This window comes from Peromyscus californicus, unplaced genomic scaffold (assembly GCF_007827085.1).
Source record: "Peromyscus californicus insignis strain IS unplaced genomic scaffold, ASM782708v3 Scaffold_7__1_contigs__length_154581171, whole genome shotgun sequence".
Lineage (NCBI taxonomy): Eukaryota > Metazoa > Chordata > Mammalia > Rodentia > Cricetidae > Peromyscus > Peromyscus californicus.
In genome coordinates this window covers 14,653,014-14,789,310 of record NW_026294595.1, presented here as the reverse complement: position 1 = coordinate 14,789,310, position 136,297 = coordinate 14,653,014, and the positions used below count along the sequence as shown (strand labels likewise).

Genomic DNA, 136,297 nt, shown 5'->3' with positions numbered 1-136,297 from the left:
ACCCCAAGCCTGCCTCAGCAGAAGCATCTGAGGAGCAGAAACTCAAATTAGTAGGCAACGTCCCTCAGCCCTACAGTAGTGGTTCTCAATCTGTGGGGTGCGACCCCTTTGGGGTAGTAGATCAGATATCCTGCACGTCAGATATTCCCATCACTATTCATAGCATTAGCCAAATGACAGTTATGAAGTGGCAGTGAAAACAATTTTACACTTGGGGTCACCACAACATGAGAAATTGTATTAAAGGGTCACAGCATTGGAAAGATTGAGAATCACTGCCCTACAGGTAATACCACAGCCAGAACATGGTTAAGGCCGTGTAAGACAAAAACTGGACCTGGTAACAAGCTTCTCAATGAGTTCAAGTTCAGCTTGGGTTACACAATAAATCTGAGGTCGCCTTGGCCATGGCTATAGTATGAAACCCTGCCTCAAAAAATAACAAAAGGCACACAATATACTATTAAGTGCAAACAAAACATGTAAATAGTTGTGAAGACTAATTTTAGTGTCAAGTTGACTGGGTCAAGGAATACCTAGAGGGCTGGGGAAGCACTATCTCTGAGCATCTGTGAGGGCTGTTTCTAAGAGACTGGTAGATGAGTGGTGGACCACATGGGAAAGATGCTCTTGGTATAGGTGGACCCAATCAACTGAGACTCTGAACAAAAACAACAGAGGAAAACCAGACTGGTCTCCCCGCCCTGGGGGTAGGACCTGTCTATGGAGTTAGACATCAAGCTTTTCAGTATCTGGACCTCAGGGTTTATACCAGCAACTAGAGTTTCCACATAAAGTTGGCCTACTGTGGAACTTAGCCTCAGTAATCATATATACCAATCCTTAACCACCTTTAGGAATCTATAATTGCACATGCTGTAGTATGGGTCTGCAATGTCCCACACCATTGCCATTTGTTAAACATCTGATACTGTCTTGAGAGGGTGGCACCTTCCTAAGGTGGGGTCTAAAAGGAGGTGTTTCAGTCACTGAGGGTATGCCCTTGAAGAGGACAGTGGGATCTCCACTCATCCCTCTTTCTTCTGATTCCCAGTGGGAAATGAAAAGCTCTGTACCACAGTCTGCTTGCCATGATGTGCTGCTGTGAGTCAAAAGAAGTGTGTCCTCTTAAGGGAGAGCTGAACAACAGCATTCAGTTGGTGTTCCCCCAAAAGGCTGCCTGCTATAGCGACCCTCCCAGCAACAGGACTACCCATGCCCGGCAGATCTAAGCTAAGTCTCTGCAGCAGGGCTCCAAGTGCAGCGCTAAAAACTACCTTCCCTGTTCCTTGTAGCCTTTGCCTGCTGCATGAACCTGGACGACCAGCCACACCCGAAGCAGACCTTTCACACAGACAGGTTTCCCTGCCTACAGCCCCAGGAGACTGCTGCAAAGGGTACGGGCCCTCATGCTGGACCCTGACCACACTAACTGTAGAACGCCTGTAGCCTGAGCCTGCACACTCCACCGCTTACCACCTACTAAATAAATCACCTGCAAGGGGAGGCACTGCCCACAGACTACCCAAGTCTACAAATAGTACCAGGCACCCCAGGCTGCCCACGTGTCCCTTGACGTCTCACTAAAACACTTGTTTTCCTAGTCTCAATCCGAGAAGAAGGGCTCTAGGTTTGTCTACTTCTAGCCTTAGCTGATGCCCCTGTGAGGATATGCTACAGAGCTGAGGGGAGTGCTCAGTCTTCTATAGCAAGGCAGGGACCACCAGTGCCAAGGCAAATCCAGGAAGGAGAGGGTCTCCCAGGGTCTCAGCCTTGACCCGAGAACCTCTACTGTAGTGGCAGTTCTGTGAAGTGAGCCCAAAAATAAAGTGTGTGCAGGTCAAGTTCGGACAGCTGATGAGTACATTATCAAGTAAGCTGCTGAGCAGGAAGACAACACTAACAAGGGTACAGACAAAGGCCTGGGCCATCACATGGTCTGGGGGCACCTAGAGGGACACAACAGGGGACTGAAGTGTACAGAAAGTAGGAACAGTGGCACGGTGAGAAGTGCAGAGCAGGCAGGCAGTACAAGGGAAGCAAACTGGACCTGGCAGGAACACAAAGCCTCCCCTATAGCTCCCAGCGGTACCCTTCAGAGGAGCTCAAGAGCGCCCCTCTACAGACCTTGTAGATGGAGAGGAGGAGAAAGCAGACTGAGGAACATCCTCACAGGCTCCCTGCTTGCAGCAAATACCAAAGCTCAACCCAGTTGGAAGTTGGACAAGCTTGAAGCCATGGCCCTGCTTGGAAAGGTCTGCCTTTCATTACTCACCCCAAAGCCACCATGCTCATGTGCAGGCGACAAGGGACAGACAGGCATACTTATCCACATCTAACTCCTCATGCCTATAGACTCCCAACTGAGTAGGGCACATTGCCCAATTTGCTTCTCTCTTTTTTTTTATTTTGTTTTGTTTTTCAAGACAGGGTTTCTCTGTGTAGCTTTGGAGTCTGTCCTGGAACTCACTCTGTAGCCCAGGCTGGCCTCGAACTCACAGAGATCCACCTGGCTCTGCCTCCCGAGTGCTGGGATTAAAGGCGTGCACCACCACCGCCCGGCCAATTTGCTTCTCAAGGAGATGCAGACACTCCTGGTGCCGGCTGAATATGTGCCCTGCCCCAGTCAGAGAACCATTCCAGAAGGCCTCTGAAGCAGACGGGAAGACCCCAAATGGCACCTGGGGAGAAGATAGCAGGTGTACGGCCCGCTACAGCTTCCTGACGCTTCCTGGCAAAGTCTGAGATCTTCCAGATGAAGACTCCATCATAGGTGGATGCTTCCAACTCTGAGACCTTCTGCTCCAGGTCGGCCATGGCAAGGTCCTTGAGGCCAATGCTCCTCTCCAGTTGCTGCACCTGCAGAGCAGAGACCACTTCACTTTGATAGGACGGCGGCAGGGACCTGACTGCCGTATTCTGTGCACCCTGAGCTCCCGTTTCCCACACTGCTAGCCTTTAGAAGTCTCTCAAGTCTTGTCTGTGCCCAGGAGCTACCGCCTAAATGTGCGGTCCACTTGGAAGGCTCTGGGCCTACATGTCCCCAGCATATTGCATGACTGATGCCTACCCTCCTAGGCCAAGAAAAGTTTCAGTTGCTAGCCCATCAAACCCCACGGCTGAGCCTCCCAGAGCATGAGAATCAGAAAGCAAGAGGCCAAAGCCCAAGTCATGGAGTTCTATTCTATGCTGTCCAGGCCCCAAAGATCCAGGACTCACTATGCCCGCTAGGCACAAACCTTGTTACTCAGGGCCTCAATCTTGTCCTGGTCTAGCCGATGCTGCCGGCTACAAGCCTCTGCAGTCACTGCCACCCGCTCTACTTCCCGGTTCAGGACGCAGACAATGTTCTCGAAGGTGGCTGTCTTCTGCTCCAAAGTGTGGCAGCGCTGCAGCAGCTCCGGCCCCGCCTGGTTCTGGCTTGCCTGTGAGGCTGGGGACTCCAGGAACGAGCTCAGCAACAGGGCCAGGTGTTCCCGTAGCCTCTGCACCTCATGCTCCTGAAGCTCCTCAGTCTCCACCTGTGGTACAGGACGGGGTTTGTAAAGAATCGGCCCGGGTAGTGCAGCACCATGGGCCACACTGTACTGAGAGATGTGTGGTTGTTATCTCAAGATGGAAGCTCTCAGCTACCGCTCCAGCACCACGCCTGCCTGCCTACCTGCCGCCATGATGCCCACCATGATGATCATGGACCCCTCTGAAACTGCTGAGTCACAAATAAATTCTTTCTTCTATAAGTTGCCCTGGTCATGGTGTCTTTACACAGCAATTATAGAAAAGTAATTAAGACACAACTAAATATTTTCGAACTTGTATAAAAAAAATTTTTTTTTTTTTTTGTTTTTTTGAGACAGGGTTTCTCTGTGTAGCTTTACGCCTTTCCTGGAACTCACTCTGTAGATCAAGCTAGCCTCAAACTCACAGAGATCCACCTGCCTCTGCCTTCTGAGTGCTGGGATTAAAGGCGTGTGCGGGCCACCACCCGGCTTGTGTAAAAAATTTTAAGAAGTTAAATATACTTCAAAATTATAATTTCATTACACTGCATGCTAATTAAGAAAAATAAAAAGGCACAGTGGCAAATGCTTGTGGTGCTATATTGTGTACCCTAATAAAATTCGCCTGAAGATCAGAAAACAGAACAAGCTACTAGATTAAACACAGAGGTCAGGCAGTGGTGGCACACACCTTTAATCCTAGCACTCAGGAGGCAGAGATCTGTCTGGATCTTAGTGAGTTCAAAGCCACCCTGGACTACATGAGATTGTTCAGTCTAGGAGAGAAACAGAGCCAGGCAGTGGTGGCACACACCTTTAATTCCAATACTTGGGAATCACATGCCTTTAATCCCAGTATTTGGGAAGCACAAACGCCATTAATCCCAGCACTAGGAAGGAAGTGATGGCTGGGTGGAGAAAGGTATATAAGGCGTGAGGAGACAGGAAGTAGAGCCTTTTTGGCTGGAGAGCTTTCGACTGAGGACACAGAGGCGTTCAGTCAGAGGATCTGTGGAGTTGTCGAGGTGAGGCATGGCAGTGGCTTGTTCCTTTGTCTCTCTGATCTTTCAGCATTTACTCCAATATCTGGCTCTGGGTTTGTTTGTTTGTTTTGTTTGGGACAGAGTTTCCCTGCGTAGCTTTGGAGCCTTCCTGGAACTCACTCTAGCTAGGCTGACCTCAAACTCACAGAGATCCACATGCCTCTGTCTCCGAGTGCTGGGATTAAAGGCGTGCACCACCACTGCCCAGCTTTTTTTTTTTTTTTTTTTTTGGTTGGCTCTGGGTTTTTTGTTGTTGTTTTTTTAATTAAAAAACCATTTAGCAATTTATGTTACAAATGCTTTTAATGCCAGTATTCAAAAAGCAGAGACAGATGGATTTCTATGAGTGCAAGGCAAGCCTGGTCTACATACTGAATTTAAAACTACCCTGGATTACACAGTAAGAATCTGTTTCAAAAACAAAAACACAACACCAAAAATCAAAAACCAAACCCAACCTAAAACAGAATGAGGCCTGGCAAGATGGCTTAGCATGTAAATGTGCTGTCACCAAACCTGATAACCTGAATTGAATACCTGGGGCCCCTATGTCAGAAGGACAGAACCAACTCTGAAAGCTGTCCACTGGTTTCACATAGATGTCATGACTCACACACACAAAATAAGTGTAATAAAAAAATAAACTAATTTTATAAAGATACACTCAAAACATAAAAAGAAACCAAGACATCTGTGTCCCCAGTTGGAGGCACAGGCACCTGGATGACGGAGGCACAGCAGAAGTATCTGCACCTCACAGGGCAGGCGGCAGGTGGAACTAAGATGAACACAAAAAGGACATGCTATCTGCTCAGTGGCTTCCCCAGCAGGGGCCAGCAAGGTCACCACAATGCTAGAGCTTAGCTGGAGCACGCTATGACCTGAAAAGGCCTAGGCCAAGGTGACAGTGGCTCAGCTTCCTGGTAGCTCTCAACTTCCTTCTGCAGGGACTCAGCGGCTTTGAAAGGGAGGCAGCAACCCTCCGACCCCCACCAGAAGAGGAGAGAGCTGCTCTGTTACCAGACACCACATCCTCAGCTTGCCTCTTCTTACCCTAATGCACATAGCCTATAGGCCCAATGTGGAGCAGCCTGTGGTCAGTAGTCACGAAGGGAAATGATGTCAAGGAGATCCCACTGTAGGGGGGTGGGGGGGTTGGGGGGGGTGGACGACCACGACAATAAACAGAGAAACAGCTTGTACAGGATGAAAATGAGGGGTCTGCACAAATTGAGAAGGGGGACATGTGAACAGGGACCTGTGGAGGTCTGAGGGAATCCCCGGAAATATAGCAAGGCAAAGGGTTGGGGTGGGGAAAAGTCAACTGCCCAGGCCAGTGACCAGGGCAGAGGGCAGGTCTTGGGAGAGGGACCATAACAACTGTGAATCAGAACTTGGGGAGGCCACAGGAGGGCCAGGTCAAGCCATATCTTGTTTTCTCCTTTAACAGATCAGAGGAGCAGAGTGGGCAGGAGGTACCCAGCCAACACAGGAAGGCTGGGTACAGGCAGGAGATGACGAAGTGACAAGCCAGCAGTGGAGGGACAAGATCCATCTGCCAACAGTCAAGGATTCGTTAGCATACATGTGCAGTATGAGCCAAGAAGAGGATCCAGCAGACCACTGGGCACTGAGGCTTTAAGCGAGACAACGTAACAATCAATGTGCTTTTCTTTCCTGGGAGATATGGGAAGAGGGTGGAGAACAAGGAGAGAAGGCCAAGGTGTGGGTCTAAGGTGTCCACTAGGTATCCCTGGGAGGCCTGAGGTGTCAGAAGCATATTATATGTAGGTAGTAATCCAAGTCACCTAGAGATTTCAAGAGGGGAAGCCTGGGCACCTGAGGGCAGGAAGAAGGGATGCTGAGAGAGACAGCCAGGGAAGACACCAGAGAGGCTGAAGAACCTAGGAGGACCATAGCTGGAGACCCTTGTGGAAAAGGGACAGACTCACTCAGGCCCCTAGTCCCTAACAGCAGACCCTTGGCTTACCATCTCAGGACAGCCGATGGTGTGGAATCTGCAGGGAACCCGACACTTGGTGCATGATCTAACATGGTCCTGAAACTGGACGGTCAAGAGGATAAAGTTAGCAGGGTCATTGTCATTACTGAGGGTCTCCTATCCCAACCCGCTCCATTTTCTTAACGTACCGATCATGTCAGATTTAACAAAAGAAAACCCCTAGATGCATCCTATTGGCCTTCTCACTGTCGTGCAAAATTAAGATTAGACAAGCCACTGTCAATCACTATGGAAAGGAGACATTTCAGAATTGCTGTGGAAAAGTCTAATTCATGGTTTTGGGGAGGTCCATGCCACACAGAAAGCAACCCAGCTGTTATTTCTGTCAGTCTTGAGAGTATACAACATTGAAACCCCTGGGCCTCAGGCAGAATATTCAGATTCACGAGCACAGCGCGTAAGAACAGGGCAGCCCCTTGTGTTAATGCAGGGACCGGATAGAATAAAAGAACTATTGATGAACACACGAAACCTAAGCACACACTCAATTGAACACAAATGTGTCTGGTAAGGGCAGGAGAAAGACCACCTCTTTGAGACCCAGTGTGAGGGTAAGGAGCCATTTTTCTTCTACTACCATTCCAGGCAGCAAGTGTGGTCAGACTTGCCCTGTGAAAAACGCAACTTAAAAAAAGAGACCAGGGGAGGTTGGGGAGATGGCTCAGCGGTTGAGAGCACTGGTTTATTTTCCACAGGAGCTGGGTTCGATTCCCAGCACCCACATGGTGACTCACAATTCCAGTTTCGGGGGACCTGAAGCCCTCACACAGACATACATGCAGGTAAAACACTAACACACATGAAATCATTTAAAAATAACAACAAGCCAGGCATGGTGGCACAGTCTTTAATCCCAGCACTTGGGAGGCAAAGGCAGGAAGATCTCTGTGAGTTCTAGGCCAGGCTGGTCTACAGAGTGAGTTCCAAAACAGTCAGGGCTACATGCCAAAAACCTTATTATATTATTTGGGGTAACTAAATCTATTTCCATGGTCATTTGTATTTAGCTCAAAAACAAACCACTTCTTATTTCCTGGTGGTGAGAGGTGTATTTTTTGTCAACAAGAAGGAAGCCCAGCTCAGTGGCAGAAAGCCTGCTTGGTAAGCATGAAGCCCTGAATTCCAGCCCCAACGCTACACGCCCCCACTCCCCAAAAGGAACTTGCTCAACTCTAACAACATAACCCATGATTGTGTGTGCACACCTACAATCCTAGCACTTGGGAGTTGGAGGCAGGAGGATCAGGAGTTCAAGGTTATCCTCAACTATACATTAAGTTCCAGGCCAGCCTGGGCTACATGAATCCCTGGTAGGAGTGGGGGGTAGGGATAGGGGAATGCCAGACAAAGTGAAAGGTGCCTTCAAGGCAAACCCATGACTTTAAGGCCAGCCTTGTCTATATAGCAAATTCTAGGCACCCAGAACTATATAATGAGATCCTGCCTCAAAACAAATGAACAACAACAAAAAAATCCAAATGAATATTGGAGGATAAGCCACCATGCCCAAGAACATGCCCGTCCTGGTAACAGCAAGTAAACCTCACTTTGCTGCTATTCTCCCTCTGAGCAGTAGGTCATAAACTATCTCAAATGACAGCCCTTCCCCATTGCCCATCAGGTCTAGCACCATGGTCTTCAGAAGGTGGGAGGAATCGCTCTACCTTTTCCCGAGAGATCTTCTTCTTGCCACAGCCTTCACAGGTTAAGGGGAACTTGGGGCAGACCTCGTAGTGTACCTTAGAGAAAACAGGAACATTAGATGGGGATGCCAACACCAGGACAGGGCAGGGAAGGAGGAGGGGACACATGAAGTGCTCAAGACAGCAGCAGCAGCACTTAGGAGGACACTGATGTACTCCTGGCTCCTCAGACCCTCTCTGAAAGCTGTGTTTAACACTGACTGAGATCCAGTAGGCGCCCTTACAAAGTCAGACTTTAGGACTTTCTTCTTCCTCTACAGTCTCCAGAGAACAGAGAAAGATGAGGAAAGGGAGCATCACCACTTTGCAACTCCTGATTAGAACAAAGGGTCTTTGTAGAGATTGAAATGGCAGTGCAGGACTTTCTCAGAACTAGACTATACTGTCCTCACGTGGGCCCAGAGCACAGCCAGAGTCCCTTAAGGGAGACCCTGATATGCTACTACAGCATGCCCAACATCCAGATGTGATCATCCAACAGAGGAACACAGTGCCAACACCCAGGATGTGGGGAGCAAATAGAGTAGGCAGCTGAGAAAGGGCCTGGAAAAAGATGCTGATGACCCTGACTCCAGCAAATGTGAGTGAAGGATACCTTCTCACTCCACAGCGGGAATGTGGGCAAGTCAGAGAGGGACAGAGTAAATAGCATTAAATATGCTCCAGCTTGAAAGTGTCCCCCAAGATCTACACACTGAAGGCTTAGTCCCTAGCACAGGTGTCCATGTGATGTAATCCAAATGCAAATTCTCTAGGCCACTGGGAACATGCCCTCAAAGGGGACACTAAGTCTTCAGTCCCTTCCTCTTTCATTCCCCTATCACATACTCCAAAGCCAAGACAAACCTTCTCTTTGGAAAGTGATTATCTCAGGCCCTTTTAAAGCTATGGCAAGCTGTTGCTGATAATACATCGTGAACCACTGCAGACAAAATAACATGCAGTCAGACTAGCTCGTGAACAGTCTGGAGGACAGGCACACAGCTGGTGACTCCCAATGCTGCTTTCTCTACCTGCTGTTTCAACTTTTCCAAAATAAGACGTTTTTCTTGTTGTTGGGGGGAGGTGGGGTCCTGAGTGCTGGGATTATGAGTCACCACACTTGGGTATAAACACTTGAAAAAAAAAAAAGCCAGGCAGTGGTGGCTGCACGCCTTTAATCCCAGCACTTGGAAGGCAGAGGCAGGCAGATCTCTGAGTTCGAGGACAGCCTGGTCTACAGAGTGAGTTCCAGGACAGCCAGAGATACACAGAGAAACCCTGTCTTGAAAAACAAACAAATAAACAAACACTTGAAATTTTTTTTTTTTTTTTTTTTTTTTTTGGTTTTTCGAGACAGGGTTTCTCTGTGTAGCTTTGCGCCTTTTCCTGGAACTCACTTGGTAGCCCAGGCTGGCCTCGAACTCACAAAGATCCACCTGGCTCTGCCTCCCCAGTGCTGGGATTAAAGGCGTGCGCCACCACCGCCCGGCGAAATTTTTTTCAGTCCTGCATGGTGGCACAAACCATTAATCCCAACACCTGAAAGGCAGAACCAGGATGATCTCTGTAAGTTTGAGACCAGCCTGGTCTACATAGCAAGTTCCAGTCCAGCCAAGGCTACAGACGAGAACCTGTCTCAAAATATACATGTAAATACTTCTAGATTTATTTATTTATATGTATGAGTGTTTTGCCTGGTAAACCATGTGCTTTCCTGGTGCCCACATAAGTCAGAAAAGGCATTGGATCCCCTGGAACTGATGTTATGGTGTACCATCAAGTGGGTGCTGTGAACTGAACCCAGATCCTCTAAAAGAGCAACAAGTACTCTTAACTGTAATTACATACCAAAGCTCAGTCCCACCAAGAACCTTCTAACTTCCACAGCACCATGGAGACAAGTATGAAGCAGAAGCTAAGCAAACTCCAACCATGGCAGCAAACTCTAGCTGACTACCAGTGTGTAGACAATGCCACCCAGGCTGTACCCGCCCAGCGCACCTCCAGGTCTGCATGGCTACAGGGTGCCCTGCAGTGCTGGCAGCTCAGGCTCCTTTTGGGGCATTCCTGCTCAGTGTGGTGCTCCTTCTCGCTGAGGCGGACCAGGACTTTACATGCAGGACACTCGGTGAGCAGGAATGGGCACAGTCCTTCGTGGCAGCTCTGGCAACAAAAGGAGGTATATGAAGATAGTATGCAGACCCTGCAGGTAACCCAGCACATGCAAGTGGCTTGGTGTTCCATGTTATCCTGCCTACTCATCATGGAGATCGCCCTCCTCGAGACCACTCACCGTGAAGACACAGGTCAGTGCATCCTCTTTCCACTTTTGGAAAGCAGGGATGCTGACTCCCAGCTGCACTAGACTGAGCTGGTCCGTTGCAGCTGGTCTCTGGGTGAGTGGTACCCGAGGACACTCACCTCTTCAACTGTACACCCATGCCACCCCTCCTCCCAACTAAGTAGTGGACTGCTCTCCAGTATGAAGACAAACACACCGTGGGGCCATGCTGCAGACCTTACCAGTCCTGACCTCATCGCTGTTACAGTGGAGGCGGGAGGCAAAAGATGTACAAGGGAGACGTGGAGATCATGTGAAAGTAGCTGCGTGGCTCCCAAGACCTGCAGCTCTGGCCATGGCGACCTAGCAAAGGCCTAACGTACCACACAGACAGCCGGGCTAAGGTGCTGGGAGGTCAGCCTAGAGCCAGCTGTTCTCAATGTACAGGATGTATACCTGAGGGCTATGCTGTGAAGGGCCAGAGTGATACACAAGACTACCCCAGACCCCACCCCAGCAGACTGAACAACAGGAGCAAACCACACCATAGATGCACTGTGCCTCTCAGCTGACCAATAAGCACCAATACAGGGACATCCTACCCAGTAAACCAGGAGAGACAGGGCAATGAGCAAGCCCCCAGTTAAATGCTTTCCTTTGTAAGAGTTGCCATGGTCATGATGTCTCTTAGGTTACCAGAGAAACATAGCATTAGAGGTTTGTTGGCTAAGCTATCTTCTTGTTTTCCCTCCTTACACTTTTGTGGGGGGTGATGGGAGGTGAGGATTGAGACAGGGTTTCTCTATGTAGCCCTGGCTGTTCTAGAACTTGCTCTACAGATGATCCACCTGCCTCTGTCTCCCAAGTGTTAGGATTAAAGGTTTGCACCAACCATGCCTTGAGACCCTAATGTGGTGATATATTGTTTGTAATCTAAGAAATAAAACTTGCCTGAAGATCAGAGGACAGAGCCAGCCACAGCTGGCCACAGAGTGGTGGCACACACCTTTAATCCTAGCACTCAGAAGGCAGAGGCAGAGCTCCATCTGGATTTCTGTGAGTTCAAGGCCACACTGGGCTACATGAAATCAATCCAGTCTAAAAGAGAAATAGAGCCAGGCAGTGGTGGCCCACACCTTTAATTCCAGCACTAGGAAAGTTGAGACAGGAAATGATATGGCTGGGCAGAGAGAGGAATATAAGGCAGGAGGAGACAGGAACTCGTACTCTTTCAGGCTGAGGAGTTGGTGAGGTGAGAGGTGGTGGCTGTGGCTTGCTTTGCTTCTCTGATCTTTCAGTTTTCACTCTGATATCTGACTCCAAGTTTTTATTAAGACCAATTAGGATGCGTGCAACACCCTACACGTTAAGCACACAGGTCAGTAGAGGAAGCACACTTGGTACTGTGCAGCCTCCACTCTCCATCTATAGAACTCTCACCTTCTTAAACGCAAACTGAGTCTCTGTTAATAGACTCCTCTGCCCCTGGAAACCTTTACCTTACTGCCCCTGCTATGGACACATGTGTGCATACAACAGCATAGAACTGGTCCCCCGTGCCTGGTCATCTCACTGAACTCATAGAGAAGCTCTGAAGCAGAAGACACAAGAGGAGAACCACCAGGAGAAGGTTAATAGGCAAGAAGTAAGTTCCTGAGGCTGAGTGAAAATCCAGAGCAGGGCAGGAAGGACCATCAGCAGGGCCATGAAAATAGAGGCTACAGCTCACAGTTGTCCAAACAATTCTGGAGGAAGGTTGTTCGGAGGGGACAAGGGGGTGAGGGATCCTCATTCAGATCCCAGGAAGCAAGTGGGATTCTAGATAAGGCATGAACATTCAATCTGAATGCTGGGCAACCCCCAAGACAGGACACACAGGAACACAGATAACCACACTACAGTCAAGTCTAAGGAGCTCTCTGGCCCAGCACAGATGTGCTGTATGCCATACTCCCGTAACTCTCTGAGTAGATGACAATTAGTTATTAAAACACACACAAAGAGGGGCCTCGAGGAGTTACTATGCTGTAACAGTTTCTAGAGCGTAAACCTAAAGCACAAATAGTTAAGTTACTATAATTTAGCTAAAAGGCTATTTTTATTTGGGGCTGGGGAAATGGCTCAATTGATAAAGTACTTGTCACACAAAAACAATGACCTTAATTTTTCCATGTAAAAAGCAAAACAAACAGACAAAAGCCACATAGAGCAGTGTACTCCTATAAACCCAATGTTGGGAAAAGTAAGATTGGAGGATCTCGGAGGTAAGATGGTCAGCCAGCCTAGACTAACTGGTGAGCTCCAGACCAATAAGAAACCCTTTCTCAACAAAGTGAATGGCTCCTGAAGAACAACACCCAAGGCTGACCTCTGGCCTCCACATGCATACAAGCATGCATATGCATACACATACACACACACACACACACACACACACACACACACACACACACACACACACACACGCGCGCGCGCTCAAAGCTGTACATACGGTAGTAGAAAGCCTAGAATGCACAACCCTGGATTCATTCCTCTCTACTGAAAAAGAAAATGAGTGACAAGGCAGCTTAGATTTGCTTTGACGTAATCCATAAAGGAAACACGGGCAGAGGCAGCTGACAGCAGTCTGGGAGGCACCCAGGAGCCCTAACAGCGACTTGGCTCTCAGCTCACTGCTCAAAGTTGCCGAATGTTTCTCTTACTTTTTTTTGAGATAGGATCTTATGCAACCCATTCTGACCACGAACTTTCTATGTAGCTGAGGATGGCTTTGAACCCCTGATCCTGACAAATTTCAATAATAAAATTTTTCTCCTGGGCTGGGTATGGCTCAGTGGTAGAGTATGTGCTTTTCATGTTCGTGGCCCTAGGTTCAATGCCCTGCATTGGTGCTTCAAATTCCCAGCTGAGCTCAGGCCCTGAGAATTGGAGCTCACTGATTAGTCGAGGCTGGCCAGTCACCAAACCCCAGGGACCCTCCTGCTTCTGCTTCTCCAACACTGAGATTACAGGAGTATGCTGCCATCCCTGGCTTTTTTAGATCGGTTCTGGGGAAACCAGAGTCACAGGCAGAAGATACACTTGTCCCAACACACTCAGGCAACAAGGACAAAGCTTTGTCTCCCCAACAGCCCCAGCAGACACAATCCAAATACTTCAGCATTAACTCAACCAGAATTCAAACTGAACATCTTTAGCAAATACAGTTGCCATAAATGATTTTTAAAAAAGATTTGTTTGTTTTGTTGTTTTTTGAGACAGGGTTTCTCTGTGTAGACCTGACTGCCCTGGAACTCGATCAGTACACCAGGCTAGCCTCGAACTCAGAGATCACCCTGCTTCTGCATCCTGAGTGCTGGCATTAAAAGCATGGGCCACTTGGCCGGGGGCAGGCAGTTGAGACAGGGTATTGTATGTAACCTTGGCTGGTCTGGAACTCACTATGTTGACCAGACTGACCTCAAACTCCTCATAGAGATGAACCTGCTTCTGTCTCCCAAGTGCTGGGATTACACCATACCTAGCTTAGATTTTTTTTTTAATTATATATATATAGGTGTTTTGCCCACATCTGACTATGTACCATGTGCACATAGTGCCCAAGGAGGCCAGAAAAGGGCACTGGATCCTTTGGAACTTGAGCTGAGACAGCTATGAGCTGTCATGGGGCTGCTGGGACTTGAATGCTGCAGGCCGCAGGAATATATCATAAGAACTCAGCTGGTTATGGCAAAGTCACTACCTGGAGGGATCAGGGAATTCCTCCAGAGGAAGCCAAATCCCAAGCAGTTTTTGGTGTTACTTGGCTTGTTATATATCAGCTGTCTTCTGTTATGAAAATCATGTGTGCCTTCATAGTTTTCCCAATTGACTTTTCCCTAAGAAGGGCTAACAGTGTGGACTGATCACTCTCTGGACATACACATTCCAGGTATTTGGAGAACAGCCTCAGGAAAGGCTTCCTCTGGAATCAGATATCTCCCTTGGCCACTTTCAAGGACTAGCAGTAATAACAGTCCACATGCAAGTCTCCTGATTTAAGACAAATTCCACAAGGAGACACCGCCTAGGCCAGGTGGATGTTCAGTAATAGCTTTACACAATTTAGCTCGGACCCTCCTTTCTTACAGCCTTACTAACTTTATAGACCTTTAACTCCTTATCTAACCACTTCTAGGAATAGTTAGATAACCTTCTGTGCTGACAGCTATGCTCAGCCAGAACCCCAGTTCAAGCCTCCCTGTAATTATCATCATTGGCAGCATCCGGCCAGGTCCATCCCCAGATACAGGAAAGTACTTTATCAGAAATACCTCTGTACTCTCTAAGAACAGACTTAAGCATCCAGGCTACCTGTCTGAGAAGGCCTGGCGGATGTGCCAATTAAGCTTAACTTCCTCCTTTCCCAAATCGTTCCAGATCTCCCTTTAACTATCACCAGAGGCATCTAGCTGTACAGGCTGCCTAGCGACCGAGCACACTTTCCCCCACCCTGCAAAAAAATAGCAGATAGCTGGGACAGATATGAGTCATAGGAAAAAAGAAGACAGTTTTATTTTCTCCCATTGACCTAGCAACTTATAGATTCTTAACATTTTCTACCAATCACGTTTAAGATTATAGTTGAGCACATAAGATCCCTCTTCTTAGATATTACCTGAATTTAGCCTTTAGTTAATTCATTTCCCCATTGGTCACTTCCCTTTGGGGTTGCAAATGATAATTAACGGTTATTGCCTCCCTATATGTGATTCTTTTATTTTAAATTTATTTATTTATTATGTATACAGTGTTCTGCCTGCATGCATGTCTGGAGGCCAGAAGAGGGCACCAGATCTCATTAGACATGGTTGTGAGCCACCATGTGGTTGCTGGGAATTGAACTTAGAACCTCTGGAAGAGCAGTCAGTGCTCTTAACCTCTGAGCCATCTCTCCAGCCCCCTATATGTGATTCTTATCACCCCTCCATTTGACCCTGGAAACCTGGCTTTGCACTGCTAAGGGAATACTGCTTGTAAGTGTATATATACCGGGACTTCCAGAGCACGTGGAGGACAGGGAAGAGAAAAGAATATGGAAGAACTAGACGGGTAAGAACTTGAGAGGAACAGGAGAGAGGAGGAGATGGGAGAGGAGCTGATATGGGAAAGAACAAGATGGATGAGAACCTAGAAGGGGCAGAACTAGATGAAGGAATTAAGATGGAACCTAGAGGGGACCTCAGACAAGTGTAGAGAGAAATCAGGCTAGAAATGAGCTAAATATGAGAGCAGAATATAAGCTTGTAACTGACACAGAATGATAAAGTATATGAACTAAGGAGTTTTCGTGCACATAGATTCATTTCTTCTCATCAAAGATTAATTATCAGCGTTGTAGATTCTTCACGGACCCTGAGAGGGGACTATCGAGGGGCTGGATAGTCCCCATAGTCCCCGATACTTGAACTCAGATCCTCTGCAAGAGCAACCAGTGCTCTTAACCACAGAGCCAACACTCTAGCACCATAACTGAATTTCTTAAGAACACATAATTGTGGGGCTGGAGAGATGACTCCAAGTTAGGAGCACTTGCTGCTCTTGCAAAGGACTCAGGTTCTACCCCCAGGACCCCCAGGACGGCTCACAACCAACCTTAACTCCAGTTCTAGGGATCCCGGTGCCTTCTTCTAGTTCCTCTTTGGGCATAAGGCACACATGTGATGCACATACACACATGAAGATAAAACACACAAAATAAAAAGATTTAAAAGAAGAAGAACATACAATTAGGCCATGCACACTGGCACACCTGCCTCCCAATGTGCTCCTTAGGATTTGTAGCCCGGGCTGGTCTGGAACTTACTATGTAGAGACCAGGCTTGCCTTGACCTCACAGAGATCTGCTAGTCTTTGTTTTCCCTAGTGCGGGAATACTGGTATGCAGCACCATGCCTTGCCCTTTGAGAGAGCAGATTTGAACAGGGCTTTCAATCCATCTTCAGAACAACAGGCATCATCATAAAGGAAAAGCAAAGCCAAAGGCTAAGCAGGATTTTTCTCCAACTTTCCAAACATTTTAAATAATTCAAACCATTAAAAAAAGTTTTAGTCCCAGTCTTAGTTTTCAGTGAAAACCAAGAAATAAACAAGCCAGGTGGTGGTGGCACACGCCTTTAATCCCAGCACTCGGGAGGCAGAGCCAGGCGGATCTCTGTGAGTTTGAGGCCAGCCTGGTCTACACAGTGAGATCCAGGACAGGCACCAAAACAAGAGAAACCCTGTCTCGGAAAAAAAAAGAAAGAAAGAAACAAACAAACAGATGTGTGACAGGCAGGAGAGACAGGATCATCTGCAAAGGTGGTAACGACTACACACAGAGTATGTAATTTCTGGTCTGGTCTGTGACATTTGCTACCAGTGAGAAGTTTTTATCAATAAAATCAGCTAAGGCAGAGCTGTGCCTGCCCTCCCACGTGACCAAACCCAACTCATCTCAGGGACTTTCCAGAGCTCTCAAAGGGTGCAGCCAGGGACTTTCCAGCCTGCATGCCTGCAAAGCCACATGGCACCAAGCCCATAGCCTGGCTGCAGTCCCTGGCCGTCAGTCAGAGGCCCACACAGCCACTGACCTCTAGTACCACAGGCCTGGAGGCAACAGAAATCCCAGAGGAATCTTGAGTCTAACAGCGCTGGGAACTAATTTTCCACCTGCCCCAGGAATCTCTCAAGCACCTTCAAGGGCAATAGGTTATATGGGGCCCCCATGCTCTACACCCACATTTTCCTGCATCCACCCTATTTCCCTAGGGGCCATCTCTTTCTGAGACAACACTAGGCATTTCACTTTAAGAATATACTGTGGACTATGGCTCCTGATCAGGCCCTGACACCATGCTAGAAAAGAAGACCATAGTTTCTTGTTCACCCAGTGAAGCCCAAACTGCTCATCTTGCAAAATGAAACCCAAAGCCCGAGATCACAAAGTGTAATCAATCAACAGGAGGACATGGGACATGTAGCCAGACACATGGCAGACCATAGGAGAGATGAGGTCTCATTAAGCAGCCCAGGCTACCCTTGAACTCATGATCCTCCTGTCTCAGCCTCCCAAGAACTAGGATTAGATGTACATCACCATGTCTAGCTGAGACAAAACCTTTTTGAAGGTTGGTGACTGAGCCATCAAAGAGGAATGAGTAACTTGGTAGACTGAAGTGGCCTACCTAACCACCTGACCTCTGTGGTGCAGGTTTAACTGACGATGTCTAAAGGTGACATGAGGCTCACATTAATGCTCCCACTACATTTGTACACCACCATCAGTACACCACCATTCGTACACTAACTCTGCTACTGGCCTTTTAGATGTCTTTCCATGACCACATAACAAATACATCCCTTTTTTTTGGGGGGGGGGGGCGTTGAGACAGGGTTTCTCTATGTAGCTTTGCGCCTTTCCTGGAACTTACTCTGTAGCCCAGGCTGGCCTCAAACTCACTGAGATCGCCTGCTCTGCCTCCTGAGTTTTGGGAGTAAAGGCGTGCGCCACCACTGCCCGGCTACAAATATACTCTTTACTTGAACAATTTCCAGTGTCAACACAAATCACAAGAGAACCCTCTGAGGTAGTCATGGTAGTGCTTGCCTTTAATCCCAGGACTCAGGAGCAGGCAGATCTCTGTGAATCTCTGGACAACCAGGGCTATAGAGAGCAACCCTGTCTCAAAAAAAAAAAACAAAAAAAAAAGAAAAGAAAAAAAAAAACAAGCAAACCAGAAAACAAATAACAAAAAGGAAAACCCTTGTGGGTATGACATACTACATAGAATCTCATTGGCTTTAGAAGCTGCAGTTTCCAACAAAATTGGAGATCTGCAATCTAAGCCAATGTGATGCTACCCTGACACTAGCTCCTTACTTAAGGTACCTCCAGTTCCACATACCTCTGGGGTGAGAAGGAAACTGAGACATGGAAAGAAGCGACAAGCTCTGTGGTACAGGTCTATGCTGAACTATTTGGGGTTCAGAAAGAGTACTCTTTAAAAAAATAAAATAAAGAGACAAAACAAAGGATTCTCTAGGTATGGCCTAGATTACAGGCATGTGGCACCATACCCTCATAAAGGAACACTTTCTAAGGAGCAGTTCTTTTTTCACATACATTAGTCAGGCCAGTCCCAGCAGGAGCAGAGAACAGCTTCTCTGAGAACTGTTTTGTAGGGCCTGGAGAGATGGCTCAAAGGTTAACATCATTGATTGCTCTTCCAGAGGACCCAGGTTCAATTCCCAGCACCCACATGGCAGCTCACAGCTGTCTGTAACTCCAGTTCCAAGGGCCTAACACACTCACACAGACATACATGCATGAAAAACACAAATGCATATAAAATAAAAATAAACAAATCGGGTTGGGGATTTAGCTCAGTGGTAGAGCACTTGCCTAGCAAGCGCAAGGCCCTAGGTTCGATCCCCAGCTCAAAAAAAAAAAAAACAAAAAAAACAAAAAAACCAATCATTTAAAAAAAAAAAAAAAGCTTCGGGAAGTAGAACTCCCCAAAGCCCACTGCTGAAGATTCAGCCAGCAGGCCAGAACAGAAATGTCTCTCTACCTCATATTCCTTCAAGGTTCCTTTCCAGGTGCATCCATCGTTGGAACAGACAGCTGGTAGGCTCTCCACCTCCCTGCGGGCAGCATTATCTGGAAAGGCCTGGAACAGGAACGTCCTTGGGTTACACCTTCTCCCAGCACCCTACTGCCTATGAAGCAACATCTAGATCAGAGACCCTACCCAAAACAACCTGTGCCACCCTCCTGAGCCAGCACATGAAGCTGAAGATAACTAAGGACCAGCTAAGCCGTTTCCCAACCTTCCCCTCCTCCCGCCCAAATAGTCATGAGGCCACTTCTAGCTCCCAACTTCTCATTCTGTTACCAATGTTACTAAACAAAATTTCTAAATATTTTCTGTTCATTTTGGCTTGTTTAGCTCAATACAGTGTACTTACCGAGCTACTCTCTAAAATAGAAATGCCTTCTTCATACAGGCCTTCATGGACACAGGCAGCACAATTCTGAGGCCCAGAGCTGGTGGGAAGAGAGGAAACAGAAAACCCCACTGCAAAACTTGTGGCATGGATTAACTGAGCACTGCCTGCTCAGCCCACAACCCAACTCCACGCCACTCATTCTTAATTTTTCTCATCTTGATCAACAAGTATATCAACTGAACAATATTTTAAAAATTCACAAATGAGAGAATTCAAATGTGGAAAAGGGTATCAGGACTTGAACTTGCAAGGCCAACTCATGTCTTCCTTTTTTTTTTTGAATTTGTGACGTCAGGGATTGAGGTATGGCTTCATGAATGCCACGTAAGTGCTTTATCACGGAGCCTCAACTCCAGCCCCACTCCTTCCACTTGTGAACAAGGCACTGGCTCTCTGAAAAACCTGACACTGAATCATGTGGGTGTGTTTATCTTCTCCACATGCACTGCTGCTGCCCTTTCATATCACTGCACAGTGACACACGTCAGCCACCCACCCACATGACATTCAGCCTATCTACTCAGAACAGCCTAAGGGAGCTATAACCCTCACACTAAATTTTCCAATGCCTGTGAAACCAACAATGATGTACTATACTTAATCTCCCACGTCCAAAAATAATATTCTAATATATAGCCTATGTTCCCATCTGTGTGCACACAAGTATGTGTTCCTGTGTGAACACAGGTGCATACATGTGTATGTGGAAGCCAGGGGTCAAACATCAGGTATTCCTCCTCAGGTACCACCACCTTTTTTCAGACAGAACTCCCACAGTCCCCAGAACACACAGGTTTATTAGGCTAGGCTAAACAATGAGTCCCAAGACTCCTCCCCTCTGTCTCCAGGCATATGATGTGATTACAAATGCACAGTACCATGCCCTACTTTCACACAGGTGGACGAGATCACACTCACTGTACAGCAAGTATTTACCATCTGTCTATCCAGCTCCACTGCTACGTTTTTTTCAATTGCATTTTTAAAATTGATTGTGTGTGTAAACATGTACCAAGGTGTGCAGGTAGAGGTCAGAGGACAACTTGTGGGAGTTTAGCTCCCTCCTTCCACTCTGTGTGGGGACCTTGGGGCTCAAACTCAGGTCATTAGGCTTGGCAGCAAGTGCCTGAACCCACTGAGCATCTCTCGGACTTTCGCTGTTTTTTTTTTTTCAGAGCTGAGGACCGAACCCAGGGCTCTACCACTGAGCTAAATCCCCAACCCCTCGTTGTTATTTTTTGAGACATAGATCTGAGGTTGGTTTTGAACTTACTATGTAGCCAATGATGACTTTGAACTTCTGATCTTCCAGTCTCTACCTCCCAAGAGTTGGGAATAAGAATATACTACTATACCTTGCTATGATCAATTCTGAATTCTCTTTTTTTTTTTTTTGAGACAAAGTCTATGTAGCCCTTGAACTCACAAAGATCCTTCTGCTTGTGCCTTCCGAGTGCTAGGGCTACAGGACTGTTTCACCACACCCAGCTCTAATCAATGTTCTTAAATGGTGGATTTTACATTCTTGGTTTGGGCTAAGCCTCCAGAATCCAAGGAGGATTTGTACTGGTAACCACTATTCTAGACAGTGCAATCTAACATCAGAGCCACCCACTTGCCCCTGCCCACCGGGCAGCATGCCATGCACACCTGAGGATGCTGGTCAGGCAGAAGGAACAGTAGCGGTGACCACACTGGGCCTGGAAGGGCCTCCGCAAGATGTTTCTGCAGGCTGAGCACAGGTACTTGGCTTCTAACTTGGTCCCCAGGAGGGTCTTGGAGAAGCCAGGCTGCAGCAGGTCTAGGGAGCCAGGGGGAGTCACACTGGCTGCAGCCATGTGAGTTATAACCCCCACACGCCACAAAGCCCTAAAGAAAAACACAGACCATATCACACCTCAATTCAGAATAATCCTCTGAAGCAGTGGTTCTCAACCTTCTTAATGTTTCAGTCCTTTAATACAGGTCCTCATGTGTGGTGATCCCAACCATAAAATTATCTTCGTTGCTACTTCATAATTGTACTTTTGTTACTGTTATGAATCGCAATATAAATATCTGTTTTCTGATGGTCTTAGGCGACCCTTGTGAGTAGTTCCACGTCCAAATGGGTCACAACCCACAGGTTAAGAACGACTGCTCTAGAGGGAAAAAGAAGGTGATGGTGAGGTGCCTGGGTCACTACACTCACTGACCCTGAAAGAGGATCTAAGAAACAAGATTTAGGAGTTCTGGGAAGGCTCTAAGATAAGCCAAACAAATCTGCCACAAATGTGGGAAGAGATGTCAGTAGGGGGGACAGGGACCTGGTGGCACCCACAGTTACTATCCAATCCATGAACTTCCTACCTTCTGGCATCAAATCAATCCTGGCTGGAGCACTTCCTGCTGAAACTAATAGTGTCTTCCATCTATACGCACGGTCCCTACAGGTTTAAGCTGGTGGACAGCTTCCTTAGGTCCTAAACAGCACCCGGAGGTGGACATACCTGGGCTGAGGTGTTGATCACTGTGCTCCCTAACTGCCCTCAGGTCTCCACACACTGCAGTGAGCCCACAGCCTGCAGAGGCCCTCTTCTAGATCTGACACCTGCCATCCTCGCCAACATGTTTCCCTCAAAATCAACTAGAGCCCATTTCCCTGCCCTCCTCCCACATCACCCACCACACCAGAAGAGCCCCTCTGCCCACTGCATCCTGTTTTCCTGTTCTATCAACTCTGGCTCTTCTTCCACCCCAGGCTCTTCCTTCATCCTCCGGCACAGCAGTCTCTACTGGTTCCCTCTCAACTCCCAGAGGAATTACACGGCAATCAGGCCTGCCTCTCCCCCATTTTCTCAGGTAGCACTCTGGGAGCCCTCACACTCGGGAGCCCAGGAAGACAGGTCTATTCAGGCTGAGGCAGGTGTGGAGAGGCCTGGACTACCTGAAGTAGCAGCATGGTACCTCTATGTCTTCCAATGGCCTCTCATACCTGTAATACACCATTTCCCAGTGACAACCTCCTTACCATCTTTCCTAAAGGCTGAGGGCAGCCGCTAACCATACCTTCTGCTAACCATTCCTCAGAGCCTGTGAGAAGGTGTGGGAAGACCACTGGCTCTCACTCAAAAGAGCAGGCTAGTCCCAAGGAGGGCAAAGAGGTCTGGGGTGAGGGGTGGGAGGACATGGGCATGGACTCCCAGGGTCTTTGCTGCCAAGAAGGGGTTCAGTTTCAGAAGGGGAGCTTAAGGAAGAAGTGGGTTATGTGCCCTGGGATACAGATTAAGAAGTGTGTGGTAACTGAGATGTACTGGAGGCAGGAAGGCCATAAGCAGCAGGAGCAGCAACATTCCCAGAGTCCTCTCTTCCCAGCAAATCCGTCATGTTTCATTTAATTAACAAATCACCTCTTAGAACCATTCCCACATTTAAATCCCAGAGGCAGTTCTCCGGCTCCAGGAACAAGGGCAGCATTGTCTGCCTCCCTCAAACGCTGCTGGCCCCACTGACTTGCCTGCCCTGCTGTCTTGTCCCCCAAAGCCTTGGGGCACTCACATCCCGCACGAACAAGGCCCCATTAAGCAGTCAAGCACTGGTGGAAGGCTATAGTGAGAAAACAAGAGTGTGGGTCTAGTGCCACATTGTAAGTCACTTGGTTCTAGGTCTACTGGCCTGCAAAAATGAGGGAGTGGCCAGTCTGCCAAGGCCTTCCCTCCTCTTTCCTGCCAAATGCCCTCAGGACTACTTGCTGTTCTCCAGGGACTCATCAAGCCCATGGGTTCTGAGCCCACTCCTTGCCCAACTCTTGGTCAATCCTGCTAATTCTGCCTCCTCTGATGGACACCCTGCCCTGTTCTCCTTCACACCTATACCAAACACCATCACCCACAGTGTCGAGCCACACTCAGAAGAGACACCTGCACAACTCCTATACTGACTATGCCCTGATTCCACTGCTTCTTCCTATTGCTCCCAAACACTCCTGCCCTAGACCCTTCTTCAAACTCAATGTCACTTGCCTCTGCCAATAATCAGGTGCTCAGAGTCCCAAGAGACCACAGAGACCCAGGCACCAACAGAACATGCCTGGATATACACCAGCATGGCCTTTCAAAGCAACATTCATTATCAAGATGACTGTTACTTACAAGCAGCTTACAAAACTTTCAAGCACACTTTGATTCTGATTACACATATTAAAACAACACCACGCCATTCACAATGCATCAGGGACAGCTGTCACCTGCCACCTTCTTCTCATTCAACCAATGGTTTTCAGATGACAGGCACCAGTATGACTGGTTTCTGTGAACCAACCCTCGGCTGAGGGTGTTGAGTTCAGAAGCAAGAGTCCTATTAGGGCAACGCCTAGTAGCCTACAGAGCTTCATTGAACTCCTCTGTGCTGTCTGCATGTCTCAAAGAAATTTCCCCTGTACACCTAGATGGGGTAACTTAAGAGAGCCCAAGCAGAAGGCACTTTAACTCAGCACACTTGAAATCTAGAACAAGTACACACAGCTACTGCACTACAAACAGCATGTCATCTCCCCCTGTTCACCTCTGGGAAACACTAAGCACCACAATGACCCCACACACTCATGGGTATGCTTTACCAAAGAGGCACACGGATGTCTAAGGCAGCAACTCCTGAAGGGGACCTGGCAGGACAGAGATGAGAGCTTCTGTATGGAGCACCAGGACAAGGCTGTTGGGGTGTCCCTAACCTGCTCACAGCTCACCCAGGCCCACATTCACTCAGTTCTTCTGCATATACAAACTAATGACTCCTCCATCCAAGTTCACAGAGCATATATATAACCTCCATCTACCCTAAGCACCCAAAATGGCAGATAGCCCTGGGCAGGAGGGCAAACCTGACTCTGTCCCTTTCTCTGAGGTGGATGCTTCTCCTTGTATCACATGTGCATCTGCTCTGTGGGGGGTTTGAAACTCAGTGAGATACCACGTCAAAAATAAACGAACCAAAACAAAAACCCCAGCTGGAACAAAACAACCAGAGACATGAATGTAGGACAGGTTTTATAGGGAGTACTTCTGAGCTGTGTGTGGAGCACCAGTAATCAGAAGGCTTTTAAAATATACACAAATTGTCAAAGAACCAATTAATTCAATTAACAAAGTGCAGGGCTGAAGAGATGGCTCAGCAGTTAGGAGTACTTGCTGCTCTTCCAGAAGACCAGAGTTTGGTTCCTAGCACCCACAAGGGTAATCAACAACCCACCTGTAACTCCAGTTCCAGGCGACCCAATGCCCTCATCTGGCCTCTGCAGACACTGTACACATGTGCTGCACAGACATCATGCAGATAAACACTAATGCACATAAAATAAAGATTAAAATTTTAATAACTTTAATTAAAAATTTGGGAGTGGTTGTGGTTTTGAGACAGAGTTTCTCCGTGTAGCCTTGGTTGTCCCAGAACTCCCTATGTAGATGCGCCTGCTTCTGCCTCCCAAGTGCTGGGATTAAAGGGGTACACTACCACTGCATGACTAAGTAAAAAATGCTTTAATTAAAAAAAGGCCACAACACACAGCAGGGCTCTAACCTCCACATCTATCCTTCTCTCAGACATGCCCTCAGAATCTCTTCTCCTGTTTCAGTGTCGCATACCTGGTAACACAGATTTAGATTTAATGTCACACCCACACCCACACCCACACCCACACACACACCCCTCTCTAACCTGTGAATGGAGCACCTGGGCTCTGTTAGGACCTCAACACTCAAACATAATGGATAGCTCCAGCCCTGACTGCATAGCTTCCCTCCTGCCACTGTGGCCTCCTGGCAGCCAGAGGGACCTTTACCACAGCATGAAGTCTGGGCCTCTATCACCTCAGAACGTCAATGCTTTCCCAGCTCTGGTCATGAAACCTAAAGCTGCCCCAACTCCACCTGTCTTCCCTCCCCCTGGCTCCCAACAGTTCTTACAGGTCTGCACCATGCCCATCCTGCCAATGCCTGACTCCCAGGACTGGCTGTCGGAAGGCAAGGAGTACAGAGCCAGAAAGAGGGAGGAGGGGTGCCAGCTTCTATAGCTCTCCCTCCTGGGCTGCTAGGGCAGCAGCCCTTCACTAATGGCTGCAGCCCCATCAATAACTAGACAGCAGCCCTTCACTAATGGCTGCAGCCCCATCAATAACTAGACAGCAACCCTTCACTAATGGCTGCAGCCCTTCACTAATGGCTGCAGCCCCATCAATAACTAGACAGCAGCCCTTCACTAATGGCTGCAGCCCCATCAATAACTAGACAGCCAGCTCAGCCAGCTCTGGCACACAGCACACAATCCCATTTCTGTGACAACTGGTCCAGCCTGTCAGACTCACCTCCTCCCCCAACCCATGCCCTCTGCTCTAAACAGAGCACCCCAACTCTGGGTCATGTGCCAAATTCCAAATCCTTGATTTTCTTGTGTTCAAGTTTCCAGTTCCCATCCACCTCAATTACAACCTGCCCCAAGTACCAACTACACTGCCTACCTGGGTCCCAGATCTTAGGTACAGACAGCACCCATTGGGTCTCCTCCCCTATGGACGGGAGCAGGGCGAGCACAGTACAGTGATGTGATGGATGCCCAGTGTGGCATCCAGGTGGAGCCTCCACCAACTGTAAAGGGGGCAGGGCCAGTAAACAGGGAGGAAGACGTCCAACATAAGCCTTGAAGCTGCACATCTGATCTGTGGGATAATCTGTAGAACCTATGGGCAATTTTTTTCTTCTTCTCCAGGTTATCTTGTCCATGCCTGTACAAGCTCACAACTTCCCATGGAATCCACCTGCCAAGCCATTCTCACAATTTATGTAACGACCACACGGGAAGTGGAAGCCTGGCATCCCACTGTCAAGAAGGAAACCCCAAGTCAACTCCCAAAACAGGCGTGAGGTGACAGGGAGGAAGCACTTCCTTCTTGGAAGGCCTTCTCTAAGTGGACTGCCGCCGTTCTGGGGGCGCAGTCCAGTCTGCTGCTCCTTTATGGGTGCAGGAGGAATCACAGCCCAGCGATTCCTAGAGGGCTCTGACAGAAAGTGCCCAATGTGCTGCAGCCCAGGAGCCAGAGAGACTGGATGAGCATGTGCACAGCCTTCACTCTAGCCCTTTCCAAGCTCCCATCAGCCATCAGGTGTGTGGAGGTACTGAGGCCCAAGCCCTGCCCCTCGATGACCAGCAAACAGGAAAGAGTAACAGGGTTCCTGGCAGCCTGCACTGTCAAGAGAATAGTCTGTCCAGTTCTGGGGTGGGGGTGGGGGTGGTGCTAGGGGGTCCCAGGAAAAGAAACAGCAAATACATAAGCACCTCACAGACCTGCCCTGCAGTTCAGACCAGGGAGACACTATGCTGGAAGCACTCAGCCTTCCAGCTATACACACAAGGCTTGATAAAGAACTACCCTTGAGCCAGGTGGTGGTGGTGGCACAAACCTTTAATCTCAGCACTTGGGAGGCAGAGGCAGGAAGATCTCTTCTGAGTTCGAGGCCAGCCTGGTCTACAGCGGTAGTTCTAGGACAGCCAGGGCCACACAGAGAAACCATGTCTCGAAAAAAACAAAAGCAAGCAAGCAAATAAAACAACCCTTGAGCTTGCGCTTTTGTTAAAACTCAAAAGTGCTTATAAATGCTGTGATATGCAAAGTATGCAGCAATAAAGCTAAATTTTTAAAAGACTTAAACACCAATTTAGGGTTGGTTGGGGCCTCCACCCGGTAACAGTAACTTTGGGTCACTAAATATCACCTTTCTCAGCCAGTCACACAGGCATGGAGCACTCTGGCAAGGCCAAGTGTGACCTCTCTGGGCGACTGGTAGCCAGGAACAGAGGACTTCCAGCTAGTGAGCTGCACGCAAGACGACCTTGCACTGTGTCCAAGGGGCCGAAAGTTTCCCGAGTCCCCCAACTCGGTGCTTCTTCGACTTTAGGGCCAGCAGAGAGTACGCCTTTGGGTTCTAATCAATCTCATGTCCTCACTACCTACTTGGGGCTTCGTGTCCATCATGAAGAGTACCCACCAGGTCCAACCCCCACTAAGCCACCAACAGGGAAGGGGCCTAAGGGGAGGGGGGAGTCCGTGGGTTGTGGAGTCGAGAGTCAAAGAGTCCGAAAAGGCGACGCCTGAGTACTGGGAGTGTCAGACCTAATTTGACCCCACAAGTCCAAAAGCCGAAGCCTTTGGTGGGGAGGTGGGCGGTAAAAGTGGCCTGGGAGCCCAGGTGTTCGCACAAGAGCAGTCACCCTCGAGCCAGCAAGGCACAAGCGGGGCTCGTGGGTCCCACAGCCGGGACCCCGGACCGAGATCCGGAGAATGGACCATAGTGCCGAGACCCAGAGCCATCCCGCCTAGGGCCGCGTAGCCACGCACCGCTGCCGACGTCGCGAACTTTTCCGGCCCCCCTCCCGCCGACTTTCAGTTTCCGGCTCCGCAAAGCCCCCCCACTCCCGACGGCAGCCCCGCATCTGACCCCCGACCGCCACTCCCACCCCGCGCCTGACCCCGGCCCGACCCGCCGTGAGACTCGACCCCCCGCTCAGATCCGCGCCGCCTCACCCAACGGTCTCCGCGCGCCCGGAACTCAGCGCCCGCCGGGAACCACCCCCGCTGCCGCGGCCCGCCCCGCCTGACGGACAGACGCACGAGCCTACCAGGAGCTCGCAGGGAGCGGCGGCGGGCGTCGATTTGTCAAATAGGGGGCCTTGGGCCTACCCTCTGACAGACGGAAGCAGGAACCTATCAGGAGCGAGCAGGGAGCCGCAGCGAGCTACGATTGGTCAGCGTCGCGCGGCGTGGTTCCCGGCTTCTTAGCAAAGTCGAGAAGGGGCTGACGTGAGCTGCCTTGGATTGGTATAGGCTCTCCTGGAACATTCGCGCTCCTAAGACATACCTGGTGCTCTGGAGATCAGAAGGTAAAGTCACTTGCCACCAAGCTTGATGACCCGAGTTCAGTCTCTGGGGTCCACATCATGGAAGGAGAGCAAGGAATCGTATTTAATCACACACGCGCGCACACACACGCACACTCAGAATATTTCATTTTTTTCTAAAGATTTATTTATTTATTATATTATGTATACAGTGTTCTGCCTGCATGTATGTCTGCAGGCCAGAAGAGGGCACCAGATCTCATTACAGATGGTTGTGAGCCACCATGTGGTTGCTGGGAATTGAACTCAGGACCTCTGGAAGATCAGTCAGTGCACTTAACCTCTGAGCCATCTCTCCAGCCCTCAATTTTTTTTTTTTAATGTGTATGAATGTTTGCCTGCATGTATGCATGCATGTGGGTGAATGGTGTCCTAAAGCCCAGAAGACAACAACGGATCCCTTGGAACTGGGGTTATAGACAGTTACGAACTGCCATGTGGCTGCTGGGAACTGAACCCAGGACTCTGCAAGAGCAGCAGGTGGTCTTCACCATTGAGCCGTCTCTCTAGCCCCTCCTATTTAATAGATCTCACCTGGAGGCTGGGGAAACGGGTGGCAAGAGTGCTTGCTGCCCAAGCGTGATGGACTGAGCTCAGATCCACACCCATGTCTGTTTAAGAAGCTGGGTGTGTGTTATTCTTGCAGAAGAGACAGGGGATGGGATTAGGTGGCTTGCTGGATGTCAACCCAGCTGCAGGTTCGGGGAGAAACCTCACAGGAATATGAAAGCTGCGGTGGCGCACACCTTTAATCCCAGCACTTGGGAGGCAGAGGCCGGTGGGTCTCTGAATTAGAGGCCTGCTTGGTCTACAGAGTGAGTTCCAGGACAGCCGAAGCTACACAGAGAAACCCTGTCTCGAACCCCTCCCCTCGCCCCCAAGGAGGGTGATAGAGCACCCTATCTAATGCTGTCTGGCCTTTGAATATGTGGTACACACACACACACACACACACACACACACACACACACACAAACACACATACCATGTATACATAACACCACACACATATGTATACACACAAAATGACTAGATCTCACCAGTCTTCTACACCAGGTATGTACAACCTGCCGCGTGTATCCCAGGATGGCCAGGAATGCATCCCAGTGCCTGTAGATGTTATATCACAATGTAAAAAGGATGGACACTTCTGCATTGTACTCTCTGAGTCTCATCTGTGTTCATTCTGTAACTGACTTTGAGAGATACTTGTGCCCTTCTCTTTGGCTATTAGACTCTTAATATACCCCAAGAAACTGAAATACTTTCCAGGAATCTCATTCAGGAGAAAGGAAAAGGCTGAAGCCTAGGCCAACCAAAGCAGAAACTTGTCTCCTGGAAAGAGATTTGGAGCTTCAGGCCATCTTGCAGGGTGGACTGGAGCTGAGACGATGAGATGGGTCAGTGATGGGCAGGACCACACTTTGACCCAGCCTACTTAATGATTCATAACTCTGGACTCTACTTGAAGTTAAACTTCATGCAGGACCCTGAAGGTGGATGTGGGGGAGGCTGTGTCACTGGATTGCTTTTATTAAGACAGGGTTTCTCTGTGTAACAGCCATGGTTGTCCTGAAACTTGATCTGTAGACCAGACTGGCCTCAAACTCACGGAAATCCACCTGCCTCTGCCTCCCGAGTGCTGAGATTAAGGGTGTGCGACACCACCGCCCGGCTTTTGTCTTTCTTTCTAATGAGGCCACACTGAATAAATCTCTTTTGCTTTTCACTGGTGATTTTTCTCTTTGATTGGCTTATTGAGGACAAGTAACTGAGCATGGCTTGCTAGGGATGCCGGGACAGGCTCTGACCCTAATAACTACAGCAGCAATATCATGAAGACTGCAAGGACTAGGGAGCTGAGGGGAGTCCAGGTGACATCCTGGTAACAAGGAGATCCCCTGCAGCCGTGAAAACTGTTTCAAGTAGGGGCTACTGATCCGGCCACACTGACTGCATTCTTTACTTGGTTAGGAGTTGGAATTCCCCTAACTGAATCAGGAATTCCACCAATAGGACAGCAAGGTTGTCCCCTTCTGATCAAACTCAGGCAGCCATTGGTCAGTTAGCTTCCTAGAGCCTGTTTGCCCCAAGCAAACAGCCATGGGACTCACTCACACTAGTGAGTCCCCACTGCAGGGACTTCTTCAAGACCCCTATACCAGTGTAAGGAGGTATTTCCTCCAGGCTGCACCTGAGAGGCCTGAGGGTGTCCTGAGAAGCTAGCAGCCTAGCCTGAGAGAAAGTAGGTTTATTCACAGCAGAGCATCTTTTCCCTGAGGGCAAAATGCGTGTCTGTTCCATCCTCCAGGTCTCCTCTCACCCATATCCACCAACAATGTCACCAGCAAGACACTGCCCACTGCCCTTAATGGCAGCCGAGCCAGAGATGGACATTACCATAACAACCTTAACCGTAGTCTACTGCCCAATGCTGCCACCACAAGTGTGTCCCTTTAGACTTCTCTACTTTTGAGATTTTGTGTGCACTTTTTGTTTTTTGGACTGGTGTGTGGAGTGTACAGAGTTAGACCAGGTCAAGAGATGGGAGGTGTCCTGAATGGGAAGTGGCCTCACTACTGCCCCACCCACAAGCACCAAACTGGGTGACATCTTGGGGACTCACCTCACTCACTGGCTGGGAAATGGGTGAGTCATTGTAATTGCTGGACAGCTCAGGGGATTCCCATGTGGGTTCCTCCCTGCTAAAAAGAAAGCAAAAGTTACCCGCAAGACAACCACTGAGGGCTAGGCAGAGGTTGGGGGTGATCCTTGGGCAGTCTTAGGAGGACCCACACAGCACCTGCTCACTCCCTGAGTGCTGGGAGCAGCCAAGAACCCCCTCTTCAGTAGAGCCTTTGGCTCTGCATGGAGCGCGGTGGCATTTGTGCTGAAGATGGCTGAGGTGACACATTGAAGCAGGTTGGGACCTCATGTGCTGACAGAGCTTGTTAGGGTGGACTGTGGTGATTGGACAGGAGAGTGTGTACCACAACATGTGTGTGGAAGTCAGAGCACAACCTTGGGTGTCTTCCCTCACCTTCCACCTTGTGACAGGGTCTCTCGTTTGCCACTGCTAACTTAGACTGGGCTAGCTGGCTTGTGAGCTTCCAGCAATGTTCTTCTCTCTGCCTCCTGTCTTGCCATAGGCATGCTGGGACTACAGAGATGAGCTACTGCATCTGGCTTTACATGTGTCCTGGTGATCCGGCTCTACTGAAGAGGCCCAGCCTGGCCACAACCCTTTGCACTAGGCTGTACCACACTCCCTGTGCTTGGCTTGGGCCTTTTTCAGGCCTTAGAGACTCAGGTTAAAGCTGATGACTTTCTTGGTGACCCTGGGTTCTCACGACCACAGACCTATCATCTGTACAAGATGTAATGGTAGCATTTCTGAACTGTGACCCATGTGGTCCAGGACCCAGTTCCATCATTCACAATGGCTGGCTGTCAGATGATGGGCAGAGCACAGGTCTTCCTAGCTTCTCAGGGAACAGCAAGTATGCCACCTGCCGGCCAGAGAGGATACTGGAGTGGGAGCATTGTTGAAAGGACCGTAGACAGGAGGACCTTCTTGGCATCTGACAGGTGACTGGGACCCCCCAGGGCAGGCTTACTGTTGTTGCCACACACCTGTATCAGTTCTGCTCCCACTTAGACTTAGCAACTAGAGTCACCTGCCCAAGGCCATGCAGCCACAGGTCTGTGGCGATGTACAGGTGTAATCTCAACCCTTGAGAGCCCAGGGGTTCCCTTCACAGCAACTGGGTGTCCCTGTCCCTCCATATCACATTCTCCATAGGTGCTCCTATTGTTGTAGGATGCTGTCCTCCAAGCATAGAAACCTTATCATGGGCTGGAGAGATGGCTCAGCGGTTAAGAGCACTGGCTGCTCTTCTAGAGGTCCTGAGTTCAATTCCCAGCAACCACATGGTGGATCACAACCCTCCGTAATGAGGTCTGGTGCCCTCTTCTGGCCTACAGGTATATATGCAGGAAGAACACTGTACACATGTAGATAAATAAATTTTTTTAAAAAAGAAAGAAACCTTATCACCTGCATCAGAAGCAGCTGTGACTATTCACAGGTGATCTTCAAGATCAAGACTATTGATATCCCTTCATAGAAGAATTGGGTGGGGATGGTCACAGACCTGAGATCTCAGCCCCTCCTTCCTTCACCCTCTGCCAGATATATGCAATTCTGCCCCAGATATACGTAGTCTTTTGTTCTCAGGAGGTGCTAGGATATATAATGTGAAAGGTTAACTGAAAGGGAGACTCCGTCTATGCAGCCATAAGGAAGTCATTATCCGTGCTGGGTGAGACTTCTATAGCTGTTTTGGGATTTGCTCCTCTAAGTAACCACTCAGCTATGCTTTGTAATTACCCAATAAACTCAATGGTTTGCCAAGCTGGACTTCAGTGGAATTGTACCTTCATCTCTTGTTGGTGCCTTATTTGGTATGAGTAGGCGCCTGTATGTGTCTCCCAGGAAAAGTTCGCACACCACCAACGTTCTCTCAGCCCTTATGCCCTGGTCCAAAGAACAGGCCAAATGGAGACTCTCTCCCTGGCCCCGGAATTTGGACACAGTCTGCTGCTTCCTTAGATGTTAGGCTATCTGACCTCCTCTTCCACCGTAGCACAACCCCTCACTGCGGCCATCCATTCACGCAGACCCATCCCTGTCTTTCCAGCCCACGTTCTGCAGCTGGCAGGGGCTCCCCGTTGCTGGTGGAGAAGATTGGCCTGGCAGCACTTGGCCAGCTCCATCACCATCCTTGAGCTTCCTCTGCACCATCATGCTAGTGAAAAGAGCACAAAGTAAACTTGAGGGTGGATTAAACACTCATTCAGCCAGGCACAGCAGTGCATGCCTGTAACCCCAGAACTCAGGAGGCAGGAAAGCTTGAGAGCAGTTTGAGGTACACGGGAGGAGGTCTCAAAAGCAGCACTTAAACCAATAATAGTGTAGTCCAGTTTCTCTTTTGAGTTTTAGTGTTTGTGAATTTGACTTTAACTTTATCAAAACTGATCTTTTGAACCAAGCACGGCAATGCACACCTGTAATCCCAGCATTCCAGAGGCTGAGACAGAAGAACTCTAGGCCAGCCGGGAGTACACAGACCCTGTGTAATAAAGAGAGAAAACTTGGTTGTTTTGTGGTTATCAGATGCCATAGACAGTTCAGCCACATTTGCCAATCTATATTTCCTTCTAATGGATCAGAACACCTTTTGCCAAAGTAAATTTTAAAAGTTTTCTTCTGAACCCACGAATATATGGGAAGAACTTCAGTGACGTACCTCAGATACGGTATTCAGTAAGGATTGATGAACCTTCCACATCACAGCACATGCTACAAACCACAACTGTCTGTGACTGCTGCTCCAGGGGATTAATTGCCCGATTCTGGACTCAGTGGGCACCTGTTCCTACATGTGCACCCCCCCACATATACACATAATTGAAAAATAATTTGAAGGGGCTGGAAAGATGGCTCAGTGGTTAAGAGCACTGGCTGTTCTTCCAGAGGTCCTGAGTTCAATTCCCAGCAACCATATGATGGCTCACAACCATCCGTAATGAGATCCGGTGCCCTCTTCTGGTCTGCAGGCATAAATGCAGGCAGAACACTGTATACACAACAAATAAATAAGTAAATCTTAAAATAATAATAATAATAATAATTTTTGTAGCCAGGTGGTGGTGGTGCACGCCTTTAATCCCAGCACTCGGGAGGCAGAGGCAGAGACAGGCAGATCTCTGTGAGTTCGAGGCCAGCCTGGTCTACAGAGTGAGATCCAGGACAGGTGCCAAAACTACACAGAGAAACCCTGTCTCAAAAAAACTGAAAAAAAAATTTTGTATTGTTTTTTCAATACAGTGTTTCTCTGTGTAGCCTTGGCTGTCTTGGAATCACTCTCTTGATCAGGCTGGCCTCGAACTCAGAGATTCTCCTGCTTCTGCCTTCCAAGTGCTAGTATTAAGGGCATGTGCCACCACTGCACAGCTTTTAAAAAAATGTTTTTTTTTTTTTTTAGATTTATTTATTTATTATGTATACAGCATATGTGACTGCAGGCCAGAAGAGGGCACCAGATCTCATTACAGGTGGTTGTGAGCCACCATGTGGTTGCTGGGAATTGAACTCAGGACCTCTGGAAGAGCAGTCAGTGCTCTTAACCTCTGAGCCATCTCTCCAGCCCCCTAAAAAAATGTTTTTTAAGAACTGTTTTCCTAGCCGGGCGGTGGTGGTGCACGCCTTTAATCCCAGCACTCGGGAGGCAGAGCCAGGCGGATCTCTGTGAGTTCGAGGCCAGCCTGGGCTACCAAGTGAGTCCCAGGAAAGGCGCAAAGCTACACAGAGAAACCCTGTCTCGAAAAAAAAAAAAAAAAAAAAAAAAGAACTGTTTTCCTAAAGCTAGAGACCAAGGGACAGTTGAATAAGAAAATTCTAGAAATGCTACTTTTATTCATGACAAGGTGGTAGGTGACTTTTTCTGGGGATACTATTTTCATTCACCCAAGAGGTCGAGAGCAATGGCAGATCACAGAAAAAAGTCTGTCCAAGTCCATTTTGATGCACAGTGAGTTTATTAGGGTCACTTACAGGAGTGTAGGCAACTCAAAGGCATCTCTATTACCAGAAAGACCCTGTGCAACTCACAGGCAGTTATACCACCATAATCTCCTCCCCAGCAACCATTTGCTGCTTACTCATCAAGAAGGGGCCTGTGAGCATCGTCTCTACATGAGGGTATGGCAATAGTTCTGATCTCCTGAGGGTCTCCTATGGGTGATCATGGGGAATCCAGAGGAAACAGTTACACAACACAGTGTTGGGTCCCTGCCTGACCACCATGAAAAACCATAGAGAACTGACAGGATATAGAAGCCACTGTAAGCTTTGGGCAACAGCCAGTACAGAACTGAGAATCTTGAGAGAGGAGAGAACAGATGATGTTGCCTATGTTCCCTCTGGCTTTCTGTTTAGAACGCTTCTCCAATACCCTCACAGGGAGGAGGAGACCAAACACAGTGTAGTGATTTTGCAGTGCTGAGGAGGTCAAAGCAGAGCCCAGAGCAACAGGAGCGGCTGCATTGGTAGACTGTGATGCTGCCTGTAACTCCAGGTCCAGGGACTCTGACACCCTCTACTGGCCTCTATAGGCACTGCATGCAAATGTACAACCCCCGCCCCCCCATATACCCAAAATTAAAAATAAAATATCTTGGGGAGGGGGCAGAGTGATGTTATGGAATATTTAACTATGTAAAGATATGTTACATTTGTTTATGCTGTGGAATATTACTTTAACTGTGTAAAGGTTTGTTGCATTTGTTTATGCTGCATTTGTTTAATGATGTAAGGATGTGTGTTTAATTATGAAAAGATAATGTTGCATTTGTTTCACCTTGCCTTCCTAAGGCACCTGATTGATCTAATAAAAAGCTGAATGACCGGGTGCTGGAAAGATGGCTCAGTGGTTAAGAGCACTGGCTGTTCTTCCAGAGGTTCTGAGTTCAATTCCCAGCAACCACATGGTGGCTCACCACTATCTGTAATGAGATCTGGTGCCCTCTTCTGGCCTGCAGGGATACATGCAGACAGGACACTGTATACACAATAAATAAATAAATCTTAAAAAAAAAAAAGCTGAATGACCAATAGCTAGGCAGGAGAAGGATAGGCGGGGCTGATGGGCAGAGAGAATGAATAGGGTATGGCTTAATGGTAGGGAGGGGGAAGAAAGGAAGGAAAGAGGAAAGGTGGACTGGAGAGATGGTCATTCAGTAAAGTGGTTGCCATGAAAGTCTGAGGACCTGAGTTCAGATCCCTAGCAGCCCTGTAGGCACTGAACATTTATAATTCCAGTCCTGGGGAGGTGGAGACAGGAAGATCACTGGGGCTTTCTGGAAAGCCAGTTTAGTGGAGCTCTAGGTTCAGTGACAGATTGTCTTAAAAATAAAAGCAACTGAGGAAGACATCCAATGTTTATTTCTCTGACTTAAAAAAAAAAAAAAGGAATGAAGAGAGGATGGGTATCCAGACTGAAGACTGGAGAGCACTCAGATCCTGAAAGGAATAAATAAATCACCCTTTTTAATTTGTGTTCCAGCAGGCTACAGAAATGTGTGATGATTAAGTGACTGACGTTGGCAGCCTGCTTATATTAAATACTGTGAACAGAGAACTCACTGTCTCTGGAGGTAGATATAGTTTCAAATGCTAGCTGCTGAGACTTTGCTCCAAAGCAGCAACCTCTGAGCCTGGAACATACTGGAAGACCCTGAGCTGGGACTGAAAGTGCCTAGTGACCCCACAGAGAGAAAAGGAGGGCAGCCTCATGGCATCTATCTGAGCCTAGAGGGTAGTGGGGGTGTCAAGCCTGGGCAGGAAACATCAGGGCTGGATTCTTGATGAGAGCCATGTGGGACAATGGGTCTCTTGAACAATGGCAGGGGATGGAGGGGGTCCTCTCCAAGCCCAAGCTAGCCAAAGCAGATACACCATGGAGCTGGCTCAGCTGTTCTTGCAGAGCTCACCCACAGCCTGGGAGATGCCTCCTAATGTGTTCATGCATATCAAGCACCAAATAGGGTATCTGACCACAATTCCTTAGATTGCAGCCTGTACCAGGTATCTAGGTGGACTCCTCCCTCATTTTACTCTCTTGGAGTCAAACAGTTTGCAGTGACTATGTGCACTTGTGGCTCACAACTAAGAGGAGTGGGTTAAGATGTCTTATAGTCAGGCATGTCTCCTAAGGATGCCTCCTCACTTAATCAGCCAGAGGTGAAGGAGAAAGAGGTTTTGCACACGCCAGGCCAGTGCTGAGTCTTTTCCAATCAATCCATCCAAGTTACAAAATGTAAACAGAATTGATGCTGCTCTCACCTGAATAGAATTAAAACTCTTAGGCTGGTGAGATGTTGCAGAAGATTAAAATACCTTCTGCCAAGCCTGAGGACCTGAGTTCCATCTCCAGGATCCACATGGATCTGACTCTTAAAAGCTGCCCTTGGAAGTGCATCGCATTACTCATGTACAGCCCTCCACCCACACATGAGTGCACACACAAAATAAATTTTAAAAATGTAAAAGAAAAAGAAACACTCTCATCAGCCAGGCACTTGTGTTCCCATCACTCAGGAGGCTGAGAGAGGAGGCTAGACTGAGCTACATAGTGAGACCCTGTCCGCAAAACACAAAGCAAACAAAAATCTGTCTCATTGAAAGATGCGAGTTCAATTTACTACACTATGGATGTGTTTTCATTCATGGATGGAATTGTATTTATCAGAATTCTAGTTTCAGGGACTATAGTGACTAGTTTTGTGTGTCAACCTGACACAAGGTAGAGTCATCAGAGGAAGGAGCCTCATTTGAGGAAATGCCTCCAGCTGTAAGGCATTTTCTCAATTAGTGATCAACAGGGGAGGGCCCAGACCATAACAGGTGGTACCATCCCTGGGCTGGTGGTCCTGGGTTCTATAAGAAAGTAGGCTGAGCTGGGCGGTGGTAGCACATGCCTTTAATCCTGGCATTTGGGAGGCAGAGGCAGGCAGATCTCAGTGAGCTCAAGGCCAGCCTGATCTATAAAGAGGTCCAGGACAGCCAAGACTGTTACACAGAGAAAACTTGGTCTCAAAAAACCAAAAAAAAAGCAGGATGAGCAAGCCATGGGGAGCAAGTCAGTAAGCAGCACCCCTCCATGGCCTCTGCATCAGCTCCTGAGTTCCTGTTCTGACCTTTTCCAGTGATGGGCTATGATCTGGAAGTGTAAGCCAAATAAACCCTTTCCTCTCCTGCTACAGGCCGCAGGAATATATCATAAGAACTCAGCTGGTTATGGCAAAGCCACTACCTGAAGGCATCAAGGAATTCCTTCAGAAGCAGCCAAATTCCAAGGAGCATTTGGTGTTACTTGGCTTGTTATAGATCAGCTGTCTTCTGTTATGAAAGTCATGTGTGCCTTCATAGTTTTCCCAATTGATTTTCCCCTAAGAAGTGCTAACAGTGTGGACTGATCACTCCTTGGACATATACATTCAGGGTATTTGGAGAACAGCCTCAGGAAAGGCTTCCTTCCCCGCCCCCAGCCCATCCGTTTCTCCCCTTTCAGTACTGGAATCAGATATCTCCCTTAGCCACTTTCAAGGACTAACAGAAATAACAGTCCAGACCACCATCCACAAGGAGACACCATCCAGGGCAGGTGGACCTTAAGTAATAGCTTTACACGGTTTAGCTCGGACCCTCCTTTCTTACAGCCTTACTAACTTTATAGACCTCTAACTCCGTACCTAACCACTTCTAGGACTATTTAGATAACCTTCTGCGCTGACAGCTATGCATAACCAGAACCCCAGTTCAAGCTTCCCTGTAATTATCATCATTGGCAGCATCTGGCCAGGTCCATCCCCAGATGGAGGAAAGTACTTTTTCAGAGATACCTCTGTACTCTCTAAGAACAGACTTAAGCATCCAGGCTACCTGTTTGAGAAGGCCTGGTGGATGTGCCAATTAAGCTTAACTTCCTCCTTTCCCAAATCTTACCTCTAGTTCCAGATCTCCCTTTAACTATCACCAGAGGCATCTACCTGTACACAGGTTGCCTAGCAACCGAGCACACTTTCCCCCACCCTGCAGAAAAAAACGGCAGATAGCTTAGATAGATAGGAGTCACAGGAAAAAAGAAGACAGTTTTATTTTCTCTCATTGACCTAGCAACTTATAGATTCTTAACATTTTCCACCAATCACATTTAAGATTATAGTTGAGCACATAAGATCCCTCTTCTTAGATATTACCTGAATTTAGCCTTTAGTTAATTCATTTCTCCATTAGTCACTTCCCTTTTGGGTTGCAAATGACAATTAACAATTATTGCCCCTCTGTGTGATTCTTATCACCCCTCTATTTGACCCTGGAAGCCTGGCTTTGCACTGCCAAGGGATTACTGCTTGTATGTAAGTGTATATATACCGGGACTCCCAGGGCACGGGACAGAGAAGAAGATTTGGAAGAATAAATGACTGGGGGCGGTGGTGGCGCACGCCTTTAATCCCAGCACTCTGGAGGCAGAGGCAGGTGGATCTTTGTGAGTTCGAGGCCAGCCTGGCCTGCAGAGCAAGATCCAGGAAAGGTGAAGTTATATAGAGAAACCCTGTCTTGGAAAACCAAAAAACAAACAAACAAACAAACAAACAAACAAACAAAAAAAGAATAAATGACTGGACTAAGAGTTTGGTGTGCTGAGATTCCTCGCCGTTCGTAGTTCTCCCCTGAGCCCCTGGGATGTATAATATTAAGGCTGGTCCCTCTAAAATTATACAAGACTCTCCAACTTGCTTTTGGTCATGGTGTTTCAGTGCAGCAACAGAAACCCCAAGTCAGGGCCCCAAGCCTGTAGTGTCTGCTACAGTGATTACATCAGTGAGAAGTTTTGAGTTTTCTCAAGCTAATGCTGATATTGATGGAGAAAACTGTCAAAAACTAGGAAGATGACTGAGTCATCTTTCTATTCTTTTCAGAAAATAATTCTGCAAAAATCCTAACAAGGCAATCAGAGAGAACACAGCTGAAAACAGCAAGCAAAAGCATAAGGAGATGTGTACAATTTATATTACTATTATTATCATAATTTTTTATTTTCTGAGTCAGGCCCTCAACTGTGTATCCCTGGGTGGCCTGGAACGCCCAGAGATCTATCTGCCTCCCAAGTGCTGAGATTAAAGGTGTGAGGAAGCCGGGCGGTGGTGGCGCACGCCTTTAAACCCAGCACTTGGGAGGCAGAGGCAGGCGGATCTCTGTGAGTTCGAGGCCAGCCTGGTCTACGAAGTGAGTTCCAGGAAAGGCGCAAAACTACAGAGAAATCCTGTCTCGAAAAAACAAAAAAATAAAAAATAAAGGTGTGAGGAACCACACTCAGCCTCTTAAACCCTCTCGAACTCCACTTCCAGGGCATCTGATGCCCTCTTCTGACCTGCACAGACATGTAAGTGGTGCATATACATGCAGCCCAAACACTCAAACACATAAAAATAAAATCTAAACGTTGTCCTCTGACTTCCACATACACACCATCTCTCCCCAAATTGAAAATAAATGCACATCAGGCAAAAAAATATTTTTCTGTAACTTATTGTTAAGATTTAAAATTTTTTAGTCAGTAGTGGTGGTGCAAGCCTATAATCCTAGTAATTGGGAGGCAGAGACATGTGCTTCTCTGTGACTTTTGAGGCTAGCCTGGTCTACATATCAAGTTCCAAGCTAGCCAAAGTTACATAGTGAGACCCTGTCTCAAAACAACACATTTTTTGAGCCTTTATATATTTATGGACATTTTGTCTGCATGAATGTCTATGCACCACATGTGTGCAGTGTCTGTGGTGGCCAGGAGGCATCAGATCCCATGGGATGACTGTGAGTCACCTTGTGGGTGCTGAGAATTGAGCCCAAGTCCTCTGGAAGAGCAGTCAGTGCTCTTAACTGCCAAGCCACCCCCCATTTTTAAAATTTTAAAAAGTATTATTTTTTGGTACCCAGACTGATGGCACATGCCTTTAATCCCAGCAGTTGGAAGTCAGAAACAGGCAGCTCTGTGTGTGTGTGTGTGTGTGTGTGTGTGTGTGTGTGTGTGTGTGTGTGTGTGTGTGTTTCATTTTTGTTTTATGCGTATGGGCATTTTGCCTTTCTATTTGTCTGTATACCACATGTGTGCTTGGTGCCCTCAGAGGCCAGAAAGGGGTATCAATCCCTCTGGAGTTGGAGCTACAACCTGATGTGGGTGTTCTTGGGTCCTCTGCAAAAGCAGCAAATGCTCTTAATCACCTAAGCCCCTCTATAACCACTTTTTTCTCTCTCAAGCAGAGTTTCATGTAGCCCTGGGTGGCCTCAAACTTGCTATGTAGTTAAAGAGAAACTTAACTTCTGATCCTCTCGTCTCCACATTCCAAGTATTGGTGTTACAAAGGTGAGATATTTAATCTTTATTTCAAGATAGGGTTTCTCTGTGCAGCCTTGGCTGTCCTGGAACTTGCTCTGTAGACCAGACTGGCCTTGAACTCATAAAGGTCCACCTGCCTCTGCTTACCGAGTGCTGGGATTAAAGGTGTGCATCAACCATCGCCCTGAGTTTTTATTTTTAAACCAATTTTGTTTTCTTGTATTCCAAAGAAAGCCATCTAAGGTTCACATGTTTCAGAGCCCACAAAATTTGCCAACTGTTGTTTCTCCACCCCCCGCCCGCCCCCAGCACACCTCCAAAGGACCAGAACTTCAAAATGCTGGTATAGTGCAAAGCTGCAGCTCAGCAGAACCTGAATTCTATCTCAGGACCCCCAAAGGCGTGGCCTGGAAGACACGTGTACCAGTGTACCGACTAGTGTGGGGGACGCTGGCACAGGTTGCTCAGAAGGAATGTAGTGGAGACCCGCTGGGATCAGTAGGATCTGTACTCCCTTCTCTCCACTAGGACAGCACCGGTGCTAGCATGAGGGGCGGGTGTCGCCTGCGCCCCTCTCCGCCCAGTTCCCCACTCTCCTCTCAGATTCCCATGCTCCTTCCCTCTGATCCCCAGCTCCCCCACAGGTCCCCACTCTTCCCTCAGGTTCTCTTCCTCCTCTCTCCTCTCCTGTCTGGGTCCCCCACTCTCCTCTCCTGTCTGGGTCCCCCACTCTCCTGTCTGGGTCCTCCACTTCCTTAGGTCCTCCCATCTTCTCTCCAGGTCCCCTCTGCTCTTCTCTCTTCTAAGATCCCTCTCCGCTCCCTTTGGACCCCACCTTCTTCCCGGCCCAGGCGCTCTGCCCCTCCTATCCCCATAAACCGAAGACTAGATCAGTGGCGAAGATCAGACGTCGCCCTCCATGCGCCGCCCGTGGGCAGCCCCGGCGGGTCCCTAGACTAGCCGGGCTCGGATTGGCCGCGAAGCTCGGGAAGTGCCGGCTCCTGGGACCACCGACCAATGGGAGCCAGGGGCGGGACCGCGGCGCAGGCGCCGGAAGCGGGGAGGCGACGAAGGGACGTCGCGTTGCCGCGCCGGGTCTCGAGCAGCTGCCAGAGCCGCCGGACGGACCGCCGCCCCCGCCGCGCCATGGCCGAGAGCGACTGGGACACCGTGACGGTGCTGCGCAAGAAGGGCCCCACGGCCGCACAGGCCAAGTCTAAGCAGGTGCCCAGCCGGCGGGGGGCGGCGGGAAGCGGCGGGGCCGCGCGGTGCGCTGTGGGTCGCTGGGCCAAGTCTGGGGAATCCGCCAGTGGGTGGGGACCCGAAGGGAACAGACGAGGGTGGGGACCTTGTGGGACAACAGGTGGGGACGAAGTAGGGGGAAAGACTGGAGCAGAGGGCAGCTGACCTGGGCGAGGCTGGGGCAAGGGTCAGGGGTTGGGGGATGGGATGTGACCTGAGCTCTGGACTGGGACAGGCCTGGGTGGGGACCTGGATGGAGATGGAAACGGTTGAGGACAGGTGCAAGAGTAGGTCAGAGAACCTGGCTGGTCACTAAATGTGGGGTGGGGAGCAGGGTCGTTAGGCACAGGAGACTTGGGAGCCAGGGCAGGGGCAGACTTCTTGCTGAAGGTTTTGTCCTTACCTGGTATCAGCTTGTCCTGGCATCACTGGTGGCTTGGTGTCCATGAAGCGCACTCATGCGATCTGAGCCTATAAAGAGTGCTGTCTGAGGCAGTGGTGGTCTCCTGTGGCCGAGTGTCCTCTCCATAGGTGCACTCTGCTTTCTTGAGCCCTGAGTGCTATGGTACCTTGAATAGTACTGACCAGCTTTGGCTTTATTTGCTGCATAGTCGAAGCCAAATTCCCAGTCCTTTTCAAGGGAACTTGGAGTCATCACAAGTGTGTAGAAAGTCGGAACATACTACACAGATAATGGCTCACAGGCCACTTTTCTGAAACATTATATTAATACTCAGTGACTGTGACCCAGGCATCACTATTAGTGGTCCTGTTTCCAGGGAGACTACAGGGTTCTGTGGGGTGTGTCATCTCTCATTAGGAGTCATACTGGCTGAGGAAGCCAGGCCAGCATTCCACTCCTTCCTGCTTTATAGCAGGGTTTGGAAGAGAAATAGGTCTATTTTCAATAAAGAACCTGCTAGCATATATATATATATATGCATATATATATATATATGTGTGTGTGTGTGTGTGTGTGTATACACACACATATATGTGTGTATATACACACATATACACACATATATATGTGTGTATATACACACATATATATGTGTGTATATATATACACACACACACACGTGTATGTATATACACATATGTATGTAAATGTATAATTTATTTATTGTAGTGCTGATATTGAATCCAGGACCTTGTGTATTTAATACTAAGCAAGTCTTGCCCCGTAACTGACACTGGCCTGGATTCCCTTCCGAGCCTTCTGAGTATTAGAGTCACAGCTGTGGGCCACCACACCCAGCTCAAGCCTGTTTTAGTGTAGAAGTGAGTTGGTTCTTTTAGCAGTAGTTTAATGCACATTATCTGGGTATTTGGGTATTGAGGGTTTGTGTACAGTGTACCTTTGTTTCTTTGGGGACACATTCTGAGGCTGCTCAGTGGATGCCTGAAACTGTGAGTTGTGCTGGATCCTGTATGTACTGTGTTTTTTCCTACTCACATATAACCATGACCAAGTTTATAAATGAGGCACAGTAAGAAATAGTAATAAGGTTGGAGAGAGGGCTAAGAGTGGGTAAGAGTGCTTGCAGCTCTTGCAGAGGACTCAGGTTTGTGTACCAACATCAACACGGCAATTTACACCTGTCAGAAATCCAGTTCTCGGGGATCCAACACCTCTTCGGGCCTCTGTGGGCACTGTATGAATGTGGTACACAGACATATATGCAGGCAAATACTCATACGTGTAAAATAAAAATAAATACATCCAAAAAAGGGCCAGTCGTAACTAAAGTTTGGGAAAAAAACCTGTTATAACAGTGCACTGTAATAAGAGTTGTCTCTTAGGCTCCTACATTCCTCTTCTTTTAGGGATGGTATGAAACTATACCTTATCTAATTTGATGCCCTAAAGTGATGTGAACCACACAGCCATTTTAAGGTAGCATCAGGCTCCTACATCATGATTTCTTGAACGTAAAGTCTGTTTTGGTGCCTTGGCAGTTATCTGGTAACCAAAGAGGTTGCCAGGTAAATGAGTCAGAAGCAGGTAGCATGCATATAGCATGGACATAGCATGGACACAGCTGGACAGAGGCATGGTTTTATGTCTCAATGGGGATGGTACGAGACCACATCACACTTTTCAGAACATACAAAATTTCAAAATTATGAATTGTTTATTATCTGGAATTTAACATTTCTGAACTAAAGCTGACCATGGATTAACAAAAAACATGGGAAGTGAAACCAGAGTGGGGTGGAGGAGCCTCTTGTGATGACTTTGGATTGTTTCACCTAGCATTGTGTGTCAGTCTTTTAGAACACCTAGCATGTGGTTGGCAAACAGCTGCCCAAATTGTGCCCCACACGCCCCAAAAGCACCTTTTGATTGAAAACCACTTTCTGGTTTTCTAGGCCATCTTAGCAGCTCAGAGACGAGGAGAAGATGTGGAGACATCCAAGAAATGTAGGTACTCAAGTTTCCACTTGCAAAGCAAGGATGTGCTGTGGGATTGCTTGCCTGATGGTATGGTTGGGTAGTGCCCTGGGGACCTGTCAGGAACAGAGACCTGGGCAGCCAGGAAATATTCTTGACCTGTCCGTGCAGCTCTGGGTGGTGTGAGGTCAGCAGGGACTGTTAACTTTCCACCTTCTTCTCACCACTGTGGGAAGATTCAGATTCAGGGCTCTGAGGTCTGAAGTCCAGGTCAGCTGGGCCTGGGATCCTGTCAGTCTGGTTTCCATTTGAAATTCTTTCCCCCATGTTGACTGCAAACCATCTCTGCTCTGTTCTGCTCACATTGCCTCCAGGGGCTGCTGGCCAGAACAAGCAGCATTCCATCACTAAGAACACAGCCAAGCTAGACCGGGAGACAGAGGAGCTGCATCACGACAGGGTGACCCTGGAGGTGGGCAAAGTGATTCAGCGGGGCCGGCAGAGCAAGGGCCTGACGCAGAAGGACCTGGCCACGGTGAGGCTTTTTGCGGCTATGGAGTGGGGACAGGGGACAGGTGCTTAGACAGCATAGGGAAGGTGGGCTTACTGCATGGCAGCTTTGGGACCTTACCCTAGCACACCCCAAATCCTCTGGGAAAGCTAGGTCAGAGAAGCTGTAGCTCTCTCTTGCTCAAGACTTGTCTGTATGGGGGTACCAGGGACCCCAAACAAAAATGGCTGCCTGTGGGCACCTCTCCTGGCTTCTACAACACATCTTATTGAGCTATAGTATGGCTAAGGTGCATCTTTTCTTCAGAAAATCAATGAAAAGCCGCAAGTCATCGCAGACTATGAAAGTGGACGGGCCATTCCGAATAACCAGGTTTTGGGCAAAATTGAGAGAGCCATCGGTGAGTGTCTTCCCTGGCAGTCTTTGGACGAGGCATTGCCCTTCTGTGAGGGGTGGCGAGGGCTGAGGTGGCAGGCCCCTGTCCTCTTGAGGTCATACTACTAGACTCCTGCCTAAAGGCTAGAGGATTGGTGGATTGGTGAGACTCCAGAACCCTAAGGAAATGGTGTCTGGGTCCTTCTATAGCTAGCATCCAGCCAGAACACACTGCCCTCAGGGTGCCTACATGGCACACACTTACTTCTCCAGTGCACCTCCATGGAGGCCCAGTGCAGTGTTCCAGTTCTGCTGGGACAAGAGATCAAGATGTCTGTCTGCTCATCTTTTTAGATTTTATTTATTATTATTATTTTGGTTTTTTTTCTGTCTGTTCTGGAACTCACTATGTAGACAAGGCTGGCCTTGAACTCAGAGATCTGCCTACCTCTGCCTCCTATGTGCATTAAAGGCGTGCACCACCACGTCTGGCTTAGATTTTATTTTTTATATAGTCTCTCTGTAGCTCAGGCTGGCCTCAAACTCCCATCAGTCCTCCTACCTCAGTCTCCTGAGCTCTGGGATTGCTGGTGTGAGTCACCAGCCTGGTCCTCAACCCTTTATGAGATGCTTGGCCCACACTCTAATGTCAGATGTGAAAGCAGCCCTCCATGTGAAGGCCTTGTGATGCCAGTAGGCAATGATGGAAAGCTCAAGGAGAGCAGGGAGGTTGGGTAGGTGCAGGAAGCTGCAGAGTGGTCAGCATCTTGCTGGCTCGTTTCAGGCCTCAAGCTCCGGGGGAAGGACATCGGGAAGCCTATCGAGAAGGGGCCGAAGGCGAAATGAACACAAAGCCTCGAAGCCAGTGGTTCCGGCTGAGCTCTTCTGGCTGGTCCCCCAGGACCACCAGCACTGCCGTGGGTCTCCTCACATGGTCAAACGGAACACGGGGGTCAGGCCTGTGTGCCCCCTCAACCCATACCTGCTGTCAAACAAAGCAAAACCTTGCAAAGTGATAGCCTCTTGGCTTTTTCCTCCCTGCTTTCTGACCTCAGCAGGGGTGCGGACCTGCACCTTCTGTCCCACGGACAGCTGGCTGCAGTGGGGAGTTCAGATCTGGAGGTAGAAGAACTCCCCGGGAAGTAGTGCCTGGGAGGAGGTGATGTCTTCTAAGAGCCTGTGTTCTGCTGGAGAGAAGCAGGGCCTAGCACTCTGCAGCCTCCAGCTCTCCACCATAGGTCACAGTTTGAGGGATGAAACACTTCCTTCGTTATCGTCTTATTATCTTCGAAACCTCATAGGGACCTGAGGAATTTGACAGTTCTTTCTGTCTGCTCAGAGAAGTGGCCATCAGCCAGCCTTGTAGTACCTGAAGATGCAGGGTGGTACCTGGCCGTGTCCCACCACCTCTTTCCCATGGAGCTGAGTTTTGGACAGGCAGGAGCCTGGCTTGGAACATATGGTATCTATGGTGAGGACAGGTTTCCCTGGATAGGAAGGGAGCACCTGATTGCTGAGGAGTGGATGGCCACTCCCTTGCCCTGAGGACAGCCCTCAGGGCCCTCAGTGAAGCCACAGCTGAGGCATTATGTGGAAGATGGGGACTTCAGAAACCTCTCCCGATGTGTCCCCATCACAACGTCCTGATGCAGGGTGGCAGCCTGAGCTCTGTTTTCACATCTCTAGTCCTGTAGTCCAAAGGCTAAAGAGCAGCTTCCCTCGGGTGTCCTGCTGTGAAGCGTGATGGGCATACCCAGTGACCTCAGCCTCACCATTTGCAGCCCCAGGGTTGTTCAGGCCTTTATCTGAGGTGGTGGCATTTCTCTTCACCAAACCAGTTTTCATGGCACCATATTCAGGTGTCTGTACACCCCCAGTTTTCCTGTATCTGTGGGGGTGATTCCATCCTCATTGGGTATAAAACCACCTGGTAAGTTAGAAGCTGAGCCTGTTCTTGCTGGGTAGGGTGGTAGGTCCTTAGGTGGATCCTGTAATTTCTGAGGGGCACTAAAGTCAATGAGGAGGTTCCACACCCACTCTCTGAATTCTGTCTCAGGTTAGGTCTTGAACCCCAGAGGGACACACACCTTCCAGCTATGGTATGTCCTGCCAAGTACAGCATATATGAAGTGCAGCCTGAAAGCCTGGGTTGCCCTCACTGGTGTAGAATGTTTATTCACAGTGCAAGGACCCCTCTATCCTTGATCACACCAGAGGGCAAAGCCACCAGATGGAGGAAGAGCTGTAGAAGCTTGGGTATCTGTGAGGGTCGAATGCTGTGAGAGTTGGCATGGGGCCAGGCCTTGTCTGGTCTATGAGCTGCTGGTGATGGATTCCGGGAGGGTAACTTGATCCTAGGAAGAAGGGAGGAATATTGGACAATGGCTGTTGAAAGGCAGTCTGGACTTGAATGGATGGGGCAAGGTGTCTCTTCCTGAGTCCTGGCCCACCACTTCTTGCTTTCCCATCATTAAGCATGGAGGCAGAATCTCCCACTTGCCCACATCTGGGGGTTCCTACCGCATTGAAGAGGATATTGTCAAAACCAGAGGTTGCTGTATCTGTACTCCTCTGGAAGGGGCAGCGCTGTTTCTGTAGCCAATGCCGACCCCCAAGGCCCAGGAGCACCAGGAACATGAAGAAGAGGAGGGCCCCCCCAACAGCTACAGGCACAGACACAGGTGCTGCCTTTTCACCTGAGGGCAGAGACGGCGCCTGAGTTCTCCACACAGCTCCCAGTCCTTGTGTCAGGGTTCTGTTTCTAGGACTGCTGGCGAGAGGTGAGCCTGGGCTGCCCAACCCCTCCAGCCCCTGTTGACTCCAGGGTGCGCCCTTGTTGATCTGTCAGCACAGTGCTGAGAGCTGTTCCACCCCTTCCTCCCAGCACGATGGCAGCCAGTGACTGCCCAACACAGCTCCCATTGTGGTCTCCGGCTTAACCCGGCAGCTCCTTCAAGACAGTTCTTGCCCAGAAGGAGACCGTGAAAGCTGATGCAGCCCTTACGTACAGCCCACCCCACGCGGGTATGGTTCTGTGGGGAAAAGCACAGCGGGGAGAACACAGCCCAGCCTCGACTCAGCTGCTTTCCTGAGTGGCCGCAGAGTACTTGTAGCCATTGAGCCACCAACCGAAGCTTGGCAGGTTCAGGACAAGTCTGCCATCCCGGAGCCCAGTGCTTACCCTGGCTAGGTGGAGGCTGCTGGCAGTGCCGCCCTGCCAAGTACTCCACGTCATCGAGGGCAATGGGCCCCAGAGCTGGCTGGCCACCCAGAGTGGCTTCAAAAACAATCTGACAGGGAAGGGAAAGGTGTGAGTATCTGGAGGGACAGAAGAGAGGGAAGGGAGGACAGCTCCCCCGGGACCTCACCTGGAACTCCTCAGAGTTGGACACTTCGATCTGGACTTGTATCCACTGGTGCCGCAAGTGCCCGCCCCGGGCCCACACAGCTAGTTGGCCTTGGGTACTGCTCAGGAGCACTCTCAACTCACCCTTATCTGAGAGCAGGAACCAGGGCAGGTCAGTTTAGGTTCCCGGGGAACACTTTTGTGCCTAACCTGAGCCCCGTTCCCCTACACCCAGGGCCCAGCCACTCACAGAAATGCTCAGGAAAGCCCATGAAGTACCAGAAGTGAAGGCATGAGGCTGTAGTTGCTGGCAGTGGCTCACTGCGAAGCCAGGCTTTTTGGCCCCCAGGACCTAGCACGCTGGTTTCAAAGAAAGCAAAGTGGCCTGGAAATGAAAGGGTGGGATGTGTTGGCTCCCTTGACGTGATGGTCTCTAGAGGGAAGCTGGGTGAGCACAGACAGCCCAGTTTTGTGAGGTGGTATCAGCCCGGGTCCCACGTAAGCCAATGCGCACCTGCCTCTGTGCCCAGGGTGTGGTCCACTGTGGGTTTGGGGTAGCGGGATGGGGTGACTCCGCTGCTCCAGTCCCAGCTGTATGCACCTAGGCTGGGCCAAGCAAGGTGGCTCCACCCACACAGCCCGGATTCAAAGTCACAGGACCCTGCAAGGAACTAGCAGGTGAGCAGAGCTGCCCCACTAAGCATCACCACGCCTGGGCAGGGCCAGGTGGGGCAAAAATCAGAGAGTTGTTCTTGGCATACATATGGTACTCGGGCCACAGCAAGCTGCTTACCTGGCTGAGCACAGGGCCCGTCTTGAAGGAGAAGGTCGTCCAGAGACATGTAGGAATGCTCCACACCTGCAGCCACAGCCTCAAACACTACCTACAGGGTATAGAGCCACAGATCATGCAGGCTGGTCCTGGCAACCCTTGAGGATGAGAAGGCTTTCCTCTTCCCACCCACCCAGGCACTCACCCTCCAAGTCTGCCCAGCCTGCACATTCACACTGCCCAGACGCCAGGCAAGTCCACCATGGGCACTGATGCTGAGCTCCTGGCGCCTTGTGCTCTCTTCCAGGTGTACCCTCAGGGTGCCTACCCACCAAGAACCAGCCAGGTTAGCTGCCTTGGGGGCTCCCCAGTCATGGACAGGGGCCTTTCCCTTTCCTATAGCCCTTCACCTGGGTTATGGAGGCTCAGATGGTACCAGAAAGTCAGGCAGGCAGGCTGGGTCAGGGGCTGGTGCTCCTCTGAAGTCAGAGAGGCCACATGACCCTTGGGCAGTAAATTTGGGCTGGTGTCCACCACCATGTAGTGCCCTGGAGGAAGGGAGACTGGCATCAGTTTTCCTTCCCCTGGCCAGCCCTCTGTTCCCCCACCCCAGCCATACCAGTACCTTGGGCTGTTTCTGTGGTGTGGTCTGTCCAAGGACCCCAAGGAGCATGGCCTGAGGCATTACTCTGGCGCTTCCACAGCCCCAAGCCCCCTGGAGAGAAGCCGCAGTCAGAGTCTTCAAAGGAACAACTCTTGGGGGCCCAGCAGGGGCCTGGCCGTACAGCCATGTCATCCAGGGCCATTGTGCCATGGTACCCATCCCGGAGGCCTTCAAACAGCAGCTGAGGGTGGAGAGTGGTAATTGGCGGGGGCCAACCCTACACCATCTACCAAGTGCCAAGCTCACCCTCACCTGGTACTTGGTGCTAGCCTCTAGCTGATGGTGAAGAGTGACCCAAGCCTGGTGCCAGCGGTTGCCATGGGTGCCTGACCTGGACCACAGTAGTGTGTCTTCCTCCCCATCCTTCTTCATGGCCAGGCGTAGTGTCCCTGAAGAGGAGTAGAGTTTGGAGGGGAACAGCCCCCCCAAACTCCTGGTGCCTCAGGCTGCAATGGGCACCAGATACATCCAGAGGCCCTAACAGCTGAGACTCTCACCAATCTGGGGCCCATACAGGTGGTACCAGAAGCTGAGACATTCCTTGGGGACAAGCGGCACCTGGGGTCTTGTGAGTAAGAGGGCACCTTGTCCACGAGCAGGTGGGTCCGTGGGATCCAGGAACATGAGAAAGCCTAAGGGGACGAAAAGCTGAGCTGCAGAAACGCTCTCCCAGTTTGTACTCCCTTCCCAGGCCTCAGAGAGCATGGGTCTGGGAACTCCCCTACCTTGGCCAGTGGTGTGGTCGTACTTGGAACCATGGCTTTCTACACGGTGCCAGTGGGCATCTGTGAGGTGGCCTGGGTGCCAGCTGCATGAGTCCCGTTCAAAGTTACAGGAGACCTCTAGGGGTGGGGTAGAGGTGGGTGGGGGTCAGCACTACCCCCTCCCCCTTCCCATCTGTGATAAAGATTAGAGGTAGACTGGGTAGCGGCCCCTGGGTGGGGATGGGAGGTGGGCAGGAGAAACCTTGGTCACTCTCAGTGGTCACTGTGGGGTTGCAGTCTCTCATGGTCACATTATCCACCTCAGCCCACTGCTGGCCAGGGCCATCCAAGTCCACCAGACCCACCAACTCTAGCTTTAAGCAGATGGAGGGAAAAGACTCAGCTAAGGGCAGGCTCGTTACAGAGTCCCCATCCTGGACCGCCATCCTCACCTGGAATGGCCGGTGCCGTGCCCCAAGAAGAACCTTCTCCACGGTCCAGCCCTTGCTGCTGCTGCTTGGGGCCTGCCACACCAGCTCCCGGAAGCCGCTCTGCACCACAACCAGTGCCAAGAAGCCTGACCAAGGGAGTTCATAGGGGTGGGTCATCCTCAGACCCTGTCCACCACACAGGGGGCTCCTGGGGGTTGGGCCGGGGACCAGGAGGCATGTAGTACCTTGGGGATGACTGTGAAAACTGTAAGCCATGTGGAGTTCACAGCGAGGGCCTGAGGGGCCCAGGGCAGGTGTGAGAGCCCGGGCCTCAGATCTGAGCTGCCCCCAGGCCTTCTGGAGAGATAGGAAGTGCCCTATGGGAAGAGCAAGGTACCCCCTCACTGCTCTGGTAGCCCTAATTTACAGACTCTCTGAGGAGGAGCTCCTGTAGGGAAGTGGCCTCACCAGGAACATCCCGGTCAGCATCCCTGGCAAGTTTCCTGTTCTGGGCTGCGACCCGTTGCCACTGCAGCCTTCCTATACTCGTGTCCTCCCAGCCCCCAGCAGAGGCGGACTCAAAGTCTGTGGTGCCTGCAACAACAGCCTGCTCCAGAAGGCAGCAAAGCCCCGTTCCCTGGCCTGCCTGGGCCCCCTGCACATGTGGAACCCAGGCTCTGACTGGCCTCACCACACTTCTGTTCATCCTCGCCCTCTGCACATTGCTGCTGGAAATCACACAGCTGCTCCAGGGGCACACACAGTTCTCCACAGGAGAGATGTCCGGGCTCACAGGCTTCCTGAGGCACCTCCATGGATGTCTGGGGACAGAGGGCTAATGCCTCAGATCCAGAGCATGATTGCATTGTGGACACATCTGGAGCAGAATTGAAGCCAGGTCAGAGTGGGTGAGGACCTTGCTTTTCCTGGGCAGGCCAGGGGAGGGCCTTAGGCAGATCACCTGGAACAAGTTTGCAGTAATTGGACATGATGAGGTCGTCCAGGCCCACGATGCCTCCTGGACCAGTCTCCCCAGCTAGAAGGATCTGAGGACAGAGGGCCAAGCATTATTCTGTCCTGTCTTCTTTCTGATACCCCGGTTTATTCACTGTTGTACTTCATACATTGCCAGATACTCTCCACCTCTCCCACTGAGCAGCCCTCAAGAGTGACTGCAAAATGCCCCATGTTCTCCTGAGCATGCTCTAGGCAGGGTTCCCTGGATCCCAGTCACAGCCTGGCTAGCCTCACCCTGAAAGGATGGGCACTTTGAATGTCAACACGGTCTCTGACCCAGGCTGTCCCCAGCTCTCCATGGTGGCTCCGCAGCAGGACAGGATCCTGGGGGGTGTTAAGCCCCTGTGCCTGCAGGAACAGCTGGAAGCGGCTGGCCTCAGACCCATGCAGGTAGTAATAGAAGGTGAGCTGAAACAGAAGAAATCACAGGTTGTCAGGGGCCTCTGGCATCAGACAAGCAGGATGGGCAACCCTGTGTGTGTCTTATTTTCTCACACATCCATCTCACCGAACAGTTGTAGGGGACTGAGGCTTGGAACTCAGGGCTGAAGAGGGCAGCAGTGGTGCCAGGCTTGGCCATAGAGACCAGGAAAAAGCCTGTGAGAGAGGGCAAATATGGGCCAGGATTATTGGGAGACAGGTGGGTGGAAAAGGCCATGGCCATGGTCCCTTGGAGACCTCACCATATGCACTATTCCGGCTGTGATCTCGGTGGGGCCAGGCAGGGCTCACCATGCTGCCAGCACTGTGATTCCGGGTCCAGCCCTCCAACTGGTTCCACGGTCCCAGGCCTGTCTCAAAGTCAGTGGCCATGTGGTGGCCTAAGGAGTGGGGTGAGGGGTTATTGGGGACACTGAGCAGGGCTTTCTGTAGTCAGATGGCCCTGGTTCCAGGGAAACATTGGCTGTCCCACCCAGAATGGCTGTGCCAATGTCCACTTTCCTGGACTAGCCTGTGTTCTTTGGAGGACCTGGGGTCAAGGTCTAGCCTCCCAGTCTTATGCTGCAGTCCCTCACCCTGCCCGGCCCTAGATGGCCCCAGCCTCACTGCAGATGAGCGGGTCTTCATCAGATCTGTCTCCACAGTTGTCTTCGCCGTCACACAGCTGGTGGGGCTCCACACAAGCCTTGTTCTGGCAGTGGTGGTGCCCCGGGGGGCAGCTGGCCTGAGGACCTGGGTGGAAAAGAGTTAACATCCACTTTGGCCCCAGGATTTGGGATGGAGGTATCCCGGGGAGGCTGAGGACTCATGGAGGTGGGCAGTGAGGGTCGTCCAGCTATGGACAGGGTGATGTGTACGCAGCCTTACTGGGTAGCCCACAGTCCCGGAACTCCACATCATCCAAGGCCACAGCACCCCTGTGTGTGGCATTTCGGGTGGCAGAAAATGTCACCTGGAGAGAGGACGGATCCTTAGGATCTAGGTCGGTGCCCAGACCCTCCCCATTGTCCCCAGCCTGGAAGACCCCACAGCTTACTTTGAAGTCACCCTGGACACGGCCGGTGTTCACTGCCAGCTCCTGCCAGCCAGGACCCCAGGGTCCTGAGCTCTGCCACAGGGTCAGTGTCTCTACACCATGGGTCAGCTCCAGCCGCAGCTCAGCAACATCTGTAGTGTTTTGAGTGGTCTTGGGGGGGCATCTCCAGCCCCTTGATGCTTCCCTCTAGCCTACCAGCTGTACCCTAGCCCACAGTTTGGGAGTATCCGCCTGTGTCTATAGCCATACCCTTCCTCGCCCAGCCTTTTCCCAGAGCCACTTGGCCTTGAACCTCAGGGATCCACAGCGCATACCTCTAGAGGCTGTGTGGTACCAGAGCCTCAGTTCACAGGTAGGAGCTGCCTCACGCATGACGGGGGAACGCAGAGTCGCAGTGGATGCCTCCTTCCCATTGTGGGTTCCCACAGCCATGTACCAGCCTGGCCAAGGGTGAGAGGTTAGGAGGCCAGACAGGAAACCAAGGCAGAAGGGTGGTGGAATAGTAATGGTGCATGTACACGGATTCCCTGGGCCTTACCCAAGTCAGTGCCATGTGTATGGTCAGAACGAGGCCCAGGATTATCCAGCACTGCCCCTGCCCGGTCTCGAAGCCAGCTGTAGCCTGAGGTGCTGATGTCCTGCCAGCCACAGGGGTCCTGCTCAAAGTTGCAGGTGAAAGGGATGCTCATGCTCGGGGTGGTTGAAGCACCATGGAAACCTGCGAGAGTGAGTGGTCAGGGGTCTGCCTTTACACCGCCACTCCCTGCCACTCCCACCTGACAGCTCACCACACTGGGCTTCATCTGAACAGTCTCCACAGTCACAGACGAAGTTGCACACAGCTTCGATGGGACTTCTGCAGTGGCTGGGCACCCAGGTCTTGCCTAGGGATTGTGCAGCTGGCAGAGTAACAGCCAAGTGAGCGACGGGCCAGGTGTGACTGGCTGTTTTTATTTTTAAAACATACAGATGTATGTATTTGTGTCCATATATGTGCTGTGCAAGAGGTGTGGAGGTCAGAGGACAACTGAGGTGGAAGTCGTTTACTTCCTTCCACTGTGTGGGACCCAGGACCGAACAAATGCCCTCAGGCTTGACAGCCAATGCCTGTACCTTCTGAGCCATCCTGCCAGCTCTGACTGGCTGTTTTGAGCAGTATAAATTCTATGTCCAGAGAAACCCCAGACTAGCCGATTTGACTTCAGGGCTCAGCCCTATGAGATCATATAGAGAGGAACATGACATCTACCAAGAACTGCCACTGTGGCTCTACATCAAGAGTAAACAAAATGCCTTCCCACCTTCCTAGCCCCACAGAGCCCCCGCACGTCAGGGAGGGGAAAGGGCTCTTGATAAGAAACACCCCACAGGGAAGGCACAGGAGCCCACATGACTAGGATGGGAAGTTTCCAGTAGGGTCCCATGTTCCGTCATGTCGTCTGTCCCCCCACACCCACCCCACCCCACCCCACCCTGCATAAAAAGACATGTTGAGGACGGCCAAGGAACTTCCACATGTTCCAACAGGGAAGGTGGCAGGCAAAGGCTCAAGGAGCTGGGTAGATGGTCACCTCTGATGTCCCGTGGCCTGTCCTCTAGGACAGGGAGATAAGATGTAGGTGGGCAATCCCTGGCCCTGTTGGCTTGTCCTGGATGTCCCCATTGTGGACAACCTGCTCTGACAAGTTCCTGTATCTGCCGTGATACCAACTGGCATCCAGGCAAGAGTTTACTCACCCATAAATAGGACCAAGGTTGAAAGGAGGTGGCTATGCAGGTACATGGCCAGGCTGGGATGTCCCAGGGCTAGGAAGGCTGTGTAACCTAGAGGAGACTATGCAGTTATCAGTCCACAGTGGCCTCACGGGCTGACTTAGCTCTCACTGGAAAGGGCTCAGCTCCTTTATACCTGCAGCCCCTTGGCTGGGTCCCACGCAATGATGACAGGCCAAGCATCCAGCTGTAAAAGTATCTCTGGAAGGGGGCCCCTGCTTGGTTCTTTCTGACCAAAGGTCAGGTCTTGGCCATCCTGTGTATCCATCCAGCCCTGCCCTGCCCTACCCACCCCACTGGAAGTTTCTATTGGAATGTGGAAAGGCTGGGGACCCTACCTGCAAGGCTCTAAGATTCTCTAAGGGGGCCTAGAGCGCCACCGTGGTGCAGGCCAAGGATGTCAGGACAGTCTACTCAGTGGCTGCACATGGCCATCCAGTACATACATGTCCACAAGCTTCCTCCTCTCTGCTTAGGGGATCAGATCAGGACAAGTCCAGGGTCAACAGCTTGCCTCTGTGGACCAGGACAAGTCCCATGTCAGCATGTGGTGTCCTCTCTTCCACAGCACCTGTAACTCAAGCTGTGCCATCTGCTAACTATTCTGGGGTGTGTGTGTGTGTGGGGAGGGGTGTCTCACGTGGCCCAGGCTGGCCGGAACTTGCTATGTAGCTGAGGATAACTTCTGATCCTCCTGCCTCCGCCTCTCAAGTGCTGGGATTATAGGCGTCCCTGCCACATAGTTTATGCGGTACTCCAAACTGAACACGGGAATGTCATGTATACTAGGCAAGAGCTCCAGTCTGCTGAGCTCTGTCTTTAGCCTCTTATTCATCTTTGAAACTGTCCTGAGAAGCCATGTGCTGGGTGGTCCGTGATAGGAAAGTCCTGGCGAACCCGTAAGTTCACTTTCCCACAGGTGAGGCAGGAGGAATGTCAGAGTTGTGAAGAGTTTGTCATATGGGGCTAGGCTCTGTCTATGACTTATCTTAGTGTGACCTTGGGGCTTGTCTCACCTGGGCCTGTCTGCTGGCCTATTATACAAGGGTAGCTCGGTAGAGTATTTGCAGTCTACAGGAACGCCATGAGCTGACAAAGGCTGGCCCAAGGATGGTAAGGGATGCCCCAGTCCTGGCTTTCCCTGGTACCTACTATAATCACACACTGTGCATGGGACTTCTTAGAGCAGGGGTTAAGCTTGTCCTTAACCCCTGTCCTGTACAGTGAGGTGGAGCTGGTCCAGGGACTAAGACACATACAAAGTCAGGAATCCTCAGTGAATGCGACACAGGCAGTTAGCCTGCAGCTGCAGGGTCCGAGGGGTTGTGGGTAACATCCTGAACCTTCCCTGCTGGCTGGACGGAGAAGAGATGAACAATGCAGCCTGTCAGCCAGCCAGGACAGTGACTGCCAGGACCCTTTCCTGCTGGGATTCCTAGATGAACTACAGGAAGGGGGCACTTGTGGGCACCCCAGGCCTTGGTTGGCAGGAACTGACTTCTTGTGCAAGGCCTCGTGGGGCCTCCTCCCAGATGTCCTTGGAGATAGCAGTTCCACGGAGGAGCAATCAGGCCATAAATGGCAGCAACTCAGGGGCCCCTTATCTGAACCCCAAGGGCTGAGTATGCACCAATAGCCCCCAGGGCCTCCTGGAGCTGAGTAGGTCTATCCTGTGGCAACCCAAAGGGAGAGAAGCCAAGACACAAGTCAGGGACTAGCAGGCATATCAATGCTTTTAATTCCTATGGACAGATTGGTCTGGCTTCTAAGGCCTGGCAGGTGGCATGTTGCCCAAGGTACGAAAGGAAAGCACAGGGACAGCCCCTCGGAGACAACACAGGAAGAACAGAGTCCTGACTTAGTTGCTGGGGGCAGGGCCTCAGTAGCCATCATCAGCCCAGGTGACCTCATAATCAGGATACTTGGCTTTGATCTTCTCAGTTGAAACAGAGTGCTGGGCACGACCATAACCCTAGAGAGAAGATGACTACTAGTCTGTCTGGCCTTTTGCTTTGTGAGTCCACCCAGCAGCCACAGCAATAGCAGGCATGGGAAAAGTCCTAACCATGCCGGGAACAGAAAGGGGACTGAAGGGGTGGATAGGTGATGCCTGAAGCTCCAGAGTGGTCTTCATAAAAGAGATGGAGATGGTCAGGGCTGTGATTTGACCCCAGCAATGACCGCCCCAAGGGCCCTCCAAAGAGCCAGGACACAGACCCATAAGGATCTAGGATAAGGAGGGAGCGCAGCCCAAGGCAGGTGGCTTCTACCCACCCTGGTGTCATACGGGAAATGGAAAGCCACAGTCCTTAAGGGTTCTGTACTTCAACTTTGAGAGCCTCAGAGGTGGCCTGAGTGGCAGGACAGGGGGTCAGGCTCACAAGGATGAGTTCTGCAGTCTGGGCTGGGGACTGGAGCTCACCATAGAGTAGCCATACACGTGTATCTTCCTGTCTTGGCTCTGATGGGAGATGCGTCCGCCGCCTAGGCACTCACAGTCATAGCCATTCTTCTGCAGCTCGCCTGACACTTTGTCATAGATATCCGCTAAGGTGGGGAGAGTGGCCTCAGAATATGCTCTGGTCGCCCTTGTTGGCCCCATAATGGACTCTAGTGCTAGATATGGGGGTCTGAAGCTCCAGGTCTTGGTGGTCTTTTTCCCAGTGGAGATGAGCCCCTCCCCCGCAAGCACAAGGATGAACGGAAGAAGACACTTTCGAAGTGGGAGAGGGAATTAAAAAGGGTTCTGTCTCGCACTCCTTCTGCCCAGAACCCCGACTTTTCTAGGTCAGCCTGGCTCAGTGTTAGTTCAAGGCACAGTACATTAGCATTCACAGCCCTGCCACTGGCAACTGCTGGGTTCATGCCCCGCCCCCAACCTTCGTCCCACCCCTCAGGCGCAGAGGCCCCACCCTCACCGTGGTACTCTGCCCATTTGTAGCCACGCACGATTTCCTTGCACTCCTTCGTCGGATCCCCGGAGGGCGGTCCTAAGTGGACTCGAATCAGCACGTACTTGAAGACGCCGTCCGAGTCGATGTCCACATCAGGAATCTGAGCGAGGTCCGCCGCCATGTTCCCCAAAGCGCTCGGCCTCAGGACCCCAGAACCCCTTTCCCAACCCGACCGAGGCCTAGCGTGGGGGAGGCGGGCCCTTTGGCAGCCCTGGCCAATCGCGTGAGGGGATGTTTCCCGAGGCCCAGAGCCTCAACCAGTTGTACTTCCGACCCGAGGCACTGACTAGCCAATTGCAATCCAGTTCTTTGCAGCTTTGAGATCTTGAGTACCAGTTAAAGGAGCTGCAATGTAGGGAAATCCCGTGATGCTGCAAATCAAGCTGCTGGAAGTGGGGCAGCAAAAGAGGATGCAGTGACGCACCCCGGCTCCACTCCTGGGTCCTAAGGCTTCAATCCCCTAGCATAAACCATTAAATCCGAAGTCTTCTCTTCCCCGACACCCATAAGCCCGAAGATCTCTCTTCCCCCTCTCCAAGTTCAAAGACGCCCCTACCTGACCCCTTTCCACCCTCGGGCCTCCCCTTCCACAATACCCTCTCGCCCAAGGTCTGTTGCTAAGCTCCTACGACCCAAAGCCTCTACCCAACGCTCCCCACCACCGTCACCACAGAGTTCGCAGCAGCTACATTCAAGTTCTATTTTACTTGGTTTGAAAGCACTCGCCCTTTAGAAATGGGCGAGTTCTTGCCAGGGGCATTGTTGCCAGCCTGCCGCAGGAAGGAAAGTGGAGCCCCTGGGGAGGGCGGCAGGCTGAGCGGCAGCAAGTGTTGCAAGAGCGGCAATCGGGGCACACAGCAGGGAGGGTAGTGAAGCATGCGCGCCTCGCGCGCTGCAGGGAGTTGTCCCAGGCTCTCGCTCTTGACCTCCCCTGCCTCTGAAGGGCCTGCGGGCTCCTAGAGAGCACTTGTCCAGCTTCTGGTCTCAAGCCTCTCTGGGTCACACCCTAAACGGAGTTCTGGGCGCGGACCCGAGTGCAGTTAGGCCTGCACGGGTCCAGCAAGGGGCCCAGGGCTGCCTAGGCCTACGCTCTCCACAACACATCAGGCTTTGGCTTCTACTCTCAGCTTGGAGCTCAGCCAGGGCGTGTATGCGGCACGTTTGTGCTTAGGGTTGGACTCAGGGTAGGCCTCAGTACCGGCTCCCTAAGGGCTCCCACACCTGGTGGCTCACTACTCTGCACCCCAACCAGTTTCTAATTAGGGCCAGCCCCTGTTCCTTATTCAACACAAGTCAGTCAGCAGGTAGGTGTTGCTCTCTGTAGGGTCCCCTGCTAATTCATTAGCACACACTTCCCACCTCCCTGGGAGATTAAGGCCTGAGCTTCCATCTTCTCTGGAAGGTGGATTTTTAGGGCCATCTTGTTGAGTAGGTGTGAGCGAATTCAAACCCTTGCCCAGTCAGATTTTTGACTCTGGCCTGCCCACTACCCACACTCTGCTTCCCCTGCTCAGGTTCCCCTCTGGCTGGGTGGCTTGTGCCTACGCCTTGGCCTGAAGACCCGTCCCCCGCAGTATTCCAACAGGTTCTGCAAGGGCCCAGACCAACATGATCAGAGGTGAGAGAACCTCAGGATAGGCAGCACTGTTAGTGTGTGTGCGGCCCTGCCCATTGCCTCAACAGCATAGGGATGCACAAGGACTAGGCCTCTGAGCCTGACACCCCCCAGACACAGGAGAAAGGTTAGGGGAGTGCTTACAGTAAGGACATTAGGCTTTGGTCAACATGAACTTCTGGACTAGGAGGAAAGGGGATGAATCTAGGGTTCGGGAGCTATAGCAAGCACCCACAATGTGTATCAAGTTTGTCCCCATGGGATGTATGTAGTAGTAACCTTCCACTAGAAGGCAGAGCCCAGCGGTCCTCAGGCCCACCCCACCTCCCAGCGGGGAGCACCGAGGGCGAGGACCGGGCTCTTGGGGAGCCCCCTCTCCCTGGCTGACTGGGGGAGAGCCCAGGATGTGGGATCTGGGTGGTCTCGCTGAGAATAGGAAGGAAAAGAAGCAGCTGATGGGAAACAGGACGGCGGGGGTGGGGTGGGGGTGGGCTCCTAGGCAAAGTTAGAGGTTTGGAGTGGGTGGAGCTCTCAGGGCAGAGAAATTGTAGAAGACTGAGGGAGGCTCCGGGGGACTTGGCGGGGGTGCTGAACCAGGTGGTTCAGATTCTGGGGGCGGTCTTGATGGATCAGGCAGGGCTCTGGTCAGGGCCTGGGCCTAACAGTCCCATGATGTTGTCTAGCTCACATGATGTCGTCTAGCAGATTGGCACTGGCTACCCAATCGAGTGCTCGTGGCTCGGAAGCAGCCATGATCATGCACATGAAGGGGCGGCCCGTGCGCCGATCCGTGGGATAGATGGTGGTGGGCGTGAAGCGCCTGTTAGCCTCTACGAACTCGCAGAGCTGCTCGTAGACCCGTGGGAACTCATGGCGGAGGAAGACGCCGCGCAGTCGCAGTTCACGCTGGATGTGGATGAAGGCCACTTCACGTGCGCGCCGGCCGGCCTCACCCTCCTGGTCCAGGCCCGCAGTGCCTGGAGGTGGCGTTAGGATCAGCGTTTCCATGTCTGGCTCTCCACCACGCGCAGGAGGAGGCCGCGTCGGGCTGCCGGCGGCCAGGGCCACCTTGGCGAACTTGCGCACGGTGGGCCCAGGGCTGCGTGGTGCTGGCCGGGCAGCGGTTCCGGAAGGTGCAGCGCCGGGGCCTACGGCCACCGACACACTAAGCAGGAAGCACTCCGCGGGCTCATAGAGCCTCCCGGCAGCCGCCAGCTCTCGCGCATAGCTACCCAGGGGCGCCGCATGTGTAGCCAGCTCACGCAGTGATAGGTAGGTGGGCGATAGCAGTAGCCCTTCCAGGCCGAAGCGTAGGAAGTTGTCGGCAGAGCCCGGGCTTGGGAAGCCCAAGAACAGCACGCCACGGCCGCGCGACAGGAATCCGACGCGCGCTATGCGCGAGAAGGCGCGATGCACTGGGCTGCTGTCGCGGCAGAACTGCAGCACGTGGCGACACACGCTGCCCACGCGGCCATACACGCAACGCGCTTTGTGCGCATCCCAGTCCTCTCGGCGGCACAGACGCGAGCAGTAGTAGGTATAGCAGCTGTGGCAGGACTTGAAGTAGAGGCAGGCGTTGAACATGGTCTCCGTCCGCCGACAGCGCGCGTTGGAGCAGGTCATCAAGTCGTCCTCGTCTGCGCTGGGCTCCGGGGAAGCGTCGGCTGCCTCCCCGGAGCCGGTGGGCTCCTCATTGCTGCCAGCCGAGGCTGGGGGCGAGCGCGACGGCGCCAGCGCCTTTGCTCCTCCAGGGCCCACAGGCCGTGAGTCCAGCAGGCGGCGCAGTTGGCGACCTAAACCTTCGGCGGCAGGCTCCGGTGCCTGGCCCGGTGGCCGCGAGTCGATGACCAGGTCGGTGATGAGCTCGTCCAGCTGCTCGAGGCTGCGCTGGCGGCTGGAGGCAGGTCCCTCGGGGACCGTGGGTGCGGGCTGCCGCGGTCGGCCTCCAGGCAATTCCCAGCCCCTAGCAGTCGGGCGCTCTACTGAGCGCAGGTCGTTGTCGGTGATGGTGATCTCCGGCGTGATGTACCAGTTGCGGCCCAGGCTTTCTCCACCACGGCCTTTTTCTGTGAGTGACGTCTCGGACAGCGACAGTGCTGCATAGCGTCTGGGTGAGGTGGACAGGTTCACGACGACTGGTGGACGCCGGCCTTCTGGGGATGAACCCCGTGTATCCCGAACCTCGCGTCCCAGCAGGTTCTCATAGCTGCGGCCGCGTCCTAAAGGGTCTTCACGGCGAGGACCAGGAGCCAGGATGTTGTCCCAGGATCGAGAGTAGTGGCGGCTATCTGTCACCAGCCTAGGCGGGCTTGTGCCGGTGCCACCATGCCACGAGGCCAACAGTGGTCCAGGGGCGGGAGGAGGCACCACCTGAAGGGTGCGGTAAGGCCTCGGACCCCAATCAGCCCAGGCTGGGCTGCTGCGCGGATGCGGGTAAGTCCGAGCCATTGCGTCGCGTTCACGGAACCTCCCATAGTCCTCTGTGTAGAAGGTGCGGGCACTGGGGTGTGCCCGGGGCTCTTCTGGGACATACCGGGGGACGAAAGGCAGGCCGTAGGCTCGAGGTGTCTCCCCGTAGTAGGAGCGGGAGGGAGGCTCCTGGATCGGGAAGGTGCGTACTTCCCCAGCATAGTAGCCGCCCACACGCCTTGGACTGGGTCTGGGGGGTTCTTCGGTCAAGTAGGGCCTGGAGCAGTAGCCATCAAAAGGGAGGCCTGGGCTTGCGGTAAAACTGCCTGCGTAGCCCTCAGGTTCCTCGGTGTAGAAAAATTGGGTGGGACCTGGGGGCGTTGTGAAGGCTTGACTGCGGTGCTCCAAGTAGTCACGGGGCCCAGGCAGCGGCCCGTCGCAGTACACTGCTCTGGGGTCGGTACAGTATAAATCACTAGGGGTGGGAGTACGTGACAGGGCCACATGCCGGGGCCCTGGAACTGTGAGGCCATGGAATTGTGGAGCTGTGCGAGCCCAGGGCGTCCCCTCGCTGGGCGCGCAAGGTCGCGAGCTTCGGGCGGCGTGCTGCAGCACTGCCTCGTCCGGCTTGATGTCCAAACGGCAGCGGACGTGGGGGACAGGTCCTGTGGGTGGTTCGGCCGGCGGCGCACAGCGGCCTGGGGTGGCGCACAGAGGCGCGATGCGTCCGGGGCCGCCCCGTTGTGGCTGGAGCTTAATGGGGTGCAGCTCATTGGCGAGAGCCCGCAGCGCAGGGTACGAGGGCTCCCGGTGCGGGGACCCCTCCAACCTCACCGAGCGCTGGGCTTCCCGGCCTCTGCGCTGCAATACCGGCGGTGAAGCTGGAGCAGGCGCCAGGCTGTGGGGCGCACGGGGTGCGCTCTTGGAACGGGTGCGGCGCCGAGACTCGCTGTCTCGGGGCCGGGCACGCGGTGGTGCGGGCTCGGGAGGTGGCGGCTCTGGGTGCGTCTCCATGGTGGGCTCGTCCAGTGCCTCTAAGAAGTCGAAACTACGGCAGTGGCGCTTGTTGAAAGGCGCGGGCGCAGCTGGCCGGGTCACGGATCGCTCACATGGCTGGCGTTTGGACGTAAGCCCTGGGGCCACCACCTTGATGTCCTGGTACACGGTCGACACCAGCAAGTCCGGCGGGTCCGTGCGGGTCATCTTAAAAGACGTCCCCAGGCTGGTAGCTCCAGTCACTCGGCCTTTCGGGGATTTCGCCCTGGGAGGAGATACCGGTCAGGGCAGCTTCCTCTGCACCCCAAGCCCTTTACCTCCACCCCACCCCACGTACTGGTCCGGCTTACCTGGGGCATAGGGGATGGAGCAGCCCTGGCTGCAGGTCTTGGTCAGGGATTCTGGTGCTGGATCCATATCTGTGTTAGAAGTACCTGCAGGAGAAACCTCACAGCCCATGCAGCCTGTGGGGCAGATATGCCAAGAGAATTTAGTTTACAGTGAACCCACCTTTGTCCCTGCTGCGGGAACTCCTGAGTCTCTCCCTATGCTAGAGTCTGCTGGCCAGACTTGGGTAGCTCAACCGCGGAATGTGTGGCAGGACTACTGCCCTCTGGTGCCTACAGTTGGAATGATGGGCTTTAAGATTTCCTTACAGGTGAGCCTATAGCCCCCTCCCACCAGCACTGCAGAGCTACCCCTCTGATAGTGTTAAATCCCAGATGAGACAGTGCTCTCTGCCTGCTGACTAGACTGGGCTGAGAACTCCTCTCCTAGCACTGCAAGTGCCCTTGCACTTGGGACAGTCCTTTTTACCCAAGCCTATGTCCCCCTCAGTTTGATGAGGTCCTAGGCAGGAAAATGACCCTAAAGAGTTTTCTTGGGTCTCAAATCCCTTTTCCTTTTGGATAAATCTCTGACCCCAGTTCCTTGGATGAAGCCCACTGAGCTTGTTAGGGCAGAGAAGGCTGCAGAGCAAGCCCCTCCTGTTTTGCATAATTGCAATGACCCCCCACCCCCACCCCCAGTGTGTGCTTGGCGTTCCTGAAGCCAGGCTGCAGAACCACGTGGGGGCCATGTGAGCCACGAGCTCACAGTGTCATTTTCCTGAGCTGCAAACTAGCACTAGTGTACCAAGGCAGGAGGCTGCCAGCTAGGAGGAGGCAGAGGAGAGGGTGGGAAAGCAGAGGAAAGAGTGGAAAAGCCCCCCACCCCCCAGGACAGAGTCTTCCCCACTCTGGCTTTGGAAAGCTCCATGGAAACGTGTGGTTGTTCATCCTTGGCACTATGGACTGGAAAGGATCTAGGCTAATGTTCAGATGTGGGCCACCAGTGTCTGTGGTCCCCAGGGCCTGGAGCTGGCTGGAGAAAGAGGGTTTCAGAAGGTGATGACACTCCCTTCCCCCATAAGGCACCTACTCCCAAGACATTTGCTCCAGAGTAAGCTGAGTGTGTTGGGGCCTGGCAGGACTTGTAGGTGGATGGGCCTTTCAGGGTCAATCTCTAGTCCCGGGTGTATAAGGGGCTTTCTGTTAGAGGGACTGCATTTTGGAAGCAGGGCTACTAAGTACCAAGGCTTGTTCCAAACCCAGGTTCATGCCGACCCTATTCAGACCCCTTTCATTCTAAACTCAATGCCAGGTCAGAGTTTGGGCTGGATGACAGGGTCTGAGGCTCCGCCCCAGGAAGGTGACAGCACGCTTTGCTGGCTGCAGCTGTCAGGAGCTGGGCGCTGTGACACCCGCTCGCTGTGGGCTGGGGGTAGGGCTTGCTTTTGTATCCTAGGTATTTTGAAGCCCCTTCCCACATAGCAACCCTTCTCTGGCCTGTCCCGGAGCAGCCATCACTAGGACCTAGTCTGCGTTGCTTGGGGGCGGGGACTCATCCTTCCGTGCAGCCAGCCCCCTCCCGTGCCAACAGCTCCACATGTTGGACAGTTTGGCTTGGCCTCTTACCTGGTTATTTCTCCACGAGCTGAGCCCAGGTAGACTGCATAACCCAAGTCGGTTCCGGTGTGTACCTGGCCCCGCTATATAGCCGGTACCGGCAGAAGGTTGGAGGCAGCAGCTCTGATCCTGGCCTGGCTGCTCAGTGCTGCCCCCAGCGGCGATTAGTAGGGTGGCACTTAAAGGGGCCGCGCTGGAAGGGAGGTGTATAGTGGGGGTCCAGATACGATTGGTTGCCCTAGCTCTCATTTGGGCCTTGTAAAGTGAAGGGTCACGAATAGCATACCTAAAGTACAAGTCTTTGGGTCTGAACAGGGGTTCCTTGCACCAAGCAAAGCCTGCCAGCAGGATTCCAGGCAGGGCCTTGCAAGGAACCCAAAATCTTGGCTTGGTGGCAGAGAATCTGGGTTTGGGGAGTTTCCAGAATGCACGTCTGTGGTTGGACCCAGGTGGAAGCAGATGAGCATTCCCTGCCCCATTGGCCTTTCCCCAGGAACTGTCCTCTTTGGCTCTGAAGACGCCAAAATCTCAGCAGGTACCTGGGAGCCAGATGGCTTGCTCAGCCTGGAGTGCAGCTGCAACCTCCAGTGTCCAGAATAGCCCGGGCTGCCACCGCCTGCTTCCTTTGGGAGAGGTTTTCATGTGGTCCCCTCCTCATTCTAGCCCTGCCTGCCCCTTGCCAGAGGCACTGGGCCTTCCAGCATTCTAACTTGGTAGATGATGGGCCACAGATGTCAGACCTGAGAGTAAGACCTGCCTTGTTAGGCACTAGGCCTGGCAAGATCCTGTTGCTACGGCTCATTGTGCAGTCCTGGGCTAATTTATTATAGACCCTTTCTCCATATCAGGGGTCCAAAAGGCCAAGTTGCATGCCCCAGAGCACCTGCTCAGCTACCAATTTGTATTGTGTGTACAGCTTCATAGCAGAAAAGTAAGGGAAACCGTCCCTCCCAGGCCTAGGAAAGCGCACTCAGCCTTGGCCCCCAAGAAGGCACAGCAATACGCCCCGCCCCCAACGTCACTAACAGTGCTAAACGTCTGCCTGCCTCTGGAGGGTTCTCATGGTAACATGTCCGCAGTGGGCGAGGATGGAGAGCTGCCAGCGGGGGCGAAATACTCAGTTGCAGGCGCCCCCGGACTCCTAGCAGGCAGGGAGGTAGAGCAGAGTGGGACACAACTGCCTTCCCCGGGCTGGAGGTCCCAAGGTACTCTCCCTGCAGTAATCCTGCATCAGCTTGTGGAGTAAACCCCGAGCCCTGGCCAAGCAGGTCCTCTGGCTGACATGCTATGGCTAGGTACTGAGTCCAGACCACTTTGGGCCCAGCATTGTAGAGCAATCCTCTTGGAATAGCTACCTCTCCAAAATGGCTCTTCGGCTTCATGCCAGGAACCTGGCCCCCAGATTGGGTGGTCTCATCTTAAGCAGCTTAGGGAACCAGAAAACAGTCACACACCGCAGTAAAATCAGAGAGCTTTATAGTCTGGGCGGAGTGTCTAAGAAGGCGCCCTCTAGGCTCACCTGCGCAGGCGCTCAATGGGCAGAGGCACAGCTGGCACACAGTGGCAAGCTGTTAGTGCCTCTCCCACAGGAGAGGTGGTACATTGTGTTCTCTTGCCAGCCTTACCCAGTGCGGGGCCTGGCCACTTTGCAGTAGCAGATGCTGCCACACCCTTCCGAGTACACATCTGTGCTCAGGGCATGACCCTGCTCTACTCTGGATCCATGGGGAAGAAGGTCCACAACCCAAGCCATGCTATGGCCCTGGGAGAGCTCAGGAAGGCAAGCAGGAGTGGGGCTGGGTGGTGGACATTTGAGAAGCCAAGCAGTCCCACACCCTGCCTCTGTAAACAGACCCTGGTGGGTCCCTTCTCGGCCCCAGGCACATCCCTGAGAAACACCGGGGACTGGCTGCAGCTCTATCTGGGGAGGGCCAGGTGGTCCACCAAACCAGCTGCAACTCTGTTCTGTCCCCTCCCTCCCTGCAGAGCAGGCTTCTGCTGGGTTAATGCCCAGTACCTGCAGCGCCTGACCCCAGGGCCTGACCACCACCAAAGTCTCCAGCACAAAAATCAATGAAGAGTGGGCCAGACCACATGAGGGCAGACACAATGGCTGGGGGACATAGGTGGCAGGGTGGTCCTGGGAACGTGGGTGCATAGGCAGCAGCCTCCCCAAATCAGCCACTGGCAGTTCCCCTCTTCCCAGGACAATCAACTGCCTCGGGCAAGCCTAGAGTTCCTCATAGTCCCCACCACCAGGGTGGCGGCTGCTAGGGGCCCCACCCCCCAGGAAGGCTTCCAGCTCATCTGCAGCCTTCTGCTCTTTGCTCCGAGGGGGCTTCCTCTTCTTCCTCCGATCCTCCTTGCCTTCCTCCTTGTCCTTGCTCTTCTTGTGTTTGCCTTTCTTTTTTGTAGCCTTTTCTTCCTCCTGAAGGTCATGAAGAGCAGATCTAGGGTCAATGGGCAACCCACAAGGCTACATCCCACCTTCCAGGACCCTGGGCTGTCCAGGCTAGCTGTGATATCAGTGGTGGGCAGGGCATGTACCTCTTTGCTTTTCTTCTTCTTTTTCTTCTTCTCTTTAGAGGGAAGTTTGTTGTCTTTATCTGCACAAGGAAGACAATTGAGCTCCTACCTGCAACCACTTCGTATGGTCAGGCAGGCTGCTGCAGATACCCATTCCCACCAAGGCCTGGTCCCACCGGCAATCTAGGGCGTTCCCATGTATTCTTGAGCTGGTGAGCTTTGAACCAGCCCGGGATGAATTTTTTTTCCCTCCTTTTAGGGCTGAGTTGGCCCAAGTCTGCCCCTGGGCTGCAATTCCAAGCACATCTACTAGGCAGCTATCATTTTTTCCAAAATAGCTCTGTCCCAAAGGCCTGGGACACCTGAAAGCCTGGAATGTTGTCAGAGCAGATGGCACAGAGGGGGACCCATACAGAACCATGAACAGGGTGATGGGTGACAGTCTTGGATGGCAATTTTGGGCAGTTCCTCCCATTCTAGAGACTCTCATGGCCATGATGAAGAAAAACGGTAGGCAGGCTAGGATTTCTAAGCACAGGTCCCTGGACTACCACAGGATGAGGACCTCCAAGTTACCCCAGGCTCCAAGGAGAGGGACAAGCTCCAGACCCTCCTACCTTCATCACTGCTTTCCTTAGGTCCTGTCTCCTCCAGGCCCAGCCCGAAGAGATCTGCGTCATTCTTCAGTCTGAAAGCAGAGACTGGGGGCTTGGAGGGGAGGGGTAGCTGGGCAGAGCCAGTGTCCTCATCAGTCACATCAGAGAGGTCTTCTCTTACTGGGAACGCCTCCTGAAGAGAGATTAGCTAGTGGGCCTATTATCCCTGACCACTGCCACTGGACCTTTGAAACAAGGTGGCAAGTCCCTCTGGGAATCCAGGGGCTGGGGTGGGGTAGAATGGGAGGGGTTAACTTGACCCAGATTTAGAAAGACCAGCAGGGCCTTCATGTGGACAATGGACCCCCTCCCATGGACTCCTGTCCACTTTCTCCAGCAGGCTTCAGAAACACGTTAAGAAGGGATTATGTCTCGGGGGCACTGGAGCCAGGAACACTCTCCTGCCTCTCTTCAGATCTTGCTCTGGGAAACAGACCTTGATTGTCCTCTATCTCTGGAAGGATGGAGGCTGAGCTTCCCAGCCAGCAGCCTGTCCTTACCACTCTCCTCTGTGTGTCCGATTCATCACTTTCAAAGTCAGGGTCATCCATGACGAAGGACAGCATCTGAGCAGCAATGGGCCCCTCAGGATCACTTTCTGATGACACTTGCTTGTCCTTCCCTTCCTGGGGTCTATGAGAGCCATCAGTGGGTGGCTTGGTATTGCCGAGGTCAGGCCCTGCGCCAGCGGTGAGACCATCTGACCATGGGGGTATGGCTCGTGTGGAAGCGCCCTTCTTTTGTGGATGTGAGGCCTTGGTGGAGGACCTTCACATAAGAAGAAATGTCAGGAGTTCTGAGGACACCCTAGGTTGCCACTACCTCAGCTGGCCATACCTCGGGGACCTCAGCCCATACCATTTTGTCTCAGGCTCTGAGCACTGCTGAGGAGCCACTGTGGGGTGGCCTGCCGGTCCTTCGGCTTCCTCCTCACTGGAAAGACTGATGTTCTTACTGGGGATGGGCTCTGAGGACAGCAGGGAATTGCCATGTGGCTGGTCTTCTATGTCCACGTCATCCTGGAAGCCTGCCACCATTGGGTTCCCTCCTATGGCCTCCTCCTCATCACTGCAAGAGGGGAGGCAGTCACAGCTCTGGGGGGCTACCTGCTGCTGGTCCCACCCCAGTGCCTGGAGAGCTGCCTTGTCTGCAGTACCGTATTCGAGAGGGAAGACCTGGGCTGTCACAGGGGCTGCTGAGTCCAGGTGCGAGTGAGGGAAACACTGCCTTGTTGCTGGCCAATGGGCAATCAGTGGAGAGGAGCCCTTGACCCCATTGAACATGGTGATGCTGGAGATGCTAACAGTCATTCAACATTTGACCTGCTAGAGGGAGTCATCTCAGAGCTTAGCTGTAGACAGATTTTAGGGTGTTGTTAAAAGACAGACAGGGGGTTGTGGGAAGGGCTAGCTGCAGGAAGCCAGACCTGGCCAAGGCCTGCTTGTCTGGGTCCATATGGAAAGACCCAGGTAGCCTTCACTATACCTACACAGACTGTGCCAGGATGTATTCAGAGTGCCCCTGTCCCTGCTAGGCCATCAAGGTTCCTGCTGTCCGAGGAAGATTCCAGTTTAGTGCTCTCCAGTCTGCTGTGGGCATGAACTGCCCCACTCCAGGGTGAGCTGTCTGTCTGTCTGTCTACTCCAGGGTGGTGATTAGTCTAAGCAGGCCTTTGGCACATGGCCTGAGCCCTTTCCTCAGAGCTAACTGCTAATCAAGCAAGCACAAGAAAGGCTGTGTCCACAACCCCAGCAGTGTCTTAGGAGATGCAGGTATGAATGGATGCAGGGATGGGGAGGCTGTGTTGACTAGCCCTTGAGGTGGACCCTGTGCTGAGCTCCACCAATCCACCATTACCTGTCACTATCCTGCTGTGGGCCTTTGGCTCCAATTTTCTTCTTGTCTTTAGGCAGGGTTGTGTCTTCCAGGAAGCTTCGGTCAAGGCCATCTTCAGGGACAAAATCCTCAACATTCTGGACTCTTGCTGGGGCCTCTAGAGCTGGAGCTGGCTCTGTAGAGAAATGCTGTTTCTTCCTTCTATGGTTCCTGATCCCGCGCTAGGCAAGCCCCAAACTGGGCCTGTAGGACTGGGACTTGACAATTCATGCACCCTGGCTCAAAGTCATAGGCTACTTTAGAACTGGACCAGGCAGTGACTGGCCCACGAGGGAGGAGCTTGTCAGGGGCACAGGGACCACATTCCAATCTCTGAGGGACATGAGGCTCAAGATGCCAGAAGCTAGCCCCCAAACTACATGTTGAGAGGGCTGCTCCCAGGCCTACCTGGAGGTGAAGGGGTCACTTCTGCAGCTGGTGAGGTCCCAAACAGCCGAGAGATGATACTGCGACGCTGGGCTGGAGCTGGGGCTGAAGGTTGTACAGAGGAGGGCGTGGCCTCCAAAGGGGGTACAGGAGATGGTGCTTGGGGACAGGTGGAAGAGACACTGAGGGACAGCTGGGGGACAGGCTGGGGAGTGCTGGGGCTGGAGCTCCCTGTGGATACAGCACTTGGAGGCACAACTGGCGACTGGGAGCCTGAGGATGGGCTCTGCCCATTGGCTGCCAGAGGGGATGCATGGCCTCGACTTCGAGCCTCCATCATTTCAAGGAAGCTAGAAGCGGCAAAAGGATAGGAAGTGAGGAGCTGGCTTCCCCTTGGACCTCTTTCTCAAAGACTTTCAGCCATCAGTGTCCTTTTTGCAGTTATACTATTAAGTAGAGAATAGGGCCTGCCTGCCAATCAGCTGCCCCAGTCTTTGGTATCCAGACTACTGCCTCGCTTATCCTGTCCCTTTATACTGGTACCAGCCTGGAGAACTGAGTCTCACAGCAGATGCATGACCAGAGCCTACCAGGACCAACTATTCTTTTTTAAAAAAATTATTTTTATTTTATGTGCATTGGTGTTTTGCCATGGGTGTCTGGTCCCCTGGAACTGGAGTTACAGACAGTTGTGAGCTGCCATGTGGGTGCTGGGAAATGAACCCAGGTTCTCTGGAAGAGCAGCCAGTAAGTGCTCTTAACTACTGAGCCATCTCTCCAGCCCTCAAGACCAACTATTCTTACAGGATTTGGGTAGGCCAGTGGCTGTCAACAGTACCCAACTAGTGACCAAGAGGGAGGTGTGGCTGGTTATGGCCAGTGGGGTAGAGTTGCTAATCACACATGTGTAGTTTGCTCTAGTCACAGGTTTGTGCTGATCCACATGTAGGAACCATACCAGATGTCTGAGTACTCTGTAGGTTCTGTTGGCTCCGAAGTATTTGGGGGTATAGAGTGCCAGAGTCAACACAGCCCACCCTCAGGAATATCTGCCCTCACTTTCTACAAGAACTCAGGAGACTGCAGGGAAATTGAAACTGTTCCCAGATCAGCATGGCTCAATTCACAGTATTAATCCACTTGTTCTAGACAAGTGCTGATCTGACTAAATACTTTATTAGATGAACAGGAAGGGCTTTGGCTAATAGCATGGAGTACCTGTCCTAAGAGGCTGAGATGAGCTGCTGAGCCATGTTACTCAGCTATTCCCCATATTGCTCCACACTGAGTTCTTCAGCCAAGACCTTAGTATACTCAGGTTGACTGATCTACCATGCATGCATACATATGGTGCTTTCTCCACTGCCTCACAGGTGCAGACCAAAGCTTAGCACCTGGCTCTATCTGTGGACACTAGGGCCCACTGGCAATACAGTGCAGTACCCACCCTTCCCACTCAGGGTAGTCAGGGCCTGCACATCTGTAGTTGCTGGCTCACGTACATGCTGTAGTTCTGGTCCTCGGTTTCCTGCTGCACTGATAGCTCCTCCAGTGTGGCATCAATGTCTAGTTGGTTTGTCTCCAGCTGCCTCAGCAGTGTCTCTCTCTGTAGAGGAAGTGGACATAGCTGAGTATGCCTCTTCCTACGAGGCATGAGGTCTGGCTGGCTGCAAGGTCAGCTTGTGTGGCTTGGAGGATACAGTCAGTCATACGGAGCCACACCAGAAAGCGCCACCTTCTGTTTCCACATCACACTTTCAGTTGTCACTAGCACTTCCTGTTGGCTACAACAGCCTCTCAGGCCACAAAACCATAGCAGTAGGTGTTGAAGACATCTGGGGAGCCCCAGGGGCAACTGGGTGAAAACCCAGGTACAAACTGAGCAAACCGTACACTTCTAGCCTGATGACCAAAGCTGATCAGATCAAGCCTCTGGGTCCAGTTGCCATGTCTTCTTGCATTTAGATTTAATCTTAAAATACAGCAGCTTTCAGGCTGTGTGAAGGGACAGCAGATGAACTAGGACTGTGTTTTTAGCTGGAAAAGGTCCCCTAGATAGACACTGCTATCACAAGAAACATGACCCTGGCACTGGGCATGCCTCAAGCTTACACCGGGAGTGCTTTTCAGCACAGAGCAAACAAACCAAATGGAGAAAGTGGAGTAACTACAGACCAAGAGACCTGGAGTCTGTTTATATTCTGACAAATGAAAAGAAATACATGAGAATGATGCAGATCAACACTCAGGACAAGCAGGCATATATAATAGACAGATGAGTGTCCTAATTTAAAACGAAAGATGTGGTATACCAAGAAAAACCTAGACAGCTACATTCAATACATTACTTAAGTCTACTGAGACTTTACTCTGCATATTGACCACTAACTGGTGATTTAAATAATTCTAGAATTATAGTTTATTTTCTCAGACAGGGTTTCTCTGTGTAGCCCTTGCTGTCCTAGAACTCGCTTTGCAGACCAGCTGACCTTCTGAGTGCTGGGACTAAAGATGTGTGTCAGCATACTCAACTTAGTTTTTTTTTCCTTCCCCCAGACAGTGTTTCTCTTTAACAGCCCTGGATGTCCTGGAACTCAGAGAGATCCTCCTGCCTCTGCCTCTACAGTGCTGGGATTTAAGGTGTGCACTATCACTGCCCAGCCTTACAGTTATTTTTTAAAGACTTGTTTTTGTTATTTTTATGTGAGTATGTGTGAAAGCCACATGTTTGAATGCTCAGAGTCTAGAAGAGTACATTGGATCTCTTGAAGCTAGAGTTACGACAGCTGTGGGCTACCCAATGAGGTTGTTGGGAACTGAATTCAGGCACTCTGGAAGAACAGCAGGCTTTACTAACCACTGAATCATCTCTCCAGCCTCATGGCTGTCTCCTGTATCTGGGTCTGGCCTTGAACTTGCTACATGACTAAGGATGGTGTTGAATTTATTTTCTTCCTTGCCTCCACCTCCCCACTGCTGCGATTATAGGCAAAGCCCCACCTGGCTTATATAGCACGAAGGACTGAACCCGGAGTGTTGTGCATAGTAGGCAAGTAATCTAACAACTGAGCTACATCCTGAATCCAAAAAGTCATTCTAAAAAAGTTGTTATTTAATGTATATAAATGTTTGGTCTGCATACCATGTACATGCCTGGTGCCCAGAGAACCAAAAAGGCATTTTGGATCCCTTGAGAATGGAGTTGCAGACAGTTGTAAGCCACCATGTGGGAGCTGGGAATTGGAAAGCCATCTTCTAGAAGAGCAGCCAGCCCCTCCAAGATGGAATGGTTCAATCCATGGCTACTTCCAGGTAGCCACCACCCTGCCAGCAAACAGTGGCCATCACATTCCCTGCAAATAACCATGGAGGAAAGCTATGTTGGTCTAGATCTCAGCTCAGGCTTCTAGCACCAGTGACTATCTTGGCATCTCTCTGTCTCCTTGGCAGGAGGCAGTGGTAAAGCTTTCATAGAGTGGAGCAGTGTGAGAAGTTGTTTTCTAACAGTTTCCTCCAAGATGGAAACATTCCACATCGCAGGGCTCTTTACGCATGAAGGTAAACAACCTAAAACAGCTTCAGGATGTCCCTGAACCTGGCCAGATTCACTAGGTCCTTCCTGCCTGAGTAAGCAGTAACAGCTGAGAGTCCCCTTAAGAGGGAAGGAAGCTGAGATGAAAAGAAGACTGTCAGAGGAGACAGGTTGCAAAGAAGACTCAGACCAGACCAGCGACAAAGCAGCTTTGACCAGTCACTTGGAAAGGACACTCTCTGACCTTCTGGGCTGCCTGTAGGCTGTGCACTGACCAGGTTCCTACAAGTAACCCCAATAAAACTCACTGGTTCACCAGGCTGGACTTTGGTGGTATCCGGAATTTGGTCTGTTGGGATCCCTGTCTGGGGTGAGCAGATGCGTGTTGTGTCTCCCTAGGTAAAGTTTTGTCTCACAACAGGGCTCTTGTTGTTGTGAGAAGGCATTTAGTAGAGGCTCCTTTTGATCCTGTAGGCTCCTCAGCATAACCCCACCTGCAGGAATCTCATGTTTCTCAAAAGGACATAGAGAGGAGGAAAAGGAAGGCTTTACTTTCCTGAGTTTGGTGTCCTGGATAAAGTATGAAGAGCCCATACACTCAGGGGAAGCTACAGGTCACCAGGTCCAGAAAGGTAGCCAGGCCTGTTTGGCCTTCTTGTTCAACAGAGACCCCACACCAAGCTGTTTCAGCTCATGTTTCCAAAAAGGATTGGTCTTCTGTTCTTATGCTTAGAATCCAGAGCCTTGTTCCACTTTCTGCCTACTCTGCTGCTTTCCTAGTTCTCAGAAGCTACAACATACCTCAGGATTAGAGAAAATGACCACAGCTTAAGCAGGGTAGGGTCCTGGGGGGAATCTGGGACTAGACGAAGCTTTGGGTTTAGTTTATATAGACTTACACTGGTTCCTTGGCCTTGACAAATGTAGAAGCATAAACAGGAGGCACTGGGGACTGGGTGACGATATGGTCATCTTGTACTATCTCTGAAACATTTTGCTTTTTGTTTTGTTTTTCTTTTTTAAAGATTTATTTATTTATTATGTGTACAGCATATATGACTGTAGGCCAGAAGAGGGCATCAGATCTCATTACAGATGGTTTTGAGCCACCATGTGGTTGCTGGGAATTGAACTCAGGACCTCTGGAAGAGCAGTCAGTGCTCTTAACCTCTGAGCCATCTCTCCAGCCCTTGTTTTGTTTTTCAAGACAGGGTTTCCCTGTGTAACAGCCCTGCCTGTCCTACAACTTGATCTGTAGACCAGGCTGGCCTCGAACTCAAGAGATCTGCCTGCCTCTGCCTCCTGAGTGCTGGAATTAAAGGTGTGCACCACCACCGTCCGGCTTGTTTTGTGTGTTTGAGAAAGGGTCTCATGTAGCCCAAGCTGGTCTTGAACTTGTTACATTCTAGGGATGACCTTGAACCTCTGATCCTCCAGCTTCTACTACCCAAGTACTGGGATTACAGGTATGTACCACCATGCCCAGCACTTTAATTTTTTTGAGACAGGGTCTCCCACTTACTGAGCCTCAGGACATAGCCTTAAACCTGAAGTGATCTTCTTGACTCAGTCTTCTGAATGCTGGGATTACAGGTGTATGCCACCATGCTCAGCCTATGCCACTTCTATTCATCTAATCTAAAAGATTCCAAGAGGAACACTCAATGAAAAGCAGGGTAGGTGCAGCTATTCACCCTGGTAGGCCACCCTACTTGCCTCAACTGCATCAAGGAAGCTGATGCTTCAGACAAGGGTGCCAGTTTTCTGTTCTTCATGAGATGGCCAGAGGGCTATGGTTAGAGTACAGTCAGCCCAGCATCTGCATGGAGAGTCACAGAAGTTTCATGTCTTGGAACCTGCCTCTTGACAGATAGCTCTGTGTGACTGGGACCTCCATAGCTACATGTGCATCTGGTAAAGGGGTCTGCACTTTAGTCAGTGTCCCACAGAGGCATAAGGGCTCTATATGGTGGACTGAAACTTCCGGACGCTCTTAAAGAGCAAGACATGTTAGCCACTTCTGGCCCGCTGCTTTGAGTGCTGTGTGTGCCATCTCCAGCCCACTAGATACATGTTAGTAGCCAGCTTCCAAGAAGGTGCCCAAGAATGCTATCAGACTTAGGGAGAAGGCCAATCCTTATGAAGAGCCACAAAAGTGATGGCTACCCACTTGTCTGCCCTACCTGGTAAGCACTTACCTGTAACTGCAAAAATGGGATGTTGAAGAACTTATGCAGGTACTTTAGGCCAAAGCTGTTCTTCATGGAAGACTCAGCATATCGAAAATAGGAGGAACCTGGAGGTCTGTTTTCAGAGAAAGATAAAGGAACTTAGTGGGCAGTGTGGCTTGATTCCTGCGTCAAGGGTTACACCTAAGCCTAAGGTGTCCTGCCTACTTAGCTTCCTTCTGGCAGAAGGTTCCTAAAGACATTCTGTAGCTGACTCCTCTGGGGCTGATCGGAAGAACTAGACAGGGGCCAGGAAGGCCCCACAGTCCTGGCACATGGTCCTCACATCTTCTATAGCATTACCAGAGACCTGGAACTTCTCACCCTCTGGCCATAATCCCTTTCCTGGGCCAGGATGCTGACATTTTGTCTCCAACACAGGAAGAGATCGTGCCTTGTCTACAAGCTTCCCCCAAGACTATGAGAGCACAGCATAAGACCTTCTTACGGGAGCAAAACCGGCGGCACCCACCTGTCCAGGTGGTCAATGAAGTCACGCACATCATCTGGCAGAATGACTCGATGCTCACCCATGTCACGGTAGTTGCCCAACACGCACACCGGCACATGGGTTGGCACTTTGGGAAGCTCCCGGAGAACATAGTTGAAGGTCCTTCAAAAAGGGAGGGAGTGTTTCGCCTTAGCTGGGTGGCCCTTGGAATGCTGTGTACACTACCTCTTTGTCTAACTTCCCAGAGCACGTGCCACCGAACGAACAGCAAGTACTATAACCTCAGCCTGCATCCCTGACCACTGACTCTCCCAGGCATCCCAGATCAAGGTGCTTCATTCTCCTGCCTTGATCGGTGTGCCACCTGTCTGTGTCCCTATGAAAGTGCTTCAAGGGCTAGTGGGGTGGCTCGGTAGATGGAAGTGCTTGTCACTGGGCTTGATGGCCTGAGTTTGATCTATGGGGCCACATTGTAGAGTAAGGAGCTGACTCCTGTCCTCTGGTCTCTATCACACAACTTCCTACCCCAAAATTAATTAAATAAAATCAACCAATAAATAAGAACTGCTTGGAGCCTCACCTGTTTGTAGCATCATTGTGAACTGTACGTATCCTGGGGAATATGTCTCTCGGTTCTGCTGCACACTGAGGCTGGGTTGCAGCTCATCTGCTTCTCCCTGCTTGTTGGCTCTGCCTCAGGGATACCATCACTGAAGTATCCTCAATGAAGGCTACTTTCCTATCCAAGGCTTCACTTATTCTACAGTGAACCATACCCCTACAAAGTCTGCTGGCCTCTCCAAGACTGACTTAATGTGGGAGTGCCTGCAGCTCCACTTTACACGTCACCAATGTCTCCAAACGACTTGTAAAGACACAACCAGGACTTGGGACTTGGTGCAGCGCTGAGTACTTGCTTAGCATGTGTAAAGCCCCAAGGTCCAATCTCTGGTACCTGCCCTCTGCCCCCCACTCCCCAGCAAAAGCAACAACAACAACAAAAACCCAGAAATGGCAGTACATACTAATAACCCCGGTTCTCAGAAAGCTGAGATAAGAGGATTATGAGTTTGTGGCCAGTCTGGGCTACATAGTTAGTTCCAAGTTAGCCTAAGCTACAGAGACCTTGTTTCTATAAAATCCACTAATATCACATGGGTGGCGCTGGTGGCGCACGCCTTTAATCCCAGCGCTTGGGAAGCAGAGCCAGGAGGATCTCTGTGAGTTTGAGGCCAGCCTGGTCTACAGAGCGAGATCCAGGACAGGTACCAAAACTACACAGAGAAATCTTGTCTCGAAAAACAAAAAAACAAACAAACAAAATCCACTAACACCTCCCACAACCAGTGAAATGTGTATGACCCAGCTTCCCTGCCGAAAGAAAGCAATGAGAATGCAACATGCCTGTAACGATGGCAGCCTCTCCTGACCCTGGGGTATCCTCTTGGAGTGTGCTCACTGGTCTGTAATTGCAGCTCTGAAGTGACTATGGCCTCCCAGGTACTAGCTCAACCAAACATGCTGGTGTCCAGGGATCTCAGAAACCGAGAAATGACTGCGATCCTTGCGGCCTGACAACGGTTATTTTGTGAGCACAAGGGTCTACAAAGCCTCATGGCTGCCAAATAAGCATCTGCATATCCTTCCTGATCTGGCCTAGCCTCCTATCCACTCTAGCCCCAAACTCAGGTCCTAATGCTCAGCCAAGCTGATGGGGCATCACTGCTCTTAAGTGCACTACCTGCTCCTCTGCATTACCCCGATAGCTGCAGGGTCTTGTGACGTTAGATTGCAAAGGTCATAGAACACTTTAGTGGAGTACAGGAGCCTTCAGTGTCCAGAAGCAAAGCCATGTCCCCACTACTAGATCACCCACAGAGGCAAAATGCACATCTCTGCTCTGCACCTGAGAGTATAGCCTTGAATATGGATGTCTATGACACATGTTTACTGCTGAACTGGAGCTTGTGGCCCAGTCTGCCTCCTATAGCCCTGAGAGGATTCTAGCATGTGCCAGTTGCCAGGCTGTCAGGCAAACATATAGGGTCCCTGAAGGTTGGGGGGGGCTGGATCTGGGCCTGTGAATACTATGCAAAGGCTGTAGGAAGTACGTTAGTGTAGACTGTGGCTACCAAGGATCTATAGGTTCAGGACCCTCAAACCAGAATCAGTGTCACGCACAGTGCTAACTTCACTCCAAAGCACATGATGGAGGCTGGTGTATGAGTGCGTGACTATTTTTTTGTTTGTTTTGTTTTTTGAGACAGGGTTTCTCCGTGTAGTTTTGGTGCCTGTCCTGGATCTCACTCTGTAGACCAGGATGGCCTCGAACACACAGAGATCCGCCTGCCTCTGCCTCCTGAGTGCTGGAATTGAAGGCGTGTGCCACCACCGCCCGGTGAGTACAAAACTAGACAGATAAGGTTCCATTGTACATGTATGGGGCCAGGAAATCTAGCTGGTTTGCTCTGGCTGTCGGCAATGATAGTCTTAGAAGACGGAACAGAATGCTTTTCTCTGCCTTTTTCAATCCAACCACAGATTATACATGTAATACTAATAATAGAACTGTAAAAGCAGAGTAAAAGGCAAGGTGAATCTCCAAGGCTACTTCTAAAAGGGCTGCTGTCAAGGCTTCTTTTAATGTATGGGTTTTTGTTTGTTTGTTTTTTGTTTTTGGTGGTGGTTGTATTTATTTTTTGTTTTTTTGTCTTCTTTTGTTTGTTTGTTTTTTCTTTTTTGAGACAGGGTTTCTCTGTGTAGCTTCGGATCCTTTCCTAGAACTCACTCTGTAGCCCAGGCTGGCTTCGAACTCACAGAGATCCGCCTGCCTCTGCCTTCCAAGCGCTGGGATTAAAGGCGCCCAGCTGGTGGTTGTTTTTAAAGCAAGGTCACATTATGGATCCCTGGCTGCCCTTGAACTCTCTAGACTAGACTGGCTTTGAACTCACAAGATCTGCCTGCCTCTGCTTCCCAAGCGCTGGGGCTATAGGTGTGCAGCCCCACGTCTGGCCATTACAGTATTTTAAGAGACTGTTTCCCAGTGTATACAGGGTAAGACTTTGAGATATCTGGAGCCTCCTCCGTGTTTCCCTGTTGTTTCTGACGGTCTCACGATGATGTGTAATGTAGTCTCCTGAGCACATTTCTCATGGTGTCCCCCTCAATGGGAGTTTGGTGGTCTCAGGAGGCTTGCACCTGACCTCTGGACCCACTGCTCACTTTTCTCTTTGTCCTTTGTTGTCATGAATCTTAGCTGTGTCTTCTTGGTGCCTGAAAGAATGTGTATGTAGGAGCCTATTTCTGGTACCCTCCCCACCCTGCAACAGGCCACCTGATTCTGATCAATTTTATATGGTATCTCCAGGACAGCGGGGTTGTGGAAGGTAGCACCTAATCTCTACCACTGCTGGCCAGCAGCCTGCCCCTGCCCCACCCTCTGCAGAGGTATGAATCTATGCCCATCTTGTGGCTTAGATGCCTCAGCATCTAGGGGTTCTGCCCACAGCTGGCAGAGCAGGAAGCTCACACCAACAGAGAACTCACATGGTACTACGTGAAGGCATGCAGCCACTGCCAGCTGCCTGCCCCTCTTACCACTGCTTAGTGATGTCAAACATCATGACCACCCCATTACAGTTCTTGTACACGTCCAGGAACTCAGCATCCAGAGCCATTTCAGACTCTGCCTAGAAACAGGAAGAAGAAAGGGTAAGACTGTGTCCCTGGCCAAGTCCCACACCTGTGGACCCTGAAACACCCCAAAAATGCAGAATGGGCCTTTTCTAATCTAAAAAGTCATTTTGTGTGGAAAAACACAAGGAAACACTTGTGGGTGTGTGCACGTTAGCTGTGGGAACTGGAGCAGCGAGTTTCATCTCTACGGGGAGGCCTGCCCTAGCACTCCTAGAAGCAAGTACTGGAGCTGTCAGCTGCCCTTGAGACGGCTTCCAGAGGAAAAACAAAAACAACACAACGCTGCGCCCAACCTGGTCAAACCCCATAGCTGGGAAGTCATAGGTCCTGGGTGGGGGTGGGTGGGTTCACAGCTGTTCTTTAGCTAAACTGGCATGGAGCCAAACTACATTCTAAACATTATGTTTATATCCATAGAGAAACACTACTTTCATCCTTAATCAGAAAAATCTCTTTTTGGCTGCTCAAGGTGTTGGGAATAAATGACAGTTGAATGCATAGCCCAAACCAGATTCAGGGAACATCATGAAATAATGCGAGAAGAAAGAATCTAAGAGCTGGAAGTCTGAGAGGACTGTGAAATGCTATCAGCAGTTGTGGTGGCCTGCACAAGCCCGAAACTCTTAACAGCCAATCATGGGTTAGGGAGGTCAGCTCTCAGGGGCCCTACCCCTGTTAAACTACCGGCTACTGATGGATTCCAGGGAGGGTAGGTATTATCTTCAGTTGTGTACCGAATAGTAAGCACACCAAATGCCAAGGGTAATTCCAAACATGTGGTCAGGCAGAAGGCCTTTAATCCCAGCACTGGGGAGGCAGAGGTAGGTGGATCTCTGTGAGTTCCAGGACAGCCAGAGATACACAAAGAAACCCTGTCTCGATAACCAAAAACAACAACAACAACAAATCATCAGTGGGTCACAAAACCAAAGAGGGAAATGATGGACAGGACTTGTAGAAAGGAGGGAGTGGATGACAAGGGTAGAAGGGAGTTAAGAGAGTAGGTAGAGAGCAAATAGAATGCATTATCTGCGTGTACGAAAAGGTCAACAAATGTACAAAAACCAAAAGAAATAAAAAATATGCAAAAAAAAAAATATCAATCAAGATGTGTTCCAGAACACACACTCCATGGAAGAGGGCCAGGGAGGGTGTATGTATCACTTAAGCTTCCAGCCTTGAAGCAGAAGGAGGCCTTCTATTCACAGAGGGAGAAAACAGGGCAGAGTTCTCTAGAACAACTGGCAGGCAGGTGTGTCGAGGGACCACACAAACATGTGCACTGTGTCACAGCTTGCGGGGAGCAAACACAGATCACCTAGCCCCACCTGGAGTGCCAGGGCCACGTCTCCAAGATATGCCAGTGCTTTTAAGGACAAAGCCACTGTGACAGAGATGTAAAATGTGGCCCCTTACAGGCCATTCACATCATTCAGTTTCCTGCGATGTCTGCAGAGTGAAGCAGAGCAGCCATCACTCACGTAGGGCAGGTAGCCTAAGCAATCAGTAACCCTAAAGTAGAACACTGGCAGCACGGGTCTTGAGAGTGTGAAGGACAGTCAGTGACTACTACAGCTGTGGCATTACTAGAACATTCAGGAGGCCGGGACTGCAGGGTTGGAGACCACCCTGAGGGACCACAGGCACCTTGCTCAGGACACTGACACAGACCCACCTGACAATGTGGCTCACCTCCTGGGGGTCATTCTCCGTCTTCAAGCCATCACCTCGTTTTTTACATTTTCCTTTTTAAAAGACAAACACAAATTAGGAATGTAACTGCTGGGTCCAGGATTTGCCTAAGTGGGGGAGTATCCTTCCTTGGACCCATCCAACCTGCCACAACGCTCCACTCAGCCTTAAGAGAGAGGGAACTGTGCGAAACAGCTAGGCCAGCAGTGGACAGGAAGTGCAGGCCTCAGCAGCCGACAGACAGGCCAGGAAGTAAGATGCCCAGTCCAACCTGCCTTGAGGAAAGGGGTCCCTCTTGACAGCCCAGTGTCCACGGAGACATAGGAGCCAGTGTGAGGTAAAGGGCTTCCACCGGGTCAAAGCTAAGAGAGACCAAATCTGGAATTCCCTCAGCAGTTCTGCTGTGTCACTATGGCATGAGCACACAGGGACAGAGAGGAAGGCCAGCCCACCTGACACTGCCTGTCGTGGTTATCAAAGCACTTCAGGTGACAGACAGCCACAGGTCCTGTCTGGGGTCTGGCTATCTAGAGATAACAAGATGACATACATCACTCACTGTCCTTCCCTCTTTTCATGTCTAAATTTCCAACTGGGCAAATGAGCTGCTCACAACCTTGGGAATTCCATAGCAAACAAATATTCCCCAAGAACAAACTCAGGTTTATTTGCTTAAAACACCAACCCAACCCCGTATCCCTCTCCAAGTCCTATCTGAACACCTTTACACTCTGGTCAGTCTGGGGAGTCAGCCTCTCTCCCCCTCGGGTGCAGTGGATGGTTCAGTCTCACCCTCGTGGGCTGAATGGCAAGTGGGCCATTCAGGGTGTGCCCCACACAGGTCAGGAGCCTCTGGCACAAGCAGCAACTTCCTACAAGTTGCTGTAGTGTCTGTGGGAACTACTCTTGGGGCAGAAGGAAAGTGTTGGACAGGAGCTGGTAGGTCTGGGAGGCCAGAGTAAGCAAAAACTTGCCAAGCTGCTTTCCATCAAACTTCCCTTTTAAAGCTTCTGAACATGCACTGTGAGCACTGCTGAGAATGCCTAATCTTCGGGAGAACTTACTCATTGCCCTTGAGCTCTTAGTTACTTTAACTTCTGTCACATCTGAAGGTCCTCTGCTGCTGTGGGAACTATGGTCCACAGGCAGACTGTGGACCATGGGGATGGGAGGTGGGGGGACAGGGCAGAAGAGCCTTTCTATGGGCCCCTCTGGCAAATGGGTGACAGCAGCCATGAGCATGCAGGCACTCCCTGAGTTAGGACAGCTCTTTGCTGGGATCCAGCCTAATTTCATCAGAGCAAGGATATGAGTGGATCCCTGAGAGTGGGAGGATAGAGAATGTTTGAGTCTAACACAGTGGGAAAAAAGGTGCTCGATGACTCCTGGGCAGTGGAGGTGGCAACCTCTGCTTCATGGGCTCTTGGGCCAACTGAAGGCGTAGCATGCCACTTTGAAGAGTCCTGAGTGAGAGGTTGAGGTTGCTGCATTATGGTCCCATCTGATAGCTAGACCCAACTTCTGACCCCACTCTTCAAAACTTTGTCTCTAGGACAGTGCATCCCACCGCAGCAGGAGCAGGCATAGAGACAAGAGCAGAGGCAAGAGACAAGGAAGGCACTTTGGTTCCAATGTGGTGGCCCCTCTGTGGACCAGCAGCAAGTATCTCCTGACTTGATGGGTTCATGGCTTGCGGAAGATAGCTGACCTAAGCCACCTGATGGCTTCATGTGGATATGACTCTTGTCATCACAGTATATCCAGTGATGGGCCTCAGAGAGCAGGTCACCTATCAGCGCTCCAAAGATGCACACACAAGCATGCAGAAGTGTACAGACATACGGAGATCAACAGAGGCTCAATGGATGGGGTCCGACTAGGCTGTGTTACTGCTGGAACCACAGAAAAAAGTGGCTTCAGCTGTTCTCAACACTTGACCCAAACTCATACTCAAAAGGAACTTGGCTGAGGAGGGAGGAGAAAGCACACCCTGTGCTAGAAACCAGAGCCCTGGAGACACATCTTCCTACAAAGTCCTGGAACTGAAGGACATGTAGTTCAGCCATGCTGATGAGGCCAGGGGTCAGGTCAAAGGTGGTGCCTACAAAGTCAGGGGTTGTGAGAGGTCGGAGGCTAAGGTGTGTGATTTCATAGTGCTTAGAACCACCTGCATGCGTGTACACACACACACACACACACACACACACAACCTCAGCACCAGGGAAGACTATGAGCTCTCACCCCTAGGATCACAGAGGAACTTAATGACCCAACAAAAGATAAGAATGGCCGGGCGGTGGTGGCGCACGCCTTTAATCCCAGCACTCGGGAGGCAGAGCCAGGCGGATCTCTGTGAGTTCGAGGCCAGCCTGGGCTACCAAGTGAGTTCCAGGAAAGGCACAAAGCTACACAGAGAAACCCTGTCTCGAAAAACCAAAAAAAAAAAAAAAAGATAAGAATGAGATTAGTCCAGGCGGCGGTGGGTGGTGGCACATGCCTTTAATCCCAGCACTGAGAGGCAGAGGCAGGTGAATCTCTGTGAGTTCAAGGCCAGTCTGGTCTATAAAGTGAGTTCCAGAACAGGCTCTAAAATCTACAGAGAAACCCTGTCTCGAAAAACCAAAAAAAAAAAAAAAAAAAAAAAAAAAAAAAAAAAAAAAAAAAAAAAAAAAGAATGAGATCAGATGCTCTCATGAATGCACTCTGAGGAGTTCTGTTGATGCCCTCTACAGGTTTAGATGAGACTAAGTCTCTGTGTGGCTGGTGTAGCTAGGTACTTGGACTTGGTGACCCATTCTATAAGAAATGCTATATATAGGTCCCTAACCTCCATCACATGGATGACACAGATAGGCTGAAGTAACAACATGCAACTCCAGCTTGCCTTCTCTCTAAACGGAATGAAAACTCCATGTGTGGAAAAAAAAAAAAAAACTCCTTGTGGGAAATCTGGAACAAACCAGGGTGCTGGCCCCAAGATGTGCTCTTTTTTGTTTTGTTTTGTTTTGTTTTGGAGACAGGGTTTCTCTGAACTCACAGAGATCTGCCTGGCTCTGCCTCCCAGTGCTGGGATTAAAGGTGTGCGCCACCACCGCCCGGCCCAAGATGTGCTCTTACTCCACTTGACTCTGCCCCCACCTCTCACAGCCTTCCTGATTCATGCAGTCTTGCATGTTTCTACTGTGTTGGTGCACTGCACTTAGACTATCCATCTCAATAATTAGGGCTGCCCCAGGCCACAAGGTAGAATAGGTAGCTATAAACTGGACCAGAGTCAGACAAGAGCCTTGTGGGTGTCTGCCTGTAAAAACGAGTTTTCATTAGAGGGATTATTAATCATGGTCAAACAACATGGCTGGCATTAAGCCATCAACTAGTAAAAGAGTGTCTGACAGATGGTGTCCTGTGAGTGTCCAGGTTACCTCTGGCTCTCCAAGAGCAGGGCTGCCAAACCACTAAGGCTCTAGGAACCGGTGTAACTATGGGTACCAAGGGAAACACATAGGAGGGCTTCGAGAACAGCTTCATATGGGTCAGGGTTTTAAGCATACCCAGATCTCCCAATGGTCAGCTGTTCAGTAACTAAACAAATACTCAAAATAGCCAAGTATATGTGACAGGTCCACTGCTGCACATCTACTGTGCCTACCAGACATGGGAGGGAATTGACTAGGATCCAGAACCTAGATCAGGTAGGGATCAGACAGGGACTCTGATGTAACCTAGACATTAATAGTTGGTAGCAACCCAAAACTCCCATATTCTTGAGTAGATATAGCTGGTGCCTGTGACATGTCTCTGAACCACAAGTGGTTCTGTGTGACAAGAACAGAACCTAAGTAGGACATGGGGCCCGAGAGAGAATAACCAGACCAGAAGTAATGGGCGTGAGGACACGCAAATGAGGTGCATGTATGGACAAGGAGGGGCCCTATTTAGAATCTATTAAGCATTAAGGAGAAAATGTACCTTACCTTTGTCAACTACATCCCAGACTTCAACTTTCACTACATCATCAGTGGCTGAAACAAGGAAAACTCTCAGATTAGTGCCTAGCATCACAGCCCCGTCTGGGCTCCCAAATGGGGTCAGGGGTATTCTGGTATCACTAGCTTCTTGGGGCCTCTGTAATACATGCTGCAGGGTTTGCAAGGCTGTTCCTCCAGGTCCTGGCATGAACAATACATCTACTGGCCCACAGACAAAGCCATCACACTCAGTAGCCTGTGGGTCCCTGGGCCAGTCCAGGTACCTAAGTGGATGCTCACACCCTAGACAGATTAAAAACGCAATGCAGCTGTCCAAGTCACCTCTCCCCCAACTTCACTTCTTCATCTGACTGGTCAGTATTCAGTGAGGGTTGAGCAGAATGTAAGAATGCAAGTCAGTGCTAGAGGCGAGAGCACTGATGCTGGGCCATCTGAGCAGGCCCACGTTGGCTGCAGCCCTCAACCTACCTGGCCATTTGTTCTACAGTCTCCTAAGGCTTTCTCTGATACTGCTAGTCCTGAGTTGCCTCATGAGAATAGAAACGGCTTTCCAAGTTCCTGCTATCTCCTCAACCCCTCCTCAGCAACAATTTTCCATTTTGGGATGTCCTAGCGGCTAAGGGAACTGAAAGGACAGAGGAGACCCCAGGACCCAGAAGGGGAAGACAAGGGGTAAAACAGTCATACTGTTCTCCAGGGATGAGCACCTGCCAGGGTTCATAGCATGCACTCCTATGGGGCAAAGCAGGTATGTGTGCTGTTGATGTTTATGGGTGGGTGTGCTCCTAGAGGTGTCCAGGCAATTCTAGTCTTTGAAGGTATATCCTGCTTTTTCACTTGCAACTATGAGTGTCCTGGGCCTGAGGCAAGAGTGTGGAGGAACTTCACAGTTTCAAAACGCTGATGGGGTGATTGACATGCAGTTTTAATTGGTGGGGCCTCTCACATGGGTACTGTTTTCTCAGTTTCAGAAAAGTACCTTCCAAGAACCAGGGTGGAAGGCAGGACATTCTATTGTATAGGGAGAAAAGGGGTCCTGAACTATTACAAGCCTTGAACTCACTTTTGTAGTTCCAGTGGATGCTGGTGACTTGGATTTCCTGGGTGGGGATGTATTCTTCCACAAATTTCTTGCCCTGCAGTCGATGCCACAGAGCAGTCTTGCCAGTGTTCCTGTCACCCCGGATCACAATCTTCACTGGGGCAAGGATAGGCAAAGGGGAAAGAGAAAGGAAGATTAATCCGTCACACTTTAAAAACTTTTGAAGTATCGCATCTGTTCCATCTCACCTTGAATTGGTATTTTTCTCAGGTGACTGGCATGCAGGGAAAGAATAGGTAAGAATACCAGCAGCTTCCCAACAGGTCAACTGTAGCTCAGGAGGACAGATTCTCCCTACATACAATGGTGCCCGGCAGTGGGCAGAATGTAGCACCAAGAACAGAAGCCAGGGCTGATGGTAGGAGGTAGCAGTAGAGGACTTCCTCTGGGCCTGGTTTTCTCCTAGAGTCATATACTCTGAGGGACTGCCAGGTACCCTTAGGATCAGGGTTGGGCTGCACAGAGACTTGATCTGACCAATTGAAGAGCAGGGCCCATGACAGTACCCCAGTACTTGGTTTTCCATTTACTTGTTTTTCTCATAGTTCTGATGTTTTGGGTGCAGTTTTGTCTAAGTCTGTGTCCTACTTCACTCACTCCAATGTATACCAGGCCTGAATTCCCTGCTGGCTTTGGGCAGGGACAGGTGAATAGGATAGGGTGTTGTCCTTATGCCCCTATACCTTTTAGACAGACTCACCACTGGGCTTTTTGAAAAGGTAATAAAGAGCAGTCTGGAACTGATGCTGTCAACAAAGCCAGGAAGAACAGGAGCAAAAGAGAGTGGGGACAGGCTTGGCATTTGGCTGGGAAGACTGACACCTTAGGTGGGTGTGACAAGAGTCATGAATGACTGAGGATGCTGAGATGGGCAGGGAAGGCATAGGTGTTAGGCTGGTGCTTCCTGGACAGTCCCATGGGACATGGAGAGGGTTAATAATGCCACCAAACACCTTTAAGGGCAGGAGGTTCAGGCTGTCTGTAAGACTTCCAAGGGCAGGTCAGCAAAGGGTCTAGAAAGATGTGAAAGCTTAAGAGGTAAAGCAAGGGGAAGCTGTGGGTTCCTCTGCCAACCTGCTTCTTTATCCTAGGTTGTCTAGTCTGCCTGCAGTCAAGTGCCTCCCCATTTCCAAACCATTCTACAGTACCAGAAGCCAATGGCCACCTTGGCCTCATAGCTCACCTGGAGTCCTAGGATGTACCTGACCCCACCTAGCATCCCCAATACCCGTAAAAACAAAACAAAACAAAACAAACACCTGCCATTTATGGTTATCTGAATGAGAATGGCCCCCATAGCCCCACATATTTGAATGATTGAACAGTTGCTGGACTGATTAGGAGGTGTGTCCCTGGGATTGGGCTTTGAGGTTTCAAAGCCTGTATCAGGTCCAGTGTCTCTGCCTGCTGCTTGTGGATAAAATGTAAGTTCTCAGGGTCATGCCCACCTGCCTGCTGCCACTGTAAACTCCAATAAAGTCTCTCTCAGGTCCTACTGAAAAGCAACAAGCACTCTTAACCACCAAGCATCTTTCCAGCCCTAGATATATTCTTTGTGTTTTGCTTTAAAAAAAAAAGAAAAGAAAAAAGAAAATCTTGCCAGGCAGTGGTGGCACACGCCTTTAATCCCAGCACTTGGGAGGCAGATGGATCTCTGTGAGTTCAAGGCCAGCCTGGTCTACAGAGCGAGTTCTAGGACAGGCTCCAAAGCTACACAGAGAAACCTTGTCTCGGAAAACAAAACAAAACAAAACCAAAACCAAAAGACCTTTTACTTTTATGCGTATGTATGTGTGGTTGTGTGAGTTTATGTGCCTCAAGTGTATGCAGGCTCCTAAGGAGAAAAAGGTGTCAGATCCCCTAGAACTGTTGTGAGCTGGCATGTGGGTACAGGGAATTGAACCTGAGTCCTCTGGAAAAACAGCCAGTATCTTAACCCCTAAGCTATGTCTCCAGACCCCCATCCCTTTCTTTTGAGACAGTCTCTCTATGTAGCCTTGGTTGGCCTGGAATTAGATATGTAGACCAGATTTGCCTCTACCTCTCAAGTGCTGGGATCAAAGGCTTGCACCACCACACTCACAGAAAGTACTTTCTAATTTCCAAGTAATTTCTTCAGACTCATAAACTATTTGGAAACTGTTACCATCTGGATCTTAAATCCCCCCAACTCTAGCCAATGTGTTAAAAGTTTGGTCCTAACATGATGCTGTTAGGAGGTCACCTTTAAATTGTGGGACCTAGGGCTGGAGAGATGATGGCTAAGTAGTTAAAAGCCTCTTCCAGAAGACCTAGCTTTAATTCCCAGCACCTGCATGGCAGCTTACAACTGCCTGTAATTCTAGTTCCAGGGCATCCGATGCCCTTTTAGGGCTACCACAGGTATTAAACAAGCACATGGTGCACAGATGTACGTGCAAGTACATGCAAGTAAACCACACATTGTACGGGTTTGGAAAAAAAAAGTGGAATCTGAACTTGGTTTCTCTCCCTACAGCACATATTCAATGCCACACGTTGAGTGGTCTTGCTTCACCATGCATTCCCACAATAACGTGCTGCCACAGGTTCAAAGCAACAGGCCAAGAGGCCATGAACGGAATCTACATGCCCCTCTACTCTTTGCAGAGCTAAAGTAGACCGGGCAGATCTCCAACTCACAGAGTTCTACCTGCCTCTGCTGCCAGAGTGCCAAACTTTTACTTTTCATAAGTTGACCGTCCCAAATGTAGCCACTGGAGAATAAAGAACAACTTTTAAGCTTCAAAAAGAAACCTGAGAGTTGGGTGTAGATGCCTGTAGTCTCGGCTACTCAGGGACTGATACAGGAAGACCAGATGAGCACACAAGTTCAACAAATGGAGCAGAATAGTAAGACTCTATTTCAAAACAAAACAAAAAATAGAGACCTTCACCTCTCTTACTACAACTCATTCTCATCACCTCAAAGTGTATGTTGCATGACAATATTGAACCTACAGCTGACCAGACCATAGTTGGACAGTCTTCTTGTAGTCAGACATACCCAGGATCCTTTTCTTTTATTTCAACCCTTTGCTGTTATATTCTAAATGTATCTTTTTGTTCTTTTGAGACAGGGTTTCTCTGTGTAACAGCTCTGGCTGTCCTATTGTTTTGTAGATCAGGCTGGCCTTGAACTTACTGAGATCCGCCTGCCTCTGCCTCCCAAGTGCTGGGATTAAAGGCAAGGGCCACCACCGTCTGGCCTAAATGTATCTTTCAAAGATCACACTGCCCAATTAGAGGGAATTCCCCCACCCTCAATTTCTTGATTGCATTGTGACTACTAAAAGAAATGGAGTTATTCAGGAATTTTTTAGGAGCTGGGGATGTAGCTCAGCAGTAGTGTACTAGTTCAGTGGGAACCTAGGTTCAATCTCCAATAACAGAAAAGAGAGAAAAAAGTGACACTGAAGAAATGGCTCAGCAGTTAAGGGCGCTTGCCACCAAGCCTAACGACCCTATCTGATCCCCGGGAGTCATATGGCAGGAGAAAAATAACTTCGACAAGCTATCCTCTGACTGTCACATGTATACCAACACATGCACATCGCCCCAATAAATATATTTTTTAAAATAGTACTTTTTAAGTTACTATTATAGTTTCCTCCCAGCCATCTCTGCCTTTTATTAAGTTGGCAAAACTTTTCCTCATTTTGCCTGGCATACAGTTGGAAGAGTTGGATCTACATTTTAACATTCACACTTACTATCTAGGGTTAACAAATTTCTGAATGCCATGCCAGCTGCAGTGGTGTACCATTTTAATCTCAGCACTTGGGAGGCAAAGGCAGGTGGGTATCTACAAGTTCGAGACCAACCTGGGCTACATAGTGAGATCCAGAACAGTCAAAGCTACATACATGGTAATATCCTGTCTCGGACCCCTCCTTCCCAAATCTGAATGCCTTAATTCTGATCAATTCCATTCTGTACTAGGGGCTGACTCCAACTGTTTCAATATTGTGAAAAAGAAAAAAACAAACAAACAAAAAACCAATTGCCCATAAAAACCATTATTATCCATGACTAGTATAATCACTGCTTATTTAAGGGCTTACCACATATGGACCCATTCCTTTGCTTACCTTTGCTTTTTTTTTTAATCCCATGCCTATCTTTTCAGCTTAAGTTCCATTTATCTAAAGAATACCCCTCAGTATTTACTTTTGCAGGAATCTTTGTTCAGCAAGTTGTCAATCACACACTGAACAGCAGCATTCTGGCATCAGTTCTCTGGAACATGGTCTCTCTACTCTGGTTGCATAGATTCCTCTTTTTGCTTTTGAAATTTAGACAACTCACAATGATGTGGTGATCTGCGGGTATGTCAAAACGCTGGAATTCTTGGAGTTTGCTCTTTTTCTATGGCTTTTTTGAGACAGGGTCTTACTGTGCAGCCCACGCTGTCCGGAACTCCATAGATATACCAGGAAGGACATATTTAAACTCACAGAAATCCACCTGTCCCTGTTTCCCAGGTAATGGGATTAAAGGCATGTGTCACCACACCCTGTCTGAGTTATTATTAGTTTGACACATTAAAAAAAAAAAAAAAAAAAAAGATTGTTGTGACCCTGGAGGACAGCATTCTATAATAGACAATTAAAAGTTTGGAAAGCATCAAGTTAACTGTGCCTCTTACTCACAAGAATTGTGAATCTGTATTTATTATACGACTGGTTTGTTTCTCTAAGTAAGATAGCTCAGAAAATTGGAAGAGCAGCTCTTTTAGGTCCCTCCTATCAGGACCACCAGGGGGCGGGGTCAGTAGGGAGCAGGTTTAGAAAGTGAGAAACTTCCAGTTCAGACCTTATTTCTAGGATTAGGTTTCAAGTAATACTATATAAAACTAAATAAGGAATCCAAATGTAGATTCCAAAGAACACAAACCTCTGAATATTTCGACTTAATATTCTCTTCTGTAGATTCAAGAGAAATACAAACTTTCAAGTTAACAGGTATGAAGTGCTTGCTCCTAATACAGGTCATAATGTTACCCAACTATCACTGACCATGAAAGACACCGATTAAAGTGAGCAGTACGTAGTGTGTTGGGGGAGTGTGGGTCAAAAACCTAGCAGTATACAAACAGTTGAGAAGTAAACAATGTCAGACCAGGGGACTGCCTAGAAAAGAGCCCGCAAATGGAAAAAGTCTAAGGAGGTCAAGAGGACGGTCCGCTTCTAGCTGCATACATACATAATTTATAACGAAGGATAGAGCGGACCTTTCTTTCTGTGGGGCCAGGGATGCAGTTAGTGCCTTTTGGAACTTTTAAAAAATATATCCCTTACAAAACTCTTCTTTTAAAAAAAAAAAAAAAGGTGAGAACGTGTGGCATGGTGGCTATTGTTTGCAAACCGGCTTCGAAGTGACCAACAACAAAAAATCCCACGGCTCAATGCCAGCGCCGACCGACTTGCAGGAGGTTCAAGTGCGAGCACGCGCCGGGGTCCGGAGGGGAGGCAGGCGGCACGCAGCCACTAGCCACAGACCCGCGCGTGCACCCTCGTGTTATGTAATGGTCTCTGTCGGCAGGGTACCCGCGCCAATCAGGGTCCTCCACCGCTGCTCCGCCAGTGTCGCTGCACAGCTCTCCTCTGGAGGTCTCCTGTCAGGTGACGGCCCTTAAGGAGCGACCATTAATCAGAGCCCAGGGACCCCGTCCACCCCGGTCCTCTAGGGCTGGGTGGACACCCCCAGCTACCGCCAGCCGCCCCGGCCTGCCCGACGGCGCGGCCCGCACTCACTGTTGTATTGAACCCCCTTAGCGAAGCGCCTCTGCAGCGCCTGGTTCATGGACTGCAGCCCGGCGGGGATGTTCTTGTCCCGGCACGGGGCCTGCTCCGACCCCACCAGCTTCTTCAACGCCGAGAACATCTTCCTGCTGGACGTGCGAGCCGGGTGCGGCCCGCGAGCTCAGGGGCAGCAGCGGCGGCAGCAGCAGCAGCAGCAGTGCAGCGCGCTTCGCACCATGTCCGGCCGGCCCAGGCTTCCTGCGAGGTCGGGGCAGGCGCGGCCACAAGCCGAGGCCCGACGGTGGGAGCGGCCTCGAGGGAGGCTCTGAGGCCTTAGCCTCTGTGGCTCCGCTCCGGCTCCCGTGGCCCTCGGCGCGGCGGCCAAGCATCCGTCAGCGCCGCCATCTTGGCGCCGGCGCAGCTACGGAGCGCCGAGAGGGACACGTAGACGCCGCATGCGCAGCGGGCGCACTAGATCCCGCCCCTTTCGAGCAGCCCCTCCCCTCACCGTCCAAGCCCCGCCTTCCCGCCCTCAAAGTCCAGTGGGTTTCTCGTTTCTCTAGAGTAGTTCTGGAAAAATGTTTATTTGTGTACGAAAGCCCGGCCCGGGCTACTTCTTCTTCTTTTTGGACACCTTGAGCTTCCCCTCGATCAGCCGTTGGCCCTGTTTTTTTATCTCGGCCCGGGAAGGGACGTAGCTATGGTCCACGTCCGCAAACTGGAAGGTTTCTGCACAGACAAGAAAGGAGTGACTTTCCAGAGACCGACCCCCCTCCCCACCCTTACCCGTTTGCTTTTTTGCTTCTCTGGGCCTTCTCTTGCGTCTGGAGCTCATCTCACAGATGGACTGATGACTGAAGACTCTCTGTGATCTGACCCCTGCCCTAAGTCACCCAAGGCCAGGTGCCAAGGAACCAGGATATGCCAGGATCACCCATACTAGCCATCCTTCTCTGTTCATCCTACCCTGCCTTTGCGGCAGAAATTCCACTAAAGGTCTGGTCTGAGCTCCCTTCTGGCCCATACCATGGTATGCCCCTTTGTCTCAGAAAAAAATAATAAATTCTCATAAAGGTTAACCTCTGTCACCTCTATTAAAACCTTTCCCTTAGCACGTAGTCTGCCAGTATGTTCTAGTCAGACAGTGTATACCATCTCTTGCCTTGAGTTAGTTCCAGCTATCGTCCCTGTTCCCCATTTTCCATCTCCTCCCTGTGGCTGACATCTAGGGCCTCACCTATCATGTCCTCCTCTTGGTCCTCAAAGGTAATTCTGGTATTATGTTTCTCCTTTAGAGTCGATGATTCCAGGGCGTCCTTCACCTTTGTGTCGACCTGCAGGGCAGCACCCTTATCAGCTTGGAGAGGACATGGGTTTTGTGGGTACCCCTCCATGGCCCAGGGCTACCTCCTCATTTCTGGACTGCGTTTGCATGCGGTCAGCCAGATATGTGAGCTTCCCCTCGCAATAGTCCAGCTTGCCATACACATCAAGGGTGTCAGATATTGATAATTGTTTCTGTAGGCCAGAGGAGCAGCTTGTTTTTCTGGTGGCCCCACATGAGGACCCTGTGCACAGCAGCTCCCCCCCGCCCCCAGGGCTGGTACCTGGGTAGTTGGCAAGGTGATGCCGATGAGCCGGATGTAGAGGTTGTCAATGCCTGTCTGAATGGCCAGTAGTAGCTGCTGGCTCTTGGTCATGTTGTTGTGGGCCAGCTGGAGCCTTGCTTCCTCCTCTTCTAGCATGCTCTTCATCTTCTTTTCAATAGAACTAAAGCTGTGGAGGAGGTAAGCACAGCAGTAAGAGCAGGACAGTACTCAGGGCCCACGGGGGTCCTGCACCAGGGCTTGTATCAGCTTCAGGGGCTCATGAAGTCAGCCCCAAGCCGGTTGAGTCCTTAGCTCTTCTTCAGATGCCCAGGGTTATTGGCAATCAATATGTACAGCTACTAGCTTGTACCCGCGGGGCCGTCCAGCAGCCCTGGAACATACCCAGCAGAGCTGGGTATCTGGTGGAACTTGAGCAGTGCCTCTTCCAGTTCCAGCTTCTTCATCAGGGCCTCCAGCTGGGTCCGCCGCTCCTCACAATCCTCCATCTGTAGCTCCAGGTTCTCCTCTGTATTCTTCTGAGCCAGGAAGCGGCCAGCTATGTCCTAACCAGTCCAGGGCAGAGAATAACAGGTGTGGGCCTGAAAGGCCGTAGGGCCTCATAGCCCTGCCTTCTCCTGGGCTCCTCCCAATGAATAGTGCAGCTTCTCAGTACTTGGGGCCCAGTCATGACACTGAATACTTTTTGGGCGCTAAGGCTTATGAGGGGCTGGGCAGAAGGGTAACCTGTATATGTCCTGATACATAGCTTTCATGACAGGCAGAGGGTAAGCAACCCCATCTACCATGAAGGGACCATGTATCACCTTCAGTCAAGATGCTGTGGCTGGGAGCTCAAGGCCTGACAGTGGAAACTCAGGTAGGTCTATGACAGTTGTTCACTGTGGCTGTCAACCTGGGAAGGGGCTAGAGCTGTAGTGAGAGGCCAGGTCCTTAGCATTTGGACTTTCAAATTCTGGCAGACTCTGTCCTGTACGTAGGATATGGTGGGGACATGCCATCCATATGCTGGGGGTATCTTCATACCTCAAAAAACCCAGACTTTTTCCAGGCTTGGGAGCATCATGTTTGGGAATGTCCAAGGGGAGGTTAAGCTTTGTGAACTTTTTGCAGAGCACCCCAGGCCCTGGCCCAGCTTAGTCACCCTCCCAGTGCCAGGGAGACTTACCCAGAGGTGGGAGCACTGCACAGCAGATTTGACCCTCTCGACCAAAGCAGTCACTTCTGTCTGGTATTCCATGTCTGCTATGGAAGTTTCTCTTTTCCTCACTGGGCAGAACAGAGAAGGAGGGCCTAGTCGGTGTGTAGGAATGGCTCTCTGATGGCTTTACAGACACTCAGGCTTCAGAGAAGACCCCTAGGGTGTTGGGTGCCCTCATGTGACCTGTACCTGTTCTCCCCAGCCTGACCCTTCAGAGTACCTTGGGAAACACAAGGACAAACAAGGACCAGGAGCAGAATTGCAGCATGTGGCTCTGGGGAGCAGTTCTGAGATGTTACTGGGTGACTGAGCTCTAGCCGCTAGAGATAGCATCTCTGCAGCCACCTTGTGCCATAGGCTCTCAGATTCTTCAGGGACAGTCAGGGAAGAGGCAGGGGCTGTCTGTCTTCCTCACCCTAGTGACCACTGGCCTCATGGTACCTGGCCGGGCAGTCCCAGTCATTGCCGGCTACTGGAGACCTTGGCCGTACAAGGCAAGGAGCTGAGACTCACCCTTCATGGTGTCCATACTCATCAGATTGGAGGGGAAATCCAAGTCCCTCCGGCCCTGATGGGAGAAAGAAGCAGGTGAGAATGAGAACTGAAGGGTCCTCCCAGCTCTTCCCCCAGTGGGTAAGGAGAGCCATGGGGTACGACTTAAGATGTACACGGCGGTACTTCTCGCTGGTCTCCTTGGTGTGGATCTTGTCAATAAGCTTCTTTTGCTGATTCAGCCGGTTCTCTCGTGCCCTTCGCTCCTCGATGAAGGTCGCCTCCCCTTGCCTCATATTCCTCTGGGGACATAGAGATTCAATGGGGATACTGCCTCACCAAGGGTCCTCCCGTGGTTCTAAAGCCAGTGGCCAGTTTCCAGTCTTCATCTTATTGGACGGTGGAAGGAAGCTGGCCATTCTTTTCTTCTTACTTCTCCCACTGTCCTCTTGGGTACCCCATTGCCTCTGTGGTGCAGACTCCTGGCTAACACATGCCTACTGACTTTCCCTCTAGCCCAGGCTCTCTTCTTTCCTCTAGGCCCTTGCCTTAAGTTGCTTCCTGGCCTGTTCCACTTAGAACCCATTAAGTTGGATTTAACATATCTAAAAGTAATTCACCCCTTTAATTCTCAAAGCTGGTCTCTCCTCCATTCTGCTTTTGTGGCTGAAACTATCATCCTTCACTCCTTCCTTCTGCTCTCTTTCTCTCACCCACTCCTATCACTAAAGCTCACTGTGGTCACCCCTTAAAGACTTCCCTGCCCTGTCTACTTCTGGCCACCCCCACTCTACTACTGGCCTGGCCACACAGTCAGTATTTCTGCTCTGGCAACTTCTGGCACCTGAAGTTATGTGTGCCATTATAAAACACAATCTGGCCGGGCGGCGGCGGCGGTGGTGCACACCTTTAATCCCAGCACTCGGGAGGCAGAGCCAGGAGGATTTCTGTGAGTTCGAGGTCAGCCTGGTCTACAAAACGAGATCCAGGACAGGCACCAAAACTACACAGAGAAACTCTGTCTCTAAAAACAAACAAACAAACAAACAAACAAACAAACACCCCACAATCTGTGGTGGTTTTTTTCCCCCTTTTCTTTTCAAGACCGGGTTTCTCTGTGTAGCCCTGGCTGTCCCAGAACTCACTCCATAGACCAGGCTGGCCTCGAAATCAGAGATCTGTCTGACTCTGCCTCCCGAGTGCTGGGATCAAAGGCGTGCACTACCACACCTGGCATAAAGCACAATGTGGTCATGTGTCCCTCTGTGTTCTCCGAGGCTGTGAGCCTGAGGACCCTATAGCCTCCACTGACTCATGCAGGGAAGCTATGTCAATTTCTGTGCACTCACATGTGGCAACAGCTTTGGCTTTTCTGCCCTTTCTCCTTCTGAGCTCTGATTACTTCTGGACTTCACTGGTCCTTCAGAGCCCATTCAAGCATATTTCCTTGGAAAGCTACCCTAGAGACTTCTGAAACCCGTTGCCTCTGTCTGCCATACTGACCTAGATATGATGAGGTGGACTACTAGAAGAATTGCCCATTTCAGGAGGACGGGGCTTGCTGGCATCCCTAGTCCTATCTCCCTAGAGACAGGGATCTTGGTAGTGCCAAGGTGAATAGACGCCCATTGTCCTGGCCACATCTATTATGGCCTCTGTGCCCAAATTGACTTTCTCTGTCTCCTGGGTGAGCAGATCAGCTGGTAGGGCTAACAATGGATTTCTCCAGGGATGATGGGTAGTGTAGGCATAGGATCCAGATAGGTCCTGAACAAGACAGGATCAGGCGAGCCAGCTATTGATGGCTCCCCAATCCCGGGACTCACCTTGACCTCATCAGTAATCATCATGGCATCTTGGGACATGGCTGTCATATCTGACAGCTCCGAACAGTAGTTGGTCACCAGGTTCTGAAGTTTGTCTAGCTCTGTGGGGTAGCCTGCCAGCACCTATCAGTATGGGCAAAGGCAACAAGGTCATGAAGCCATGGGCTCCTTTGGTGCCATCATACCTTATTGCTGGCTTTCCTGAGCCCTCTGATTCTCTTCCATCCTTCACTCCCAGACTGTGTGAGCCCTGGGGATAGGATAGGGGTTCTGTCTGTGGCCTAGCCTCTGGGCAAGTCACAGAGAAGGAGAAAGAAGTGTTCTAGTTTGGATAGCCATTGGTGACCTATGGACTCTCACTACCCAGGACAAGAGGATGTGACTTTACCCCAGCAAAGGCCAACTCCAAAACCCAGGAGGGAGCTAGGCGTTAGTGATGCACACCTTTAATCCTAGTACTTAGGAGGCAGAGGCAGGCAGATCTCAGTGATTTTGAGGTCAGCCTGGTCTACAAAGAGAGTTCCAGGACAGCCAGTACTGTTAGACAGAGAAACCTTGTCTAAAACCAAAATCAAAAACAAACAAACAAAAAAACTCCAGGAGAGTTTGCTTGGGGGGCATCTTTGGTTTGAAGTGGAACAGAAGGGCTTGAAGGATGGGCTTGGAGCCAGATAGGGCTCAAAGTGAAGTCCACGTCTAAGCACCTAGCTGTGTGATCTTGGGATAACACCTAGCCTTTCTAAGGTGATCCTGACTTTTTTGGAAGGTTTCTGTTAGGATGGAGGGAGAAATAAGATAGCATATTTAGCACAAGGCTAGGTGCATCGTAGGCAAGGACACTTAGCTATTGATATTTTGTTGTTAAAACCTGCACATGCTGAGTCTTTGCAGATTTTACAAAATGTAGATGTGGGGATTTGATTCAAGTATGTTTGTCCTGGAGAGAAAGTTCTACAAAGAACACACAGGTGAAGGAGTGTGGGAAGGGGTGGACACAGGAAGGAAGGGTGGGCAGGGCCTCCAGTTGAGCCTCCAGCATGAGGGTCAGGTAAGAAGGACAGACCAGAGTGTGATGCTGAGATCCTGGCTGAGGGATATGACTCCAGCAGCAAAAAGCTGCTGCATCTGCCCATGTACCAACCCTTTCTCTCCAGTGATGCCACGCCACTCATTTACCTCCCTTTCTTAGGGCGAAGGCATTAGCGGTTTCTCCTGGCCACCTTTCCAGACCTGCCCACCACGCTGCTTTCAGTACCCTGCTGCCCTGAAGCCCTTTCTCCCTCACTTCCACTGCAGATGCTCTGCTCTATGGGAGCCATAGTGGGAATGTGCTCGGTGAGATACACGGTCATGGTTCCCTGGGACTCCCATGGGCCAGAATTTGCTTCCTTCTGGCTTTCCAATACAGAAAGCAGGGTAGCCAGATCCAAAGTGGGCAGGAAGCTGTGTGCTCAGCATATTTTGGGAGGTGGGAGATGAGTCTGTCCCAAACCATGTTAGGGGACTTCCTGGGAGGGGAGTATAGCCCATCTCTGACCCTCAAAGACCCAAACTAAACTATTTAATATGTGGAAGAAAGAGTTCTGTGGTTTTGTGGTGTGTGTGTGTGTGTGTGTGTGTGTGTGTGTGTGTGTGTGTGTGTGTGTGTGTGTGATGATTTGCATCTGTTTTTGAGATGGGGCCTCACTGTGTAGCCCAGGCTGGCCTGGAATATGTAATCTTCCCATCTTAGCCTATTGAGTGCTGAGATCACAGACCATGCTACCATGCCCAGGCTTAAGCCCCCAAATTGGGTGTACCCCATAATATGCTTGTGTGGGACAACAAAAATGAAGTTCTCTAAGCAGTTTCCACATACTTTTAGGGCCGCTTTGCTGGCTGCTCGCAATGGAGTTGCAGGTGGGACTCCCTGGGTGAGGGGCTCACCTTCTTCAGATAATCCAGCAGGTCTGTGTACAGCATGTGGATGTTCTGGCTGGTGGTGATCTTGATCGTGGTCTTTTCAATGTTGTTCTCCAGCTGGCGGATAATCTGATGGTAGTGGTGGTGTTGGATCATTGAAAAGGCTTGGTGAAAAGACCCACCTCCCCACAACCTCCGATCAGGTGTGAAAGGGGCGAACCCTGCCCAAGGGAGGGCACGGGGTGGGGAGCTGGGCTTTCACACAAGGGTGTTGGGCTCCCCTAGTCCTGCCCCTGCCACCAGGCCCTGAAGACAAAGTCATTATTGTACATCTTATCCACCACCCAGTCACCATGTGTAAAATGGCTTTGATTCCCAACTTCATGTTTACAGCTGTGTGATAAAAACATTACCTCAGATCATCGGTTTTCTGCTCTTTGTTAGAAAGTTTTCCTGTTTGTACACAGCCATGTAAGGGCACGGACTAACCAAAGGCTCTTGCCCATCCGGAGGTCCCACCCTTCTGATGTAGTCCCACCCCTCTGTTGGAGGCCAGTCTCACCTGCTAAAGTGTTTTTCTCTTACAAAGACCCTCACCAAAGGAGACGCCCTTCCGGCAGAACCCTGCCTAATCAGCGGTCCAGCCCTGATACAGAATCCCTGTCTGAAATGTAGGACTCCGTCCCTTTTACAGAATCTCCACGCCCTCCGGCGCAGACCCACGCCCCCGCCCGGTCCCCGGGCACCTGCAGCAGCTTTAGCTCGTCTTTGGTGGCATCCGGCTGGTTCCGCAGGCTGGCCAGCTCCCCCTGCAAGCTCTCCAGCTTCTGTCCCCGTCGACGAGCCAGATGAATCAGCACGTTGTGTGCATTCACACGGTCGAAGACGTACTTGCGCAGCTTCTCTCGAGCCACCTGGGTCCAGGAGGGTGCCCGCGCGTGGGTGCGAGGGGGAGCGCTGCGGGGACCCCAGGAATGCTGCGGGTAGGGGACCCGCAGCTGCCCCACGGGAACACGCGCTTCGCCTTCCGCCGGCCTCATAACATTTACTGTGGGCGGGCCTCAGGGCTGAGAGGGACGAGGGATCCTTTAGGTACCCTCCCCGCTGCCTCGTTACCTCCATAGAACTGCGGCAGTGTGCCAGCCTCATGGACGCGTCCTTCGCGCAGGCCTTGGAGATGGTCCACTGGTCATACTGTGGAGCGGCAGCGGCTGAGCTGGGAGCCTGGCCCTTTTGCGTTCCCCTTGGCACTGATGTACTCAGACATACCCCCCAGGGCCTTTTACTCGCCACTAGCCCAGCAAGGAGACCGTTGGTCCTGGGACCCCTGAGCAGAGCACGCAGGACCCCTCCAGGGCCATCCCTGCTCCAGTGTGATGGGCCCGCCCCCCCCCCCCCCCCGGAAGGAAGTCAGAGAGCCCAAGGTAGTCCCTACTGTAGGTGCTAAACACTCCGGGTGGATGTTAGGGAACCTGCCCTGGGCACCATTCAAAGTACCCACCCAAGCAAGCCTTCCGGTCCAGAGAAGGGTTAGGATGTGTGCATGTGTTAAGTGGGCCACCACCTCCTATCCCCAGACTGCGAAGAGGGTGGAGCTTTTGCACCTTCTTTGCCAAAGCCCACTCGTGGGCCCCTCGACGGAGGTTGCTGCGCAGAAGGCCCATTGTAGCCTTATTCTGTGCTGTTTTCTCCTTCACGCCCTGGATCTGGAGCGCCCGACATTGTTCTGTAGGTGATGGAGGGAACAAAATTACCAGACGGTAGGCCAAAGCACTGGCTGAGAATTTCAGCAAAACATCCAGAGATGTTTTGTACCGGAATATGGCATTGCCTCTGCGACTATTTCTCCTCTTCCCCCTCCCTGTTCTGGAAGACACAGGCTTCCCTGCTCTAAGTGGTAATCTACAAGGCTCCTCAGGGATGGATGCAGGGCAGTAAGGAGGGTGAGACCAAGACCAGGGATGGGAAACCCCTGTCTCTTTCAGAGCTCCTGTGTCTAGAAACAGGCAGATCACTTTCCAATACCTCCAACTTTGAAACAATATTGTGGTAAATGTATAAATCTCCCTGGAGCTCCCCTCACATGGCAGGGCCTTCTGTGACTTTTGCCCACTGTGGGGGCCTGGCCGGGTAATAGGATGGCAAGTTGTCTATTAGCAAGCCCGAGTGGCAGTCCCCGGTGTGAGGCTCACCCTGGAGCCGGGTGATGGTCCTTAGCTCCTGTATTTGTGCCTCCACAGCTGCTTCATTGTGAACCTTCATGGTGGCCTAAAAGTCCTCCAGGGGTCCTGTGTGCCTCTCAGCCTCCCTGTTCAGTTGCCTGCTCAACTGAGCCGAAGCTGAGATTGTCCTTGGAATTTCAGGTCATTGTGATGGGACCAAGATTCTCAATGCCCAGGGAACCCTGAAATCTCATCCTTCTAGAATTTCCTTCTCAAGGTCACTTCTGGGTGCTTGTCCTAAGGGAAATGAGTCTTGAGGCTGCTGCTTAGGAGCTCTGTTGGACACCAGAGACCTCTTGGTGGTTGGTGGTGGACAATTTTTGATGGCTTAGTATAACACCTCACCCACTGCCCCCCACCCCTGCTTGTCCCCTCCCCTGCTCCCAGGACCACAGAGTAGCTTGACTGTGCCTCCCACATCTAACCTCAGTGTCAGTGCTTGGTGAGACCTCTCTCCCCAACCCAGACTCCTAGTTCAAAGCCCAGGCACTGGGTGGCCTGGCACCTCACCCCAGCTTCTGCCCATCACTGTTCCATCTCTTCCAACTTTCCCAGCCTGTCTGGTGCCACCCTGCTTGACTCCTGCCTCCCTCAGCCCCCTGGACCTTGGATCACAAATTATCGGCAGAAGCAAGTCCACACATCTATACCCTACCCCTTCCCTTAGAGCAGTGTGCCAGGAGCAATCAGCAGCCCAGAACACCATGGGGTATGTGAGACAGACACTTTCCGCAACCCAGTCTGTGTGAGTCTGTATAATTAAGTACCAGTGGGTAGCTTACTCTTCAGGCATCTAGTCTTCAGTCTGGGACTAGAAGGCTGGGTCAGGGTGTTACATGGCTGGTTCTTCCGCTGTGTCTCCCCTTGGCTGTAGATGCTTTCTGCTCCTGTGATCTCATGTGGGTGGCCCTCTGTGCCCATCTGTGTCCTAATCGCCTCTTATAAGGTGCCAGAAAGACTGGATTAGTCCCCATAGCATGAGTTAGCCCTAATCACTTCATTAAAGGGCTCATCTCCAGTAGTTGCCTTCTGAGGTCCTGTGGGTTAGGACTTCAGTGTATGAATTTGTGGGGGAGGGGGTTAGGTTGTCAGAACATGTGTATAACACAGGACACATTAGTGTCTGTCTTCCTATGTCCTCTCACATGAATCCTTTACCTTCTAGCCACTTTCCTGTCCAGTCTGAACTCTGTGTTCACCCCCCTGCCTCCCTTCTGGTCTATGCCTCATCCTCAAGAGGGCTGGAAGGACCTGCTATGGCCATGGCTGCTCACCTTACCTCCCTAGTTTTTGGTGGCCCAGCTTGGTATCCAGCTGAGGCAGAATCAACTTACATCCCCTAGTATTGGCTCTTTTCCCTCAGATACAGAACTGAATTTTAGTGGGACAAATGGCTGTCCAGAGCAAGGCTGCCTTCCCCGGTTTCCTTCCAGTAGATGTACCATGTGACTTAGTCCTGGCCAGAAGTGTGTATACAGACATGGTGGAAGAACTGCCCGCCTCCCTCTTTCTCCTTCTGGTTAAATGGGCTGAAGATGCAGCGGCTGGAGCTGGCGGAGCCAGCACGATGAGCTGGATTGAGAAGTGGGCGCCATGACAACAGGGAAGCGATTGGAGGAAGCCTGGGTCCCTGACCCCAGCACAGCTCTTAAAACATGGCTGGGGTTTGAAGATGGCTTGTCCTCCCAAACCCCCACCCCATTGTGAGGTTTAAGAGGGTAGAAGACAGGACTGTGTCCTTCAAGGTAGGGCTTTTGAGAGGTGATGAGAATTTAAGTTACCAGGGTACAGCCACTAGGGGCAAACCTTGACGGCTTTAGAGGAAGAGGAAGCGACATGTGTGCTGTTTCTGGCCATGTGATGACCTGGGAGATTCTGCCAGAATGACAACCACCACCAAGTGGCCGTCGGGCCTTGGGCCTCCAGAACCATGGGATAAAACAATTGTTTTTTATTATAATCTGCCCAAGTCTGTGGTGTGTTGTTGGCAGCAGCACACACACTGATAGACCACCTACCTAGATTTCTATAAGAAAACTAACTTGGCTCAAGCTTCTACTATGTGAGGCCTGCTGCCACTCTGCCTACTGCTTTGTTCTCACAGACCATCCAATTGACAAGCTCGGTAGAGGTGTAGGAGCAGGCCAAGGCCAAGTCTTCATGCTCCTGGTTTGATGCCCAGGTTGGGACCATCTCCGTTCTTTTGAATGGGGCTGGACTACCCCTCCCCCTGCCATTTCCTGTGTAGCTCTGCTGCTTGTTCCCTGGAGAAGGGGCCTCACTGAGCCCAAGCCCTGCCTGGGCTCTGGCTGCTCCTGCCTGTGTTCTGCTCCTCTGCTGTGTTGTATAGCTGCAGACTTCCAGGAGGAGAGGCATCGGTGTAACTACATGGCCCAGACGGCTGGAAGGAACATCCAGTTCTGGGATTCTGCATTAGGAACTTCTTGCATATCCTCCAGCGTCAGCTGTGTGGCCACAGAGGTGCATGATCACATCTTCTCATCCCTACATTCTTTTGGTTTGTTTGTTTTTGTTTTCCCGAGACAGGGTTTCTCTGTGTAGGCTTGGCTGTCCTAGAACTCACTCTGTGGATCAGGCCAGCCTCAAACTTAGAGATCTGCCTGCCTCTGCCTCCCGAGTGTGGGGACTAAAGGTGTGCGCCACCACCGCCTGGGCTTTCTTTTTAATATTACACCTGTATTTATCATTTCATGTGTTCCTGTGCATGTGTAATGGGAACCCATAAACCATAGTAGAGATTAGAGGACAATGTGTGGGCGTTGTTACTCCTTCCACCCTGTGGCTCTTGGGGATTAAACTCAGTCATCAGGCTTATCAGCCGGTGCTTTACCCAACCTCACCGACCCTTGTTTACTGGCTTGAGAGCTCAGGTGGGAAAAGGACAAGCTGTTTATTAGCCACACCCCTTCACAATTCTCCATGAACTTGGGGCACAGAGGTCCCCAAGGGACCCCAAAGCACCAGAGAAAATACACAAGTCTTTTCACCACTTGCAGGCTGCTACCCCCACAGTTGTGTGTAACAGGATACAACCCTTTCTGATATCCTGGCTTCTTGCTGCTCTGGAGGAGACCCCCGCCCCCACCTCTCAAGCCCTTTTCTGAACTGGACTCCTGGGCGGGTCCTGGATTTGGGGCAGCAGGTGGTCATCACAGTTGTCAGGTCGGCCTGCCCATACACACTCAAGGGCTCGTGCACGTGTGTGTGTGTGTGTGTGTGTGTGTGTGTGTGTGTGTGTGTGTGTGTGTGTGTGTGTGTGTGTTTGGTGAGGTAGGAAGGACCAGCCTGGAGTTGGATGGTGTCAAAGTCCAGGATTTTCCCTGCTTCAGCTCTTCCACACCCAGCAGTCAGAGCTCTTCTAGTTGGGATGATCTGTAAAAGGCAAAGGGAGACAGCTGACTCATGTCTGTGGTTTTTGAGGGTCCCTGACCCTGATCTATCATGACAAGAATGGAGCTTCTGTCAGGTGTGGTTACACAGGCTTATAATCTCAAGCCTAGGAGGTAGAAGCAGGAATTCAAGGTCAGCTTGAGCAATGGACCCTTCCTCAGAAGAACAAAATAAACAAAATCTGAGTTCTGTACCAAGGACAAGCAGGCCTGAGGGTCACCCACTTGGTTTCAGGGTCTCAGTCCCCGCCACTCTATTTTGGATTGCTAGTACCTGTCCCACACCTTACAAGGCCCTTCCCTCTGTCTCAGGGTCACCCTAATTTCCTGGATCTTCCTCCAGGGAATGCACTGCTCAACCTTCTAGCCTCAGCCCCTCTGGGGGCAAGCAAGACTGGCAGGCGGCAAGGGGACCAGTCTATTTGAGTCTCGTGGGCTTGTCTTCCTGAAACTTCTTGCTGCCCCTCTGGGGCCATCTCACCTGTGCTCATGTCTTTGGGGAGTTGCCCTGTCTCCAGGAAGAGCCAGAGATCTCTGCACTTCTGAGACTCCGTTCTGGTCACTCTGTAGCTGGCCACAGATCCTACAACTGGAGATCAGGAAGCAGGAGGGTGGTGGGTTGAGGACCTCAGCTTCCGCACAGGGTGGGTGGGCTCCAGCCAAAACTGGGGCTGGATCACATTCGGGTCTTTATCGGAAACACACCAATATCCGTAGAGTCCCCGGCAACGGATGTATTTCAGGGCCTAGGCACCCACCATGGAGAACTCACCGGCAGCCACCAGGAAGCTCCACTGCACAGGGTATGGAAACTTCCGCTTAATGAACAGCTGCAGGCCAAAAGTCGCACCAGTGCCTGCCAAGAGCCAAGGAACCACTGGTCAGCCTGCAAGGTGATGGTCTTGGTGACTACCGCACCTTGCAGTGCAGGCAAGATGACTTGGCGCCACCTTCTGGGCAGACAGGGTGGGGCAGTAGGTTACAATTTTTTTTCTCCCTTTACGGTGTGTTCTTTTTGCGCTCCAAGACCCCTGGAACCAGCCTACCTGTGACAAGGGTGAAAACGCCCTTCATGAAGGCGTTCGACTGGCACACGGCATATTCCTCGAGACCCTGGGATGAGGGTGGTGGTGTTCATGGCTCAGTCCCCTTTCCTTCTTCCCTCCTGCTCCTCCTTTGGGCACGACCTAGCCTTGGAGAGGGACACTGGGGACTGGATATATCCCACCCTCCCCTAAACTCATTCAGCGTCTCTATCTCTATGGCAGGAGGGTCCCCTCCTCCGCCGCCCCCTGACGGGGCTCCCCCTGCCTTCAGGTCAGCTTCTGAGGCCTAGATCCAGCACCCGAGGCCAGCCTTCTCACCGGGTGTTTGGCGGCCACCGCATCATCCACTCGGGACAGGCCCAAATTCACCATGGTTGGTCAGATTCCGCCAGGGAAGATGATCAGACTGGAGGCGGGGTGGGGCCTAAGACTTGGGCCTGCGCAGAACGTAGCGGAGAGGGTCAGGTCCCCGAATGCCCCGCCTAAGGGGAGGAACCTAGAGGAGTTCATGTGGGCGGGGCGGGGCGGGGAGGGACTGGATTTCGCCTGGACCGGTGCAAGTCTTAGAGTTCAATTTGGGGGTTTTGAGACTCTGAAAGCAGCCCTGGTTTTCGTCACTCCTTGAAGAGCGCAGTGGTCGTTTTTTCTTACGTGAGATGGGGCTTTGCTATAAGACTACAGTTAGGGCTCTCCAAAAGTCACAATGAAGTAGAGACTTTTGGAATTCCAGAAGTTCAACTGAGCCCATTTTTGGTGCCTGTTCTGTGTCAGGGGCTGGGATCCTATGGAGGAGTCCATAGAGCTAGGCTGGTTGCCCACAGGAGGTCAGAAGGTACTGGCTGGACAGGGAGAGGCCAGGACATCCACGAGGCTCCCAGAGGGGAGCAGGTGGGCTGAACGTTCTGGAAAGTGTGAGCAGGGGGTTGTGGGGGGAGGATTATTAGATGGTATGTGAAAAAGAACTCTGGGGCTTGTTTCGGAGCTGGAGAGGGGCAAGGACACAGGTGGGTAGACTACCTGATATTGACTTTGCCACCTGAGCATGAGAGTCAGAGAGGGCCAGTAAATGCGTTTCAGGGAATGCAGTGGGTTGTGTGCCTTCCATGGCGTGTCCCTGCAGATCCCTCACTCCAGATTAGAAGCCCTGTTGGTGGCATAGCCTGGTTGTCTGTGGCAGGACTCTGTATGGGTTGGGCTCAGAGACTGTGGACGGCAGGTTTGGGTGGGGTTAGGGTTTGCCAGATGTTTATGCCTGGGTGAAAAGTGTGTCGAGGACCTGGCTGTGGTGTGCACCCGAGTCATCCTAGCACTCGGTGAAGGGAGGTGAAGGCAGGATGATTTTGAGTTCAAGGTCAGTCTGGGCTAAACTTGAGGGCCTGTTTGAGAGAGAGAAGGGAGGGGAGGGAGGGGGTTGGACTCCGGTCTTTGTGGTTGTATGGTAAGAACTTAAAGACTGAGCTAACTCCTCAGTTCCATCTTTTTATTTTTCAGTCATGTATGTCTGTGTGTGGGTATGTGCACATGTGTGTAGGTGCCTGCATGGGTCAGGAGAGCATTGAATTCCTCTGGATCCAAGTTACAGGCATCTATGAGAGGCTTGATATGGGTGCTGGGAACTGAACTCCAGTCCTCTGTAAGAGGAGTAAATGCTCTTATCTACTGAGCCATCTCTCCAGCCGCCCCCCACACTGTTTCTTTCTCCTTCTTCTTCTCCTCCTCCTCCTCCTCCTTCTCCTCCTCCTCCTCCTCCTCCTCTTGTTCTTGTTTTTGCTTTTGTTTTTCAAGACAAGGGTCTTTGTGTAGCTCTGGCTGTCCTGGAACTTGCTCTGTAGACCAGCTGGCCTCAAACTCAGAGATCTACCTGCCTCTGCCTCCTGAGTACTGGTATTAAAGGCATGCACCCCCCCCCCCAGCAAAAAGGTTGACAATTGGGTGCTAGAGAGATGGCTCAGCAGTTAAGAGCTCTGGCTGTTCTTGTAGAGGACCTGGGTTCCATTCCCAGCATGCGCATGCAGCTCACAACCATCTGTAACTCCAGTCCCAGGGAATCCGATATCCTCATTTGGCTTCCATAGGTACCAGGCACACACATTCTGTACAGACATATATGCAGGCAAAACACATATATAACATGGAATTTAAAAAGATTGATTATTGCTTATTAATTAAAGTAATTAATACTTTGTATGAAACCTAGAGAAACACAGATGCTCCTAAAAATAAAAATGCACCCCCACGTCCCATCAACTGCCTTTACTGGTACCTAACAGTGGACATGAGGAAGACTGTACAGCCGGTGTTGGCAGTGCCTGTTCCCTTCAGGACTCTTGGGAGCCTGAGTGGAGATCCCTGTCGTCAGATCCCCACCCCAGCCTCTCACCCAGGCCTCTGTTGCCTCCCTTTTTCATCAGGTTCTACACCTGCCCCTGGCTCCTCCTGCTGCTCTATGGAGGACAAGGATTGGGTTTGTGTTCCCTGCTGAGGCTCTAAGATGCAGCCTCCCTATCATGGGAGCAGTGGCTGTCCCTGGTGTCACCAGATTTGCCCCAAGGAGTCGCTTTGCTTTGTTGCCATGGCCTTGTGTGTCAGTGTGGATGAAAGTACCATTTGCATCCCCCTAGTACTGGACCCATCCTACTCGTCCTCTGTCAGCTTGGATATTTTGGGGCTCCGGCCAGTAGGTCTCACTCAAGTTGCTCCCTCTGCCTCCTGTACTTGCTGCCCACTTTTCTCTGCCAAATGACCTTGAAGATCCTGAAGCCGTGGAAGGCCGGGTGTGTGGTCACCAATGGTCAGGGAGCTCCTGGCCTGATTGGCTACATGTAGCATTTTTTCCATGGTGGATCCTGGATTTGTACTCCTGGGCCTGGGCCTCGTCATAGCCATAGCACTGTAACCACTTGCTCCATGGCTGTGGGGCTATACTGTAAGCCTTACCCTCTGAACCTTCGGGAGAGAGACACTTGTCCCTTGAGAGTAAGCCAGGGATGGCTCTCAGCACTACTCAGTTCTTTGGGCCTCAGTTTGCTCTTAGGTGTAGCGTGCACATCCTCACCGGCCTTTGAGCTCCTTCTGGCTGAGTCTCAGACACCTGAAGCTTCCCTGTGCCCACCATCTGGGCCCTATTCAGTCTACTGTCTTCCCAGAGTTCCTGAGGTCATCACCCCTCATTTAACTGCCTTTTGTTTTCAGCACTGGCCACTTTGACCTATGTCCTCTGTGCCTAGAGTGGCCATGGAGTTGCTGTGGTAGAGAGGCTATGGGAAGTGACTCCAAGCCCCATGAGACCCTTGTCCAGGGCTGCAGCAGGCCCCGAGTTGGCTTCCCTTTGGTCTCTCCACTCAGTAATGGGTTTGTTCCCCGAAGCGGGTCTTGGAAGGCTGTGCTGACTCCTCCCCACTGCTGTAGTCTCGGTGACTCTCTGGGTCTCAGCCTCGAGGCTACCGTGGATGTTTGGGGACCTCGCGTGCCTGCTGCCCTTTACCGCTACAGAGTTCAGGCCGCCATTTTTGCTTCTTTGACTTTTATTAGTGCACACTGTTCATGTGCTGGACAGTGTCCAGAGGGGAGTGTAGGGAGCACACAACAGACAGCATACAGACACCATCTCCTGATCCCTTCCTTCAGCTCCTCCACCTGGCCTGGACATGGCTGCAGCGGGGAGGGTAGGGGCACCTTAGGATGCCCGGATCTTCATCTCAACAACCTTGTAGGAGTAGTAGTAGCCTCCGCCTGTGAACCAGTTGATCCCATCCGCATAGCTCTTATGGGAGCCAGACAAGTAGTGCCCATTGAGGTTGGAATTGTGACAGTTTTGATACCACCAGGCCCCATGGTATAAAGTTGCACAATTCCCCCCGCTATTTGCGTCATTATCCTGGTCATGGGTTGAGAACGACATGTTGCTGTGACTTGTCAGGGAGTCTCCTGGAAAAATTCACACCTATCAGCCCTCAGGGCTAAGGCAGAGCTCATCCCAGATGGGCAAAGGCGGCTTGCAGGTCCCTTTCTATGTCCCCAATAATAGCCTCAAGCGTTCTGTGTGATTTACCTGCAGTGCCCTCCAGAAACTGCCCCAGGGTCAGCTTGTATTTCTCCTGTTCTCCAGACACCTGGAATGAGCTGTACTTGGCATAGGAGGTTCCGCCTTGGAAATCTCGAAAGTCGACCCGGAGCTCTTGGATCCCTAGCCGCATGGGTGGAAGGAAGGAAAAGGCTGAGGCCAGGCAGAGCAGTGGAAGGCAGGCGCTGGCCGAGGAGGTGCCGCTTTCTCACCATTGGCCGTGAGCAGGTGCAGGTGGTCATTGCCCAACCAGAACTCTGTGCCCAGGTTGCCAAAGCCTCTTTTATAGGAGTCCCAATCTCGGAAGAAATCGATGGACCCATCTGCTCGTCGTTGAAAAACCTGTGGGGTGGGCAGGGCAGCCTGTGGGGGTGGGGCTCTGAGGAGTAGAGACTTGAGGGATACGTCCAGGCCACCCCTGTTTTTGCCCCTATAAGGAAGTGGATGAGGACAAGGCTTCAGGAGGCAGGTGGCAGAGGTGAATACAAAGGTGACTGATGGCCTCTAGTGTCCCAGTGCAAAGCACAGGGCTGCCAAATGTTTGGATGCATCTGTCATGACTGGGGTCCTATCGCCCACTTAGCTCACTCCACAGAATTCTAGATTCTGGTCCATCAGTGCTTAGGGTTTCCTTTGTGGAGGCACTCCATTTCTTTTTCTGGTTAATTTGCCATCTCTCTGGCATCTGCCTTTGGTTCTCCTGAGGGTGGCTGTCATGTACAAACCTCACATGCTCTGCATTGAGCCTTCTTACTCACAGTCCAGCCCCCACCATCCACGTCCATGTCACAAAGCACAGTCAGTGGCCGGCAGTCAGAAAGGTAGATGGTGTACCAGCCAGTCAGGAAGGTCCCCTGTGCCAGCATGTCTTTGCAGCTCCGGGGCCCTGTACCATGGGGAAGCAGGCAGGATTGGGCTGTACCTGGGGTGTGCTCCAGGATCAAGAAAAAGGATCCAGTAATGTGGGTTCCTGCGCTGTATTCTTGCTGGCAGGAGGTGGGAGGGGCCAGCTGGGAGGTCACTTACCTCTCTGGCACAGGGCGTCTCCTAGCTCCTTCTCATCTGGGCAGGAGACATGAGTGTCAGTCTCTTCCTTGGTCCCTTCCCAGCACAGATATGTCCCCTAGCACTCCATATTCTACTTGGCATAGCTGGTGCTGACCCTCTTGCTGAAGAGCCCAGCACACCCATCCCGGCTGCCCCTGCTGCCCTCAGGCTCCTTTATGTGTCTGGCTGCCGTCTGTGCTTTGTCCTGTCTGTGACTATGTCTGTGGTTGGGATACGTCAGGGTTCTGGCTGGGAGGCAGGCTGGGCACAGTGATGCTTCAGGCCGCGTCAACCCCTGCTGCTGGGCTGCTGGGCTGGTGGGTGGGTGGGTGGGTGGGAGTCCTTCCTCCTTGTGTCTTTGGGCTTCAGTGCCTTTCCGCTGCCCTTTTGCTATCACTCGGGGTTCCCTGAGCCCCAGTCAGGGCTCGTTTTCCTTTACTCGCAACCACAGGGTAATGATGCTGGGAACTGTAAAGAGACTTCGGGATGTACTTACCCAGGGATGATGCTGCTCCCATGTCGCCTTTCTCCCCTGGAGGAATACAGCATACCCGCCTAGTCCCGGAGCTGGAATCCTGCCAAATCCTCTGCCCTGCACTGCCCCCCAGCATCCAGCCTCTCCTCTGGTCTGTGAGCCCCCAACATTCCGATATGCATAGGGAGCCAGGAAAACTTTGGGGGATCCTGGAGTGGTGCTGCTGGGACCATCCTCCCCTCTTTGTGCTCAAGGCCTCCCTCAGACCAACAAGACCCTAACCCTGTATTGCTCCATGTGGAGCTGTCCTCCTTGCTCCCTTCCTGAGACGCCTTGGTTACCAGGCTTACCTTTGGCTCCTGGGGGTCCCATGGTTCCCGGCTCTCCTGTAGATAGAAGGGACATTCTTACAGTGCTGGCCTCCACAAGGGAGGAGGCTCCTCTTCACTGCAGTGTGTGTGTGTGTGTGTGTGTGTGTGTGTGTGTGTGTACACCTAGGTGTCCATGTGAGCAGAGCTTGTAGGAGGGAGACCTGAATACCCAGCCTGCTAGGAAGTGGGTAGGCAGCATGCAGCTAGATAGCGCACAGGGGAGGTGGGTATGTGGGCCAAGGGGCGATGGGTACTGCTCCCAAATCCTGTCTGGATCTTGGGCAGAGAGACCCATAGGAGAGTTTCCTCTTACCTTTGCTGCCGGCAGGCCCCATCTTCCCTGGGTTGCCTTGGAAGCCCCGCTCTCCTGCAAACACAGGAACTAAACTGGATCCCATGCCCTAGGTGGGACTGGAGGACTGACCAAGGGGGAGGTCACAGGGCAATCCCCCCTATCCAGATCTCTACCTTTCTGAGCAGGGCTGCCACGATCCCCTTTGGGCCCTGGTGGGCCAGGGAAGGCAGGGCAACTTTGGATGACAGCCACCTTGTCCTGGGCCCCCAGACCTATAATCTTAACATCTGCACAGAATAAAAAGATAAAAAAAAAAAGGGGGGGTGGCTTTGGAGTGACAGTGAAAAATCACAGCTTTCTGCATCCACTCATACCCCAAGGAGGCTGAGTGACAGCCTGCCTCTGGATGTGTTCCCAAGCTGCTCTTCTAATGTCCCATTTCCTGCTGCCACACCTGCAGGCATATACAGGTATGCGTGTGCCCACATTCCTGAGCAGACCCCTCTCACCTGGACAGGCACCTCCCTCCTGGCCCAGGGCCTGGGAGGGGCCGAGACAGAGTAGTGCTGAGAGGGCCCATAGGGTAGGCCACCCCATTCCTCTGGGTACAGGAGCTACTCCTTGAGTCCCTGGCTCCAGAGTCGAGACACTAGCGAGCAGTGTATGTGGTGAAGGCTTTTCCTGCCTGGATTCCTCAGAACTCAGCTTTTTCCTGACAAGGAGCCCAAGTTAAAGGCAGGCACACTTCCTGTGTGTCAGCAGATGACCAGCCCCCCACCCAGTGGTACTCTGTGGCACGTGAGTACAATACTCACAAACTCAGCCTTCAGGGAACCACATGCAAACAGCGCTGTGCTTAGCCCACTCTCGTGGCCAACACTGGGGATTTGTGGGTGTGAGGACACCGCCACCTCCTCATCCTTCACCTTCCTCTTCCTCCCCCACCTTCCTCTTCTGTTTTTCATCCTTAGTGAAGACAGTTGCCCTCAACAAACTTGGAGACTACTGATGGAAAGATTCCTGAAGAATTAGCTCTGAAAAACAAGGTTGGACAACGGGCTCCTTAGAAGCGCAGGAAACAGCTTAATGGTGTTGCTAACCACTGAGCCCCCTAAGAGCCAGGCACTGTGCTAAGAGCTCCTCAGCCTCCCGTTCATGTGCACAACAGACAGAAGTAGCCTTGCTGAGAGAGTATGAGGTACTAGCTGGCCGTTGGGCCTGGAGGGAGCTGGGCCTGGGCCCTCCAGGCCATTCTGACTGCTCTGCATGCCTTAATTCCTACCTACTGCAAAGTCTGGCATTGGCCTGGCTAGGGTTGGGTATAGCAAGTCCAGAGTCATTGCAGCCAGTGAGCACGGTGCCCATGGGGACCTGAGTGGCTGGAGTAGTCAAAGAGCGGGTGACAGGAGATGGATACAGCTAGGGTGCCAAGCGCGTGCTGAGGCTGCTCTGCTTGTGGTACTGACCTCCAGCTGGCCTTCCTTCTGTTGGCCCCTGGGCAGCTGCTGTGTCAGAAGCTCTCTAGGAGGCCCTGTATTTACAACTGGCAACTCCCAGAGGGTTCCTCTCTTTCTGTCTCTGGATTTGGGTCCCAGCCACCAGAGGAGCCTGTTTGCCAGGAGAAGGTTGTCAGGTTTGTCAGGAGAAGGTTGGTTAGATCACCAGTCTCCTCAGCCATTTGTTTGTCACCGAATTAGAACCAATCAGGCCAGGTCTTGGCCTCTGGCAGTCCCTCACTGGCTGTGTGATGTCCAATGTCCAGGAGGTGCCTTTGTCGCTCCGTGTCTTGCTTCTTCTCCATCTATTAAGGAAGCAACAGAAGTCACTGCCCTGTTCTCACCACTTGTCCGTGCATTTCCCCTGTGCCCATCATCTGTGGACTGACTCAGAGTCCTGGGCAGAGTTCCTATGGCCAACACAGCATGGCAAACATGGCTCTGACAGGCCTTGCCTTTCCCCTATTTCCTCTGCCTTGCTAAACTGTTAGATTACATTCTTTTTTTTTTTTTTTCGAGACAGGGTTTCTCTGTGTAGTTTTGCGCCTTTCCTGGAACTCACTCTGTAGCCCAGGCTGGCCTCGAACTCACAGAGATCTGCCTGGCTTTGCCTCCCGAGTGCTGGGATTAAAGGCGTGCGCCACCACCGCCCGGCTAGATTACATTCTTAAAGTTAGCCACCAAGGTCTGTTCCCTGATTAGGCCACTTCTTCCTCCTGAGGCTGACTGGCAAGGTCCATCTATCAAAGTATTGAAGTCCAGCAATCAAAAGTCTCCTTTGGCCCACCTAATTAACATGTCCAATTAACATATACCACCCCATCCTAACAAGGGGTTTCCCTGCTGCAAGCCTCAGGAAAACATAATAGAATTCAGCTACTATCACAAAAGTTACTACTTGGAAAAGTCAAGGACTTCTCCAAAGGTCAAGCCATGCCTTAAGGAGTCTTGGTGATATTTTAGCTTTTGTATATATATTAGCTGGTTCCTAAAATGATTTTCTTGTGTGCTTCCAAGAATACTTAGTGTATTTATCTAAAATGCCTATCAAGCATCCAAGGCCATACGAAACAACATCTGTCTCCTAGGTCAGGCGGATAGCTTTATTTCTTTTGCAATTTAGGGTGAGACCCTCCTCTCTTATACAACCTTACTAACAGACCCCTAACTTCTTACCTAACCACTTCTAGTACTGTAGACTGAGCACGTGGATCCCCTTTTTGATATACTAACTAGTCATTAGCACTCAGCTGACCTCCTCTTTTACCACTCCCATTTTGGATTGTAAAAGAAAGCCTGGTGGTTACTGCCTGAGGAAAATTCTTACCTGCCTTTATGACCCTGTAGAATTCAAGCCTGGTGACCTTGATTGACCAGGCAGGGGCTTGCTATTTCTTGGGTTTATAACTGGATTCCTGGGAGACTTAGGAGGAATGTGGAGAATGGAGAGGGATAAGGAGGATTTTGACCAGAGAGTACGTGTGGACAAGATGGAAGATGAGGAAGAGTCAGATGGGGAAGCCCTAGCTGGGTAAGAACAAAGTGAAAAGGACCTAAATGAGGTAGAATTAAGACAAGAGAATTAAGATAGAACTTAGAGTGAGCAGTAGATAAATATAGAGAGAAATCAGGCAAGAAAGGAGCTAGGCATGAGAACAGAACTGAAGCTGGGTATAAAGGATGTTATGCCAAAGGAATTAAAGCAAGTGGACTATAGAGCTCGGTGTGCTGAGATTCTATTTCCTGAAAATAGTCCTCGCTGTTAGTAGTTCTCTCTCCTGAGCCCCTGGGATATATAATGTTAAGGCTGGTCCCTCTAATATTATACAAGATTTCCCCTTTCCCTTTATAAATTGCCATTTGCCTATGGACCAGTTCTGTCTCCTCTCTATCTACAGGCAGTCTTCCCCACCCCCAGGACAAATACCCCTTTCCCCTCTCCCTTGTTCCCTTCCCCTTCTCCCTCATCCTCTGTCTCCTGTCTTTGTCTCTTATTCCCTGCCCTTTGTCCCTCTGGGGTAAATAAATCTCCTCTGTGCTGAGAACTTGGCCTTGAGGTGTCTTGTGCCAACTTGGAGGTCCTTTCAAACACCGTTACTTTATAAAAGACGTTATTTTTTCAAGAGCAAGACATACCCATGTGGATGAGTTAGAAAATGCATCAAAGCACAAAGGCTGTTCTTTTACTACAGAGAAAGGTGGGAGGCTCTGAGGCCCCCTTTTGCCTATGGGGCCCTTTCTTCTTTTTTCTTTGAAAGTGATCCACTTGCAGCTTCCTGGGTCTCCCCACCTGCAGGCCAGATTAGGCAAACCATGCTCTTTTCCTTCTCCACCCTGCCTTCAGGCCACTGACTTCCCTCTTCTCTGCTTTACTGACATCAGTTCTTGCTGAATGTGCTCTTTCCTGTCCCTGGTGTGACCCCTGAGGTTCATCAGAAAAGCAAACTTCCTTGCAGAGCAGTAGCTTCCCCCTGGATCCCTACTTCCAGCAAGCTGAGGTGTTGTGCCCATATCGTGAATCCCCCAGAGACCACCAAGGAGCCAGTTCCCAATGCAAGCACACAACAGTCTTTATTTTCAGGTTCGAACCTGGACTGCCGCCCTGGGCTCCTACACAGCAGACAGTAGGAGAATAAGGAGGCCTCCAGACTGCTGAGGAGTTCGGGATGGAGTTTCTGCAATGTTTTTGGTACACAGGGGCACCTGCTGAAGGCCGCAGGTCTGGAACCTCACTCTAACTTAGACAATTATCTTCTCCTGATGGAAAATTGACTGTTGTGGAGTTGCCAGCTGAGTAATCCAGAAACAGAATGTTCCTTAGGAGGTTTTTCTCCTCATCCTCTTTTTTTCCTTTTTGAGCTTGCTGTAAACTGAGATAGCTCTTAATAGAGTCTTTATAAAAGATCTGGAATACATAAAGTACTGTTTAGCAACAGCACTCACTAAATCCCAGGGTTGAGGGAGCCATTGGTGAATTAGGCTCCAGTTGCCAACCATCAGGAGAACTTTAAGGATATCAAAACTGATTGTGAACTTAGAAATAAAGCAGTGTTAAGTTCACTTATGATTTGTTTACTCTCTTATCTTGTTGAAAGAAAATGGGTTAGTTCTGTCAAGAGATCCTTTCTAGATGTTTGCTAATAGTTTCCTCTTAAATATAAGTTTGGTAAATAGTTCTTCTAAGAAATCTCTTCTAAATGTTAGTTAAGAAATCTCTTCTATAAGCTTGTTAAATAGTTTAGTTAAGAAATCTCGATTCTGCCTGAGGCCAACCCAGGGCCCAGCTGCTGATCTTACGAAACCCAACAACTTGGAGGTGTTGGTGAGATTGCTCTACTGAACAACCTGCTCAGCGGAGATCCATTCGGGAGAGGTTTCAGAAGCCTACAGTCTGCAGTCTGAGGAAGCAAGATCAGCTGAGGAGTTGACGAATGAGCAAAACTCAACCTGAGAACACAAAAGAAGGTGCCACCCAGCCACCAAACCAGATCACCAGAATCATAAGCCTACCCTACACTGACTGGGAACAGGTAAGCCCCCATCTCCGCACCGGCAGATCAGGTCTCTAGCCCCTAGGCCCCACCCATTGGAGTCCCAGGGACCAGACAGCTACCTTTCCCTGCTCCCCCACCAAAAAAACAAAAAACAAAAAACAAAAAAAACCCAACCCCTATGAACCCAACAACTACTGGGAGCCATAAGCACATCCTGCACCAATTGGGAACAACTGCTCCCTGAGACAGAACCCACTAACAGTGATTGGACTAAGCTGCTCCCAGAGAAACAGAGCCCAACAGCACTGATTTGACCAAGAACTCCTAGTGGACCAAGACTATCAATTAGAACAAGAGAGGCACCTTCAGACACAGACACGGCCTACACCAAGCAGAGGAAGAGATGAGTAGACGCCAGTGCAAAAATACAGGCAACAACATAAAGACCTATATGGCAACATCAGAACCTAGTGTTTCGACACCTGAAAGACCTGAACATACCAACGCAGAAGCAGCAGAAAAAAATTAATCCTAAAAATGACTTGAAGAAGATGATAGAGGCCCTTAAAAGAGGAAATGAAAAACTCCCTTAAAGAGGAAATAAAAAATTCCCTTAAAGAAATGGAAGAAAAAACAAACAAAAAATTGGAAGAAATCAAAAAAAGCTAAGAAAAAATAATTAAACAGATGAAGGAAACAGTTCAAGATTTGAAAATTGAAATTGAGACAATAAAGAAAACACAAACTGAGAGAAAGCTGGACATAGAAATTCTGACTAAATGAACAGGAACTACAGAAGCAAGCATAACCAACCGAATGCAAGATGGAACAGAGAATCTCTGATGTTGAAGACACAATAGAGAAAATAGATTTGTCAGTCAAAGAAAACACTAAAGCCAAAAAAGTTGTAACACAAAACATCCAAGAAATTTGGGACACCATGAAAAGACCAAACCTAAGAATAATAGGGATAGAAGAAGGAGAAGAATACCAACTCAAAGGCACAGAAAATATATTCAACAAAATCATAGAAGAAAACTTTCCTAACTTAAAGAAATACCTATGAAGATACAAGAAGCTTACAGACCACTGAATAGGCTGAATCAAAAAAAAAAAAGTCCCCTTGCCACATAATAATCAAAACAGTAAACATACAGAACAAAGAAAAAATATTAAGAGCTGCAAAGGAAAAAGACCAAGTAACATGTAAAGGCAAACCCATCAGAATAACACCAGACTTCTCAATAGAGACTATGAAAGCGAGAAGGTCCTGGACAAATGTTATGCAGACACTAAGAGACCACGGATGCCAACCCAGACTATTATACCCAGCAAAACTCTCAATCACCATAGACGGAGTAAACAAAATATTCCATGGTAAAATCAGATTTAAACAATACCTATCCACAAATCCAGCCCTACAGAAAGCACTAGAAGGAAAAATCCAACCTAAGGAAATTAAACACACCCATGAAAACTCAGGCAATAGATAATCCCACACCAACAAAGACCAAAAAAGGGAAACACAACTATGGTGATATTTTATTTGTATTAAAATGTTATTTGTATGTTAATAAATAAAGTTGCCCGGGGGTCAGAGCTATTAGCAAGCCATAGGAAAGCAGGGCAGTGGTGGCGTACGCTTGTAATTCCAGCACTTGGTAGGCAGAGCTGGGTAAGTCTCTGTGTGTTCAGGGATACAGCCATTATTGGATACACATGCCTTTAATCTTAATACCAATCATGGAAAACCTGGAGGCCTATACAGACAGGCCGTGAGGAGGCGGTCATGTGGTTGGGTTTACAACCAATGAGAAGGCAGGACAGGAACTCTATATAAAGACTTTAACACAGGGGTAGCTCTGGTTCGGAGAGGTAGGACCACCGCAGGAGGAAGGGTAAGGTTTTAGCTCTTAGCTCTGACCTCTTGGCTTTCTTCTTTGCATTGGTTCTGTGTTTCTTATTTAATAAGAAGGTTGGATACATCTACACACAACACTACCACAGAAAAGGGCTTGGCACAGCTAAGGCTGTTATAGACATCTTAAGACCCATTCCAAAAAGATATTCCATCTTTATCATCCTCTACTCCTGTACTGGGAGGTGTGGCAGCTATGCAGATCACTGGTTGTAAGCTCAATAGGAACCTGGGCCAAAGCTGAGTTAAGCTCAGTACCCCCTCCTGCCAGAGGCTGAGAGTCAGGGATAGGCAACTTTCTTTTTGATAGCTTCCAGCCTAAGACAGAGTATGCTTGATGGAAGGCATATCTCTCTCCATGACAGGTAATGGAAGAAATAATCAAGAAGAATGACTCAAGACAGACCTCAGTCTATCTAAGGGGCCTGAGGGGGCTCTTTAAAAATCAAGAAGAGGGAATTGTTGGGGTCCATAGAGGTTTCCTAATGAGATCTGAGCTTGCTTTACACAGCAGGGCTGCATTAGGGAATGGTTTGACCATGTGCATAGTTACCAGGAGTTTGGAAGAGTCTGCACTTGGCTGTGCAAGGGGGAGGTCTTTTGCTCCACCCTTTGGCATTTCTATAAATAGCCCTTTAGACAGACAGAAGGGGCTGGTGGATTTTGACCTAGGCTTTCCTGAGGCTATCCTGTGTTTCTGTCTCTCTCTCTATATATATTTCTATCTAAATATTTCTCACTTCTCCCTGCTCAAGAGTACCCTGGGGGAAAAGTGGGAGCATGCCTCCCACAAAGTAGTGCATGTGTCTGCAATGCCAGTGCCTTTATGGGGAGCTGGAAGGTGGAGAATTAGCCAGAAGTGCCACAACAAGCCAGCCTGCAGTATACAATGCTACAGAAACAAATGACTCTCCTGTGTAAAGCAAGCTCAGATCTCATCAGGAAACCTCTGTGGACCCCAACACTACTGCTTCTGTTTTTTATGTATGCAGGGTTCTGGGGGTTGAACTCAGATCATCTGGTCTGCTGAAGTGACCTCCCCCTCCTTGAGAGATGGGGGGTGCCATGGAGGGCCTCTCAGTGAGTGCTCTGGAGCTGCCAATTAGGCTAGACTGGTTGGCCATCGAGTCCAGGGATCTCCCTGTCTCTGCTTCTCCAATGCTGGGATTACAAGCATGCATTACTTTTCTAGTTTTCTAGTTTCTAGTGTGTGGGCCTGAGGCTGACATCCATGTCTTTTTCAGTTGTCTTATTTGTTTTCCTTAACACACGCGTGCACGCGCGCGCGCACACACACACACACACACACACACACACACACACACACACACACACACACAGAGGAACATTTGTCTTATATTTTGAGACAGGGTCTCTCAGTAAACCTGAAGTTTTGGCTGCAGTGGCTGGCCGGGTAAGGTCCTGGGGTCCTCCCAGAGCACTGGCTTTTTATGTGGGTGCGGGGGATCTGAACTCAGGTCCTCATACTTGTTCAGCAAGCGCTTTGCCCACAGCACCACCTCCCTGATCCTATGCTTGGATTTTTTCATGTGGGCTCTGGGGATCAAACTCAAGTTCTCATGCTTGCAAGCAAGCACTTTACTGACAGAACATCATCCCAGCCCTTAGCAGATAATCTTATCAAGTTAAATTTTCTTTCATTTAAATTTTATTTATTTATTTATTATTAATTAATTAATTTGTTTGTTTATTAATTAATTAATTAATTAATTAATTTTTGTGACAGGGTCTCTCGGTATATCCCTGGCTGTCCTGGAACTGGCTCTGTAGACCAGGCTGGTCTCAAACTCAGAGATCCACCTGCCTCTGTCTCCTGTGTGCTGGGATTAAAGGCGTACGCCACGATGGCCCAACTTTCTTTCATTTTTTAAATATTTGCTTTTGTAGTAGTGTGGGATCGAATCCAGGGCCTTGTGCAAGCGACACAAGCTTTGTACCACTGAGCTTCGTCCTGAACGCTCTTTTTTTTTGTTTGTTTGTTTTTTGTTTTTGTTTTTCAAGACAGGGTTTCTCTGTGTAGCCTTGTGCCTTTCCTGGAACTTGCTTTGGAGACCAGGCTGGCCTCGAACTCACAGAGATCCGCCTGGCTCTGCCTCCCGAGTGCTGGGATTAAAGGCGTGCGCCACCACCGCCCGGCCTGAACCCTCTTTTTTATCTTTACTTGAGACATGGTCTCACTAAGTTGCTCAGGCTGGCCTTGAACTTCCTGTGTAGCCCAGGCTGGCTTTGGATGCTCCTTAGGAGACCACAGTGGAATCTGTTAGTTACCTCCAGCTGATCTTTGTTCCTTGTGTTCCTCTGAGACAAGCTCAGAGATTGACTGGGTTGGCTTCTAGAATTAACCACCTCTCCAGCATGTCTTCACATAGCCCTTCCTTGGTGGCACCTACCCTGTGTCTGTCTGTTGTTATGGACTCCAGTTCTGCTGGCCTACCCTCAGGCTCACCTCATGATGCTCACGGCTCTGCAGACCATCCCCACAGGCAGACAGGGTGAGTGCTAAGGCCTCAACCAAGGAATTAGGAGAACACAATTTGCAACACTATCCTCCAGCCAGCCTGGCTCTGGCCTTAGGCATAGCATAGAGGCCTTGGTGGTAGACGGTACAGTCCAACAGCGCGGTGAGTGGAGAGAGCGGACTGTGAATCGAGTTGCCCAAGGCCCTGGACATGGAGAAGGTCTATAGTACTCTCCTGTTTTCATGATTCCTGCCACCAATAAGTGGTGGCCAACCCCTTTATGACCTGGCCTTGGGGTCTATCCCTCTGTCCGTGGGACGGTCACAGGACAGTGATTTATCTTTTAAGGATATGGACCTACCACTAGGGGAGGAGTGACAGAATTCCCACTGTGGCTCAAACAACCACAATTATGGCGTGTCCCAGCGATCCAAGGCACAGTTTATATTTGAGTCTTTCTGTCTGTAATCAGTGATGTGAGGCATGGAGAGTGAGCGGGTGGGAGGAATGGAGATTCAGAAAGAGAGGAGGGCGGGCCACCAGAGGAGGCCTGTAGCTGGTACTGCCTTTCTCCTCCAGGCCAGTAGAGGGTGCTGGTGGCTGGAGGAGGGAAACTTCTTCAGGCTAAGTATTTTCCCCTTGCTCCTGTGCAGACCAAGGGTTGTGGTCTGGCTCTGGCTGGTGGCAAGTAGTACCTCGCAGCTTGTTGTACTTCATAAAGCGCCATACTGCGCGGCTCACAGAACCCTATGCTGTGTGGTACTCCATCCAGCCTATTTTCCCTGTATGCAGCTTCCCTGCCACTGGGACTCCACAGGCATGCCCATGCCAATAAAATCCAGGGAGGTCTTTCTGGGTCCTTCCCCTCATGAAGGGAGGTTGGGTAGTTTCAGCACAGAGGCACGCAGCCACTTCCACCGAGAATCCCCACCCTCCAAAATCACATTGTCACTGTTGCTTCAGTTCACACTTCTTCCTTGGTGAGAAGGAAGTTCTCACAGGTCAGTGCCCATTCCTGGGCGGACCCCTTCCCAGTGGATCTGGGGGCAGGACTTCGTGCACCCCCACAGGTGGTGATCACCCCCAATCTGTACAGTCCTTGGCTGCCAACCCAGGGGCCATTTTAGGGAAAACACTGTTGGAGGTTCTTGTAGGTCCAAGTGTCCCCACCCTCTGGTCCTGAGTCCTGCCTGCTGACCTCCCGAGGAGAGAACTGGGGGTGCACTGGCTTGCACCACTCTTCTCTGAGGATATGTGGCCGTAGGATATATCGGAGGTCTCGCCCATACCTCATGACCTGTGCTGGACACTAAAGGGAGGGTGTCTGACTGGCAGGGGGTCTGACTGGCAGGACTAATGGCTAGGGTCTGGAACATCATCTGCTCCCACGGACCAGGAAGATGCTGCCACCATGTAAGTCCTGTCAGCTTCAAATGCTACTGTTCTATAGAGATCCTAGACTTTGGCAATGGCAGGTCACAGCGACTCCATCCATTCATCTGTCATTCATTTATGTTCTTCATATGTCAGATCCTGAATTAGGGATTGGGGATATGGAAATTCATTTTCAGTTCACTGTGTGTGTGTGTGTGTGTGTGTGTGTGTGTGTGTGTGTGTGTGCGCGCATTTGTGTGTAAGGAGAGAGATTTTTAATTTTTGAAATTTATTTTTATTTTATATGTGTGTGAATGTTTTTACCTGCATGTGCATCTGTGCACCACATTAATGTGCTTGGTGCCCGAGGAGGTTGTGAGCCTCCATCTGAGTGCTGGGAATCAAACCCATGTCTTTCACAACAAGTGCCCTTAACCACTGAGCAAACTCTCCAGCTGAGAGAGAGAGACAGAGATTGATTATACAGAATGCATAGGGAGGCATGTAACAAGACCCCTTCCTCATGGTTGCCTGAAACCATGGATAGCGTTGGACACTGTATAAAGTATGTTTTCTCCTTTACTTATATATCTATGATAAATTAAACTTACAAACTAGGTACAGTAAAAAATGAACAACTAATGATAATATAAAGCAATTAGAACAGTATACTACAATAAATCTGTGCCAGTGGCCATGTCAGAGGAGCAGCAGATGGCAGTTGACTTCAGGGTGTCAGTCCACCAGGAGGTGAATCCCTGATGGATGAATCTCTGATAGACAAGGCCCGAGACCACAGACTCCAGAATGTCTTTTGCTTTTGCTGTGTCTTTACATGTTCGCTGCTGCCGTCTTCCTCTGGTGGGTGTGGGGAGATCCCCACTGCCTGTAATGTGGTGTGTTTATCTCATGGAAACATCTGGCTTTAATGAGCATTTTTGCCTGTGGATTATTATGAAGATGATTTCTTCCTAAGCTGTACTGTCTAATTGATAATAATAATGTTAGTTTAAGTAGTTTTGATGATAAAAAATAAAACAAGGAAGTATCACACAGCTAGAACACATGATTTTCTATTGAGGAGCCATATAGACTGTGGCTTAGAATAATTATTCAGAAAAACAATTGAGTCCCAGTAGTCTAGCTAGTTTAAATTCTTCTACTGTTAATGTTGGGAGATGTGTTCACAGGTTTCAAAGTGCATCAATGCTGAAAAAAAAGCTTTGAAAATAACTTAAAGTTAGACTAAGATGTTTTATTAAATAGCTTTGAGGTGAAAAACCCAAGAAGACAATCTAAAGTTTTAGAAAGGCACATAGTTGAAGGAGGAACTCGTTAAGGTTCTCAGGGAACAAGCACAAAGCAGCCCAGTTATTAGCTGATGTACTTTCCTTGCTGGGGTTGGTTGATGATCAAAGGTGAAGATTAATAATTCCTTAGACCTATTTCTGCCCTCCATCTCCTGTTATAAAAAGCTACTGATGAGTGGGTATGCACCCTAAAGATTTAAAGTAGAACTGACTGATTGTTTTTCATATATAAAAGGTTTGTGATTCCTTTAAGATTCCTTATAAGATTACCTTTCAAGATAAATAATAAAGTGATTGGTTCTTTCTTTGTAACTGCAAAATGCAACCTCCCAGTAAAAGACTTGGCTGAGAAAAATAACTTGCTTACACTCTATAACAAGTTGCCTTGGGTATGAACATACGTGGGTTCTTGGGGATAATTTGTTTTTTGCCTGTAATATATAAAATGTTTAATCATGTAAGGGATATGGAAAACATGTTGCTTTTTACTTGTAGTCATTGTAATCATTCATTTGAAAAATAGTGGTGGCGCACGCCTTTAATCCCAGCACTCGGGAGGCAGAGGCAGGCGGGTCTCTGTGAGTTCAAGGCCAGCCTGGTCTACAGAATGAGTTCCAGGATAGCCAGGACTGTTTCACAGAGAAAGCCTGTCTCAAAAAACAAACAAACAAACAAAATGAAAAATAGAATGTAACTGAAAGGGAAAAATCAGTAGCCCTCTTGAGAGACGCTCCCTCCCCTCCCCCTCTAAAGGTATTTGCTGACCAGCAGTTTTAGAACTGACCAGAAGTTGAACTCATGGGAAGATAAGGCTGGAACAATAAATCTATATATCCCGGCCTTGGCAAAACAGGATATGGGGAGTAATGGACTCAACTGACCAGAAATTGAACTTATGGGAGAATAAGACTGGAATAATAACTCTGAATGTATCTATCCTGGGCTCAGCAAAAGCAGGACATAGGGAGTAAAAAATGTATGTCTCTGTAGATACCCTGCATCCTGTTAGCCATCAGTAACCTTATGCTTATAGTTCAGTCAGTAACTTCAAAGAACTACCTCACCCCTAGCCCCCTCATCCAATCTCAAGATATGTAACTCTCTGCACGTTAGCCTTTCCTATATAAACCCCTTGAAGTGAGTGATCAGGGCTGTCTTCCTCCACCCGCTGTGTCGAATGTTTGGACATGGACCGAGCCCAGGCTTGTTTTGCTATTAATAAACCCCTGTGTGCTTGCATCAGATATCGGCTCTGTGGTGGTCTTGCTTGGGGGTCTTGCGACACGGGCACAACATAACCCCATTGTATTTGAAAAACTTCAATTGAAAAACTTTGAAAACATTGCTTGAAAAACTTTGCTGGGGCATATCAGCTGCAGATAAAAAAGTATACAGAAGAGTACAAAAGAATAAAGAAGGAAACCATCAAGAGAGTGTGTGAGTGTCTTTTCCCCTTACCCTCTCGGATAAAGTCTTAGTATGTGCTGACTCTGTGGATTTCCCTTTGAGCCCTGTGCTGCTGGGGGCTGGGCCCCCCAGGCAGCAGTAAACCTGCTAGCAACACTACCGTTGAAGTTGGGGACACTATCAAGCACATGTGAGCTACCGGGAGATAAGCCCTGTCATACTGCTGCACCAGTGATGGTCTGGTGGGCAGCACATCCGACATGGATGGTCTGAGAAAGGGAGACTCTCGGGCTGGGTCAGGCAGAGTGGGACCTTGTGGGATTTTATCAGGCTACTCAGAACTGTTCTCAGTTTAAAACTCATACATTGCTTAGCTCTGTAATGTCGTTTACTATTTTTAGATGAGGTTATGGTTAACCTTAGTTGACTTAGTGTTGTGGTTAATCTTGATGGGATTTAAAATTGCCATGTAAACAAAGCCCTGGACGCGCCTGTGATGGAGTTTCTAGACTGGTTTAATTGAGGAGGTAAGATGTAACTGTGGCACTATTCCCTGGGGTGGAGTGCTGGGCTGAATAAAAAGAGTTCATCGCCGGGAGGTGGTGGCGCACGCCTTTAATCCCAGCACTTGGGAGGCAGAGCCAGGCGGATCTCTGTGAGTTCGAGGCCAGCCTGGACTACCAAGTGAGTTCCAGGAAAGGCGCAAAGCTACACAGAGAAACCCTGTCTCGAAAAACCAAAAAAAAAAAAAAAAAAGAGTTCATCATAATGTCTGACTTCAGTCCCTTGTTACCCTTTCCTGGAAGGCTTTCTCTGCTCTATCCTGTGACATTGGTGAGCTGGTACCTCTGAAATGTCTCAGAAGTTTCAAGCCTTTGGCTCTCCTTGCCCCTCACTCTCTGAGGGACACTGAGGGCCTTTCTCTGATCCAGTACCTTGTCTGCTCTGAATGGCATGGCTCTGACCTCTCTAATTACATCCTAATTAGAGGGTTCTAAGTGGTGTGCTTGGAGGCCAGGGTCCATAGGTACTCTGTGGAGACAAAGGTCACTTGGATAGACCTTCCCTGATCCCAGCTTGCGCCAGCCCTGGTGCCTCTCTGACATCCATCTCCACATGACTGCTTCTGAAACTAGTGATAAAGTGGCCATTGATACCATAGTCCACCTTAAGTGCTGCCCAGCTCCTCCTGTCCCAGGCCTGCTTGTAGGAGGCCCAACTTGGGGTACCTGGAGGGAGGGTGTCCAGGGCTGTCTCACTGCTCTGCTGGCACAAACTGTGCCCCAGAATGAGGTCCATAAACCAGCCCAGAAGTGACCCAGCCGTGAGTTGGATATGAGAGAGGAGAGGGAGGACCAGAGGATACTCATCAACATCCTAAGGGTGTGTGGGGGAGCATTCTCAGGGTAAACCCAAGCCTGCCTGTTTCCCAGCAGCACCCTGTCTCTAGGCAGGCTAGAGGGTGGACAGAGGTGTGTGGGATGTAAGTCCTGACAACATGAGAGAGCCTTTGCCATGCTGTGTCCAGTTATATGGGGTTGTGATGGTGATGTGCCCAGCAGGTGTGAGGACAAATCCTCTGCTGGTGTGTCAGAGGGCAGCCTGCTGCCTGCCTGGAGCCCTCTAGGAAGCTATCCCTGGGGCCAGAGGGGACATGCAAGTGATTATGCCAAGGGACAAAAGGGCCTGGGTTTCCAAGGTGCCTTCCACTCATTCCCCCAACCCCAAACCAAGGGCCATGCTGGTCTATAAAGCCAGTGCCACTGGGGCTGGAGGACTTGGTTGTCAGTGTTAGGCCCAGATTACCAACCCAAAGAGACCACCGAAGACCGTGGATGTCCAGAATGCAACAGCAAGGTTTATTCTATAGATGCAAGTCTAGACAGGGAACTCATTCCTACACCCAATACAGTGAGGCAGGGAGGCGTTGCTCTTTCTTTGTGTGACTAGCTTTTTAAAGGCAAAAACTGCAAGCCCTTCAGGGGGTTGGGGGTCTTGGCATGGGTGCAACTCGGATTCGTTTATTTTTATCTCTGTTCTCTTTTAATTGGGTGAGGGTATGTAACCTTTGAATTTACTGGTTGGGGGTTACACTTATCATTTGGGGGGCAGTCCAGCACAAGTCCCAGGCTTTGTCCTTGAGCTGCCATGGGGGCTGGCTGGCCTAGCACGTACTGACTATGGGGGCTGGCTCAGTGGTCCAGGCTCTGTCCTTGACTCATGCACATAACTCTAAGTTGGTGAGGGGTCCCAGACAGTAAACATCTGGCTGAACTTTGAGCAGTCAGAGTACGTGCAGAAAGGGAGCTACTGCAAGGACTATGTCTTTTGTTCATGGCCCTCCCAGAAACTGCTTGCTCAAGTCTCAGGAAACTGGAATTGAGGCCTGATCTCTGAGAGAAGACTGAGCAGCCTGTTATGGCATCTGCTTGGTCCTTTCAGTCAGGGCTGAGAGCAGGTGTAGGGATGGGCCAGTCCTTATGAGCTGTGTAGTAATAGTTTCTCGTTGGGACTGCCAGCCCACAAATAATGACATGGAGACTTATTATGTAAGCTTGGCCTTAACTTAGGCTTGTTCCTAACTAGTTCTTGTAACTTAACCCATATCTTTTAATCTACATTCTTTTATGTGGCTCGGCTCTTTACTCTGTACTGCCCATCCTGCTTCCTTCACCAATCACAGCAATACATCTTCACAGTGTACAAATATCCCACAACAGAGCTCAATACTGGTGCTGTTCTGGGTGTCTACGGCTCCCACTGAGGTCTTACTGCAGCCTGAATTTGATGGCCAAAAGGTACTAGGCCTCCTGCTGTGCCCAGGTTGGGAGTGACCAAGCTTCAGCTGCATCTAGTCAGGGAATGCTTTAAACCTGGGCACAGGCCACCCCTGGCCCCTCCACAGTGAGACACAAAGGCTCAAAGTGATCAGTGGTACAACCCTGACAGAGACTCTCACTGTGTGACGCCCTTCAGGCCGCTGCTTTTCTGGTCTTTGGCTTGTGCCTGGGGTTTCTGGGTAAGGAGGCCCACATGCTGGCAGTTCTCCCGCCTCTGGTATGTCATGACTGACGGCATAGTCTTCCTAGACAACAAGGACGCCATGCTGATGTCCATCAGAGCTGTCAATGACCCTGTGGAGGGTGACCTCAGTTCACATGGAGTTCCCAAGGTGAGTAGCCTGTGAGCTGGCTGGCTGGACAGGACCAAGTGCTCTAGCAGGAAGTGATGTTTATGTCCACCAGGGTAGATGGATGTAACCAGGTTGATGCTGAGTGCCTGAGGATAGGGCCCCAGGGGCACTTCTGAGTTCCAGGTCGATCCTGTTGGGGACCAGGAAGTCTCCTGGGAGCGTCTGCTGGGCTTACATAAGGGACTTCTGGGGGAGCCCTGCTTCCACACCCACCCTCTTCAGGGTCTCACTTGTGTGGTACAACAGGGGCACACCCAGCTCCTGTCTGTGTCTTGACATAGCCACCTGTACCACTTCCTCTGTGGCCCTGGACTACCCGGGTGTGCATCTCGGACGCTGGCTTATAGCTCCTTTGCAGAGGTCGACAGCTACAAAGAGCTGGAAGGCGTGCTTAGCACTGTGGTGCAGCTCTACAGTGAGAGGCCTGGGCTTGCCCTATCCCTGGCCCACCTCATTTCTCCGTGTACCCCTCTCCCCATCCAGCCCAACAGTGAGAGGCCTGGGCTTGCCCTATCCCTGGCCCACCTCATTTCTCCGTGTACCCCTCCCCCATCCAGCCCACTGCTTTCTCCAGAATCTTCCTCCCCTCTGGCCCTCTCCCGCTTCTCCTCGCTCCTTCCTTACCCCTTTTAGGTCACGCTTGGGACTGTCCCACGTCTCACCCCTCGGAACTTGCTGCGCCCTTTCCTTGTCCCCATCTCAATCTGGGACAGCCTGGCTAGGACAGGGATGGTGGGTGGTAGGTGGAGATGGGCGTTAGAGTATGGCAGGGGTAACTCCTCTCAGCTGTTGACCAGGAAGGGTTTGCTGGGAGGGCCCTGAGGACCAGACAACCCAGACACAGCAGTGCCCCTCTTTAAGGCAGGAACCCTTTCTGCTGTGGGATGGTCTGTTTGTCAAATGTGTTGCTGATTGGTCAATGAATAAATCACTGATTGGCAGTGGCCAGGCAGGAAGTATAGGCGGGACTAACAGAGAGGAGAATTGAGAGAACAGGAAGCTGGGTGGGGGAGACACTACCAGCCGCCATCAGGATAAGAAAGATGTAAAGTACCGGTAAGCCACAAGCCACGTGGCAAGGTATAGATTAATGGAAATGGATTAATTTAAGCTGTAAGAACAGTTAGCAAGAAGCCTGCCATGGCCATACAGTTTGTAACCAATATAAGTCTCTGTGTTTACTTGATCGGGTTTGAGCAGATTGGGACTGGCGGGTGAGAGAGATTTGTCCTGACTGTGGGCCAGGCAGGAAAACTCTAGCAACACCTTTCCTCCGTTCTTGGTAAGCCTCCCTGCCTGGACCCCCAGACTGAAGCTGATTCTACTTTAATTTCTCCCACTTCCCAAAATGGAGAGATAAGAACTGGCGTGTAGATGTAACCAACCGTCTTATTACATAAGAAACACAGAGCCAATACAGAGATGAAAGCCAAGAGGTCAGAGCAATAGCTAAGAGCTAAAAACCTTACCCTTCACTGTCGCTGTACCTCTCCGAAAGAGAGCTACTTCCTGTGTCTGTCTTTTTTTTATAGAGTTTCTGTTCTGCCTTCTCATTGGTTGTAAACCCAACCACATGACCTCCTAGTCACTGCCTGTCTGTACAGACCTCCAGGTCTTCTATGATTGGTATTGAGATTAAAGGCGTGTGTCTCCAATGCTGGCTTTGGCTTTATCCTTGAACACAGAGATCTACCTAGCTCTGCCTACCAAGTGCTGGGATTAAAGGCGTGCACCACCACCGCCCAGCTTTCGCTATGGCTTGCTAATAGCTCCGACCCCCAGGCAACTTTATTTATTAACATACAAGTCACATTTCAGTACAAATAAAATATCACCATACTGGCGGCTGGTGGGAAAGCTTCAGGGAAAGATATTCGAGGAGATAGGGCTTAGGGTGAAAATGGGCACCCCAGCCTCCCTTAGGACCTTACACAAAATGAGGAGAAGGCTGTGCAACAGGCATCCCGAGTGACCAGTCAACACTTTCCCGGCCAAGTGCAGGGTGAGTTCTCTGCTAAGCTTGGGATGGCGAGACCTCTGGTGCCTTCATCTCATCCCCGAAATCTGCTGTCCCTTCTACCGGTCCAGCCTCATGCTTATGGCTTTAGTTTAGACATGTCTTGTGGAAGAAGCCACCCTGGTTTCCTGGGGCTGCCTCCATAAACCAGGGCAAAGAGACAGAAAGAATTCTCTCCTAGTCCAGGAAACTGAAGTCAGGAATCCAGGTCTGTGGAGCCTGGGAGAGGTCTCTTGCCTGGGCCCCTCCCAGCTTCCTGTGTGCCCCCTGTCCTGGGCAGCTTTAGTCTTGGCTGCATCCCTCTCAGAGCTCCCTCTTTCCTCTGCCTGTCTGCATCTGTCTGAATTATTTCTTCCGTAAGGATGCCCACCTGATTAGGGCCACCCTAACCTTAGGATGATCCCATCTGAGATCCCTAACCAATATGTCTGCAGAAACCTCGTCTTCCAGTAAGACATCATGCAGAGGTTCTGTTTTGGTTTGTTTGTTTTGTGTTGCTGCTTTTTCGGGTTTTTCTGTGTAACTGCTCTGGCTGTCCTGGATCTCGCTCTGTAGACCAGACTGGCTTTGAAATCACAGAGATCTGCTTGTCTCTGCCTCCTGAGTGCTGGGATTAAAGGTGTGTGCCACCACTGCCCGGTTATCATTCAGAGGTTATGGATGGGGGATACTGTTCAATCCAGTGTACCCCATGTCTTCTTAGCTTTTGGGCTTCACTCTCCAAGGCTTGCACCTTATTCTGCAATTGTATCATCCTGTTCCCCAAACCCCCATGATGGCAGAACTGCCAGCTCCCATTTGCTGCCCCACTACAGAATTGGACTAGAAGCCCTTGGGACCTTGATGCAGGCAGGTTCTTGGGGAGACATACCCAACCAAACCACAGCAGAAGCTGCCAAGTTCCTATCCAAGTTCATTGCTAACAATTTTGGCACTCACAAAACCATAAGTAGTAAATATGTGAAAATTACCCGCATCTAGGGGGTGGGAGGTGACACCCTTATGGATTGTCCTGGTATGGTGGGGAGAGACATTTGTGGTGTTTCTTCAAATCTGTAGCCCTCTCTTGTTATTTCCAGTCCTCATAGGCCTCTGATTATTCTCTTCTCCCAGGCCGCTTAACCCAGGGGCTGTTTTGACTTTCCATGGAGCTAAACAGCCCTGCTAAGCTTACTTAAGTCTCCATCATCAGGTGGTTTTGAAAATATAAGGAGAGAGAATCAATGCCAGATCACTCTGTCATTTTCATGTCTCTTTGGGCCCCCTGCCCAGGGCCTGGCAGAGCCAGGGGTTACCAGTCCTGTAAGAGTGAGGGACTCAGAAGTGTGGTGGGTCTCTGAGGTCTATGGGCAGGTGCCATGGAGAGGCATCTTTAGTTTGGGGGAAGAGACAGCAGCAGCAGTGTGTGCATGAGGTGTTCACAGGTTTGTGGAAGCTTTGGTGACAGTTATCTTTCCTTGTTTTTGTGGGTTGACAGCCTTGGGGGGCAGGGCTTAGCTTGTGGGGAGTAGCAAGGGCATTTGTCAGGGAGTGATGATGGAGTGATTGTGCCCTTTTTGTGTAGGAACAGCCAATCTCTGTAGGCGGAGTTTTCCTGTGCTGGCAGCCGCTCCCGAATAACCACTCAGAAACTTAGTATTTGCTGCGGGCCACAGGAATATATCATAAGAACTCAGCTGGTTATGGCAAAGTCACTACCTGGAGGAATCAGGGAATTCCTCCACAGGAAGCCAAATCCCAAGGAGTTTTTGGTGTTACTTGGCTTGTTATATATCAGCTGTCTTCTGTTATGAAAATCATGTGTGCCTTCATAGTTTTCCCAATTGACTTTTCCCTAAGAAGGGCTAACAATGTGGACTGATCACTCTCTAGACATACACATTCCAGGCATTTGGAGAACAGCCTCAGGAAAGGCTTTCTCTGGAATCAGATATCTCCCCTAGCCACTTTCAAGGACTAAAGGAGACACCACCCAGGTGGTCGCCCAATTTCCGAGGACTAACAGTGATAATAACCCACAGGCGAGTCTCCTGACTTAAGGTAAATTCCACAAGGAGACACCACCCAGGGGGGCGCCCAACTTCTGAGGACTAACAGTGCCTAGGTGAGGTGGACATTAAGTAAATAGCTTTACACAATTTAGCTCGGACCCTCCCTTTATATACCGGGACTTCCAGGGCACGGGACGGAGAAGAGAAAAGAGAATGGAAGAACTAGATGGGTAAGAACTTGAGAGGAACAAACTGAGATGGGGAAGAACTAGACTGAAGAGCTAGAAGAGAGTACTAGAGGAACAAGATGGAAGATGAGGAAGAGCCAGATGGGGAAGAACAAGATGAGGAAGAAACAAATGAGAGAGGAGACGGGAGAGGAACTGATAGGGGAAAGAACTAGATAGATGAGAACCTAGAAGGGACAGAACTAGATGAAGGAATTAAGATAGAACCTAGAGGGGACAGTAGATAAATATAGAGAGAAATCAGGCAAGAGAGGAGCTAGATAGACATGAGAGCAGAATAGAAGCTGTGCAGAGATCTATCACAGAATAATAAAGTGTATGAACTAAGGAGTTTTGTGTACATAGATTCATTTCTTTTCATCAAAGATTAATTATCAGCTGGTTGTAGATTCTTCCCCAACCCTGGGAGGGGACTGTCGAGGGACTGGACCTCCATAGTCCCTGATAAGTATTATTTATAAATGCTTGGCCAGTAGCTCAGGCTTGTTACTAGCTAACTCTTACATTTAAATTAACCTGCATTTCTTTTTTATGCTTTGCCATGTGGCTTGGTACCTTTTCTCAGTGTGGCATGCCCATCTTGCTTCTCTCTGTGTCTGCTTGTGACACCCGACTCTGCCTTTCTTCCTCCCAGCATTCTCTGTTTAGCTCTCCCCCTAACCTTATCCTGTCCAGCTATTGGCCCATTAGATTCTTTATTAAACAAATCACAGTGACATATATTCACACAATGTAAAGAAATATTCCACAAACTTCAGGAGCAGTCAGCCTCACCAAGACCTTAGGAACCAGGTGAGGCCCTCTGGGGGCCACTCTGGGCCACCTCTCTCCCTACTATGTCCCTAGTCTTGCCCTTCTCCCTCCACCCTACAAACAGATTCTGTATCCCCATGTGTAGCAGGAATCTTAAAAAGTTCTTATTAATAAGATCAAACCTGAGGCCAGTTATTGGAGTGAATACTAGAAGGTCAGAGAGGTAGAACGAGCCACAGTTAACCTCACCTGGCAAACTTCTCAGCTGATCTTGTTTCCTCAGACTGGAAGCCTCTGTGTCCTCATATCTGAATGACTCTCAGCTGAACTGCGCTTCTCGAAAGCCTGAAAGCTTAACCAGCCAAAATGCTTCTAGTTTCTGGGCCTCACGCCTTATATACCTTTCTGCTTTCAGCCATCACTCCCTGGGATTAAAGGCTCACTTCTTGGGATTAAAGGTGTGTGTCACCATGCTTGGCTGTATCCTTGAACACATGGATTTCTGCCTCTGGAATGCTAGGATCAAAGGCATGTGCTACCACTGCCTAACCTTTATGTTTAATATTGTGGCTGTTCTGTCTCTGACCCCAGATAAGTTTATTAGGATACATAATATTTTGGGTAACACAATACCACCACACCCATGACTCCCTGACTCTTTGGAAATGCTCTTGGGCAGGGCACAGT

The 136,297-nt window shown here is 50.6% G+C and overlaps 9 protein-coding genes and 1 long non-coding RNA gene across 25 annotated transcripts in view; 2 read left to right on the top strand and 8 right to left on the bottom strand.

Moving 5' to 3' along the window:
- Traf2 (TNF receptor associated factor 2) overlaps nt 1-28,165 on the bottom strand; it is a 34,066-nt gene extending 5,901 nt beyond the window's left edge. The window contains exons 1-9 of one of the 3 annotated variants that reach the window (XM_052724090.1): nt 28,114-28,165; nt 21,213-21,431; nt 19,521-19,599; nt 19,124-19,222; nt 10,253-10,414; nt 8,231-8,305; nt 6,534-6,608; nt 3,240-3,521; nt 2,682-2,859 (exon numbers count right to left, since the gene is read on the bottom strand). In XM_052724090.1, the coding sequence (XP_052580050.1) occupies nt 2,682-2,859; nt 3,240-3,521; nt 6,534-6,608; nt 8,231-8,305; nt 10,253-10,414; nt 19,124-19,222; nt 19,521-19,599; nt 21,213-21,400 (1,138 nt within the window). In that variant the 5' untranslated portion in view covers nt 21,401-21,431; nt 28,114-28,165. Of the gene's footprint in view, nt 1-2,681; nt 2,860-3,239; nt 3,522-6,533; nt 6,609-8,230; nt 8,306-10,252; nt 10,415-19,123; nt 19,223-19,520; nt 19,600-21,212; nt 21,432-27,304; nt 27,964-28,113 lie in introns of those variants that run through there. The other 2 variants (XM_052724091.1, XM_052724092.1) reach the window with 2 other exon arrangements.
- Nucleotides 28,166-42,497: 14,332 nt separating this feature from the next.
- On the top strand, nt 42,498-46,984 carry Edf1 (endothelial differentiation related factor 1). The gene is made up of 5 exons (XM_052725271.1): nt 42,498-42,670; nt 45,065-45,116; nt 45,461-45,621; nt 45,904-45,997; nt 46,757-46,984. Exons 1-5 carry the CDS (start codon nt 42,593-42,595, stop codon nt 46,816-46,818), a joined length of 447 nt encoding a protein of 148 aa, XP_052581231.1. The 5' UTR covers nt 42,498-42,592; the 3' UTR covers nt 46,819-46,984.
- Nucleotides 46,985-48,121: 1,137 nt separating this feature from the next.
- Nucleotides 48,122-57,743, bottom strand: Mamdc4 (MAM domain containing 4). 4 transcript variants are annotated; one of them, XM_052725255.1, is made up of 30 exons: nt 56,495-57,743; nt 56,121-56,207; nt 55,172-55,282; nt 54,922-55,101; nt 54,698-54,823; nt 54,384-54,514; nt 54,215-54,299; nt 53,954-54,079; nt 53,590-53,727; nt 53,415-53,503; nt 53,141-53,314; nt 52,851-52,935; nt 52,581-52,766; nt 52,358-52,483; nt 52,135-52,266; nt 51,911-52,035; nt 51,721-51,832; nt 51,480-51,596; nt 51,252-51,386; nt 51,007-51,143; nt 50,716-50,935; nt 50,501-50,638; nt 50,296-50,414; nt 50,112-50,202; nt 49,833-49,979; nt 49,569-49,703; nt 49,341-49,468; nt 49,154-49,262; nt 48,493-48,668; nt 48,122-48,326 (listed from the first exon to the last, which is right to left on the bottom strand). In XM_052725255.1, exons 2-30 carry the CDS (start codon nt 56,164-56,166, stop codon nt 48,285-48,287), a joined length of 3,666 nt encoding a protein of 1,221 aa, XP_052581215.1. In that variant the 5' UTR covers nt 56,167-56,207; nt 56,495-57,743; the 3' UTR covers nt 48,122-48,284. The 4 variants fall into 4 exon arrangements, with proteins under 4 accessions (XP_052581215.1, XP_052581213.1, XP_052581214.1 ...); XM_052725253.1 differs by lacking the exons at nt 56,121-56,207; nt 56,495-57,743 and having other exon boundaries at nt 55,172-55,847; XM_052725254.1 differs by lacking the exons at nt 56,121-56,207; nt 56,495-57,743 and having other exon boundaries at nt 53,183-53,314; nt 55,172-55,847.
- Nucleotides 57,744-57,871: 128 nt separating this feature from the next.
- Nucleotides 57,872-59,642, bottom strand: Phpt1 (phosphohistidine phosphatase 1). The gene is made up of 3 exons (XM_052725272.1): nt 59,075-59,642; nt 58,579-58,703; nt 57,872-58,128 (listed from the first exon to the last, which is right to left on the bottom strand). Exons 1-3 carry the CDS (start codon nt 59,229-59,231, stop codon nt 58,036-58,038), a joined length of 375 nt encoding a protein of 124 aa, XP_052581232.1. The 5' UTR covers nt 59,232-59,642; the 3' UTR covers nt 57,872-58,035.
- Nucleotides 59,643-59,796: 154 nt separating this feature from the next.
- Ajm1 (apical junction component 1 homolog) lies at nt 59,797-66,676 on the bottom strand. Of its 2 annotated transcripts, XM_052725259.1 has the most exons (3): nt 66,086-66,676; nt 64,481-64,594; nt 59,797-64,395 (listed from the first exon to the last, which is right to left on the bottom strand). In XM_052725259.1, exon 3 carries the CDS (start codon nt 64,335-64,337, stop codon nt 61,410-61,412), a length of 2,928 nt encoding a protein of 975 aa, XP_052581219.1. In that variant the 5' UTR covers nt 64,338-64,395; nt 64,481-64,594; nt 66,086-66,676; the 3' UTR covers nt 59,797-61,409. The 2 variants fall into 2 exon arrangements, with proteins under 2 accessions (XP_052581219.1, XP_052581218.1); XM_052725258.1 differs by having other exon boundaries at nt 59,797-64,594; nt 66,086-66,674.
- An 859-nt stretch (nt 66,677-67,535) lies between these two features.
- Nucleotides 67,536-94,427, bottom strand: Rabl6 (RAB, member RAS oncogene family like 6). 3 transcript variants are annotated; one of them, XM_052725260.1, is made up of 15 exons: nt 93,985-94,427; nt 88,172-88,306; nt 87,094-87,141; nt 83,120-83,172; nt 81,329-81,420; nt 77,753-77,893; nt 77,251-77,356; nt 73,023-73,126; nt 71,542-71,870; nt 71,116-71,269; nt 70,117-70,326; nt 69,759-70,026; nt 69,220-69,391; nt 68,624-68,682; nt 67,536-68,504 (listed from the first exon to the last, which is right to left on the bottom strand). In XM_052725260.1, exons 1-15 carry the CDS (start codon nt 94,112-94,114, stop codon nt 68,307-68,309), a joined length of 2,199 nt encoding a protein of 732 aa, XP_052581220.1. In that variant the 5' UTR covers nt 94,115-94,427; the 3' UTR covers nt 67,536-68,306. The 3 variants fall into 3 exon arrangements, with proteins under 3 accessions (XP_052581220.1, XP_052581221.1, XP_052581222.1); XM_052725261.1 differs by lacking the exon at nt 87,094-87,141; XM_052725262.1 differs by lacking the exon at nt 87,094-87,141 and having other exon boundaries at nt 88,172-88,301; nt 93,985-94,087.
- Nucleotides 94,428-94,537: 110 nt separating this feature from the next.
- On the bottom strand, nt 94,538-105,996 carry Ccdc183 (coiled-coil domain containing 183). 7 transcript variants are annotated; one of them, XM_052725263.1, is made up of 14 exons: nt 104,005-105,996; nt 102,605-102,726; nt 102,117-102,194; nt 101,747-101,914; nt 101,025-101,129; nt 99,099-99,221; nt 97,449-97,574; nt 97,294-97,348; nt 96,748-96,848; nt 95,964-96,124; nt 95,580-95,748; nt 95,380-95,490; nt 95,210-95,306; nt 94,538-94,701 (listed from the first exon to the last, which is right to left on the bottom strand). In XM_052725263.1, exons 1-14 carry the CDS (start codon nt 104,141-104,143, stop codon nt 94,583-94,585), a joined length of 1,674 nt encoding a protein of 557 aa, XP_052581223.1. In that variant the 5' UTR covers nt 104,144-105,996; the 3' UTR covers nt 94,538-94,582. The 7 variants fall into 7 exon arrangements, with proteins under 7 accessions (XP_052581223.1, XP_052581224.1, XP_052581230.1 ...); XM_052725264.1 differs by having other exon boundaries at nt 104,665-105,996; XM_052725270.1 differs by having other exon boundaries at nt 103,193-104,110.
- On the top strand, nt 94,584-101,736 carry LOC128101852 (uncharacterized). The gene is made up of 4 exons (XR_008215215.1): nt 94,584-95,002; nt 96,340-96,438; nt 100,288-100,433; nt 101,118-101,736. It is a non-coding gene; the product is annotated as an uncharacterized LOC128101852 (long non-coding RNA).
- Nucleotides 105,997-106,114: 118 nt separating the features above from the next.
- Tmem141 (transmembrane protein 141) lies at nt 106,115-108,116 on the bottom strand. 2 transcript variants are annotated; one of them, XM_052725273.1, is made up of 5 exons: nt 107,997-108,116; nt 107,679-107,745; nt 107,405-107,488; nt 107,114-107,221; nt 106,115-106,615 (listed from the first exon to the last, which is right to left on the bottom strand). In XM_052725273.1, the coding sequence occupies exons 1-5, from the start codon at nt 108,048-108,050 to the stop codon at nt 106,602-106,604; spliced, it is 327 nt and encodes a 108-aa protein (XP_052581233.1). In that variant the 5' UTR covers nt 108,051-108,116; the 3' UTR covers nt 106,115-106,601. The 2 variants fall into 2 exon arrangements, with proteins under 2 accessions (XP_052581233.1, XP_052581234.1); XM_052725274.1 differs by lacking the exon at nt 106,115-106,615 and having other exon boundaries at nt 107,182-107,221; nt 107,405-107,585; nt 107,679-108,106.
- Nucleotides 108,117-109,486: 1,370 nt separating this feature from the next.
- LOC128101190 (ficolin-1-like) lies at nt 109,487-115,554 on the bottom strand. Its single transcript, XM_052724071.1, has 10 exons — nt 114,439-115,554; nt 114,103-114,216; nt 113,948-114,001; nt 113,614-113,649; nt 113,285-113,320; nt 112,768-112,803; nt 112,500-112,627; nt 111,954-112,083; nt 111,730-111,864; nt 109,487-111,605 (listed from the first exon to the last, which is right to left on the bottom strand). The coding sequence occupies exons 1-10, from the start codon at nt 114,524-114,526 to the stop codon at nt 111,355-111,357; spliced, it is 1,008 nt and encodes a 335-aa protein (XP_052580031.1). The 5' UTR covers nt 114,527-115,554; the 3' UTR covers nt 109,487-111,354.
- Between the last annotated feature and the right edge of the window lie 20,743 nt (nt 115,555-136,297).

Bases quoted from the DNA above. Each gene is read 5' to 3' on its own strand.
- Edf1 (XM_052725271.1), top strand. From the start codon at position 42,593: ATGGCCGAGAGCGACTGGGACACCGTGACGGTGCTGCGCAAGAAGGGC. The intron at 45,117-45,460 runs GTAGGTACTCAA...CATTGCCTCCAG, and splicing joins TGTGGAGACATCCAAGAAAT to GGGCTGCTGGCCAGAACAAG. The intron at 45,622-45,903 runs GTGAGGCTTTTT...TCTTTTCTTCAG, and splicing joins CGCAGAAGGACCTGGCCACG to AAAATCAATGAAAAGCCGCA.
- Mamdc4 (XM_052725253.1), bottom strand. From the start codon at position 55,508: ATGGCTCAGAAGGTACAGGCATTGGCTGTCAAGCCTGAGGGCATTTGT. The intron at 54,515-54,697 runs GTATGCGCTGTG...AAAACACTACAG, and splicing joins GTACCACACAGCCTCTAGAG to ATGTTGCTGAGCTGCGGCTG. The intron at 52,767-52,850 runs GTGATCTGCCTA...ATTCTGCTCCAG, and splicing joins TTACTGCAAACTTGTTCCAG to ATGTGTCCACAATGCAATCA.
- Phpt1 (XM_052725272.1), bottom strand. From the start codon at position 59,231: ATGGCGGCGGACCTCGCTCAGATTCCTGATGTGGACATCGACTCGGAC. The intron at 58,704-59,074 runs GTGAGGGTGGGG...TCCCCACCTTAG, and splicing joins CAAATGGGCAGAGTACCACG to CGGATATCTATGACAAAGTG. The intron at 58,129-58,578 runs GTGAGCTCCAGT...TCTTCTCTCTAG, and splicing joins ACGTGTATGGCTACTCTATG to GGTTATGGTCGTGCCCAGCA.
- Ajm1 (XM_052725259.1), bottom strand. From the start codon at position 64,337: ATGACCCGCACGGACCCGCCGGACTTGCTGGTGTCGACCGTGTACCAG.
- Rabl6 (XM_052725260.1), bottom strand. From the start codon at position 94,114: ATGTTCTCGGCGTTGAAGAAGCTGGTGGGGTCGGAGCAGGCCCCGTGC. The intron at 77,894-81,328 runs GTAAGAGGGGCA...CCCTTTTTGAAG, and splicing joins TTTGACATCACTAAGCAGTG to GACCTTCAACTATGTTCTCC. The intron at 71,871-73,022 runs GTACGTGAGCCA...TGCCGCTTCTAG, and splicing joins GAGGACCAGAACTACAGCAT to CTTCCTTGAAATGATGGAGG.
- Ccdc183 (XM_052725263.1), bottom strand. From the start codon at position 104,143: ATGGGCACAGAGGGCCACCCACATGAGATCACAGGAGCAGAAAGCATC. The intron at 102,727-104,004 runs GTAAGCTACCCA...CATCACCTACAG, and splicing joins GAAGACTAGATGCCTGAAGA to AACAATGTCGGGCGCTCCAG. The intron at 97,575-99,098 runs GTGAGTCCCGGG...CTATGTCCCCAG, and splicing joins TGATTACTGATGAGGTCAAG to AGGAATATGAGGCAAGGGGA.
- Tmem141 (XM_052725273.1), bottom strand. From the start codon at position 108,050: ATGGTGAATTTGGGCCTGTCCCGAGTGGATGATGCGGTGGCCGCCAAA. The intron at 107,746-107,996 runs GTGAGAAGGCTG...CCCTCATCCCAG, and splicing joins CGGTGGCCGCCAAACACCCG to GGTCTCGAGGAATATGCCGT. The intron at 107,489-107,678 runs GTAGGCTGGTTC...GGCTCTTGGCAG, and splicing joins CGTTTTCACCCTTGTCACAG to GCACTGGTGCGACTTTTGGC.
- LOC128101190 (XM_052724071.1), bottom strand. From the start codon at position 114,526: ATGGGGTGGCCTACCCTATGGGCCCTCTCAGCACTACTCTGTCTCGGC. The intron at 114,002-114,102 runs GTAGAGATCTGG...CTGTGTTTGCAG, and splicing joins TGGCAGCCCTGCTCAGAAAG to GAGAGCGGGGCTTCCAAGGC. The intron at 113,321-113,613 runs GTAAGCCTGGTA...GTATTCCTCCAG, and splicing joins GGGACCCCCAGGAGCCAAAG to GGGAGAAAGGCGACATGGGA.